The 144179-nt window shown below is 34.8% G+C and overlaps 1 protein-coding gene and 1 non-coding gene across 6 annotated transcripts; one reads left to right on the forward strand and one right to left on the reverse strand.

Annotated features, from left to right (window-relative positions):
* Positions 1-9430: 9430 nt before the first annotated feature.
* Positions 9431-93177, reverse strand: PTBP2 (polypyrimidine tract binding protein 2). 5 transcript variants are annotated; one of them, XM_004263058.4, is made up of 14 exons: positions 93060-93177; positions 91359-91389; positions 71521-71596; positions 52848-53020; positions 51751-51894; positions 45923-46087; positions 45721-45831; positions 37714-37909; positions 23940-24094; positions 22442-22475; positions 21935-22027; positions 14538-14754; positions 14359-14436; positions 9431-14191 (listed from the first exon to the last, which is right to left on the reverse strand). In XM_004263058.4, exons 1-14 carry the CDS (start codon positions 93065-93067, stop codon positions 14059-14061), a joined length of 1614 nt encoding a protein of 537 aa, XP_004263106.1. In that variant the 5' UTR covers positions 93068-93177; the 3' UTR covers positions 9431-14058. The 5 variants fall into 5 exon arrangements, with proteins under 5 accessions (XP_004263106.1, XP_004263107.1, XP_012388974.1 ...); XM_004263059.4 differs by having other exon boundaries at positions 9431-14188; positions 23940-24079; positions 93060-93171; XM_012533520.3 differs by having other exon boundaries at positions 23940-24079; positions 93060-93171.
* Positions 47140-47241, forward strand: LOC117203214 (U6 spliceosomal RNA). Its single transcript, XR_004485907.1, has one exon. It is a non-coding gene; the product is annotated as a U6 spliceosomal RNA (small nuclear RNA).
* Positions 93178-144179: the final 51002 nt, after the last annotated feature.

The raw sequence follows: 144179 nt of genomic DNA on the forward strand, positions 1-144179 counted from the left end.
ATATGATACACCATATTAACAAATTGAAGGATAAAACCATATGATAATCTCAATAGACGCAGAAAGAGCTTTCGACAAAATTCAACAACAATTTATCATGAAAACCCTCCAGAAGGTAGGCATAGAGGGAACTTACCTCAACATAATAAAGGCCGTATATGACAAACCCACAGCCAACATCGTTCTCAATGGTGAAAAACTGAAACCATTTCCACTAAGATCGGTAACAAGACAAGGTTGCCCACTCTCATCACTATTATTCAACATAGTTTTGGAAGTTTTAGCCATAGCAATCAGAGTAGAAAAAGAAATAAAAGGAATCCAAATCAGAAGAGAAGTAAAGCTGTCACTGTTTGCAGATGACATAATACTATACATAGAGAATCGTAAAGATGCTACCAGAAAACTACTAGAGCTAATCAATTAATTTGGTAAAGTAGCAGGATACAAAACTAATGCAGAGAAAACTCTTGCATTCCTGTACACTAATGATGAAAAATCTGAAAGAGAAATTAAGGCAATACTCCCATTTACCATTGCAACAAAAAGAATAAAATACCTAGGAATAAACCTACTTAAGGAGACAAAAGACCTGTATGCAGAAAACTATAAGACACTGATGAAAGAAATTAAAGATGATACCAACAGATGGAGATATATACCATGTTCTTGGATTGGAAGAATCAACATTGTGAAAATGAGTATACTACCCAAAGCAATCTACAGATTGAATGCAATCCCTGTCAAACTACCAATGGCATTTTTCACAGAACTAGAACAAAAAATTTCACAATTTATATGGAAACACAAAAGACCCTGAACAGCCACAGCAATCTTGAGACAGAAAAATGGAGCTGGAGGAATCAGGCTCCTGGACTTCAGACTATACTACAAAGCTACAGTAATCAAGACAGTATGGTGCTGGCATAAAAACAGAAATATAGATCAATGCAACAGGATAGAAAGCCCAGAGATAAACCCACACACATATGGTCACCTTGTCTTTGATAAAGGAGGCAAGAATTTACAATGGAGAAAAGACAGCCTCTTCAGTAAGTGGTGCTGAGAAAACTGGACAGGTTCATGTATAAGAATGAAATTAGAACACTCCCTAACACCATACACAAAAATAAACTCAAAATCGATTAAAGACCGAAATGTAAGGCCAGACACTATAAAACTCTTAGAGGAAAACATAGGCAGATCACTCTATGACATAAATCACAGCAAGATCCTTTTTGACCCACCTCCTAGAGAAATGGAAATAAAAACAAAAATATACAAATGGGACCTAATGAAACTTAAAAGCTTTTGCACAGCAAAGGTAACCATAAATAAGATGAAAATACAACCCTCAGAATGGGAGAAAATATTTGCAAACGAAGCAACTGACAAGGGATTAATCTCCAAAATTTACAAGCAGCTCATGCAGCTCAATAACAAAAAAACAAACAACCCAATCCAAAAATGGGCAGAAGACCTAAATAGACATTTCTCCAAAGAAGATATACAGATTGCCAACAAACACATGAAAGGATGCTCAACATCACTAATCATCAGAGAAATGCAAATCAAAACTACAATGAGGTACCACCTCACACCAGTCAGAATGACCATCATCAAAAAATCTAGAAACAATAAATGCTGGAGAGGGTGTGGAGAAAAGGGAACCCTCTGGTACTGTTGGTGGGAATGTAAATTGATACAGCCACTATGGAGAATAGTATGGAGGTTCCTTAAAAAACTAAAAATAGAACTACCATATGACCCAGCAATCCCACTACTGGGCATATACCCTGAGAAAACCATAATTCAAAAAGTCATGTACCACAGTGATTACAGCACTGTTTACAATAGCAGGACATGGAAGCAACCGAAGTGTCCATCGACAGATGAATGGATAAAGAAGGTGTGGTACATATATACAGTGGAATATTACTCAGCCATAAAAAGAAATGGAGTTATTTGTAGTGAGGTATGGATGGACCTTGAGTCTATCATACAGAGTGAAGTAAGTCAGAAAGAGAAAAACAAATACCGTATGCTAACACATATATATGGAATCTAAAAAAAAAACCAAAAAGGTTCTGAAGAACCTAGGGGCAGGACAGGAATAAAGACACAGAAGTAGGGAATGGACTTGAGGACATGGGGAGGGGGAAGGGTAAGCTGGGACGAAGTGAGAGAGTGGCATTGACATATATACACTACCAAATATAAAATAGCTAGCTAGTGGGAAGCAGGCGCATAGCACAGGGAGATCAGCTTGGTGCTTTGTGACCACCTAGAGGGTGGGAGGGAGATGCAAGAGGGAGGGGATATGGGGGTATATGTATATGTATAGCTGATTCACTTTGTTATACAGTAGAAAGTAACACACCATTGTAAAGCAATTATACTCCAATAAAGATGTTAAAAAACAAAAAAAACAAAAACAAAAAATATGGGCTCAGTCTTTTTTGTTTACTGTGTGACTTTGGTAGTAACATCTACTGAGCCTCATTTTCTCTAGTATGGAAATAATATATATTTACCTTACAGTGTTGCCACAGGAATTAAATGTACAAAGATATACAGGGTTCAGCATTATAAGTATTACTATCAAATACTCTTTAAATTCTCTTACCTACTACAGGACCACAACTGCAAATCCAGACCTACAGCACATGAGATTTGTGTTTCCTGTTGCCACTGCTCCAACATGTGTGTCATTTCCTGAAGTTTTATCAAACCCTCCCCCCCCCGCCCCCATTATCTGAAAAAGGAAAACAGATGTTTTCATGATCATCCTGTAGGAGAAAGAAGACAGCAAAGAGAAAGTTCTGGCTCTCTAGTGCAAAAATGCACTAAAAGTAAAGATCTTATGATAAAAATGTACAAGATTTACATCCAAAGGACAGAAGAAATGTTATGTAATGTAAAATTGTGTCAGGGATAAAAGGTATATAGATAAGCAACCAGGACCAAGAAGAATCACATTCAAAAAAAAAAAGATCTTTTCTTCATCTTCCTTTGACTGAAGGGTTACCATGTGGATAGTTTGCTTTTAGTGTTGGTTGTATAAACAAATTAAAAAAGTATGTCTCCTTCTGGCACTACAAATCTAACAAAGCTAGATTAGGTCCATGATTGATTTTGATCATGTCTTTATGATAGCATATAAAAGTATAAATTTAGGTTCTTAGAGAACACATAATACTTTTCCCCCCTGAAGGAAGACAGGGAAAGAAAAGGGTACACTGTGACTACAGATCTCTATACAAGTGTTCATTGTTGAATATGAATACAAAAAAGGAAAAGGACACACTTAAACATGTTTGCGTTTTCAGAAATCCTGTTAAATGTCATATGACTTTGCTGCTTTCTGTGTCTTGTTTTATCAGCTGAATTGTCTCCTATCACTTGCTTCAACAAATCTACAAAGACCCACATACTTAAGCTCTCCTACCCTAACAGAAGACAACATCCTAACTACTCTTGAAGAAACAAATCAAACTCTCGTGTATTAGTATACTAGTACCTGTGTATATCATGTTCACATTTAGAATTTAGCAAAAATAGGTGACAAATGAAAACAAAATTTGGATTAATTCTGCCAATTATTTTGCATTTATTACTCCATAAGTTAGACCAAGATGGTATGATACTTATGCAGTAAATATATTAAATACAGAATGAATGAGAGTTCTTTGATCTCCTTAGGTCAAACACTATTAAACTAATTAAAACTAAATTACATGTTTAATAACAATTCATTTAATGTGTCAAAAAATCTGACAGTCTTTGGAGTTTCTAAAGTGGGATCTGACCTAAATTATCAACTCCATACATCATCGCAGTTAAGAATGATGAATAAAGAGAGACACAGAAAGAAAACATACTTGAGGGAGACAATATATTGGTAAGGAACTTCTAGAGTTCTAGGTCAGGTATAGTGATTCAGTGATCAGAAAGAAACCAAATGCTAACAAATAGTTTTGGCAGTTCTATTTATCTAATATAAAGCACAGTATTCCCAAAGATATCTTACTTGTCTACTTGATTTCAAGTAATTCTCATTAAACTCAAACACATATGACTTTTGTATACAAAATGATAAGCTAAGGTAGACGGCAAATTTAGAGGAACAGATGGTGAAGAAAAATATGTTGAATTTTCAATCAAACTGTTTTTGAGTGTGGTGGTAAACTCAAGAATATATTGCATGTATAAATCTGCTTGAATTAGCTGAAAGACAAAAATCATGGTTAACATACTACTTATTAGCAAGTAATAGTTAAGCTTACTGTGGGACTTGAAACTTTTTTTAAAGGGGTCTTTGCTCAACTACATTGTCTTTTGACTCAACAAAACTGATATTTCAGATTTAAAATTTCTATATTACTTAAGAATAGGGATTCTAGAATTCTCAAGCCAAAACGGCAGCATGAACAGCTTAGGCGGTTCAGGCAATATTCCTATGGGAATTTGAATCACTGCCTAAAATGGCCCTAAAAGTACAGTGGCTAAAATGGCTTTGAAATTTCATTTTAAATCTTCTGTTGTCACTTACATGCTTTGTGTTTTGCATTCTTCTGATATGTCCATGTTTGTTTTAATGGGAAAATATTTTTAAATTACCATAAAAAAAGACAATGCCGAAACCATGCATCATGTTTGTTTCATGGATTTCTTTAATCCTTATCATATAATTAGAAAGGTATGGTCATGGGGTCTAAATCGTCAGAGGATGATGCAGCATTAGAGTAAGGATCTTCCTTTTAATGGCACTCACTCAACGAGATACTTTTGGAAGTCTTAATTTTATATTCTTTAGGAGAATTTAGTATCAAGTTTTATTTGAGGTTTTTATATGGACAGATTTAAACAAACTTAATACTTGTGATTTTTTTAGAATTAGGAAAAAAAAAACCCTCTATATTTAAAAGGTATATTTTAATGAGCAGGGTAAATTTATCAGCTTTGTCACTCCAACCCTGACCCTTCTCTTAAATCCACTTTACCAATAATTGTTTAAAAACACGGATCTTAAGAGTCCAAATGTTTTAGCATGACCTGTAATCTGACCTTTTCATACCCAAACACATTTCTCTACTGCTTCCTTGTCTCATAATTGGTGACCTAGCCATGTTAAACTTTTAGTTTCTCCAGGGTGCCATAATCTTGACTCAGTACTTTTTTTTTTTTTAAACAAACTGTTCTGTCTTCAACACTTCCCTTCCTCATCCCTCTGACCCAGCTCTCAACTGTAACTACAGTTGACCCTTGAACAACACAGGTTTGAACTACATGAGTCCACCTAAATATGGATTTTTTTTTCAATAAATACATACGTACTGCAGTACCACAGGATCCTCAGTTGAATCCCCAGATGCAGAACCAAGGGTACAAAGGGAGGACTATAAAGTTATAAGCCCTAACCCCACGTTGTTCGAGGTTCAACTGTAGCTCCAAGAATCCTTTCCTAACGGGTAAAGGTTGAGTATACTACAATACTGCCCAGTAGTTTCTGCATAAAACTTACCAAACTATACAACTGCTATTATTTCACATCAGACTGAAAGCCCCTTGATAAGAAGGAACTGTGTTTCATGCTGATTCACAGCTTCTAGTTAGCATGTAGTAGTATTTGCAGAATGAAGGTGTTAGCAAGTAAGTATGGTTTGTTTCTAGTTCGTAGAAATACAGTTTGAGGAGTTAGTGGTTCATTTGAAAGCATAATACTGGATGTTTTATACTGACAGCCTTTTAAAACCGAAATCTATCTCTTCATGTGTTCTCCTGTAATTTTTATAAATAAATTCAATTATTATCTAACAAAACAAAAATGGAAAGGGAAAAAACTAACCACAAATAATTTATATCACTTTGTTATTGTGGTGTAGAGAGAAAAGAGCTATGGGCTTTGAGGTCGAAAATTACCTCCATTCGTTCAGAAAATTGTTAAAATAATCTCACCTTAAAATTGGTTCAAAAGGTGATTCTTTTTTCTATCACTACAGACATTCCCAAACTGTATTTCTACAGCAGTAGATATGAAGTGCTTGCATTAATTATTTTGTTTGAAACTAAAAATAATCATTTTTATTTTGAAAATATTTTAATATTTGCCATTTTTTGTTGCCTATGCTATTAAATCTACACATTAATTTAGCAATAAATATACTATGATTACATAGAGTGCAATATTTTTAGTATTCATGACTGGTTGAAATTAATACTATTATCATCTCAGGAAAGGAATAAATACCATGACCAGATTACAAACTAATGCTCAAGAGATTATGATAAACAAAAACTAGAAAAGAAACATATTGGGCTTTATCTTTTTAAGCATGATTCCTGTAACAGCATAGACAAGATGGAAAGGCCATAGACGAGAAAATGGGCTCAGACTAACATGGCTTTTTCAAGCTGCCATGATCTATAAATGGTGATGCCCAACCTCAAACCCTGTTTTCTCATGTCCAGCATCACAATTTGCTATATACCTTCTGTCATAATGTGAATTGGCCTAGAAGCTCCTTGAGAGTAGACAACTCTAACAAAGCATAAGCATTTCCAGAAACTGCCATATGATGCAAAATCACACAATAAAAACCACAGGGCTTATGGGACACAACACTCAAAAACATCACACAAAAACAGAAACAATAAAAAAATGGCAGCACACTTTTGCATGTTAAATGCTTAAGAAATATATAAATACTATGACACCTTATTTTAAAAAAAAATTGAAAGCTTGCTTGTGGAAGTGGGTGTTGGAAGTGTTGTAGTTTGTGAGTCATCGTGGTGTTGGAAGGATTGTATGAAATTGGACAGAAAGTTGTTAACACCAGATGTGGGTAAGTGTGCCCCCTAACGTGAAGAGCTGAGGTAGGTAGCTGACAGATGTCTGAGGTGTATACATGTGTGCACCTGGTGTATTTCTAAACAGCCTGGATTAGCTGGGTGCACTTTTCTGCTTTCCATGTTTCCCATGATGAAATCGCACATTAAATGCAAAATGCATGGAACACTTAAATTCTTCCTTAATATATCAAATATGTTGGAACAAATGTGCATTTTCAAAGTTCAAAAAGAAGAGCTGAGTGTACAGTGGTTCCATTTATCTTTCATTCCCTACAATGCAAATAGCAAATTCCAACAAACGTCTTTTGAAAACGTATAAATTAACACTTATGGGAAAAAACTTCCATAAACGGAAGGCCAAGAATCTTCCCCAAGCAAGAGAAAGAAAAACTACCAAAGGAATGAATCTGTATTTCACATAATCCTCAGAGTAAATATATGAGGCAGATATTATCTCTATTTTACAGATGAGAAAATTAAGGCTTTGAAAGGTCTCATCACTACTGGGTAGCAGAATAAGGTATTTGAATACAGTTCAGTCTAATGTCAATGCCTATACATTTTCCAGAACAAAAAATATTTATAATTTATAATATACATTATAAAATTCCAAACTCAGGGAAGAGACAACTACTGCAATGTTACTATGGTCTCCCTGGGGCTGTTTTACTTACATCTTTAAAAAACAGCAGTAATTATTCCTTTGAACGTATATATGTACTTTAACTTCTATGAATCATTACTAAGTGAATTGGAACCACCTTTTTAGAACTTTACAAGTGTCAACATAAGGAGCTTTTTAACCACAATTCTTTGACTAATTCTCCACTAGCGTTGAACACACTAGTGATAAATATCATTAATACTTCAGGTTTCTGGAGCCTTTTAGTGATTTCTACTGTCTGGAATTGTTACAATACCAGAAATTAAGAAACAAAATTTTAAAAAAGGGAGGATTTTAAGCTGAACCAGACAAAAATAGAAAAACATCTGAATATTACAATTTGCACCATCATTTATCAGTTCATTAATCAGTTCATTAATCCTTTTAACTGGTTGGTTGTGGTTATAAAAATGTAAGTCACAGGAGCAAGAAATTAACTGCAAAGAGAAGATGGATGAAAAGCGAAGAGAAAAACAATATAAAAGTGATAGCTAAAGCAGCAACAAGGTTTAGAGACAGCAATGGGAGTGGTACACAGGAAATACTCAGCAAGACAGGACAATAGAGAAAACTGCTAGCCACAACATGAAAAACTATGCTAAGGATATGGGTAATAAGTCACTGAAGGCATAGTACAGCACAGCTAAATCTATATTTTTATCACAGCTCTAACTCAGTTAGCAGCAGCATCACTAGTAAAGTTTAGGAACTGCCAACTTCAGAACTGTGCTATCCAATTGGAGTTGGGAAAGGAACTGAAGCAGCATTCAGTGAATAGGAAAGCTATTTACCAAAATGACCCAAGGGTCATTTTATTATAAAGTATGATGTAACAGAGACAGGGCTTAAGAGTGTTAATTTCCAGTCATTTAACAAAATCAATTCACATGGAAGTCCTTTCCCTGTCAGGCTAAACTTGATGTTTATACTAAATAAAAAATCGTATTGATTTCTGTTATTAGCAATTTACCTATTATCTTGTACACTAAATTAATTTTAATTTATGAGTAACAGCAGGCCTCTACTTCCTTTAATTAGTTTAACACATTGCCGGACTAACTGGAAACCCAGGTACCTGTAATCTAATTACAGGTAAGTCAATACAAATATGTTGCTAAACTGTTCACCTGACCTATCTAGAACAGTTTAAAATGAAGTTAAAACTATATACATAAGGTTCTTTTCAGCTCTACAGTTATTCCTTAGTGTTAACAGTACATATCTCTCGAATAACTTGAAATTACCAAGAAAATATAACAATGTTCACACTCAGCAAAATAGTAAGAAAAAACTTTTAAGCTGATTTTCACTGAACTGAAAAAAAAATTCTACTAACATAGAACTTGAATGTCCAAATGGGTCACACCTACCAATCTTGTCAAAATGTAGTTCAGCAGGTCAGAGGTGGGGCTAGATATTCTGAGTTTCTAATAGGCTCCCAGGTGATAAGTGCTGTTGGTCTGGGGACTGACTTTTGAGTAGCAAGGTTCTATGATCTGAACAAACTGTAATGTTGACAAGCTAGGCTAGCCCAGATATTGCTGCAGAATAGTGACCATGACCAGGAATAAAACACTGTAAGGAAAACATTCCAGAAAACCTGATGATGAAATACATCTGGGAGGTGATAATATGGGAGGAACAAGAAAGATCATTAAGTTGGTAACTGAAGCGGAATGAGGGAGGTTATTTTCTAAGCACTAACACCAATTAAGAGGAATACTCTTTCTGTCCACTGAGATGGGAGGGAGGCATTAAGTTGCACGAAGTGTGGCTATAATGTGAAGCTGGAAAGGATATCTTTGTATTTGAGGATCTCACACATAATTTCAGCTTTTAAAATACTAACGGTAGCTCCTTGTTTACTTTTTACATCTTTGCCTTAGGAAAAACTTGAGACTCAAACAACTCATATGGTATTTATTGAAAAGGAACTGATTTAATAACCTTAAAATTGGTTAAATGTCATGAGATTTGATAAGGGGATTATTAATGTCCAGACATCCTAATCGTAACAAAATTTTAAAGTGTGTTGAACAAAATATCATACCATTTAATAAACATCATAAATATTTGCAGTATTTTTTAAGGTACAAAAAAACTTAAGACTACAGAATACAGAACAAATTCTCTTTGAAAAACCACCACTGAACTTAAAACATACTAAATTCAATGTAACGATTACCTGTGGAGAAGGGATATACAGGGGCTAAGATCAGGGAGAGTACATAAAGGATGTCAGTTCAATCTGTAATGTTTTATTTCTTTTAAGTCATATATTAAAATTACACAAAGTATGGAAAGTATTAGGTGGTGAAATAGTAAGTGCATAGCTGTTTATGTTCTTTGTATTTTTCTGCGTGTCTGAACACTTCATTTTGTCCTTAATGTGGGCAATCTGACACTTGACTTTTAACATTAATACTTTATTGGCAAAATCTAAAACAAAAAAAAGATAAAGGGAATAAGTATACTTAGGAGAATAAAGAATAACTCCAAAATTAAGGGTTTTGATAATTGGTACACATATCCTAATACTCTGGCTTAAAACTGAGATTTTCTACTGAATTCTTACCAACAGATTTTCTTGAAACAAATATTTAGCCAAAATAGAAACCTATGTATGTTCAATTTCACTAAACAGTTCCATACCCTTTCCTCCTGAATGAAAAAACATTTTCAGATTTTTGCTCTATTTAAAAATATTAAGGCAGTGAGGAAATATTGTTTGAAGTCCCAAGCTACTCATGAGAATGTCTTTTCTTTTCATATTCTCCAAAGACTTTGTTAAAATTACCTCTGTTTCACAGCAACCTTTAAAGGTATATACACAGAAAATCTCATTTTTAAATGGAGTCCATAATTAAATATGTATCTGTGTTGTGTTACTAGGCTATCTAATAGTTCAAACAGAAAATACAAGGCTAAATCCAGATTCTCCTTTCATTTGGCTTTGGGATGCATTATAGACTTGCATTCTACATCTTTTTGCTTTAGCAGATGTTATCAGTTAAAAACTTTAAAAAAAGTCCTCTGTAGCAAAGAGATATCGGGGTATTATTTATTGTAGATAACTAAGATCTGGCAGACATGAAACTGACATTGCAACTTTTCCTTCTACATAGCAATTTATCAATTGCATAGCATTTCTGCATTCCTACTATTTGAGTTTCACAGTACCCTGTGAGGTGGGAAGAGCAGTACTGCCTACATTTCCCATACACAAGGGATACTGAGGCTTAGAAAAGTAACTTGTCCTTTTCTGCTAACTATATGTTGATCCAAAAATAGAAATAACCAATTACCACAATCTGATTATACTAACCTTATATTTTGAACTTTAAATGCCTCAGAAGTGTTAATATATCCCTAATGTAACTAAATATAATGATTCCTTAGTCCTGGTTAAGCCAGGGTGTTCTTAGCTGCTTTCAAATATTAAATTAGATTTCTAACATTAAATGTAAACTTTATGAATCCATTCCGTAAGCAGGTATTTTGAAACCCATTTTCCAAAATAAATCTTAATGTCAAAAAATCAGTTTCTCAGTTGTAGGAAAAAATAATCAAGTTATCTTTCTTAATATTCAAGGTAAGACCTCTATTAAAAAGCAGCTGCATCTTAAGAACACTTCACAGTTAGCTAGCTCGCTTGAGAGAGAAGACTGAGGCATATGGCGGTAATAATAATGATGACAAAGCTATTATTTTCACCTAATTAAACAATTTACTATATGCTGAGGACTGGGTTAAAATAATGTACGAAAATAAAGCACTTCAAAATGTCAAAATTCTCACTTCACTGGCTTTTGCTTTGGAAGGAAGGTTGCACTGGAGTGCACCCTAAAAGACTGAGGAATCTGACACTCCCTAGGCAGGAAAAACTTGGGTTTCTGGTCACTCCCCCATCAGAAATACTGGGAACTCCTTAGCTCAGTAATTGGAGCAACCCCAGTTCCCACAAACATCTCAGAACTTCTGTTTCTTCTTCCAAGCCAATCCCATCCACAAGGAACTACCTGAAAAACAGATATAGCACCTACTTTCAGATATTTCAACTACCACCCAATACTGAGAAAAACTTCACTTAAAGAAAACTGTTCGATTACTATTCATTCATATTATGGGTTTTTTACAGACTTTTTAGGCTCATGTGCTGTTGCTAGAGTTCTTCTGTACTACAGTGCTATTTTAAGAAAAAAAAAATTGAGATAACTTAGCTTCCAAATCACCCCCCATGTCGACCCAAATGTAAACAATTATTTACTATATTCTTTCTTTCTCGGAAGTGACTGAATTATTGTATTAATAAAGCACACTTAAATGAACTGCATACTCCTTCATTTGTTTTTAACTTTCCTAATGTATGAGTATTGCATAATTGTCAGTTAGAACAAACCTAAGGAACATGTATAACAAAGTTATCAGACACCAAAATGCCTGTTTAAAAAAAAGGTGACCCCCCCAAAATATTGAGTACTACAAATAGCACCCTAATCGAAACCCTTTAAAAAGTGAAAATCGTACCATCACATACTACCCCTTAAACTTTTAAATACCTGAATGTGTATCTTCCTTCCCACCCAAGGCAAAAGCAGATGGTATACTGTTTCTTCCCAGTAACATCAAGTACCCTTTGTTAAAACTCACAAGGTAGGAAATCTTTAGCAGACACAAAAGATGAAAGATGAAACTGCAGCAAGAGAGCATGGCAAATCCAAAAGATCTATTAGTGCATAAATCTACTGGAAAAAAAACAACAACAACAAAAGAGATAGAAAGAATTAACAAGATACAATAAAAGTTATGTCTTTAAAGCAGTAGATTATAACAGGGTGGGAAATGTTTAATATGTGTCCTCCTGAAAAGCAGTTACCATCTTTCAAATTAAAAAAAAACCAGCTGGTATATTTTCACAGCATCTAGATTTATTTATGGTATAAAGCCATAGAATTGTAATATTATTATTCCTTTCCCACCCTGGCAGAGAATAAACATGAATTCAGAAGCACAGTGGAGTGAAAACAAAGAAGAAGAGAGAGAAAAGGCAGCAGAGAAAGACAGAAAAGGTGAATACAGAGCTACAGAAGTGTTTATTGAGCATGCTACAGAGGTAAGCAGAGTACACACAAAAGGAAATTAAACAACCATCAAACCTCCCAACTTTGTTAGAAAATTAATTTTTAATTGTGCCGCTTTCAAACTATACTGAATTTTACATTTCTAAAGATGTAAAAACTCAACTAATAGAAAATATACATGACCATTCTGTCTACATAGATAACAGAATCTATGAACCTTGAAACTAAGTACATCAATTTGAAAAAGTATTGGTCATTTAAACAGAATCAACAATTCAGATTGACAAGAACTGTTCAAATTAATTTGACCTGTAGATTCTGAGCCATGTTTTTATTAAAGTCAAAGTCAGATCTATTCCTAAATACAAAATATTTTGAAGATTTATTAAAACTGAATATTACAATGCAAGGTAAATTAAGACTAAAGGCACATAAACTTTGGTCCCACCTGGTTGTCAGTTTTAGAAAACTGCCACAAAATTAATCTTCCTGCAAATTTTCGCAGTACACTTTCTTTTATCTTTGAAAAATACATGCACCAGTTCCTGAACTAGCTAGACCAGTCTGCACATGCTCAGAAATCCACAACCGTATTCCAAATCTTAATTACAAACTAAGGATGGCAATATATATTTAAATGCACATAAATCATGTCAACTTCAAAAACATCTACGAAAAATATTCAGCCACAAACAAGACATTACTTAGTGCTGACATTTATATGATACGTCCCACAAGAGTGTGTACAAAAAGGTTAAGATTCCACAATGCTTTCCACGTAGGGCTCAAACTTACAGAAATCACTTTGTTGTCTTAAGAAATTAATACTCTGCATCTTGTTAATTTTAACTAATGCCTACATTCATAACTGAATCTAGACCAGAATTGTGAGATACAAAAGGCCAATGTTTTTTTTTAAAGCAATAAAGCCTAAGGTAGTAAAAACTAAAAAAATGCTGCTTTATTCTTTCAGTATTATGTATCTTATTTGATTAAATAGAAAGAAATGTGACAAGCCAATAATTCAAAATAAGTTCCAAGCAGGAGAAACAAAAACTTAACCCTTTTTACACACCCCTGCCTAAACATATTGTTAATTCCCATTTAACAATGTGCCCTAGACAACCAATTCCTTTCTTCTAGTAAATGCACAATAGCAACACTAGTTTTCCTTTTTAAGGCACGTATGTCAACTAAGTTGAAAAAGGAAAGTAAAATTAAAATTTTAAACAGACAATAAAAATGGCTTCTCTACAGAACAGATGAAAAAGAGCAGTTAATAACTCTGCCTTTACATATGCCATTTCTTTTTATAACCAAGGAATGATAACAGCATGGGAAAAAAGAAAAGAAAAAAGAAAACAACAAAAAAAATCAAACTCTGGTCCCCACTTTTCTGAACAGTCAATAGGTGTTGACACCAAACAATGTGATTCATCGCCAATCTTCATCTCCCCTTTTTTAAATTGTTGACTTGGAGAAAGACACTCTCAGATGATGGTTTTCACCAAGGTTATAATTATGAAGATCAATCAAGGCCTGAATAGCTTCTTCCACTGTTGCCATCTGAAGAAGAGCCATTTTGTGATCTCTTCTGAAACAAAAGTATGAAATTAGATACTTCATAAAAATTAGGAAGGGCTTAAATACTTAACTTTTGCCCATTCCAGAAGCAAAGACGTCTAGAAACAAAAAGAACTACTTGAAGAAAACTTTTACTTCTATCAAGTCACTAATTTAAAGACAAGAAAGCTTGCTTACTGAAAAAACTTAAATGCTTTCACAGTGCCCCCAGTGTTAGCAAACAGTGTTCGTAGATCCTCTTCTGCTACTGAAGGACTGGGAAAATTAGAGAAAAAGAGTAACAATTAATAAAAAATGTTTGTATTTTCTTCCTAAAATGTATATCCTTAATAAACTACTCCAGCTTTAATACTTACGGGATATTGGATAGGTGAAGGGTTGCAGAAGGAGGAAAAATGTTCTGAAAATTTTTGGATCCAGGTTTCTTGAAACGATGCAGTGGGGAATTACCAAAATCTTTTGTTAGCCCTTGATCATCAAGTCCCTCTCGAGGTAGTTGTACAGTCTGATGTTTAGACAGAGTAACACGAATAATTTTCCCATACATCTTCTGTCCATTAAGATGATTCATGGCTATAAAGGGGAAGAATGCCTATTAAAAAACAGTATCAAGGTTCAAAGCAAAAATAATTCTCATTTTAGAAAAGTTGAAATATCTGAATTCTGTTATGATTTTAAAATAAATCATGAATTTACAACAGCCACTGGTGACAAAACAAGTTCATTTGCACTAGACAAGGCACTGAGGCAAAAAAGCCAGCTTCTTTTATAGAACGAAAATCCAAAATGTGAGTCTCTCTCTTCCTTGACAGTCCTGCTAAATGCCCAAGAAAGAAACTTAGTACTCATCTGTAACATTTTCTCCCTGCTGATCTATATCCTAATTGCCAAGTCCTACCATACCCATCCTCTTAATTACTCTCAAATTCATCTTCTATTTCTACACTTTTCACTGCCATTATTTTTTTATCTGGATAACTCAGTCAGTCTCCTAATTTGTCTTGTTGGATTTTTCTCTACTTTTCTCCAATCCATTCCATACAAATCTATGTCACTACCTGCTTAAAACCCTTAGGGATAAAGTCTAAACTTACTCTTTAACATGGCTTATGTGCCTTTCTCAGTCTGACCCTAACATCTCTATCAAGCATCCCTGAAAACACATTTATTGATGATATACAATACTAACCACTTTGTTAATGCTGAGAATCAAGTGGTAAGACAAGAACCATCCTAGCCCTCCTCATGGAACCTACAGTATCTTAGTACTGTATTCCTTGTACTTAATGTTCCAGGTGTACAAAACGTATTTTCTTAAACACTAGTTTTTTTACCTTTAGCCCCATGTGCATGCTTTTCTATTTATAACAATTTCCTATCTCCTTCACTATCCCTCCTAATCTATTTATCCTTTAGTATTACTTCCTCAAGAGGGCCTTTTCTTCATCATCTAGAAAAGGTTCAGAACCTCACTAGATACTCCCCCATGCAGTACCCTTTATTTATTTTCATAAATCATTACATTTTAATTATTTATATCCTCCTTCAGACTGTAAGATACATGAAAGCAGGAACCAGTGTCTCTCCCCACAGCACACAGCACAGTGCCTAAACACAGAACATCACATAGCTACTTCTTGAGGCAGCAGTTGGGTTACTTTTCAACTAAAAGAACTGGTCTGAGATTAGAGAACAGTTATACGTTTTATGTTTTATTCACTAGTCACAACTGAAGAAAACCATGTCATAAGTCATATTGAAGGTCTATTTGACTACTCAAATCAAAGTATTAGAGTATTAAACAGAGAGGTAAAGGCAATATGGAAGAGCAGGAAATTGAGAATAAAATCCCTACTCTCAAATGTTTTAATTTGATTAGTATACTACAGTACACAGTCTGACACAGGAGATACCCGGAATTTGTTAAATCCATGCATCTTGTCATACTTACTTGTATAGAATAAACCAGTTAAATATAAAACAGGTCTGAAAAGGAAAATGCTATAGAAGTATAAGGTACCATTCCAAAAAATCTTTTTCATTTATAGCTTCCCTAATTTGTAAAAATAAGTTTACTATTCCAGTTATAAGATAAATACTAAGGATGTAGTGTACAACATGATAAACATAATTTTAACACTGCTGTATGTTATACATGAAAGTTAAGAGACTAAACCCTAGGAGTTCTCATAACACAAATTTTTCTATTTCTTTTATAACTATATGAGATGATGGATGTTCACTAAATTTACTGTGATAACCAACTCATGATGTATACAAATCAAATCATTAATGCTGTACCTCTTACACAGTGCTGTATAACTGTAAAACTGGAAGGAAAAAAAAGTTTACTCTTCCTGATTTACTGCAGTGTTATACATTTGTAATAGTTTTTTCTTAGATTTTCAACTGAGGCTAATAAAAAAAATAAGCTGTCAGGCCTTAACTTCCTTACACTGTATTTTGCGTATACTTATAAAATCAACTCAATTATCCATAGTGATGGTATGTAAACTCCTTTTATAATAAAGCTTACTTGAATTATAAAATATTTTTAAGGTTCTATTAATTTTGTTGTTTTAAGTGAACAGAACTTTGCTTATGATAAAGTGCTATTAGCTATTACCTCATACAAAATGTGTTATAAGGAATGAGTTTTGGGAATAAAGTGGCATAAAGAAGTACACTAAGGTTGTCATAAGAAAAGGTGTATTAGTGCAGCTTTTGAGAAGTTATAAAAATACTACACAAACAGTTGAGCTTTGAGATACTGAAGGGCACAAATAACAAGAGGTCCTAGGCATAGTAAGTAACTGCACCAAGAGGAGATGGATGATAGAGAAATGGGGTCAAAAATAAAGCAAAATAACCAAACAGCTAACTCAGAAAGTAACCACGTAATACGGGAGATTCTAGTCAGCTGATTGCTGATAAAAGGATGTGAGTAAATTTAAAGTGGATGGGGGTTAAGGAAAGGGGTAATTAGAATACTGGGGCTTTTAAGGGTATTAAACAATAAAAAGCTCATCAAAAATGGAGGTATATATATTGATTAAACAAAGCAGAAGGAAATGATTAGAAAAATTTTAAATGAATCAAGTTTAAATAACAGGACTCTAATATCTTGAAATCTGTTCCAAGAAATATGGCATCAATGAACAAAGCAATCAATGATCAAGAAGAAAAAAGTCAATGTTGCATAGTGGAAACGTCATTTTTGGTCGAGTATTATTTTCTACCTCTCCCTTTAACTCTGAAAATAGTAATGAATAACGAGAAATTAAAAGATGGTAAAAAAAAATACGTAGTTTACATAATGTGGAACTAGAACTATATCAATAATTATCCCCTTTATAATTAAAAATAGTGTTGCCTCTCCCATTAAAAAAAAAATGAATCTTGATATCCACTTGTTTATTAGTCTTGTCAAAGGACCCAACTTTTAGCTTTATTTTTTTTTTCTCTCAACTGTCTTCTATACCATTGATTTCTAGTCTTGTCTTTATTATCTCTTTTCCTTGGGTTTATGCCATTATTCTTTTTTTTTCTAAATTATTTATTTACTTATTGGCTGTGTTGGGTCTTCGTTGCCGTGTGCGGGCTTTCTCAAGTTGCGGCGAGCAGGGGGCTACTCTTTGTTGCGGTGCGCAGGCTTCTCATTGCAGTGTCTTGTTGCAGAGCATGGACTCTAGGCATGCAGGCTTCAGTAGTTGTGGTATGTGGGCTCAGTAGTTGTGGCTCACAGGCTCTAGAGCGCAGGCTCAATAGTTGTGGCGCATGGGCTCAGTTGTTCCCCGGCATGTGGGATCTTCCCAGACCAGGGCTCAAACCCGTGTCCCCTGCATTGGCAGGCAGGTTCTTTTTTCTTATAAATTTATTTATTTATTTTTGGCTGCACTGGGTCTTTGTTGCTGCATGCGGGCTTTCTCTAGTTGGAGCGAGTGGGGGCAGTATCTTCGCTGCAGTGCACGGGCTTCTCATTGCGGTGGCTTCTCTTGTTGCAGAGCACGGGCTCTAGGGCGAACGGGCTTAGTTGCTCCCCAGCACGTGGGATCTTCCTGGACCAGGGCTTGAACCTGTGTCTCCTGAATTGGCAGGCAGATTTTTAACCACTGTGCCACCAGGAAAGCCCAGGAAGGTGGATTCTTAACCACTGTGCCAGCAGGGAAGTCCCTATACCATTATCCTTAACAGTTAAAACATTCTGTAAAACATCACTTTCACTGTACCACACATACTAATATGTACAGTACTTTTATTACCATTTAATTTTACATATTTTAAAATTCCCATTAAAATAACTTCTTTGAGACATGAGATATTGGAATTATTTTTCAATTTCCAGATACCTGGAGATTTTAAATGTATCTTTCTGTTATTAACTCTTTAACTTAACTGCGCAGTAGTCAGAGAATTTGGTCTGTATGATACTTACTCTCTGAAATTTACTGAAGCTTGCTTTATAGTTTAGTTTGTGATCACTTTCTGTAAGCATTCCTTGTGTACTTAAAAAGAATGTGTTGGATGTATAACTATTAGATGCCTAATTCTATATATGTGTAATTCTGTTAATCTAATTGTGCTGTATCATTTGCATCTTGCTGATTTTTTTGGGGGGGTTTCTGCCTGACATAATTCAGCAAGGTGTATAAAAACCTCCATTATCGTGGTGAATTTGCTCAATTCTCCCTGCAGTTCTATCCATTTATAATTTACACATTTTGAAGCTATTTCATTAGGCACACATACACATAAAACTTGTCATCTTCTTGGTGAACTAATAAATCTTTTATCAATAATCTTTATCTTAAATGAATATAGGTACATAAGTTTTCTTTTGCTTATTACCTGTCAATTATCCTTTTTATATCCCTTTACTTTCAATCTTTCTTACATCTTTGCACCTCACATCTCTTGTAAATAGGTGGCTTTTAAAAAATCAAATCTGTCTTTTAATTGATGCATTTACTCCTTTACATCTGTTGTTATTGTTGATACATCTGGACTTGATTCTATCATTACTTTCAAATTTCTATTTTCCCCCATTTTCTCCATATCATTTGCTATTTTTCCCTCCTTTCTTTTGACTGTTTTTTTGGGGGAAGGTCTATTGAGAGCTCCCTTCTATGAGACCAGCAATACCTCAAAGTGCGACTTAGAGTTCTCCATTACTCACAGTAATGAAGAAGTGAAAGCCAATATATACACATACTTAAAAATTGCTCAAATATCACAACACCAGAGTTACATGATTCCTACTCCCTTTACAGCACACTTCGCTAGATATAATTTAGTAGTTAAAGAAGAAGTAAGTTTACTTTTGAGATGGCAGCTACATATTAAATAAGAACAGTTGAGGCTTTCTTATAAGTAGGTCTTGAAAATATGAATTGGAGAAACAAGATAATTATTTTAACAAGGAACTACTCTTTGACATTTCCTTAGAACTCATTTACTTTAATCGCTGAAGATCAGTACACTACTTCAAAACATAATTTACAAATTATATTATTCCTAAAATATCCAATTTAAGAAAATTCCAGTATCAATTAAATAGGTTATGGTAGAAATTGAAACATCTTAATGTTTGCAAATTTTAAAACTCTAGTCTAAAATGATTTAACATGGCCTCTAAGATTTGCAACAATCCCATTCACACTTGTATACTACTAACTATACCTTGCCGTTTATTTCTCCCATACTACTTCCTGAGCATAAAAACATCTGCCTATATTATAAAACAATGAGTATTTCCAAACAGAGTCCCATGAAAACCAAAAAGAATGAGAACAGAGCCCATAAAAAAAGCATACTACATTTAAAAAAATTTCACTTATTTTTTTCAATAGCGCACCCTAGTTTTGTATAGGATTTGTGTGTTTGTGTGTGTGCTATAAAGGCATTAAAGGTGCAAGTACATATTTTTATGGACATATACTTCAAGAAAGCAAAATTTAACCTGGCAGCAATGAGAAATAATAAATTATTTGCCACTACATATAGTTTGAAACCTATAAATCATGCTATTAGTAAGTCAAAGCTTTAGTAAAAAAATTTTATAAAAATTAGGGGTAAAAGATTTATCAATGTTAAGTATTGTTAGGCACTGAACTGTATTCTCCCAAAAGTGATATATGGAAGCTTTAATCCCTCAATGTGACTACCTGGAGGCAGGGCCTTTAAGGGGGTAATTTAGGTTAAATGAGGTCACACGGGTGAGGCCCTAATCCAATAAGACTGGTGTCCTTATAAGTACAGGAAGAGAAATCAGAGCCTCAGAGGCTGAGAAAAGGCTCAGAGGAAAGGCCATGTGAGGACATATGGAGAATGGAGCTGTCTGAAAGCCAGGAAGAAAGTCCTCACCAGAAACCAAATCTATTGGCACCTAACTACTGGCCTCCAGAACTATAAGAAAATAAATTTCTGTTGTTTTAGCCACTCAGTCTGTGGTATTTTGTTATGGCAGCCCAAACAGACTAATACAAGTATAGCAAAAATTAAATTATCAGTTATCTAGTCCTTACATAAAACAAAACCAAAAATATCGTGAAACATTTGGTTAAATTCTACCTCAGGTACTTCTCAACCGTAATGATTGCGTATCCTTTATTTACATGAGGGTAATGCCACCCACAGCTCACACAATGAGGAAGAAAATCAAACATTTAAGAATGCTTTGTCAACTATGAAACAAAAACTGTAAAATGCTACTTGCAAAGTTTATAAAAACAATGGCAATGACTACACCCACCAGAGTACAGAAGTGTACACAAGCAGAGGAAGAAGAAAAGATTTAATTAGCATCTATGACATCATCAGCACTTTTATATAACTTCCACTAAAGATGGATAATAGCTGGTAAGAAACACAGAATTTCAAACTTACTTCTGACTCCAAAGGCTAAAAGGTCTAGTTCATCATGTTCTTAGTTTGTGAGTCTCACTGGATATAATAGCAAAAATACACTAGTTTTTACCCCAAAAATGGCAAATTTCAAAATTAATAACGTGAGTACACCCAATCTAAAGTACCATCATCGCCAAATCTCAACTAACAGAATTATAAGCTAAGAACATATTGACTTTACAGTCAATCACACCATGAATATGCAGCTACATTCTAGATTTATGTGATTTGGCTTTGTGCATGAATTCAAACGAGATGTTAATTAAGTCATCAATTATTTATCTAATAGTATAAGTGTAACTTGTCTGAAGTACATTTTAAGATTTCAAAAAGGATTAACAGTGGGATATTTGGTGTAAATTTTTCATTTTGTTAAGAACCTGGTATCTCTAAAATACATTTCCCATGTGACTCTTTACTAAGTTTAGTTAAATACTTGCAAATGACTTTAGAAGAATTAAAATAACACAGCGTTAATCAGGATTCCGTGGACTATATGAACTGTTAACTTTGATTACAAGGAGTATCCAGGAATGAAAAACACTAAGGATCTTTAATATGTATGTCATAATTCTTATGTGAAATTGTTATTGTAATTTTGAAGCCAAAACATTTCTTCCTTAGACTCCACACAAGAAATGGTTAAGAGGACAGCAGAAAAATACAAATATGTTCATCATGTACAACTATTCATGTTAAAATATGAAAATTAACATGACATTTTGAACCCTGGCTATTAATAAATGGCTTCTTACTAACATAAAGAGTTTGTTTATATTCACAGGTTTAGATTATATATTTGAAATCAGATTTGAAGATGTATAGATAACATATAATTTAATCTTACCCAGTTGTGATTGGTTTCCATCAGCCATCTGTATTAGAGCACTGTCTTTCTTGTTGTACAAAATCTTCACACGCTGCACATCTCCATAAACACCTTATTTTAGAGCCACAGAGAGGTAATCCAAAAATGGAATTAATTTTACGTGCAAGTCAGCTAAACATTATCTTTCTGACATATTAATGAAACATTCAGACATCAACATGATCACTCAAACTCATCATTCTCACAAATGAATAAAGAAGATCAAGATTTTGAACAGTGAATTTTGAAAAGAATAATCTCTGATAAACCCTCAAAGCTATGTGAATGATATTAAATTAAAGATCATGCAAAATAAATCAGCATGCATTAAAACAAATTTTGTGTCTATGGAGAGTTTTAAATAGCAAAGAAAAATAGCAAAAGATTTACTATTCAACTTTAAGCCAAAGTGCTAGCTACAAATAAGAATTAAGGTGAAACAAAAATCAAATCAATAATAAAAGTATAGTGCTAACAATAACATACCGAAGAGGGTAAACAGACTTTGGGGCGTAACCATCTTTAGAAGGAGAGAAGAGCAAGCAGCGTAAGACAAGAAGAGAGAAGAGTCGAGGAAGAGCGGAGATGAACAGATCATCCATAACGAAGGGTGGTTCCCGCAGAATGGTGAGGTGGTCATGGATCATGGTTCAAGGCGGTTAATTGGGGCAAGTTGGTCCGAGGAACATTTGTTCAAGCACAGAAGCATGAACACAGGGAATGGAGACAGGGGATGAAGACAAGGACAAGGAAAATAAAGGATAAGACAGGGAAGGGAATGGGCATTTGGGAAAAGACAAGGAAAGGGAAGGTGAACACACAGGGAAAAAGGATGAAATGGGGAAGGGAAACAGCAATGCAGAAGAAAAAAATAAGGAATTGGGGAACAAAAAAAAAATAAAATATAGGTCAGTACATAGGAAATGCAGGATTTGGTCAGAAAATGGTTGGTTTATGTACTGTACAAGAAAAACTGAGTAAAATGTAGTCATCCAAGACAAATATGGGTAAAGTACATCTATATCAAAGAGTAAATTACAGCATTTCATCTCAACATAGGGAAGGAAAGCATGCACAGGAATTTTAAACTTTGAACTTTAACTGCATAAGCATGGCTGGTTATGAAATGCAGGCAAAATTCTTAAGAGAAAAACAAAGGCACTCTGATTCAAACATTTTAGCATGCAGAACTATGGATGACAATAGTACTAAATGATAAAACAGCTTAATGTTCATATTAACAGAGGCCAATTAAAAATGAAATATTCAAATTAGACATCATAAACTGATACATTGAGCTTCCCACATTTCATACCAGCTTCCATAGCAATCAAAATAAAATATACCAGACATAAAATGTACAACTAAAGAAAATAACTCAGCAATAAACTTTATTTAAGGGGGTGGGAGGGGTTCAGGGAGGGGTAAAGTTGAAAAATATTTTTAGAAGACAATGACTAATAACTGCAAAGAAAAAATTACTAAGAAAGACTGGAAGAGTGCCTCGTCAAGATCTTTGGAAGAACCTTCAAAGAAAAATGTATTAGAGTAGTTCACATAAAATAAGATTTAAAAAAATGCAATGACACATAAGCATGAAATGAACAAGCAAATAATTAGAAAAGGCAAAGAGCAAAATTGTTTTACAGTTACATCTGCAAATTAGATCACATTTGCCTTTTGAGAACAACAAAAAGATAAAAAGCCAAACTACAGTACTTCACCATATTTTTCTTAGGAAAAATAGGTAGTTAGGTTAAAAAATATATATATATATATAAAAAAAGAGATATGACTGTCTACGGAAATAAAGTATTACCTAAACAAGTACATAGATTTTATTCGGAAGTAGAAACACACAGAAAATACTTTGACTAATGAATGTACATAAAAAGAAAGGCAAGTGCAAAATGAAATAAACATGAAAAACTTTCACAAATGAAATGGAGGTAAAAAATAAACACTAGAAAATTATTTTACTAACCTCTTCATTTAAATTGCTAACCAACAGGACTGTATTGCCACCAGCTGAGACTCCAGGCATACCCACTCGGCCAGCAGCAGCTGCAGCAGCTGCTGCAGCAGCATTTGGAATAGCCAAAGGACTCAGAGCTCCTGGAACAGCTGCAACAGGAAGCCCTAATTTTAAAATAAAGCATATTTTACGAAACACACACAAGTCGTTTACAAAAACCAATTTAAGCACGATGGCTGCACGGCTTAGGGCTGACCGTTCCAAATGGTTCCTGAAAGTTAATTTTTATAACATTTAGAAAAATTAGTTGCTGATAAGTAGTAGATAAAATTAATTGGTTTCAATGAAATCATTAAATATTAGAACTAAGGTACATACCTGTATTATGTTAAAAAAAATTAAATATACAACATTCCATTTCCTATGGAAAAGCAAACACAGCATAAAGAATATACCTCCAAGTCAGAGACTTGAAAAATTCACTTCCATGGTTCATAGTGAGGAGCCAAATCTAAAAAAAAATCATCTTCAACATAACAGTAACTCACTTTTTTATACAAGTGCTACCTTCTTTATAAACGTGCTTGAAATTAGACAAATAATTACAGCTTACAAAACATATATAGTAAGTCCTTCACTTTTAGAGACAAAATCACCCTGAACATCATTATTTAATTAATTCAAGTGACCTAAAGAAAATCTTACCATAATCTGTTTTCCTTAATTCCACACTCAAATAGGTATAACACAAGTTTCTCAATTACAACACTTCCCCCGTAGAAAGAATGAGAAAAAGTCTCTATTATCACACAAGCTTTCTCTTTCAATATTTTCCTATCCTTTACCTACCAGTTTTAACATTTCCTTCTTATTTCTACTGTTCTACTTTCCAGTCTTACTGTTGTTCTGTCATCTTCAGGATTCTTCATTTATTCCATGGAATTCCCTTTGTCTCAGCATCTTTATCCGTATTTCAATTATCAATAAACTTGGATTCCTTTCATCCCTTAAATTCTTACATACCAGCTTATTTCTCAATAAATATTAGTTCACTAAAGAAATGAGTTATATGTTCTTTTTTTTCCTTCTCATGATAAAGGCGACAAACATTCAACCTACATGAAGTTAATTCATGACATACCTGGGTAGAACTGGCCCTTAGTACTGTTGTCCCATAAGTTCATGTTTTATTTCTTCTTTTCTCTTTCCAGCTTTCTTGTACATGTCATAAGGATGTGCTGTTACCTCTGGTTTCAGACGTTACTCTTTTAGCCAAGTTTGTTTATCTTTTTACTTTACAGAAACTATGACCTTTCATTGGCAGGGTGAACAGCTCTTGAAGACTGACAATTCTTAACTTCTTTAGTTTTTGACTTACAAAATTTTTCCCTCCCAATCTCCTTTTATCTTTTCTGAGTACCTCCCCCATCAGTAGAATGGTGTTTCTCACTTACATTCTTGCTCTGTATGAGTTTATTTTACAGTCCCCCACACCACCACTCCACATACCATTTTTGCGGATTCCCTCCCCCCCATCTTTTTTTCTTATTTCTCCTCTTTTATTTTTTAGATTTTACTTTTTGTTTTGGAAATTTTCCAACATATACAAAAGTAGAGAGACTAGAATAATGAGCCCCATGTATCCACAATTGTTTACCAATTATTAACTCATGGCCAATCGTGTTGTATCTACTCGCAAATTTCATTTTTAAAGTAAATCCAGAAATAAGGATCTAATTTTAAAATAGAAACTTCTCACGTCTAATAATTACTCATGCATAATAGACTTTAGTGCCTTTTAGGATCCACCACTTTAACTATTCTATGGTATTACTAACTTCTCAATGTTAAATATAATAGCTCTCATTACATTTGATAGGCTGTTTCCATTTAACATTCAATGGATATCTTAAAATGCTGCCACTGTAAGATACATTCCTAATTCCTAGGTATGTACTCACAGTCATTTTGATCTTGCATACTCTTATTAGACATGTAGTTAGATTCCAAAACTTATAGTTCTAAGTTACTTATCATTTGTCTTTCTCTGTTGATATTTCAAGAAAAATTACTAATTCATGAAACACATATAAAACATCAATACATTTGATATATCAGTCTAAACACAACAGTCTAAACACTTCATTTTTGCAGAAAATGGTTTCTTCTAAAATACATCTCTACCATGCCAATATACAATTAAACATCATAATACTTCACCAAAATATTCAATGATGAAAAATTTATTCAAAGAAACTTTAAGTCTGGGATTTGTAATGGAGATACCGTGGTAGCACAATATTATTTAAAACATCAAGACATCATGGAAAAATAATCACTGAGAATTAAAATAATTAACATTAATTAAAAAATGGTAATTAAGAATTAAGAGACTAGGCTAAAGCCCTTTTTGAAGTGTGAGAGACTTAAAAAAAAAGAATGCCACGTTTTAATAAACAACATTACACTTTAGTAAAAATAAGACTTAATTTTCTTGTGAAAATATTCGTGAAATTTTGTGGCTCCAAGTAGATACAATTTATCTCCTTCTAGTAAGGAGATAATGGAAAGCTCAGCAAAATGTGGAATGTAAGCTATGAGGTCCCCACTGTTCTTGCTACTATCCAAATGCTACTTCATAATCTCCCTACTTCTCCATTTATTCTCACCATTCTGGGTCACTTGCTACTAAAGTCAGATGATCTATCCTCTTGCCAAATGTTCTTTCTTCATTTTAGGCAGCCCAGAGCATGATGCAAAAGTACTTCAAGAGATGAGGGCAGTCACTGTCCTTAGCACCACTAGCATGTATTTCTCTTCCACTATTTCTTCTCCTAGTCTGGTAACTTAGAAAAACTATTTCAGTCACCTTTCACAGTTCCAAATCACTAAAATAGTCTTGACGTTTTTATTGGACTTTTAAAGCCTCTAAGGATAGTTTCCACCATTTCCTTCAGTATACTCTTCTCTAAAAAATTATTTTGTCAATAAGGTAATTTTTTTTTTTTAGGTTTAATCTCAGTGTTGTCTGCTACACAAAAATATAAAAACCTACGAAGTATTTCATGATGTACTATTATAATGAATTCTGAAAAGGAATCGTGCACTGTACTTTTCATATTAATGTTAACTCCTAGCTGTGAGAGAAAATACATTTACTATCTTCCCTTTGTAAAAAAACATATAAAACACGTTATGCACACTGGCTCTAATGGATTACTTTTAGCTGTAGAAATTATTTTAATTTTAATGATTTACGTCTTCAAGGCAGCAGGTATGCTGTAAAAAACACTATTTATGCATATTGAGATGGGGGATAAAAATGTGTTTTACTTTCAGTATTGTTGTAAGAATCAAATAATGTCAAAGAGCTTCATAAACTGCCACATGAAAAGGAAGGTGTCACAGGGATCCCCCTTCTATGTGAAATGATCTTCATCGGCTGGGCCACCCAGAATTTTGAGTGATTCAGCAATTTTATAAATTTCTTATATTAGTTCTGACACATTACTAGCCCCCTTCTCCCTGAGACTGATGGCCACACTGCCATGTACCTATCTGATAGAGATTCAAAGTCCACAGGGATGAAGTGATTACAAATTATGCATCTGTCTATCCCTCTATCCCTCAGGTCATATTTTGCTGAGGTACACAGACATCCCTAACCTTGTCCATTACAACTGAAGAATTAAACTGTTCTTGATAACATCTTAAATCATTTGCAAATTTTATCTATAATTTTTAATAAACTTTTACTTTAGAACAGTTTTAGATTTACAGAAAAATTAAAAATTCTCCACAGTTCTTATAACCTTGGGCACCCCTTTTCCCCCATTATTAATATCTTACTATAGCATGATATAGTTATATATCATATATATTATAAATAGATATATTGTACTATCATACAATAGTATGATATATGTTCCAACTAATCAGCCAGTATTAATGTTATTATTAATTAAGGTCCATAAAGTATTCAGATTTCCTTAATTTGCATCTAATGTCCTTTTTTTGTTTCAGGATGCCGTTATTAGATTTAGTCATACCTCCTTAGGCTCCTCTTGACTACGACAGTTTTATCCATGCTTTTTAGAGATGCAGAATTTGTTCTATCCTTTCATTTCCTATTCTGAAACATCTATCCAAAGTCAATTACATCATATCTTTTGGTCTTAAAGTTCTTTCCCCTGTTTTTGGTCTTACACTTCTTTTCCCTGTTCAAGACATCTGGTGGTTGTTATTCTCACACACGACTGAACAGAGGATTGGTGGTGGGACTTTGAGGCCTGTTATAATTCATGTAGTATAGGATCCTGGGTGAGGGGGGCAGTTTTTACAATATTTTATTTCCTGACTTGAAAATAAAAATTTTACCTTTGACAAGAATGACAGCTGCTATTTTTTCCTCAAACAATCCATTCTTCCTCTTCCACCAAGCTTCCCTTCAATTTTTATTTTACCCTCTAGAACCCATTTTTCTTTTCTATCATTAACAATTGCATTTTATTCAATGTGTTCCTTAGAGAAAATTTTTAATTAAAAGCTTGCTTGGTCCTAATGAAACTTATCTTATAACCCTCTCAAAAAGTCATTTTTACCTCCCTAAACCCTTCCCCAAAGGAAAGTAAAGGGTGCATTATTCATCCCACTATCTCACCACCCAATGTTACTTTCAGACTGCTGTTCTGCCGTCACCAATTAGAATGTCTTTGAGGTCGTACCATGCAATCATTTCTCATCAAAACAGCCATTAGGTCACTGGGACATTTTCTCTCATTACATTAAGACTTTGGCACCTGGCTTTATTTCTTCCTTCTATCTCAGCTCTTGTCCTCATCCTGTGATCTGTCTGACACACTGGTCTCACTATTTCTTAAAAACTTCTACTTTGATGATTTTTACTGTATCAGTCTGTCTTACCAACTTCTTTTGCTACATCTTTGATTTTTTTTCTTTTTTTGCCATTCATTTCTAACATTACATCCCCTTTCCTGACTTCGTTCTTCCATCTTATAGATCCTCCTACTCCCATACCAGCCACTGAACCAACCCATTTTTAGCCTATATGACAACCACTTCCCTTTCTGTTCTCCCTTGGCTAGACTATACTATGTCTAGAGCATTTTGGCTTGCTTGTTCCTAATCCATTAATGCTCTACAATGCCAGACTTGGATAAATCAAATCCTACATTTTGGATATGCTTTCATCTAGGTTTGTAAAATATTAGAGTGAAAACACACACACACACACACCCTACAACCCCAAACTGATTCCACGAACATTTTGTTATTTGATGTTAGCCGCATTTCCTATTCTATTTTCAAGAATTCCCTAAAAATCCACTAGACTTAAGTCCTTGTTATGTTCAGCAAGTATCTTGTAAGACTGAGATCAGAATTCCCCCAAAATTTTCAATCAACTTCAAAAGTCCTCTCTCTCTCTTTATCTGTTCCCCTTTCTTCATAAAGATACAAATGGTGAGAAGAAAGAATATGGACTATCAAAAGCTGATGACTTCAGTTCCGGCTCCAGCTCTACCCCTAAATCTCTCTGTGAGCTTGATAAAAATTCCTTCCAGTTCTCACAATGGTCCTGAAAAGTATCTCTATATTTCATAGGCCCCAACATTTCCACTATATTCTTGATCCAATCTACTACAATCAATTCTAGGACTTAAGCTAGCCTTCAAAACAAATACTAGCTAATATGAAATTAGCATTCATTCTATGCCAGACACTGTGAAAAGTTCTCTGTATGTATTAAAACATTTAATCCTCACACTAGCCTTAAAACATGGGGATTACTATCATTATATCCATGACAAATGTGAAAGCTGAGACAGTGAAGTTGAGCCAGCTTTTGAACTGAGGATGTCTGGATTTGGACCACATACTCTTAATGATTATGCATACTCCTTTACTGTAAACATTTCCTCTTGGGCCCTGATTTGCTCCTCAACTACCATCCCATTTCTCCTTCCTTCCTACAGCACTTATTCAAAGAATAGTAAGTACTTTATCAAATTTACATTCCTAATCCATTATAATTTGATTTATACCCATTCTTACGAATAAGAATAAACTTTATGGTAACTACTAAACTGAATAGGCACTTCTAATTTAACCCTATTTATTTCATCCCTCAATCCCTTACTTCTTTACTTTCCCACAACATAAATGTGTAGTGCTTAAAGTTTCAATTTCAAGTCTTTAAAAACCAAAGTTTTTTTTTTCTTTCAGTTTTACTGAGATATAATGGACATACAGCACTGTATAAATTTAAGGTGTACAGCATAATGATTTGACTTACATACACCATGAGATGATTATCACAATAAGTTTAGTGAACATCCATCATCTCATACAGATACATTAAAGAAATAGGAAAAAAATTTTTTCTCCTTGTGATGAGAACTCTTAGGATTTACTCTCCTAACAACCTTCTTATATAACATAGAGCAGTGTTCGTTATATGTACCATGTTACATTACATCCCTAATACTTATTTATCTTATAACTGGAAGTTTGTACCTGTTGACCACCTTTATCCAATTTCTCCCCACCCCCAAGCCCTGTGTCTGGCAACTACAAATCTGATCTCTCTAAACCAAAACAACATTCCTCTGGCCTTTCAAATTCTCAACCCCACAGAACTCTTGCCTAAGTCCTAGGCTGAATTTCCTACTGTCTAGGTGGACTCCTCCACAAGTTTAATTCTTCATGAGTCATCATATTGTAAGGTGCCAAGTCCTATTACTTTTACATTTAATTTTTCCCATGTTTCTTTCTTTCCATTCTCATTTCTGTCCCTAGTTTAGATTCACAATTTTACCTTACTTAGACTAACAGTCTCCAGTATACTCCTTGGGATAGCATCAGTTCTAAGATCTTCTCTCAAACTAGTTCTTTCTGACATCACTGCCTTTCATGTTTTCCCAATTACCCTATGCCTCATTCACAACTGAATACTTGTCACTTCCTAAACATGCATGATATATTCTTCATCACATTTCTCATGCTGTGTTTTTTAAATCCTTTATTCTTATCCAAATCAAATGCCTTTGGCCCATAAAGCCCTTCCACTTTGGATGATAAATTACTCACTTCATTATGCTCTAATACTACATTAAACTCTATTATATATTTCAGTTTGCCTCACATTAGAGATATTCAGGCGTATGCTGCCTCCACCAGAGTATAAACAAGATTACAAGCACAGAAACCTTGTAATTTTTCTGAGCCCCTACAGTACCCAGCATAGTGCTAAAATGACTGCTGAAAAATGCAATTAATGAATAAAGCAGGATGCCACTGAGGTGAGGTAGAATCCTTCTAGGAATGTGAAAAGCTCACAGCAATTAAGGCGGGTAAGAAAAATTCAGAAAGTGGGGCAAAAAGGAGAGGTAGATTCAGAGACAGAATACCATTTTTAAATTAAAATCAACAGGAAAAAGAAAAAATATAGAAATTAAAAGGAAGAGAAATATGAAGTTAGGAGGAACTCAGAAAAAAAAAAAAAAACACTAAAATTTCCTGTATGTATCTACTGCTTTCCATCTTTAGAGACTGAAAACTTCCTGCATAACTTTTACCTCCTTCAGATAGAGGCACATTTTATACTATGGTCACAAATGCATAGTGTTTCTTCTACTAATTGCAGAGGTAGCAGTAATATACTTTAGAAGGCTTTACTTTGTCTTAGCCATACCACATACATAACTGTCAACTCTTAAAAATTTTTCAAGATTAAATCTACAGTATGATTTAATTTAAATCTGTCTTCTACATCCAAAGACTGAAGTTGATTACCACTGAATCAATTTCTGTTGTTTAGCTGTTTAGCTTTAAAAATATGAACACCAGGATAAATCAATTTCTGTTGTTTAGCTGTTTAGCTTTAAAAATATGAACACCAGGATAAATATAAGGTTTTCAAATGTGTGACAGGGTATCATGGAAAAGGAGGAGGTAAACGTAGGATTAATAAAAGAAATTTCTTAAAGCTATAGCTGAGAACAATAGAATGGATGACCATAACAAATCAGTTTAGGACTATAAAATCAACCATTAAGAACTCTGAATGAAAATGTGTACCCTGGATAGTTAAAAAGCAGCCTATGAATAACATTTTAGTCCTACAGTTATAAGCTTATTCCATTTGAGAAGGCGGGTAAATAAGTAAATATGAACTGATGTAATAATGTATTTCTCCTAATGTTTATGGCCCATTATACCTCCAAAGTATGAAGTATACAATTACCACCAACTATTTCCTTTGCTGAGAAGACAAAAAAATTTTCAGATTTAAAACATATTAATTCAAATATTATATAAAATGTACTTGGAGTTAAATAAATTCTTTAAAGCTTATTGCTTCAAGTTAATTCATGATTCACAAGTAAAAATGTTATCCAAGTTTTAAAATGAACAATTCTATCCCAACTCTTGCAACTTCCTCTTTAAAAGAGACATTTTAAAGACAGTAAGTGGTTAAGACTCTGTGCTCCCAATGCAGGGGGCCTGGGTTTGATCCCTGGTCAGGGAACTTAGAGCCCGCAGGCCACAACTAATACTCGACACAGCCAAATAAATATTTTTTAAAAATGAATAAATAAATATGAATACACAAGAACACGTGATCTTAAAAAAAAAAAAAAGATGACACTATAAGGAAATAAGTAGCCAGACCAATCCAGATTGTGGCATTTTCTTAAAGAATATAACTAGGTTTCCACAATAAGTCAATGGAACTGAGGGTTGGGGCAGAGGGAGAGGACTTTAACAGAGTAATAGACATTCAGGAGACATAACTACCAAATGCCATGTGTGGCCCCTGAAAAGATCCTATTCTGAACAAATCAATGCTTAAAAAACATTTTTTGAGACAACTGGGGAAATGCAAGATTGACTGGGTATTCAGCAACATTAAGAAATCATCATCAATTTTGATAGGTATGATAATCAGGTTTTAATCAATTTTGATCAGGTATGCTTGGTAAGAAAATGTCATTACTTTAGAGAAATTATGGTAATGTTTGAGATGACTTGATGTTAAGGATTTGCCTCAAAATACAACAGAAAAAATGAACAGATAAAACAAGTGTGGGAACTAGTGAATTGAGATAATGGATATGATAACTGAAGTCTTTGATAATAAAAACTTAAAAAAAAAACACCATGTAAATAACTCATTCAAAAGTAACAAAAACAAAAGCTTTCAGAAGTCATTTAAAAATAAATTTTAAAATATTAAGTTTAAAGTAAGTTTTAAAAAATATTTTAAAAACAAGTTTACTTGTTAATTTTATGCATCATAAACACATAGAAAAGAAAACCAAATTCAATTTAACAGCTAAACACTGGAATTGTACCGATACCAAGACAGATTTACATGGCTTGAATAAAGAAAAGTATTAGAATACTGGCTCAATAGGTATAAAGTATGTTTTTATGAGAACACTAATAATTTTGCTAAAAAACTAAAATAAAGCACCTAAAAAATTACAAACTTTCCTCTATAGTAGTAATTCTCAACTCCCACTACATCTTGGAATCCTGGAATCTTAAAAAATTAGAAACCCACTAATCATTAGGGATTCTCAGTCTAGGGTAAGACCTGGTAATTCTGATGTGCAGGAAAGTTTGAGAAAAACTGATCTATAAGAACTACATATTTACCCTTATGAATAAATGGTTGTTATATCTGTTCTCAATTATCAACTATTTTCACCTCAAAAGATATCCTATACAAAGTTTGCTTTGCTTTTCTGTTAAAACCGTATGATGAGAACGGCTGCTACTTATTAACTCAAAATACACAGAAGGCTCTAAAGTAAGTATTCTTTGTACATATTATCTGCATTAATTTTAAAAATGTAGACAACATGATCATGAAAAATTAATTACTTCTAGCAGTTTTTCTAAAAGTGACCACCCCTTAATAATAAATTAACTACACTTCTTAAACATGATAAAATGATCATTATAATGACATCTCAATTTATAATCTCAAGGATTTTTGATCACCTTGTTCTCTGATGTAGAATACGTGAATAACTAATAGTCTGCCAAGTTTGTGATTATGTATTTAAATGTCAGATTTCTAACTAATTAAAAAGCCCTCAGTCTCCATTCTTGAATAAATTACATTTTTGGAGACACTGTGGTCCCTAGCACTAAAAAAATGAAGCCGAGAATGCTAGTCTTAAAAAATTACTGTGTAAAATAAACCAATTAAAATTTATAATACTGATTCCAAATTAATTAAATTTAGTCAAGTGCTTAGATATAATATAAAAATCATACAAAGTAAAGTGAATCCCCCTAAATATTTAGCAGAAAAGAATTATCACCTAGTATCTGTGTTCTTACAGAATCTTTGAAATAAAAGGACACCGAGCAATTATTTCATTTTGCACAAGTACTGTTTGAGGAAGACTCAAGCAGGAAATGGATCCTATCAATATTAGTTTGTTGTACTCTGAAGTCACCTGACTTACTAAATATCACTAGAAGCAAATAAACAGAGAAAAAAATTTAGTCACCATTCCAGAAGGCATGACCTCACTAACATAACAGTGTATGTCACTATTAAGAGTGTTTGATGACTACTTTAAAAAGCAAAACAGTAAGTGGTTCCTCATAAAGATAACGGTACCCACCAAAGGTGTGGGGGGTAAAAAAAAGTTACCTTAATGTCCTGTAAATGGAAAGGTTTGGATTGTGATGAATTATTTTAAAATATTTTTCCGTAACTAGCCAGTCTAAAATGTAAGTATAAAGTTGAATGCTTAGTTCATACCAAATATGAACATAATATCCTTAATATACATTTTATGTTTTGTACATCCTAATAGAAAGAATCCAGACAACCAATTCAGAGACTTGTAAGTACCTCATAAGCAATGAAAAATTATAAACTAGTTCATAAAATAATAACAATTATAATAAGCTGGTAGAGGAAAAAGTACAATAGCCAGCCTCATATACAATTCATGTTAGTTTAAATATCACCATTCTAGAAAGAAATCTGCAACAAGATTCAGAAGGCTTTAACATTTTCTTTGACCCAATGATTCTAGTTCCAGGAATCTAGTCTAAGTAAATAAGAGACAAAAAAGTTATGTACAGGTGTTTGTCACAGCACCACTTATACTGATGAAAAGTATGAAAGTAGACTAAATGTCCAACATACTTCCAAAAGTATTATATATCCACTAGAATGTTATGAAGCTATTATAATTATCAATTTTCAAAAAAATTCTCAGTAGAATAATTCAAATAAAATAGTGTGATTTTAATTTTGTACAAATATGTATTTACATAGAAAATAAGAAAAAAATCAAAATATAAGTTATCTCATAAACTATAAATTCCATTATTTGATTTTTAAAACTTATAACTCACCCATTTTCAAAAACTATCTGCAGACATTTAAAATAAAAAAACCCAGTTGTAAGATGTAAAACCATTAAAACAGGTAAATGATGAAGTCATTAAGTAAAGGAAGGTGAATTCACATAGTTTCACCACAAAATATTTTCCTTGTTCTTATCAGGCAGAGCACAGAAACAAAAATACAGACATACCTTGGAGATATTGCAGCTTTGGTTCCAGACCACCACAATAAAGCAAGTATTGCAATAAAGTGAGTCACACAAATTTTATCGTTTTCCTGTGCATACAAAAGCTATGTTTACAGTATACTGTAGTCTATGAAGTGTGTAAACATCATTATGTCTAAAAAAAATGTATATACCTTAATTACAAAATACTTTATTGCTAAAAAATGCTAACCATCATCTGACAATGCAGGGTTGCCACAAACCTTCAATTTGTTTTTTAAAAACAAAAACAAAACAGTATCTGTGAAGCACAATGAAACGAGGTATGCCAGCATATTATATTAAAATATTCAAGACAGAGCTGGAAGAAGACACCAAATTTATTTACTAAGAACTGAGCAACTTTACTCATAATCTTTTAACGCAAAAATGTAGAACACTTGAAAAATGATAAAAGCACTGAATAAGACAGAAGTTAGTTATGGTGTAACTTTATAATCTTTTATGAGACTTATTATTACTTTAAAAAAATTCCATCAAAGCCATGAGATTACAAGGAAAACGATGATGAATTCCCTCTAACCATGACTCCACCCAGAATCAAAAACACATACAAACTCATCTAACTACACCCAAATGAGCAAACACACATAGCTCTTAGGGTCCAAGAAAGTGATTACTACGGTCATATGTTTGACGCTAGCTGAAGTTTCTTGGTATTTTACCCTTGTTTCTTTAATGAGTTGCATGTAATATTTTAAACTTCTTAGAAACTACTATAAAAAATCTTGTTGTCATCTTCTACTTTGGTTATTTTAAGGATTAAATAATGTATCTGCTAAGTGACTTGCAGAATGCCTATGACATAGAAACTATTCAGTAAATGCTGATTTTTGTCTTTTCTATAAAATAATTTCTATCAGTTAAAAAAATTTAAGAATTCACAGTAACAATTACAAGCAAAGGCCATGTATCACTCATTACTGTCTCACTCTTGACTTTAAAAAATGGTACACCATAGTCAATATTATCTACTTACAAGCCAAGTTGAGGGAATAAAGCCTTAAATTAGCCCCACACAGTGATAGAGATTCTCTCAAGAAAGAATGTTACCAACCTAAAGAATCTATTATGGTCATGATAAACTGCTATGACTTGTGCTAGATGTATTAGACAACTAGAATAAAGGGTCAGTTTTGTCTAAAATTACCAGAATTAATTTCACATATCAAATGCTTCTCTTGTGCATTAGTGTGTCTCAGTTCATAGATGTATCACTTATATTACATATTTATAAATGGATAACACATGCTATATATTCACAGTAAGTAAATATCTATTTCCAAAAATTACTTCATTATAATGCTTTTTCTTTTTTAATTGATAAACATAAACTGTAAGAACTAGTTTGTGACTCATCAATCTTGGGTTCCATATGTATAGAAACAACTCATTTAATGATAATCTTACAAACTTCAGAAACCAAGAATTTCCTGAATACATCAAATAAAACTGTAAAATTTCATCTTAAATTATAAATCACTTATTTTACTTACAAAATAACATTTTCCTTTATTTTTTCTTCATCTTGACTCTGTCAACTATTAGTTGCAAATTTTTGTTTTGTTTTGTTTTTGATTAGGTGGGTCAAATCCATTGTAGAATGAGGTGAAATACAATGATTAAGACAAAATGCAAATACTGATAAATACCAAAATAAATTTTATATAAAATTCTTTCTAGTTAAAATTGTTTAAAAGAGAGAATATAATATGCTTTGAAAAAATTCTATACACCTACTCCCATTATATGCTGCATCTGTTAACTTTTCATTGTCTGTGCAGTGCTAAATTGAAACAATTAGATTGGCCCTAAAGAATATGCACAAGGGGCCCTAGACAGCATGACTTCAATTTAAAGTGTAAATATTTTATTAAGAACTCAACAGTATTTCTTCATTAGAGCTTTTCCTCTTCTATTCTGGGAGAGAAGATGAGAGTGGTGAAAAAGAATATAACATATAATTTTCATTATACTTATGAACTTAGGGTTTTCTTCCAACAGCATACATATGCTTTCTTACCTGATGCGGGGAGAAACCTAACATAATTTCTTAAATTCGAAAATGGGAGATTCATTATACTTACTGGAGTTTAACAGGCACTTTCCCATTTGGCAAAATGGGAGAAAAGTGGTACAGACAATAAAAATCATACCTAAGAGAGATGTCTCCTTGGCAAATGCTGCAGCAATAGCTGGGTCCAATGCAGGTTGTCCATCCCCAGATGGAAGATCAGGTCGAGTATAATCCCTACTTTTATCATTGTTGTATTTTACATTCAAATTCACAAGTTTGGAAAAATCAATCCTTAGGGTACAGCAAGCATTATAAATATTCTGACCATCTAGGGCCTGTAAAAGTGAACAAAATATATCAGCAATCTTAAGAAATAAAAATTAGAAAAAGTATGACTTTGACAATGAAACTCAACGATGAAAAACTGCACATAAGTCACCAGGAAAGGGATCAAATTCCATACCCTGTTCTTTACTATTCCAACCAATATATACTGGTTTCCACAAATACTGCCTTCTTTAAATAGAAAAGTGTTATCTAAATCTAAAATGTAACCAGTTAAACATATGTGCTAATACTTTTAATTTTAAAAATCTGCAAATATTTTAATTTAAAAAAATTAACAAGGGTCACAAATATAGTCAGTGCTGCCAAAGTAGTACCATAATAGTCTGCACAATACTTTAAAGTTAATTTTATTATACACATATCTTTTGCTGTATGGTAACACTTATAAAAATTGGTATAGGTATAAGGTAACTTCTGTTTGATGCCACATTAAATGAGGTGCCTCAAGACAACTAAATATCACTATGATGCATAATAGCAACTACCATGAAATGAGCAAAAACTCTTGGGTTGGCCAATAAGTTCATTTGGGTTTTCCATAACATCTTAAGGAAAACCCCAACAAACATTTTGGCCAACCCAATATTATCTTCCTTAACCTAGGTTGTTCAACCTGAATCAGAATAACTTGCTGAATAAGCAAATTAAATGTCATCCCAGGAAAGTTCTGGAATAGAAGGAGTACACCTCTAGAGTTGAAAGGTCATCTTGAACAAGTTATTTAACCTTTCTGAATCTCAGAATCTTTCTGAACCTGGAAAACAGATATGACAATGGCTGCCATGTTTCCTTGCAGGGTTATTATGAGGATTAGATAAAAGATCACATACGTAAAAGCACATATATATATTTTACACATATGTAAAATATATGAATTATAAAAGGACTGTGCTGCTGTTATGATTATTATGTTTTTTTCTGTTCCTATATAATCACCAATGCTACTCCAGCTGGATAGAAACCTGGAACGAACTAGAGAACAGGGGAACACACTGTTAATTTTTCATTAGAAGAATAAACATTTACTATATAAAGTAACAGTCCAGAAATGAAGAACATGTTTAGCTCTATAATTCACCTCAAAAATGAAAACAATTCTTCTGATAACAATACATAAATAGATCAAGCCTGATATCTATGCAGACCAAGATCTATTAAGTGTGTAAAACCAGAACTATATTAATAGTAGACCAACATATTTTTCACATTTGGTGTTTGAAAGAGAATTTTTGTATTACCTCAGTATGACTGTTTTAATTGTCACACTGTTGAAGAAGGAAAGTAACTGAAACAGACTAAAATATAATCAAGAGTGCCCTGTTATGGAAAAAGTAAACCTCTATAATAGCTCCTTATGTATATAAAGCTTATAATTAAAATATTCCCGCTCTAAAAAAAGAAAACCCGTTCCTTTAATATACAAAATTAAGATTTATCCAAGAGGGAAAGTGTTGGGGGTGGTGGTGGTGGTGGGATGAATTGGGAGATTGGGATTGACATGTATACACTAATATGTATAAAACAGATAATAAGAACCTGCTGTATAAAAAACTAAATAAAATAAAATTCAAAAAAAGGTAAGATTTATGTGAATATATTTACCAAGCTAAAAACTAACCTAAAAACACAATTCAACCCAAGTTCACCAATTTCAATAATTACTGATGAAAACTCACTTAAAGGGACTACATACACATCAGGATTTGAATTATATTTGAATTAGGCAATGTACCTATCATCATATGAGAATGAAAACCAAGTATCAACTCTCTCAGCCAGAGTAATATAAGTATTAATTCAATACTCTTCTGTAAAGACAAACAAAGCATTGAAAATAGGTCTTCTTTTACTCATTCCTATAGGGGAAATGTTGAGCCAAGTAATAGAATCTATCTCTCTCCCCAATATATGAACGTCAAAAGATGAGTAGCAAAATTCACTCTTAGGTGACTATTTCAATAACATCATACAAAAAAATCTGATATCTTGTAAGAAAAGACCTGGCTCTGGGTCATATTATCTAAATTAATGCAAAAAGCAATTACTGACACAAAAACACTAACTTCACAATAAGCAGAGTTTCTTTGGGGCTGAGTTCTTTCAATGAGGTTGACTGCCAAATATCTACCATGAATATGCTAACTGCTAGAAAGCCCTCTAGAAGCCTTTGACATTCTTCCTTTAATTAAAAAATAGTATCTTTATGTAGATGGAAGATACACAAGTATACCTAAGATACAAAAGCTAGAGAAATCAGGAAACAATATGTAAATTAAAATCACCTGTTAGCAACATACAAGAGGAACAAGAGCTGAGGATACACAAGAATAGAAATCCATGCACTTTCAATAGTTGGCTGAGGGAAGATGACTACAAATGAGTAAACTAGATATGCAAGCTCACTTCAAGCTCGTGTGTTTGCAAAATTCCAGGAAATAATGGCAGCACACAAGTCAGTCTGTGTTCAGCAATCGGGATTGCAGTGATCTTGCTAGAGCAAAGATTTCTGACAGTAAAAGCTCAAGTTAATTTGCAGAAAGGCCTCTCAAATGTGTCTATGCAAAGGGAAGGTTTGGAGTACTCAAAAACAATCAGGAAAAAGTATTTTCATACTAAGTATAAGATTTATGGCAAAAACATGATAAACTCAGTAAAGATGTTAAATACACAATGTATAGTTAACAACACAATAAACACTGCATATGGATTAAAAACAGGAAAAGCCAACAATGAAACTAATGAAATACACTCTCTCCTGGAAGGAATCATTAATGAGAAACAATCCACTTGCATATTAAAACAGAGTGACCATATTAAAGGATTTCCAAAAGACACAGTGTCACTGTCCAGTGTCAACTGTACACATTCCTAATAGAGAGAGATAACACACCTGAAAAGCTGTCTCTAATAACAAAAACAAAAACAGCTACTTTCTACCATGTGTGTTATAATTTCAGGGTTATATAAAACAAATAATTTTTAAAAGTCAAGGTAAAACGGTTACTTCTATTTCTTGAAAATATAGAAACTGAACTAGATAGAAAGCCACAGTTAAGTGATTATCTTTGCCCAATACACTGCTTGCCAATAAACAAGATTTTTGAAAAAGGCATTAGGGCATTTTCTTTAATAAATGTGAAGATCATTTAAAACAATTTACTTTTTACTTGACAATTATAATTGTTAAAATGACTTGTGATTACCACCCTAAATGTCAACCCTCAATATACATTACCTTTTCTGTTGACTTAAGAGGTTTTTAAAGCCAACCTCAGGACAAATTCAGGAGATAGTTACATTTTTCCCCTCCAACCCTCACTAATAAAACTCCACTGTTAATGTTTTTTTCCGAGTTGCTCTTTTCTTATAAAGCAAAATGCTAGGGGGAAAGAATTCCAATTAAATGAAAATAATTGCCAAAGATCATAACTAATATATGGAAAGTTTGGTTGGCTCTGTCACTCAAGCTGCCTTTACATGGCAGTGATTCCCAGGGCATTCAAAACAAAACAGAGTAGTGGGCTCCCAACCCCAAAGATTAGAACTGTTAGTTCAGAATGGCCTAAGAGTCCCATTCTGTGTAAGCAATCTATATGATAAGAATGTATCTGGACCACAGTCTGATAAGAATGGGCTCTGGACCATACTTTAAAGAATACTATAATTCTCTTCCCCCAAACCTAAAGGTATACTATGCCTGCTAAATGAATTCCCAGGGCGTAAGCAATATTTTGTCATTCTCTCATTCATTTGAACAACAATCACTATAGAAGTGGAGAAGCAGGCTTGAGATTCCCTTCCCAAATTCTTATTCCTTACCTATAAATTTTATACGATCTCTACTGTTTTAACAAGCATAAAAATACAGCAACTGAATTACAAAGTTTAGAATCAACTCATTTTATAATACACTTAGATGTACATGGATGGTTGAAAGGTCGGAAGGATCTACAGCACTCTAGATGCTGGGAAAGTTGTGACATGGGTTGAAAAAGCCCTAATACCTGTAATACACCATACACTGTGCTAGGTTCTAAAAATGTAGCAGGGAACAAAGTAGACATGATACCCACTCATATATAACTTATAGTCCAACAGATAATACAGACACTTAACAAGTAATTATAAGTTTGATGTGCAGTGATGAGAACTAAGAAAGGAAGGGATCCAATCTAGTTGAAAGGTTATGAAAGACCTCTCTGAGAAGAGACTTCTAAACTGATACTTGAAAGAGAGGTAGGAGTTGGGCATAAGAGATGGAGAGAACAGTTTTAGCAAACAGAACAGCAAGTTGTAAGCCCATGAGATCAGAGAATATATAGAATATGCAAGCATTTAAAGAAGTCCAATATGGTTAAAAGTGGAAGATGATACTGGAGAGGCAAGATTTACTTTTATAAGCTATGTTAAGGAAGGAGGATTTTATATTTAGGACAAAAATCAGTCACTGAAGGGCACTGAGAAAGGAAGAAATATGACTTTGAGATCATTCTTAAAACTCAAAGTGGTGAGTTTTGTCAGAAGACCAATGAAACACAGATTTAAGAGATGATGGCTTAGATCAGTGCTACTCAAACTGTGGTTCATGGACTAGCAACCCAAGTCACTCTGCATGAAGAGAACTTTGTGTCCAAATTTATTATCAACACTGACACTAAACAAACTATAGCTAGAAGTGTGCTGATTTGTATTTTTGCACAAGTGCCTTGTAGCATCTAAGACTAGCACTTTGAATGACACTAGCTTAGACTATGGTGATGGCAAGAGAGTTGGAGACAAAAGCATAGATTCAACAGAAATTTAGGGTCTAGAATGAGTACTATTTGGTGATAAGCTGAAAGGAAGAGGAATAAAGGAAGATTCAATGTTTTCTGGCTTGTTTCTTAGATTCATAGTACCTTGACCTTTATTGACACAGAAAATACAGGCTTTCGTACTTTTGGTGGTGGGGGGTGGTGGTGACAGGAGTTAATTGAACACGCTAAGTTTGAAGGTGCGCCATGGTCCATGGGTTCCTAATCTGGGTCTCTTAGAAGAGGTCTGAGCTAGAAAAAGTGATGTGAGTAGTCAGAATCACAAAGGTGTAATTGAGCTGTGTGTAACAGCTGAGGTCCCCGTGGTGGAAGGGGAGGGATATAACAAGGAAGGGACAGAGAGGTGGGATATATCTAGGTGAGAAGTGTCAGAGACCAGGAGAAAAGAGGATTTTAAGAAAGGGAAAGAAAGGTTCAATGTCAAATGTTACCTAAGGTTAGTTAAGATAAGGACTGAATAATTCTGTTGAGATTTAGCTACTCTAGTGATCACTGGTGACACGAGGGAGAAAAATATGGATAAATAGGGGCTGAAACCAAATTACTCTAAGTAGAGAAATAAGAAGAGGATAATAAGTATAAACAGCAAATAAAGACAGCTTATTTAAGAATTCTAGTTATAAATGAAGAAAGGGAGGAGAGACAAGGTGTTAGATGGACAGATATATGGAATACAGAATTAAGGGTAAATTCATTTAAAAAATGAGAGAACACTTAAGCACACTTGAAACACTGGTGAGAAATAACCAACAAAGAGAAAAATACAAGAGAAAGAGGGGATGAAAATGCAAAGGCTCTTATGAGGCAGAACAGGATGGTATCTGGTGTTTACTGGTCTTAGAAATATCTATGCCTTTTATTTAGAAGAGACAGATATGTGTGGGTATAAGTAGATTTTGTGAGAAATACTGATGGAGTTTCCATCTGATAGTTTCTATTTTTTCTGAGAAGCAGCAGGCAAGGTCGTAAGAAAGAGTGAAGACAGACTTGGTGGAAAGAGAAATTTCTATCCGATATAGTCACTGTGGAAAATGGGAGAACAGACCGAAGAAATGTGGTAAGATTTTGCAAGCAGAGTCTATTTGTAGTTGATGCTGAAGAATTTAAATTAGTACTGGCTAGATTATGCGATATTCTCTAGGTACAGTCCACAGTCCAGATAAAGGCATGAAGAAAAATGACTGGAGTCATCAAAAGTATATGTTTAGGGCTTCCCTGGTGGCGCAGTGGTTAAGAGTCCGCCTGCCGATGCAGGGGACATGGGTTCGTGCCCCGGTCTGGGAAGATCCCACATGCCACAGAGTGGCTGGGCCCATAAGCCATGGCCGCTGAGCCTGCGCTGCGCAATGGGAGAGGCCACAACAGTGAGAGGCCCGCGTACCGCACCAAAAAAAAAAAAAAAAAAAAAGAAAACCTATCAAATACTGAAAGATATATATAAACTACTTTAACCACTGAATTGTATAGCCCAAATGCAGTATAATTCTGAATCAAATTCCATTTCACTGGTCCTTTACCAAATACTCTTCCTCTGGATCGGAAGGGAATGACAAAGAAAATATTCCATATTAAGAAAAATGTGCACTATATTTAAATTTGTTTGAAGTTGTGAAAAGTGCCATCGAGAACACGGCTTCTAGATTGTCTGCTATTGATCAAACCTCATACCACAATGATTTCAGTAACTCTTTAAATATAAAATATCTCCAAAGTTGGAGGGCTGGGGCATGTTAGGAAAGACAATTATTTTTTTAAAGAAGAACTCTAATTGCTGAAAAGGGAAACATAATAGGATTAGATCATGCAATTGGGAACCAATGAGTAGCAACACACTGGAGAAAAGTAGACTAAAAAAATGTCAACTTTACAGATAGTGTACATTATAAGTAATTTACCTCTTTAAATCTTAGCATCCCCTTGTAACACAGGAAAAATTCCTGTTCTGTTTATAAATGGAGTAGTCAGAAAAAAATGAGGTAACAGCACTTGGTAAACCATTTCAATTATGTTATTATTACTAGTAAAGCCTTTCTGCTACCTGAAGCTATTTTTGCTCCCCAAATGAGATTCTAAGGATGGAATGCAATGAAACAATAATTAAAAATGGCCTGGTTCCATACAAGCTATCTTGATCTGGAGGAAGTATTGAATAGACCATAATTAGTCTGAAAGTAAAAGTGTGAAAGGGAGAAAAAAGGTAAGACAAATATAAGTACAGACAGTTGATTTAATGGTTTAATAATAAATATTTAATGTTTTAATAATGGAATAAAAATGAGATACTACAGCACAAGAAGTTAAAGAGACAGACAAAGGTAGATTTAAGTAAGATACACAAACAGAAGATTAGGCATTTAGAAACAAAGATGTGGTATGCAGTTTTCAGTGGTAGCTATGACGGGTAGATTTTACTGCTTTGAACAGTTTCTTACCCTCCATATATAACAACAACAACAACAACAAAAAAGTAAGTAATGTGAATAAAAGGGAGACTAAGAACTTATTCAAAAAACCTATCTTTTAAAAAAATACTTAAAAAGAATACTGGAAATAGCTGAGAGCCTATCATAGAATTGAGCCACATGTCTATTGATGTATTTCAGCCAAACTATCTTATAGATATATTACTTTGAAACTCCCACTGGAAAATGTAAAATCTTATACATGTATGCATGCACAATACAATCCTGCTATATCCTCAAGAGCACAAAACTTCTGGACCTAAATCAAACAAAAATGCAAAATATAAGCCTGTATTACATATAACTATAAATATGACTAATGTTAAAAATAAACATTTCTTTTTTATCATAAATACTAAGCTTTTCCAATATTACCTTAATGACAATAATGTGTGCCATCTAAAATGCTATATGGTATCGCTAAGTTATGTCAGTATTAATAACATTAGCTACACATATGTATGTGTATATACATATCTACCACTGAAAAATTATCGCTATCTCAAAAAAAACTAGACTTACTAGTTTTGCTTGCTGAGCATTTACTGGATCGCCATACTGGAGAAGAGCTTGAAACTGGTTATTTTTTGTAAATGTGATTATCTTCAATACAGCACCAAACTTAGAAAATATCTGTTAAAACATTAAAATCAAAACAAATTTTATCTACTGTATTATTATTTCTCAATTTTATAGATAAACATGCAAATTAAACTAAACTTACTTGGTGAAGAACATCAAGTGTTACAGGGTAATACATATTGTCAATAATTATTCTAAGCACTGGACTCTGGGCTGGAGTCACTGCACTCTCACTAACTGTGGTGCCACTAAGAGGAGTATTTGCTGTCTGGACAGCTGTCACTGCTTGAAGAACTGCTTGAGCACGCTAAAAAATGAAAGATAAGCACTTTAGGAACATTCCTGGTATTTTCACCTATACTTTGCTAAACGTTACAATATTAAATTCTTTTCTAAAACACATAGATTAAATAAAATTTAACACTCAATAAATACTTTTGAGCACCTGCCATGAGCCAAGGATTATAATTCAAGTATTATACTAGTATTTATTTTACTTTAAAACAATTATCTAGGGTTTGGGACCAATGTGGAACAAGAAAGACAGTCAGTGTAATTTACTCTCAAAACAACAAGATGTAGTCTGACAGATTCAGAAAATGTTTTAAACAGAAACTTTTAGAGAACAATGAAACTTTAACATTATTCATTCCATAAAAAAGGCACATAGTAAACCTTAAGGGGATTACTAGATTATCCAAAAGAACTCCCATAAACATTATTTCTAATAAATCCTAGAAGAATATTCAGATACAAATTAAGTCTTTTTTTCATACTAGCATAACTTCTGAAACCAAAATTTTTAGAACAGAAATTGATGTATACCATACTACAAAGCCATAAAATTTTCAGGAATACTTCAAAATAAAATATGAAGAATATTTTCCATACATGTTATGGTATCTAATACACTATAATTTTATGTAGGACTAGGAAGATATTTATAATTGAACCATGACAGATCAACTATTATAAGACACATCTTGATTTCTGAGATTTTAAAATGTGAAAAAATATATATATGGAACTGAAAAAATACAGTATTTTTGGGAAATCTGTCAACTAAATCATATGTTAAATGTTCCAAAAAGACTGCCTTTATTACTATTATGCCTTTCCTATTATTACTGACAGATTCACTGATAAGGAATAATTTCTTTCTACCTTATCTGGGGTCAGAAAACCTATATAAAGGCAAATAACTGTTAGATATAATAATGACAAATACCTCTACACTGCTTTATACTTTGAAAAAGTTGTATTGGCAGATGAACAGGAATATAAACAGAGCATAGTGATGAATGAAAAGGAAGGCAGATACAAAAGAATGAGAACATTTATGATAATAAGGAATGATCAGTGTTCCCTTCAGCAGCACATATACTAAAACTGGAACAACACAGAGATTAGCATGGCCCTATGCAAATATGACCCCAAAATCATGAAGTGTCACATTTTTTCTGGACCTATTAACTAATGTGGTGGTGGTTATCATTTTGCGAAATATAAATATATCAAATCACCTTAAAACCCACACAATGTATATGTGAATTATATCTCAAAAAAGGTGGGAGGATGGTCATTTCACTGAAATATTATATAACCAGGAAATCATATAGCTTGGTACTCAAAGAGATCACACACTCATCTAGTCAAACTTCATCATCTAAATGCTAATAAAATATGACCTATAAATTTATGTTAAAGTGACTTGTTAATTCAAATCCAACATTTTGAAACATACAATAAATATTTAATACAATGGGCACATTTACACTACTATAAAGAATATAGTTATAAAAAAAGAGGGATAAAAAGATTTCTAGAGCAATGTTTGTTAAACATCTGAACATATTTAACCCAATATATATTTAAATAAAGTATTTTAAGTAGCTCATTGCAAGTAGCTCACTGTTCACTTTCTTCATTAGTGAACATGTCTTTATATACATTTATTATAATAAGCATGGAAATATCACAACTTAGAACAACTCTAACATCTGCTATTTTAAATAATGGAACATCTTCTTAAAATAGTAATCACTTGATCATGGTGTACTATCCAAACAGTATAAAAAGTTAAGTTTCCTCTGCAACTCAGTCACCCTGTCTGCTTTCCCTACATACACAAGCATATATGTATATATGTACTCCATACAAACATGTTAAGTACTTATCTACTGCATACTTTTCTTTCCAATACTATTCACTGTTCTCCATCTTCCTTTTTTACCTTAACAATTACGTTCTCTATTATCATTAACAAGTAACTTCATACATTTTTTGGTCTCATTTATGTGTAGCTTTTTTGTTTAACATCTTTATTGGCATATAATTGCTTTACAATGGTGTGTTAGTTTCTACTTTATAACAAAGTGAATCAGCTATACATATATCACCATATCTCCTCCCTCTTGCATCTCCCTCCCCCATTTTTTTAAAAATAAATAAACACATTTATTTATTTATTTTTGGCTGCATCACGTCTTCGTTGCTGTGCGCGGGCTTTCTCTAGTTGTGGCGAGTAGGGGCTACTCTCCATCGCGGTGCATGGGCTTCTCATTGCAGTGGCTTCTCTTGTTGCAGAGCACGGGCTCTAAGCGCGTGGGTTTCAGTAGTTGTGGCATGTGGGCTCAGTAATTGTGGTTTGCAGGCTCTAGAGAGCAGGCTCAGTAGTTGTGGTGCATGGGCTTAGTTGCTCTGCGGCATGTGGGATCTTCCTGGACAAGGGCTCGAACCCGTGTCTCCTGTATTGGCAGGTGGATTCTTAACCACTGTGCTACCAGAGAAGCCTCTTCATACATTTAAAAAAAAAAATTCATGGAGCAGAGTTGGCTTGCCAACCTAGATTTTAATTAAACTTCATATTGAAACAATCATATACACATAAAAGGACACAAATCGTAAGTATATACAGCTCAATAAAATTTCACAAATAGAACATATCTGTAAAAGGACTATCTAGATAAAAAAATAGAACATTACCAACACTCCAGAAGCCGCACACATGCTTTCTCCCAGTTATATAAATGGAACCATATAGTATGTGTTCTACTTTGATCTGGCTTCTTCCAATAAACATAATTTTTATGATGTTCATCCAAGTTCCAGAGACACCAGTAGCTTGTTCATTCTTTTTGCCAGTCAGTATTCCAACGAATAAATATACCATAACACATTCTACAGCTGCTGAACATGTGGATCATTTCCAGCTCTGGGCTATTACATACAGTGTGCCATGAACTTTCTTATACATATCTTTTCATGCACATATGTATGTATTTTCTCAGATACGTGACTAGTAAAAATTACTAAGTCAAAGAATATGTATATGCTCAGCTTTAGTAGATATTTCAAGGTTTTAAAAATGATTCTACCAATTTACATTCTCATCACTTATTTACGAAGTTCAAGCTTCTCTACATTGTTCCAATACTTGGTATTACTGGTCTTAATTTTATCCAGTATGGTATACATGGCAGTATCTCACTGTGCTTTTCATTTGTATTAAAGGTTCTAAATCCAAACCTTATCCACTCTGTGGATCAGAGGATGGCTTTCAAGGAAACTAACTAATGGGAAACCTGAAGATGTCTAACAAGTGGCCATGTGAAGTAAGGGATGGAAAGGTGGTACAAAGGCAGGCAGGCCACAATATTCCAAGTCAAAGTGACAGCACAGAAGCACAATGGCCTCCAAAGACAAAATAAGAGAAAGCATGCCAGGTTATAGGCGCTACAATTACTACTGGGATAGAAGCACAGGAAAATAGGGTGGGAGTAGCCATAAGACAGAAACAGTACTCATCTCAAAGGGCTTTTACCCTGAGCATGAAAAGGATTTGCTGCAGATGACTGTGTCTGAGCAAATGAAGTAGCAAGAAAGAAGAAAACTGGGCAGATATTGAAAAGAGTGAATTCACAGAACCTACTGATTTGATGAAAGGTTCTGGAAGAATTCATGATTGACACACACATTCATTTCTCTCTTCTATTATAAAACACTATTAAAATGACTATAAATAAGTACAAAATGGAATAAATGCAGATACTGAAGAGAAAAGGTTATCACTAGCTCAGAATAATTTTATCAAATTCCCAAAACTCAGAAAATGCATGGACAGAAGACACAGTGAACACGTAGCAAAACAGGGTTTGCACTGGTAGCATCCATAGGAATCAAATTAGAAATTGGTAGGTACACAGGAGGAAGGAGAATGAAAATAAAAGGGTTAACAGAAAGTATGGCTAACAAACATCCTCTTCCTCCTCACCATCAACCAACTTATTATTAAACAATAAAAACAAAAGCAACAACAACTAAACACTCCCTTAAAAGAACAGAAACTCTAAAAGGAGTTTTGAAGGCCAAGAATAAAGACCTCTGGCATTTGGGGGGGATCCCAGGTTAGTATCCAAGTCCTCATTACCTTACTCTAGAGGAAAGCATGCAAGTCCAATAAAACCTAATTGTCCATTCTGAAATATAAACAGACAATGAGGGTGGGTGGGAGGAAGAGAAGAATAGAGGAACAAGATAAACGTAACAGCTAATTCTAAAGAATGTAAAAGATACAGTCAAGTATTTTAAAATACCATTAATTAGTAACTGTAAAGAATGACCAACTACGAGGTAAAAAGGGTATCAAAGAAAAGAAGAACTTTTGAAAATCAAAAATATGGCTGTCAAAAAAATTTTTTTCAACATAAGAACACTGCACTGACTGCTCCCTATGTCTGGAACATACCCAAGACTTCAGTAAGTGCCTTATTCTCTAATCACTTTGAAGTTTGTTACTCAAATGTCACTTGTTGGTTGGGCTTCCACTGGTTATCCTATTTGAAATTACAAATCCCCCTCCCCTACATATATCTATCTATCTATAGATGCCTTATCTTTATTCTTTCCACATCATTTTCATTTGAATCTTTTTAAATGAGAATGCATTCACTAATTACTGAAAATACTAACATGTAAAATAAAATTGGGATATTAAATGCCATTTTAAACTCTAAATAAAAAGAACAGAGAATACATATTTTCTTTTGGTATATTTCCTCATGATAAATTCTGAGAAGTACAACTTCTGGTTCAAAAGAAATGAAAATTATCAAATTAAAAAAAACAACTGAAATTTTAGCCTTATCTTTTAGGCAAAAAGTTTTACAAGCTTATTTTTCATGAACTATCAAAATGACCTTAAATTATTTTTTACAAAGGTTAAAATCTATGAGAAATTATTTTCCATTTAATTTTTGATAAGAGCCACAGTTCAGATTTTACTAAAACAGATATAATTAGTTAAAAACTACATTTGAAGAGCTTTTAGACCAGTTTTTATTGCAATCCTATGTATTTAGATCTAAAACCATTCTTATACTTTTTCTAAAAAAATAATTTTAGATAATTAATATCTTCTACATCACATTTTTAAAAGATCAACACATATTCTCAACATATATTCTCAATTCTTACATTTTTCCCCCCAGGAAAACCATTAACACATCCTCAGTAGGAGTTTTTCCATAAGAAATTAAGACCTATAAAAAGTCAAATAACCAAAGGGACTGAACTTCGTACACTGAAGTCTAAGCAGCAGAGTTGCATAAACAGTTTATACTTAAGTCCTACCTCAGACAGTATCTATACAAAAACTTTAATTTGCACAAAGAAAAAGAACACTTTGACCAGAACCTTAAAAGCACTGAAAAAAATGCTATTTAACTAATTTATCCAGTATTAACTTAAAATATGAAAATAAGAGACCACACATACTTTCTGTAAATTAACATAATGGTTAATACTTAACATGCTACAAGAAAATGCCACAAAAAAACCAGAAAACAAAAAACAAGAAAATGCTCATAGAAAAATCTTCTGAATGGTTAAAAAAATTTTTTTCTGCTAATATGTTTATGAGATTCTTAATACGTTCTAGGCCATTTTATTTATGTACCTACACATACTCACTTGGTTCAATGTATTATCTGTTTTTAGTTCTTTGTGATTGGAGTACTGAATATAAATCGGTTGGTTACGAAGGTGAGGTGTCACAGCAGAATAGTAATTAACCATAGTAATAGCTGCTTCCTCTGTTGCTAGTTCCAAAAATGCCTGAAAATTTAAATAGCAAAAATCTTAATATTATGAATCAAATTCAAATAAACTTCAATATCTGTGTAATCTATTTGGTTCATTAGAAAAATCAGTATCTAGAATATAACCTTTCAAGTTACATTTAGATGCTCTAGTAGGTAGAATTAGAACTCTCTTACTGAAGTTTAGAGATACAATTAAAGCTAAACTCAGAAGCTCTTAGAATACAAAGTACTTCCACCTCTGATTTTCCATACACTACAAATGTACCCATTTCAACAAAGGCTAGAGAAAATAAAATCTAAACATTTTCCAGCACCAGAATTTTACCACTCCTAACCTAGAAAACATAAGAGAACACCAAGTCATTTTTAAAGCATTTACAATTTAACAAAGAAAAAAATTAAATGTCATATTAGTGATATTAACTATATTTAAGAGAACATTAAATTTCTCTAAATTCTTCTAAATGGTATCATTAGAAACTTTAAAACAAAATTTGATTTTTAATATACCTGGACCCTACTGCTACAGGTATAACTATTCAATATAGAATATCTGGGACTAATGACTATCTTTTTCTAATGCTATCAGATAAATATTTCCCTGGGATAAGCTTAAAGGATAAGATGCTGCTAGTGTCCTTACTGATTTCCGATATTACAAAGAGCAAAGCCACAATAAAAGAAGTATTTCATCTGTATTTCCTACAATCTCATTGACCAGTAGTTCAATTAGAGTCCTAAAGGGAATTTAAAAGGCAAAATTTGAAAACTACGGTGACTTATTCATTTTAGCTCCCTACCATTAGTTTCCCAAACACAGCTACAAGGAGAAGTCAGAGTAAGACTTCTGTCATGTTCTTTAAGAAAAGTAACCTACTATATACTATCCTTTCATCAGGCAACAGCTAATTCACACCTGCTAGATAGTTGAGGCTTAACATTTTATAAGTCCTGAAAGAAATATACCTGATTTTTTCCTTTCAGCATAAGGATGTTGGTCACCTTACCAAAAGGTAAGCCTAAAGCAATAACTTCAGTTTCTGTCACTTCACCAGGTAATTTCCGAATATGAAGTACACGAGAAGGAGCACCATCCATTTTATCTTCTCCTTTAAATTTTTTACTATCATTACCATTGGCTGAAAGACATTAAAGAAACAGTCTTTAGTATATTGATTTTCCTTATTTGCATAAAAAAATCACAAAACAAACTTTAATAAAGAACTTAAAAACAGAGCTGAGCATACTTGGGATACTTCCTAAAAATTCAAAAACCAGGTTTGCAAAGTAACAGAGAAAATCATATCCACCAATTACTACTAAATGAAATCATCAATTAAGATTATTATTGGGTAAATATATTTCTGGATAGCATATGTAAAGAGTAGCAAGTGATAATCAAAAACATTAAAATGCAATTTCATAAAGAAATGGTCATTGGCTATAGAACACAATTATCTTACAATTCAATCGTCTTATTAGAGACTAATAAGGAGTCTAAGACTTAGTCTAAAACTAAGGAAAATACAAAAAAGTGAAAATTTTGACTTAGCAAAAATTAATTATAATTTTACCTGAGAAATTCTAAATTGTTCAATTTGAAAAATGTGCTAAAAAATGGAATCAAAGAAGGCAATGCTGTAAAAATTATTATGCAGTCGCTCCACACTATGGGTCACATTCCTCTACCTAAAATGTTTTGTCACTATCAAAATCTACTATAAATCACTCATGGACTTGATTATCTTATTCTGTTACTCTGAGCTTTAAAGTGATATATTTTAAACAACAAATTAGTTGCCTGCTTTTATTCCAAAGCTTTACCAAAACACACAAAATAAACAAAAAACCAAAATCCAAACTTACTAAAGAATCAATAAAATATGTGATGTTTTGGTGGTTCTTAATCTTCTAAGAACTCAAGGATATTTCTGAGAATCTAACTAACTTGAAGAATCCTTACACAGTGAGAAATATGCATGTATACTCCATTTTGATATGATTTTTGGTACTTTACAGTACACCCCCAGAAAACATTCAATACTATCTATAAAATTCTAAGACCATCGGGATCTTCTAAGTGCCTTCAAAATTTATTCAAACATTAATTCTTTAAACATTACTGAGTTATCAAGAATATGTCTGGCACTTCTTTAGGTTCTGGGGGTACAGCGGTGAACAGTAAGCAGTAAGATCCCTGATGCTGTCCTGTAGTCTAGTGGGAGAGATGGACTACCCAGTACATGAACCAGATTATTTCTTACAGTGATTTTCCCCACTTTCTCCACCTGCTGAACGCCTTTCCTTCACAACTGGCTCAAAAATCATCTCTATAGTCAAGACTTCTCTAGTACCTCTGGGGAGAACTATTTCTTCCCATAGCACTTTTTTGTAGCTCCTATGGCGTTTTATTCCTACATTTAAGTTTCACTGTATTAAAATTAGTTGTTTACAGAGCTGAGGAGGTAGTGTCTTATTTCTCTTTATGTCCACCACACCTAGCACAGTGCCTGGCTTGAGGCTTATTCAATGAATGCTTGTTGACTGAATGCATTTATGCATGCCAGAAACTCAGCTGTTAGCAAGACTATGATAATGAAACAAGTAATACTTTTTTCCACTTGGTTATTTCTTATTTCTTTCTGTTGTACTAAGTGCTATGAAGAAAGTAAAGCACAGTAATGTGATTAAAAGTGACTTAGCAGAGGACTGGAAGAGGGTGATGTGGTAGTGATTTTACTGGATGATCAGAGATAATATGTGAATTCACCTGATAAGTATAACTTAAAGTGTCAATTAAGTCATATTTTAACAGTTTCACTCAAGTTTATATACATGAACGAACAGCCAATGCATTTAAAAATTCCCTTAAGTTGACTCTGTACAGAAGAGTAGTAAGCTATGGCTTCTGAATATATTACCAGAAAAATCTTGCTGGTTAGCTCTTCATCATTCCAAAAATAAGAAGAACTACAAAAAGCTCTCCACATTTCCTTTCATAAGTAAGGAAAACATCTATGTGCACAGGCACCTGAACCTACCAGAAACAGGCTGAATTTCCTATTTTGTGGCATCTTATTTTAACAAAATCATCATTGGGTCTGTTAAATGATACTGCAGGGAATCAAAAAATACACATATACCTTAAAACATATAACTGACATACAAATGCATATTCTTCTAAGGCCTTTTCTTAGCAAAGCAATCTGATAGACTGTGTTCTTGTTCATTCGTTTGAATAACAAGAACAAATAATTCAGTCCAACGTATAGTCCCATGAATTATAGGTTATGATATCAGGAAACTCAAACAGCAAACTTCTGTTTTTCCTTTAGGGAAAAAGGCAAGAAAAAAAAAAAATCACAATAAAGATACTACCCCCCATCACTACACATATAGGGCGAAAAAAATGCTTCCCTTTTCAAATGATTCTTAGAATATGATTCCCAAAAGGCAAAAACCTGCCTAAACCTATTATTAAAAGAATACAAGAGTTTATTGTTTTGAATTTGTGTTGGATGATTTCTTGTCAGTGGATGGTGAGTAAAACAACTGAGTAAAAAAGGTAGATGGGACAGTTTTCACAGTTAAAGAAGATGATAAATAACTTGTAGAAAAGAAGGTACTTTTCTTTTGCGTTGATATTTAACATTCACTGAAAGTAACCTACATGCCAGGCACTTTACAACTCTTAAGACTGCTATTATAACCCATCAATCCCATTTATAAATGAGAGGTACTTAAGCTGCCCAAGGTCAGAGTTACTAAGTGGTAAAGACAGAAAATGGCAGGAAAAGGATTAAAACTCAGGAGTATGACTCCATAGTCTGTAGTCTCAACCCACTACTACAGGAGGACCCTTATAAAGACAAACTTCAGGTAATATATAATGGCCTAGAGAAGATCTGTTCTTTTCTTCCAAATGCCATGTAACTAACAACATTTACACTCTGTCTTTACACTACTTGATACTCCTCTCAGTTAATAGCTTCAGAAAGGGTGGCTATTAAATATTCATATTTTAGTGCTAAATATTATGAAAGTCTCAATTTTAAATAATGATACTATGAGAATGTAAAATTGAGAAATGATGATTTCTTTAAATAAAACTAAGCTGACTTTCATATATAAAAGTACCCCAACCCTGGAAAAGAGAAAGGGCACTGAATGTGTGGCCTTGGGGCTTCCCTGGTGGCGCAGTGGTTTAGAATCCGCCTGCCAATACAGGGGACATGGGTTCGAGCCCTGGTCTGGGAGATCCCACATGCCACGGAGCAGCTAAGCCTTACACCACAGCTACTGAACCTGCACGCTAGAGCTCGCGAGCCACAACTACTGAGCCTGCATGCCACAGCTACTGAAGCCTGCGTACCTAGAGCCCATGCTCTGCAATAAGAGAAGCCGTCCAATGAGAAGCCTGTGTACTGCAACGAAGAGTAGCCCCCTGCTCGCCGCAACTAGAGAAAGCCCGCGTGCAGCAATGAAGACCCAACGCAGCCAAAAATAAATAAATAAAACAAAGTGTGGCCTCAACTTATGAAACATGTAGGCCATTTATGACCCTATTAGAGAAGTAAGGAAGATGGGGTCTCTCTGGGTTACAGATCTATGATTCTTCAGAAGACAAAGTACTATAATTTGGACTTCTTTCCACAATCCTTTCCCTTACACTTCCCAGGTAATTCCAGACAGAAACTTTGGTTTAGGTATGTAAAACTAAAGAATTTTAAAAACTGTTTTTCAACAACAGATGTAGTAATGCTTTTACTCATGCATGTAAGCTGCATATAAATTGTAGAAATCTTTATACTGTCTTCCATATATGCCTTCTTAAAAAAGCCTTTGGCTTAATGGAGTTCTTCTACTCACAAATTCAAAACAAGACACAGAAACTGTTTCTAAGTGAACATTCCAATACAAACTTAAAAGTTTTCTACCTCAGTTCTAAAGTGAACATCTTCACTTTTGAACAGTCCCAGTCCATCTCTTTTCTCTTTGACTGACTTTTGTCTTCTACTGGCTTTTTAACTGTAGTTTTCACACAAAAGGGTCTCACCAAGATCCTGGGTAATTTGTTAAATCCACCTGTGGCGGAAGAGCTGTGAGCCCTCTCAACCTTACCAAATCTCTCTGTTCTCACAGCATCCTTAATAACTTACTTCTAGTTTCCTTACTTCCCTGACTCATTTGATACCTGCTTTGACCCCTCTGCTAACTCATTTACTTCCCAAAATGGTTGGACTGTCCCAACGTGTTCTGGTCTCAAGTCGTTCCCATTTTTACTTGCTCATATAGACACTCCAGTAAGGGGTTTCAAAAATCAACTTCTATTTTATGTTTATTATTTTAGTCCCACTCATTCACCAATATTTCTAGTTCTATACTTTCAACTGTATATACCAACTTGAAGTGCAACATCTCAAAACTTTTTACTTCATCTGTCCAGTGAAAACTATTTTAACAAAATATAAGTACATTCTCATTCTCCAATTCTTCCAGACGCAAGCATTTATAAAAAGCACTCGTAACTTCCTTTATCAAAATATAACTGAGAGGCAAAGCAGTTTTACTCTCAAGCAGTTGTAGTTAGACTTCTGGGCAAAGCACAGTGTTATACAAGCTGCTGGCTTTAGAAAAACAAAAAAATAAAATAAAGTTAATCTGAGCTAAGAAAAATGAATGCTCATACTCTTTGCATTCTATATGGGAAAACAGAAATTTCAAAGAACAGTTAAACCAGAAACGTAGGTATATACAGGTAGAGAATACTTGTGTTATTCTACTAGCTTTAGTTAACTCCAACAGTCACCGCACACACACAAAAAATCTTACTAGGTTTACTGTAAAAGCTGCCTATAACTCTGCATTTCTGAGTAGCTGCATAGCCTAGTTGTCAAAAGTAACTTATGCATGAGCTGGAAAAATATAGAAGGTTACACTAAATTAGAGGAAGGCTCACATTACCTCTACACCTCTATGCAAGAGGACATGCTGTTAGGACCCTCATAAACATTCAAACTGAAACAACGTGCTGGAATAGTCTCAAAGTATTACAAAAAAATGAAATAACTTATCAAAAATGTCTGTATGTAAAAATTAATTGGAAATCTCAGAGAATTCTGAATAACATGTAACAGAATCTATAAAATGATTTCAGTTCTTTTACATAGAGAAAAAGTCATACTTTCAGCAATAATACTGATATTAAAGAAAAGCAGTAGCACTGGCAGAAACATGTATACCTAACTTAAAGAGGTATTCCATTTCCACACCTATAAAAAAATGGACTCAAGAGAGACCATATCTTACAATTGTCAAGCCTCCTCCCCACTTCCAAAGAGTTAAAAATTCCTTCCAATAAAATCCAATTCCAATACTAGTTAGAGCTGTGTCTTTGAAATGTTACGCTTCTAAAGAAGGAATTAGTTTATTACAAAATAGTTTTGAATAAGATTATTTCCCCAAGACTAAGTTTCTAATAACATTAACTTTTCTCACTTCTAAAATTCTTTTTTTCTTTGACACAAATATACGTGTAGAGAAAGAAAGTCTGGACAGGGAAAGGCTGTTGGGATAGATGCTGTTGGAAAAAGAATTCTAGTGAAGTCAGAAGAAACATTTTGGGAAAAGCTGGAATGTAAGAATGAAATTCTGTTTTGTATCTGATAATGATAAAAATGTCCTTGTAATACTGTCTGTAAAAGGCCCTTTTTGAGCCATCCGGATGACAACTGCATATTTGTCCAGGTAAGTATAGTCACTGGTTTTTAAAGGTCTTATTATTCAAATTGGGGTCTGTTTGAACATACACAGACTCTCATCTTTCTATGTTAGGAAAAACACAGAACAATTTTAAAACTCAATGTTTCCTTTGTTCAAAAAGGTAAAATAAATTGAATCTATATAAACTTCTTAGGTTGAAACAGGCTTTAAGAAATTTTACTCCATCACTACAAAAACACTTGATTCATTCTTTAGTCACAAAGTACATTATCATTCCTAAACATACTTTAAAAAAAAGGAAAACAGTAACAGATTGTTCTTTCTTTTCAACAAAAACAAATCACTTTCTCTACTTTGCTCCCTTTGTTAATAGAACTACTATCCATCAACCCAGTGATTCTAGGCCGAAACTCTTAATACTTCTACCAAAGTCTACTTCTAAATAACTCAGAAATTGTCTAATTTCTTCATATATCATTCTCTCCATATTCTACTCCTGAGACTCTAAAATTCAGGACCTCGGTGTCTCTAAAGCAAATTATTGTAAAGTTTTAAACTGTCCTATGTACAGTAGTAACCCCCCTCTGCCCCCTAAAAAATGCAAATGGAACAAAAGTCCTTTCTAAGTGTAAATATCGTGAAGTCCAATCTCCTTATTACAACAAGTCAAATCCTATATCCAGACCCCTGCCCACCAGGACATTTTTACTCATTCCCCTTCTCACATTTTACATTGCAGAAAGACAGAACTCTACAAGTAGCTGATGGGTTTCCACAGGTAGCCTACTATTTCAAATAAATTGTTATTTATTTTACAGCTTTGTTCATTGACAAAGAACATGTCCATCACCCCAGAAAATGTCCTAATACTTATTAATCCCCAACACCCACAAGCAACAATTATTTTGGTTTCTATACTGAAAATTAATTATCTGCTCTTTACAGAAAGGGAATCACATAGTATATACTCTTTTGCGTCTGGCTTCTCTTGCTTCATATAACGTTTCTTAATATTCACTTGTGTTGCTACATGTATTAATAGTAATTCTTTTGCTCTTAATAAGTAGTAATCCACTGTATGACTAACTTCTTGATCCATTTTCCTGTTGATAGACATTTAGATTGTTTCAAGTTTGGGACCATTATAAATAGTTTTTTATACACACATTTGTACAACTAGAAATGGAAGTACTGGGTCATTGGACATGTTTATGTTTAACTTTATAAGAAACTGCCTGTGCTATGCGGCTGCATCAGAAACATCAGCCGCATAGCACAGGGAGATCAGCTCGGTGCTTTGTGACCGCCTGGAGGGGTGGTATAGGGAGGGTGGGAGGGAGGGAGACGCAAGCGGGAAGAGATATGGGAACATATGTATATATATAACTGATTCATTTTGTTGTGAAGCTGAAAAAAAAGAAACTGTCAAACTGTGTTCCAACTATTTTACACTCACCAACAATGGCATATAGTTTCAGCTGCTCCACATCCTCATCAACATTTGGCATTACCGATTTGTTTAACCTTAGCCTAGATTCTAGTTGGTCTGAAGTGGTATCTCATATTAGTTATAAATTGTGATTTCCTTATGACTAATAAATCTTTTCATGTGCTTATTAGCCATTCGTGTACCTTCTTCTGTCCATTTAAAAAATTAGTCTCTTTGTATTTGACATGCAAGAATTCTTTACATACTCTGGATATAAGTATTTATGTACGTCAGACATGTATTGATATCCGAATGAATATTAATATTTTCTCTCAGCCTGTGCCGTGCCTTTTCATTCTCTTAATAATGTCGTTTGATGAGAAGGTTTTCATTTAGATGGACTCTAGTTTGTAAAGTATTCCTTTATGGTTAGTGTATTTTTGTACCTTTTCTAAGAAATCTTCATTTACCCCAAGGCTGAGGATACATTCTAGGATTTTTTTTCTTAAAAGCTTTGCATATTTAGATTTTAGGTTTAGGTATGTAATTCATCTTTTTCCATACGGCATGAAGTAAGGTTTGAGTTTCTAATTTTTTTTTTGTTTTCATTTGTGTATCCAACTGTTCTAGCACCACTTGTTAAAAATACTTCCCTTTCACCATTAAATGACCAAGGGACCTTTGTAAATAATCAACTGACCCTAAATGTAGGAGTTTATTTATAAATACTGTTCTGTGACACTAATCATGCTATACTAAACTGCTGTGATTACTTTACTCTTGAAATGAAATAGTATTCCAACTCTTTTTTTTCTTTTTCAAATGGCTTTAGTTATTCTAGGTCTTTTTATTTCCATATAAAGTGTAGACCAATTCATCACTTTCAATGTAAATGCCTGTTCAGCTTGACTGATTTATAAATTCCATCCCAATTAGGGGAAAAATGACATCTTTAACACATTGAGCCTTCTACTCATGAACATGGTGTATCTATTTATTTAGGTCTTTAATTTCTCTTTGCCATGCCTTGCAGTTATTGATGTAGTTATCATGCACATTTTTTGTTAAATTTATTCTTTGATATTTTGTCTTTCTGATGTTTCTATAAACGGATTTTTTAAAATTTCATTTTCCAAAACTTTGCTAATAATATCAGAAAAAAATTATCTTTGTATGGTGAACTGTATCCTGTAAACCATTCTAAAATCATTTAGATTCCTTTGGGTTTTCTATTTTAAAAATCATGTTGACTGTGAATAATACAGTTTTAATTCTTCCCTTCTGATCTTTATGCTTTTTATTTATTTTACTCGCCTTAATATAAGCAAAAGCTAGAAAAATTGTGGAAACAGACATCCTTACTTCATTCCTCATTTTAAGAAGAAAACATTCACCCCTGCAGGTTTTGTTGTTGTTACTGTTGTTTTAAAGAAATTGATTACTTAAATTTACCTGGAAACACAAAAGCTCTAGATTAATCAATCAGAAAAAAAGAGCAAAGTTCCTCAACCTCATTAGTCATAAAAACTAAAATTAAAACCTTGAGAAACTACTTACACACCCATTAGAAGAGATAAAAAGATAATACCAAGGTGAGGATGCTGAACAACTGGAACCTTCATATACTGCTGGTGGGAATGTAAAATGGTATAAGCACTTTTGAAAACTGTTTGGCATTAAATGTACATAAGAATTAAACATACACCTACCACACAAAACAGGCATTCCACTCCTTAGCATTTACTCAAGAGGAATAACAGTGGATGTTCACGTAAAGACTTGAACATGATTGCTCCTAACAGTTTTACTCATAATAGTCCCCAAAGGGAAATGACTTAAGTGTCCATCAATGGCTGAATGAATAAACAAAATGCAAACACTACTCAGCAGTAAAGAGGAAAGTGAAAGCAGTACTACACAGAAGAGTACATAGTACATGATTCTGTTTATACAAAATTCTAGAGAATTCAAACTAATTAATAGTGACAAAAAGCAGATCAGTGATTGAGAAGGGGATAAAACAGGAAGGGATGGCTACAAAGGGCTATGAGGAATCTAGTATGTGTGATGGATATATATTTTGACTGTCAGTGATTTCATGGGTGTATACATCTTTCAATACTTATCTGACTGTACAATTTAAATGGATGCAATTTATTGTATGGAAATTATACCTCAATAAAACTGAATTTAAAGTGGAAAAAAAACCATTCAATATTTCACCATTATGAATGAAATTTATTGTAGGCTCTTAGTAGATGCCCCTTGTCTACCCTGTAGAAGTTCCCCTTTCTTATTAGTTTTCTGAGAACTTTTTATCATGAATGGATGCTGTATTTTTGTCAAATGCCTTTTCTGCTTCTATTAACATGATGATTCTTTTTCCTCCGTTATTCTATTGTGATAAATTACACTGAATTCCTTTTCGACTGTTAAACCTTACAATCAAGAGGTAAGCCTGAATTAGTCATCATGAATTACCTTTTACATACTGCTGAAAGTGATTTGCTAATATCTTGTTAAGAATGTCTGCATTTATGTTAATGAAAAATGTTAGCGTGAAATCCTGATTTCTTATATTATCTTTGTTAGATTTTGGTTTTGGTAGCTTCATAAAGTGAATTAGGGAGTATTCCCCTTCTCTTTTTCTAAAAAAGGTTAAAAGAAAAAATGGCTATTATTTCTTACTTTGAAGTTTCATAAAATTCAACAGTGAAACCGCCCATGCCTGAGTAAAACCACCTACAAGTGAAAACCACCTACGAGTGAAATCACCTATGCCTGAGTAATCTCCATGAAAAGATGTTTTTTATTATTAAAAATTCAATTTTGATAATAGAGATAAAGGTAATCTATATCTATAATATTATAATATAGAGGTAATCTATTATATCAATTTTGGTTCACTAGATTTATAAAAGAGTTTGTCTATTTCACCTAAGTTGCTGAATTTATCAGCATTACCGATGCTTGTGATACTGTCTTTCTGTCCTATTACACTGTGTAGGATCTGTAGTGATATCTCCACTTTCATTCCTGATTCTGGTAATTTATGTTTTCTTTCTCTTTCTTGACAGAAATTTTAAACCTTTCTTTTTTTCTGCTACAGATATTTTCCAATGTAGGTAGATAAGTACTAATATAGAACTATTTTCCCCCCATGCACTTCTTGTGGGGAAAATATTTCTATATTTTCATCTATATTCCAAGAAAATATAGATGTATTTTCATTTGGTGTATGATTAAAATATGATGTATTTTCTTTCAGTCAAAAATATGCCCTTTATATCTTCTGTGATTCATGTGCTTTTCAGAATTGTGTAAATTTCTAAATATTTGGTAATTTCCTAGATTTCTGTAAATCCCACTACAATCAGGTACTATATGAGCTTCAATCATTTGAAATTTATTGTAAGCTATGTTAACATCATGTTGAATATCCTATGTACATTTAAAAGGCTATTGTGCAGTTACTGGATGTCTTGTAAATGTGACTTAAGCCAAGCTGACAGCATTGTTCAAATCCTCTATGTACTGTTTTTTTAAGATCAATTCGTCCTATCGATTACTATGAGGAATGTTAAAACAGCCACAGCCAATTGTAAATTTAAAATTGTAGATTTCTCTGCTTCTCTTTTAATTTTGTCATTTTTTAATATGTACTTTGAAACTGTTATTACTAATATACAAATAAAGGAATGTTATATTTTCCAATATATTGACTTTTTCGACCCTAAGAAATATGCCTTTTTATACCCGGTAATACTCCTTGTCTTGAATTCTACTTCATCTGATGTTAATACAATCACATCAACTTTCTTGTGCTTACTGTTTGCGTGAAATATTATTTTCCATCCCTTTTACTTTCAACTTGTGTCTCTGTACTTCAACCTGACGACAGCAGTAGACACCGTAATTAGGTCTTACTTTTTAATCCAGTATGATATTCTTTGCCTTTTAATTGGACTTCTTAGACTACAAATGTCCAAAAGAAACATACCAAAAGCCACATAAATTTTAAGTATTCTAGTAACCACATCAAAAAGTAAAAGGGAGTGAACTTCATTTTTTTTGAACAGGTTCTTATTAGTTATCCATTTTATACATATTAGTGTATACATGTCAATCCCAATCTCCCAATTCATCCTACCAGCACCACTCCACCACTTTCTCCCTTGTTGTCCATACGTTTGTTCTCTACATCTGTGTCTCTATTTCTGCCCTGCAAATGCGTTTATACGATATCTGTTTTTCACTTTCTGATTTACTTCACTCTGTATGACAGTCTCTAGATCCATCCACATCTCTACAAACGACTCAATTTTGTTCCTTTTTATGGCTGAGTAATATTTCATTCTATATATGTACCACATCTTCTTTACCCATTTGTCTGTCGATGGGCATTTAGGTTGCTTCCATGACCTGGCTATTGTAAAATAGTGCTGCAGTCAACACTGAAGTACATGTGTCTTTCTGAATTATGGTTTCTCTGGATATACGCCCAGTAGTGGGACTGCTGGGTCATATGGTAATTCTGCTTTTAGTTTTTTAAGGAACCTCCATACTGTTCTCCATAGTGGCTGTATCAATCTACATTCCCACCAACAGTGCAAAGGGGTTCCCTTTTCTCCACACCCTCTCCAGCATTTGCTGTTTGTAGATTTTCTGATGATGCCCCTTCTAACTAGTATGAGGTGATACCTCACTGTAGCTTTGATTTGCATTTCTCTAATAATTAGTGATGTTGAGTAGGTTTTCATGTGCTTCTTGGCCATCTGTATGTCTTCTTTGGAGAAATGTCTATTTAGGTCTTCTGCCCATTTTTTGATTGGGTTGTTTATTTTTTTAATATTGAGCTGCTTAAGCTGTTTACATATTTTGGAGATTAATCCTTTGTCCACTGATTCATTTGCAAATATTTTCTTCCATTCTGAGGGTTGTCTTTTCATCTTGTTTGTAGTTTCCTTTGCTTTGCAAAAGCTTTTAAGTTTCATTAGGTCCCATTTTGTTTATTCTGATTTTTATTTCCATTTCTCTAGGAGGTGGATCAAAGAAGATCTTGCTTTGATTTATGTCAAAGAGTGTTGTTCCTACGTTTTCCTCTACGAGTTTTATAGTGCCTGGCCTTACATTTAGGTCTCTAATCCATTTTGAATTTATTGTTGTGTATGGTGTTAGTGAGTGTTCTAATTTCATTCATTTACATGTAGCTGTCCAGTTTTCCCAGCACCACTTATTGAAGAGACTATCTTTTCTCCACTGTATATTCTTGCCTCCTTTGTCACAGATTAGTTGACCAGAGGTGCGTGGGTTTATCTCTGGGCTTTCTATCCTGTTCCATTGATTTATACTTCTGTTTTTGTGCCAGTACCATATTGTCTTGATTACTGTAGCTTTGTAGTCTAGTCTGAAGTCAGCGAGTCTGATTCCTCCAGCTCCCTTTTTTCCCTCAAGACTCCTTTGGCTATTCAGGGTCTTCTGTGTCGCCATAGAAATTTTAAGATTTTTTGTTCTAGTTCTATAAAAAATGCCATTGGTAATTTGATAGGGATTGTACTGAATCTGTAGATTGCTTTGGGTAGTATAGTCATTTTCACAATATTGATTTTTCCAATCCAAGAACATGGTATATATCTCCATCTGTTTGTGTCATCTTTGATTTCTTTCATCAGCATCTTATAGTTTTCTGAGTACAGGTCTTTTACCTCCTTAGATAGGTTTATTCCTAGGTATTTTATTCTTTTTATTACAATGGTGAACGGGATTGTTTCCTTCATTTCTCTTTCTGATCTTTCTTTGTTAGTGCATAGGAATACAAGATTTCTGTGCTTTAATTTTGTATCCTGCAACTTTACCAAATTCATTGATTAGCTCTACTAGTTTTCTGGTGGCATCTTTAGGATTATCCATGTATAGTATCAAGTCATCTGCAAACAGTGACAGTTTAACTTCTTCTTTTCTAATTTGGATTCCTTTTATTTCTTTTTCTTCTTTGATTGTTGTGGCTAGGACTTCCAAAACTATGTTGAATAATAGTGGCGAGAGTAGACATCCTTGTCTTGTTCCTGATCTTAGAGGAAACGCTTTCAGTTTTTCACCATTGAGAATGATGTTTGCTGTGGGTTTGTTGTATATGGCCTTTATTATATTAGATTCCTTCTATGCCCACTTTCTGGAGAGTTTTTACCATAAATGGTGTTGAATTTTGTCAAAAGCTTTTTCTGCATCTATTGAGATGATCATATGGTTTTCATTCTTCAATTTGCTAATATGGTGTATCACATTGACTGATTTGCATATATTGAAGAATCCCTGCATCCCTGGCATAAATCCCACTTAATCATGGTGTATGATCCTTTTAATGTGTTGTTGGATTCTATTTGCTAGTATTTTGTTGAGGATTTTTGCATCTGTGTTCATCAGTTACATTGGTCTGTAATCTTTTTTTGTAGTATCTTTGTCTGGTTTTGGTATCAGGGTGATGGTGGCCTCACAGAATGAGTTTGGGAGTGTTCCTTCCTCTGCAATTTTTTGGAAGAGTTTGAGAAGGATGGGTGTTAGCTCGTCTGTAAATGTTTGATAGAATTCACCTGTGAAGCCATCTGGTCCCGGACTTTTGTGTGTTGGAAGATTTTTAATCACAGTTTCAATTTCAGTGCTTATGACTAGTCTGTTTATATTTTCTATTTCTTCCTGGTTCAGTCTCAGAAGGTTGTGCTTTTCTAAGAATTTGTCCATTTCTTCCAGGTTGTCCATATTACTGGCATATAGTTGCAAATAAATTAATTTTAATAATATATTTTAACCCAATATATCTGAAATATTACCATATCAACATATAAATCAGTATTTTAAAAAATGAGATTTTGTGTTATTTTTTTGGTACTACGTCTTTGAACAACACACAAACCCATTTATATCTCAGTTAGGAGTAGTCACATTCCACATGCTCCACAGTCTCACAAAACTAGTGGTTACTGCACTAAACTATGTTAGTTTAACCAATTTACATTTACGTTTATGACTGGGCTTAACACCTAGCTCTTTATTTTCTAACTGTCCAGTGTTTCGTTGTTCTTCTCTTGCTATATTTGATAGTATTCCATTTTAATTCCTCTATGGGCTTTTCTTTTTAAATAGTCTTTGAGGTACAATTCACATAAAATAAGATGTCTATGAAGTTACAATCTGACAAGTTTTGACATATATTTACATCTGTGAAACCTTCAGCATAAGGGAATATATATATCCATCACCCCCAAATTTCCTTATGCCCTTTACAACCCTCTCCCTTGCTCTACCCACCTCTAAATTCCAAGCAACCACCAATTTGCTTTAATATGCAATCTCCTAGAGTTTTATATAAATAGACTCATACAGGACATACTCTTTTTTTTCCCGTCTTTCACAGAGCATAATTATTTAAGAGATTTATCCCTGCTGCTGCATGTAACATAGGTCACTCTATATGGCCAAACAGTATTTCACTGTATGCAATGGAATTCAATACCAAAAGAGCTATCTTTTTATATATTCATCTGCTGATGGACACTTGGGTTGTTCTGGATTTTAGATATTACGAATAAAGCTACTATGAACATTCCTATGAGTGTTTTAATGAGTATATGCCTTCATATTCCTTGGGTAAGCACCTAGGAAACAAATAGCTGGATCATACAGTAAATGTTTAGCTTTTTAAGAAACTGCCAAATTGTTTTCCAAAGTAGTTCTACAATTTTACTTTCCCATCAACAGTATATTAGTGTTACAGTTCCCCCACATCCTTTCCAACACTTAGTATGATCAGTCTTTCAAATTTTAGCTGTTGCAGAGATGTGTAATGTTATCTCACTTTGCATTTCTCTAACGACAAATGATGTTGAACATCTTTTTCATGTGCTTACTTGTCATCTGTATATCTTTTTTGCTGACCAATTCAATTACTTTTGCCAATTTATCAAATTGGGTTGTTTGCTGCCTTATTGTTGAGTTTTAGAGTTTATATATGTAGTCTGAATTTATGTATATTCTGGATAAAAATCCTTTATCAGCTATATATATACATATGTATATGTATCAGACATCTTTGTAAAGATCTGCCACTCCATGGCTTATCTTTTCATTCTCTTAACAATGTCTTTTGAATAATGTAAGTTTTTCAAACTAATGAAGTCCCCATTTGTTCTTTCATAGATTGTGCTTTTGGGGTCACGTTAAAGAAATCTCTGCATAACCCAAGGTCACAAAGATTTTCTACTATGCTTTCTTCTAGAAGTTTTATAATTTTTAGGTTCTACATTTACATCAAAGTCCATTTGGAGCTCATTTTTGTATGAAGTATAGATCCAAGTATCGATAGCTTGTTGCTGCTGTTGTTGGCAGCATATGGATAGCCTATTGTTACAGAATCCTTTGCTGAAAAATCTATTTTTTTCCTCCACTGAATTGCCTTTGTGCCTCTGTCAAAAACCAGTTGTCCATAACTGTGTGGCTTTATTTCTGGACTCTCTATTCTGTTCCATTAATCTATTTATCTTTCTTTATGCTAATACGACTTTGTTTTGATTACCCTATGGTTTACAATAACTTTTAAAAGCAGGAGTCAGCCCTCCAACTTTCTATTTGCTTTTGAATGTAAGTCTTTGTACCTTTTTAAAGACATTGTTTCAATATGCAACTTTAATTTACCAGAATATTCTTATGTAAGAGTTAATACTCTATCATTTCATGTAATATAAAAACCTTAGACTGTAAAATTCCATTTATCTTCACTTTGTGCTAATCACTGTCATATAAACATCTATGTACAGAATGAACCACATAATTCAAAGGTTTTCTGTATACCTAAACAGTCTTTCAAAGAAGTTTAAAGGAGTAAAAGAGATAGCTTTTTAAAATTTTCACACATTTATTTACCATTCCTGGTACTCCTTGTTATTTCCTGTAGATCCAAGGTTTTGTCTAGTGCTATTCCATTCAGCCTAAAGAACTTTTTTTTCTTTTAATGCAAGGTGTTAGTCTCCTGTGAGATATCTTTTTCTTGCTTGCTTATAAGATTTTCTCTTTATTATTAGATTTCAATATTTTGATTATTGTGTGCCTTGGTATGTTTCTTTTTACTTATCCTACCTGACAGTTTTCTTCAAATTTTAGAAGTTTTCAACTATTACTGCTTCAATTACATATATTTGGCACCATTCTCTTTACTCCCTCTCTGAAACTGCAATTACATGTATGTTAGACTACTTGATCTCCCCAAAGATATACTTTTACTCTCTCTGGAAAACTGAGTAATTTCTATCAATCTGTATTCAAGTTCATTAACCTTTCTTCAGTTGTCTTCAAACTGCTGTTACTCCCAACCAGTGAATTTTTCATTCCAAATTCTGTATTTTTCAATTAGAGCATTTCTATATGCTTTCTTTATAGTTCTTTTCTCAACACATTCTTCCATGTTCATTATCTCAATATTTTCTTTTATAGCTTTAAAAATATTTATAGTCCTTGTCTGCTAATTCCAATATCAAGGTCATTTTGAGGTCTATTCTTATTGAATGCTTCTTCACAGGATTCGTAAAATTTGATGGTATGCAGGATATTGTGGATGATAGTTGTGGGAAGACTGAATCATGTTGTCTTCCTTAGGGCACATTGTTTTATTTAGGCAGGCAATTCAATTACTGGTGAATCCTTCATGTCTTGTCAGGCTGGACTATCAGAGTTTATTAACTTAGTCTTATGGCTGTCACTTACTATAGTGTATGATCCTTTCTCTTAAGACCTGAGCTTTTTGCAGTCTAAACAGAATGTCTATCTGCAAGACATATGCATTCTAACTACCCAGAACTCCAATGTCTCAGAGCACTGCACAACCTATGGAATCACCATTCTAGCTCTGACCCACAGCTGGTCATTTCTGATAGACCAGGAGAGTCTCAACCTACACATATGCAGCCCAGCCATTATTCAAAACTCTGAATTAAGTAAGAATCCCCACACCAAATTCGGCCCTCCAACCAATGCCCAAACCCCTGGACAAGTTCCTTTTTCAGGATCCTTCTCCATAAATCCCACATGTCTCAGCAGCTTTGAATTCCAATCTTAGTCTCTTCAGCACAGTGAGACCTCCATGCTTTACTTCAGCTCCACCTCCATGTGCTACAACAGTAGGGTACCCCAAAGCAGAAAAGCCAAAGTATTCATGAGACTCACTTCATATGTTTCCCTTATCTCAGGTTTCATTATCTTGTACTATTTACTCATCAATTCCAGACAACAGCTGTCCCATATATTTTATTCAGTTTTGTAGTTTTTGATTTTGGGGAAAGATGGAAAGAAGGAAAGGCTGCTACCAGTACTCTGTCATAGCCCTACATATTAATTTAGAAAACATTTCCATTATCAATCATTAAATGTACTATTTCAAAAAACATGAAACTGGCAAAGCAGAGATACAGATATTTGAGCCTGTTTGTTCAATTATTTGTACATGGTACCTTAACTATCAAAATCATGGCCTAGTGACTTTGCTTTGTAATCATGACATGGAAAACTCGGTAATGATGATGTGCAGAAAAATTCATCTTAACATCATTATAACTATATTTGAAAAATACTTCATTATAATTTTTACTTAATTGTCAGGGATGTGTACATGTGCACTGAGGTGTACATATACACAAGCATGGCTACCTGAAGGAAATCAAAATGCTTCCATTCTTTTACAATCTTTATATTGCCCAATACGATTCCTAAAACAAGTAATTCAGAAAAGGGTTTAGAAAAAAGAAACTTTGGCTTTAGGTAATAATATAAAATGTAGGGTTATAAGGCAAACTAATTCAGTCATCATCAGATTCAAATTTGGTCCACTGGCCATAAAACTAAGCTCTAAAAATTAGTCTGTATTTATTTATAGACAGACATTACAACCAACCAACAGTAATGTTTCAAATATATAAAGCTTAAACACCCTAACTATGAAGATTAAATAAATCATTTTATATTTCCAAGTAAATAAATAAAGGAAACCAATCCAAAGAGTTAAAAATACTGTTACCACACAGAAAAAAGATTTAAAGCACATTAAAAAAACAGCTATGCAACTGAATCTTATGGTATTTTTTTTTACAGTTTGGGCTTTAGGATTTATGGGATAGAGAAGAAATACTTAAAAATATTTTATGACACACAATAGAAGCTAAGCACAAAAGTACAAAAGGAGTGAGAGTGAGGGAACTTGTAACATGAAAGAAAAAAAGGTTACATTTTTGTGATTAAAAGCAATCAGATTTAGTTACTTGCCCACAAATCACCCACTTCAAGGTTTTTTCACTTGACACATACATACTATAGTAAAATTTCTCTAAACTGTTTCAACACAGAGTATTTAAAAATAAAGGCTATTCTGGTAAAACACACTAAACTTTTAACATTCTGCTCTGCAAAATGGCAAATTATGAGACTGTTAAGAGAGTTAACACTTACCTGTAACCACCATGCTGCTCATGTTGGAGTTTGGACTACTGAGAACACTGCCTGAGAGTAGTTCGTCAGATCCTCTCTGTTAAAACAAGAACAAATTAGCATAAGACCCCTTTACATTTAAAAATATTAATCTGAAAGTCTGTCACTTATCTGGTAACTTTTCAAACAGTGTCTGAAAAACAGACACTGAAAAACAAATGTCAAAACAAATGTCAGGTGTTACACTACTGGGAATAAAAAATTTAATCCCTAAAATAAAAAGTTAACTCCACTGTCCTATCCATCTCTTCCTTTTCCACAAAGCCAACAGTGTTTCCTTCCTTCCATTCACCCAAGTCCAACAGACAATAAATAGGAAAACTGATTAGGTTTCATAATCAGAAGCCTTGGAGAACTACATCATTTTTTTAAATAAACAAACTAATGCCACAGCACCTGGACTTTCTCACAGACACTGTGAATCCTTCAGCCTCATAGCCCTTTACTCATCCAGATAACTCAGGTCTTTAGAAAATGAGAACTTCACAATGGTGAGTTGGACAACTCATTTACATGAGCTGGACAATTCATTTTCATAATCATTAAAATTAAACAATTAGGTATATATTCCAATGGCTAGAACACTGTAAACAAAGGCAAAAATCTATGGAATGAGAAATTTCCTTCTACCAATATAAAGAGATTGAATCATGTCTTTAAATCCTTTAAAGAAAAGGTTATAAATCGTATGTTCTCAGAACTGCACAGTTGTTCAAACCAACCAATGTTGTTTCAACTATTTTAAAAATGTGTGTACATATAAAAGTATGTGTGAGCAGACTAATATTTAAAATAGCTAAATCAACTGTTTTGCATATTTTAAGTATGTGTATACTTACATACATGGGTAATTAATATTTAAAATAACTAAATTAACACTGGCTGATTTAGACAATCAGGACAAAGTTGAATGCAACCACCAAAGTGGAAAAAAATGTACAAAAGAGATAATTTACCAAAGCATTTTACAAAGTCCAAAACAATCCAAATTAACCATAAAATTTATGTTAATTTGTGTTAAACTCATACTTTAATAAGCTGTATTATAGTAAGTATCACAGTGATGAAAAAATATTTATACGTCATCCCCTTTTTAAAAAGCTTTCTACTTGCTAGCATCAAGTTCACAGAAATACAAGCATGAGAAAAATAAAAACATAGTATCAAGTCACGTTAATACCATATTTACATCATATTTAATTTTTTAATCAAAGTATGGAAGATTCAGCATGGCATTGTTTTATAAAGACATGATATGATATACAGAATTAGATACTTTAGAGATCCTTAAAGTGTGGTCCCTAGAGCGGCATTAGACCTGGAAATTTCCTTAGCAACATATGTTCTCAGATCCATCCTAGATATACTGAACAAAACAATGGAGACAGGATCCAACAACCTGAGTTTTAACAAGCCTTTCAGATGCTTCTGATGCATGCTGAAGTTTAAGAACTGCTGACATCCATTATTGGTTCACTATCAACAACAAAAAATTTCCTAGTATTTTTAAAAAATTTTTAGAACACTTTTAGGTTTAAAATAAAATTGAGAAAAAGGAACAGATTTCCCATATACCCGCTGCCACCAAAGATGCGTCGCCTCCCCCATTATCAACATCCTCCACCAGGCTGGTACATTTATCACCAAGGATGAACCTATTTTGACACATCATAATCACCCAAAGTTCTGTTTAACTAAGGGTTTAATACTGTACATTTTAATACCTAAGGGTTTGGACAAATGTGTAATGACATATCCGTCGTCATAACATCATACACAGTATCTTCACTACCTTAAAAATCCTCTGTGCTCTGCCTATTCATCCAAACTCCTCCCAACCCCTGATCTTTTTGTTGTCTCCTCAGTTTTGCCTTTTTCAGAATATAGCTGGAATCACATAGTATGTAGCGTTCTCAGTTGGCTTCTTTCATTTAGTAATTTGCATTTATGGTACCACGTACCCCTCATGCCTTTTCATGGCTTGATAACTCATTTTGTTTTACTGCTGATAATTACCCCATTGTTGGGACGTACCACAGTTTATTAATCCATTCACCTACTGAAAGACATCTTGGTTGCTTCCATGTTTTGCCTATTATGAATAAAGCTGCTATTAAGATCCACGTGCAGGTTTCTGTGTATACGTAAGTTTTCAACTCCTTTGGATAAATACCAACGAGTTGCTGGATCGTACAGTACGAGTATGGTCAGTTTTGTAAGAAGAGCCAAACTGTTTTCCAAAGTGGCTATATAGTTTTGCATTCCCAATATATGCGAATTCCTGACACTCCACATCCTTGCCAGCATTTATGGTTTCCAGTGTTCCAGACTTTGGCTATTCTGACAGTGTAGCAGTATCTCATTGTTATTTCAGTTTGCATTTCCTTAATGACATGATGTGAAGCATCTTTTCAAATGCTTATTTTCCATCTGTATATCTTCTTTGGTGAGATGTCTGTTAAGTTATTTGGTCTATTTCCTAATCGGGTTGTTTTCTTATTGCTGAGTTTAAAAGTTTTTTGTATATTTTGGATAACAGCCCTTTATCACATGTATCTTTTGCAAAAGTCCAGCTTATAAATTATTTTTTTCATGGATTATGTCTTTGGTGTGGTACTAAAAAGACATCTTTATACCCAACTCATCTAGATCTTCTCTTACCTTATCTTCTAAAAGTTTTATAGTTCTGCATTCTATATTTAGGTCTATGATCCATTTTGAGTTAATTTTTGTGAAGAGTGTAATATCTGTGTCTCAATTCATTCTTCTGTACCTGTATGTTCAGCTGTTCCAGTAGCACTTGTTGGGGAGACTACCTTTGCTCCTTTGTCAAAAATAAGTTGACTATATTTATGGGGGGGGGCTCTATTCTGGGCTCTCCATTCTGTTTCACTGATCAACCTGTCTGTTCTTTCACCAAAACCACACTGTCATGATCACTGTATCTTCATATTAAATCTTGGAAGTTGAGTGGCATCAGTCCTCCAACTTTGTTATTCTCCTTCAATACTGTGTTGGCTTTCTGGGTCTTTTGCTTTTCCATATAAATTTCAGAATCAGCTTGTTGACATCCATATAACTACTCGCTGGAATTCTGATTGGGATTGCACTGAATTTATATATCAATTTCAGAAGAACTGACATCTTAACAATACTGAGTCTTCCTATCCATGAACGTGGAATATCTATCCACATTTATTTGGTTCTTTGGTTTCATTTATCAAAGTTTTGTAGTTGTCCTCATGTAGATCTTATATGTATTTTGTTAGATTTATACCTAAGATTTTCAAATTTGGGGGTGCTAATGTAAACTGTATTTTGTTTTTAATTTCAAATTGCACTTGCTCACCATTGGTATACAGGAAAGCAATTTACTTTCCTATTAATATATTAACATTGTACCCTGCAATCCTGCAATAACTACTTATCAGTTCCATGAAATTTTTTGTCAATTCTTTTGGATGTTGTACATAGACTATCATGTCATCTGCAAACAAGTTTTATACCTTCCTTCTCAATCTGTATACCTTTAATTTCCTTTTCTTGCCTTACTGCATCAGCAAGGAATTCCAGGAGGATGTTGAAAAGAAGTGGTGAGGAGGGACATCCTTGCCTTGTACTTGATCTTCATGAGAAAGTGTGGAGTTTCTCACCATTAATATGATGTTAGCTGTAGGGTTCTTTGTCAAGTTGAAGTTCCCCTCTGTTCTAGTTTAGTGAGAATTTTTATCATGAATGGGTGCTGAATTCTGTCAAATGTTTTATCCTCATCTAGTGATATGATCATATGATTTTTCTTCTTTAGTCGATTGATGTGATGAATTAACCTAGTTTTCTTTGTTTCTATGACAATTATGCCATATGGCATTTAAGAAAAAGGATTCCGTAGTTCAGCTTTCACCTACTATGTCACTGGTAAATTACTTACCTGTTCTAAACCTTAACTTACTCATTTGAAAAACAGAGATAACATCTTATCACAGTCCTTGGGCTCTGACAGGTTTCAGGACTGAGACTAGCCCAACAACTTTCTCCTCTGGAGAAAAGAGAACCATGACAGAAAGACATGGGACAAGGATGTGAATATCAAGTTCCTGAGGAAAATGAGATTCTCAGAGAGAAAGGAAGGTTCTCACTCATGTATTTCTGGCCTCCACAAACACAAAGGTGCTACAAAGGAGGTGGACTGAGTGCTACATACCTGCTAAAAGCTGTGAAAGCACAAACTCATACAACCAATAAAAATATAAAATACATATAATGACATACCGAAGAGGATCAATAAAACCAAAATTTGATTTTTTGAAAACAAGACAACAATAGACAAACTTTGGGTGAGAATTAGGTAAGCAAAACCAAAAAAACATAATTATATATCATTAGGTCATGGAAAAAAACAGATGAAAAAAACTTAGCCCAGTGAATAACCTCATGGAGCATACTGATACCATTTTCTTACAACTGCAGGACTTTCACTTATGAAAAATCAACTTCTAGGTTATTTACACCACTATGTTCTGCATTACCATTTTGTTATAGTGGTTTAGCCTTTACCCTAAAATATATGTATCTGTAATGTGAAAAAAAACGGCACTGCATATTTTAACTGGCTATCTCTATAAGAGTAAAAAAGACAGAAGAAAAAATGAAATTGGATCCCCACCTCGTACAATAAATGAATTAAATTTTTTTCTGATGAATTAAGAGACAAACGCAACAGATAAGACTTTAAAATTTTTCAGAAGAAAATATTTTATGTTTATACATGAGTATGTAAGTCACAAAAGTGGATCACATACTATGTAATGAATACCTCAGTAAGTTCCATAGAGAAGAAATCATACAGATCATAATATCTGGTCAAACACAATAAACATATTTTAATGAAAATAAGAGAAAAAAGAAAAATAGAACAAAATCTAATTGTTGTAGTTTATTCAGATAAAATTTTGAAACTGTTCCTAAAAACCTGAGCCAAAAATAGAATCAAACCTTCAAATACAGATTCCTATGAAAATTTAGACCAGTTACTCATAAAAAAATAGGCAAGAGATAAGATTAGTTTTCAGCACACACGAAATGGAAATTATCCTTAAACAGAAAAGTTGTTTCATCTTGCTCACAGTAAAAACAAATTCAAATTAATACTAGATTTAGATGCCATTTCACCTCTCAGACTGACAAAACCCCAAGCATTTGACAATATACTATACTATGGCTAGGGGGAACTGAGGCACTTGCATACTTTCTATACAGTGGTATAAAGAAATGAGATTTTCCATATATACCCATGGAGTGATTTCCAGAGTGTATTTCTCATTAAGTAAAAAAGGTAAGATATTAAACCCTGTGTATTCTGTGCTACCTTTTCCCTAAGATGGTGGGAGCTAGCACGTAAAAGGAAATTCACATTTACTTCTACTAAATAAAAGAATAAGCCAAAAACTAGTGAAAATAGATACCTATAAGGGGATAGAAAAAGCAAAGTAGAGTGGACAGGAGTGAAAGACTAGACATCCATGAATGTATCTTGTTTTGCAGTTTTGACTTTGGAAAATTTGTTCAACATGAAAAAAATTCCCTAAAAATGAAAACCAAAATGTAACAAATAAACCTAACTATTAGCTTGGTGGTAGAACCGCACACAGAATTATCTCAATAGATTTAAAAATTCTGTGATTTTACTATACATTCTTTGCAAAATACACTTTAAGGACAAAAATAACTGCAAACGTCTTAAAACTGTATTACAACGTTAATGTTAACACTGATGTTGCTTTTTAAAGAAACTAGTATATATGCAATTATGTTAACACTAGCAAGCAAGAGTTTACAACATACAAGAGATACAAACAAAAAACTGGAAGAGGAAAAATTGTAAAATTACATACAAACTGGAAATAAATGAGTTCAAATATATTTGTCTCAAAAAAATTTTGTTAGCTTTGTGAATTGAAAAAAACCTTAAAACAACAACAACCTAAAAGCAATTGGCACCTTTGCACCCACATTACTGTGGTCTCTAAGGACCAGGTCTCACCAAAGGACCATTCTTTTTAAAGAAATGGCTAATTGAAGTTTTGGAGGAAGAAATGATACTTTAGGTAAGTATCAAAATTACCGGTATTATGAGCTGCTGCTGGCCCAAGATGAGAAAATTTAAACATTTTTAAAGGAATGATCATTGCAATAAGACTGGAATAAACGTAAAAATCCTTGCCTTCACAACGACCTAACATCACTGCTAAAGAACTCACGTTACACTGGAGTTACTGGAGTTACGAGCTCATGAGGAAAAAATTTTTAACTGAAAATCTACCCTGCTTTTCTTTTGATAAGGGTGTTTCAGTATGACCAAATGTTTGATGAAAAAAGTTCTTCCAACAGAAAAATATTTTAAAATATATGCAGGAGAAAAAAATAATATCACCATTTTTGCAATACCCAATGAAATTACTCAATTATCAGCTACTAAAGCCCACTAGGTGAAAGGATGATAGAGCACTCTACACTGGATGCATCAAGCTGAGGACACTTAAACCTACTGATAAATGTCAGTACTGAACCTACTGATAAAACATCACAAAGAGGTAACTAGACATGTTCCTCCTGGTGTGATACATTAGAAATTACAGAGTACATTTATAAAATATTCTTGCTAAAAATTAAACCTGAATCCGATCAAGCCTCATCTAACTACAAGTACACAGGAAATACAAGACATGGGAAACACACAAAATGACAACATGAAGGTATAATCAGCAAAATTATAATTTTCAGAAAATTGTACAGAATAGATGACCCAGTTTCTCTAAAAAAGAAAATCAAGAAAGGGGGAGGGAGAAGGAAAACTGACATAAATAGACTTAAAAGAACCAAATAAACATGTTGACTTTCCTTGATCCCTGATTCAAAGAGAAAATATAAAAGACTTCTTTAAAGTGACTGGGAAACTGACTACTGTTAGACATTAGATGATATTAAGAAATTATTTTAGTGATGGGGTGGGATTGGGCAAAATAAGTGAAGGGGATTAAGTGATACCAACTTCCAGTTATAAAATAAATAAGTTACTGGGATGTAATGTACAGCTTGGGGAATATAATTAATAATTTTTTACAGTGACAGATGGTTATGGTGATCAATCTGTAATGTATGTAAATTTTGAATCATTATGTTATACACCTAAAACTAACATAATATTGTATGTCAAATATACTTCAATAAAAAAGGAAAAACATTTAAAATTTTATTAGGTATGATGATATAAATGTCATCTTTAAGAGATTATATCTATTAGAAATACACATTGAAGTATTTAGGAATGATATAAAATAATCACCGAGATCTGCTTTAATATTCTCCCACAGGAAGGCAAAGGAAGTATATTATTATACCATTCACCCTACTTTTGTATACCTTGAAGCTTTCACAAAGCTTAAAAAAGTGAAAAAGCTGTAAGACGTTGATGAAACACATTGAAGAAGACACAAATAAGTGGAAAGATATTCCATGCTCATGGACTGGAAGAATACTGCTAAAATGTTCACACTACCCAAAACAATCTACAGATTCAATGCAATCCTTATCAAACTAAAGATTTAGTATAACTAAGCCCCTTGGCATCAGTCTTAGCAATGACTTTTTGGCTTTGACACCAAAAGCAAAGACAACAAAAGCAAAAATAAATTTAGACTATATCAAACTTTTAGCTGCTGCAGAGCAAAGGAACCCACCAACAAGATGAAAAGGCAACCTACTGAATGGGAAAAAATATTTACAAATCATAGATAGAAAGTTAGTATCCAAAATAAAGAACTCATACTACTCAGAAAAAATGAACAGTATGATCAAAGAAGACACAATAGACATTCTTCCAAAGACACACAAACGACCAACAGGAACATGAAAAGGTGCTCAACATCACTAATCAGGGAAATGCCAATCAAAACCACAATGAGATATCACCTCACACCTGTTAGAATGGATATTACCAAAAAAATAAGAAATAACAAGCACTGTCGAGGATGTGGAGAAAAAGGAAGACTTGTGCACTGATGATGGGAATGTAAATTGGTGTACCCACTAAGGAAAAGGAAAACAGGTTCCTCAAAAAATTTTAAAAAGTACAACTGTATGATCCAACAATACCACCTAAGTATTTACCCAAAAGAAATAAAATCACTATCTATAAAAGATATCTGCACCCTGTATTCATTGTAGCACTATTTACAACAGTCAAGACATGGTAACAACCTAGGTCTCCATCAACGCATGAAGAAAATGTGGTTAATCTATACAATGAAATACTATTCAGCTATAAACAGAAGAAAATCCTACCATTTGCAACAACATGCAAATGAGGTCATTAGGCTAAGTGAAACAAGTCAGAGAAAGACAAACACCATATGATCTCATTTATATGTAGATTCTTAAAAAAACAAACAAAAACCCAAAACACTGAACTCACAGATACAGAAAACAGTGGTATCCAGAAGCACAGCCAGGCCTTTTAGGGAGGGACGGAGAGGGGATAGGAATTAGTGAAGGTGGTGGTCAAAAGGTACAAACTCGGAGTTATGACATAAATGACTCCTGACGATATAATGTACCGCATGCTGATAATAGTTAATAATACTGTATATTTGAAAGTTGCAGAGAATAAGTCTTAGAAATCCCCATCACAAGGAAAATAATTTAACTATGTGTGGTGATGGATGTTAACTAAACTTATTCTGGTAATCATTTCACAATATATACATACATCAATTCATGTTGTGCACCTGAAAATAACACAATGTTTCTACATCAATTACACCTCAATCTTAAAAAAAAAAAAAAAGAAAAAAGAAAAAAGGGAACTCTTAAAAGTCAAAGCTTACTGCCCAAACTATCAACTGATCTTTCTTCACCTTGAATGCATTTTTAAACAAGAAAATAAACATGTTCGGGATGGAATTTAAAGTGGACAAAAAATAATACAGTAAAATAGATCTAGTGTGGGCAAAAAAAGACAAAAACATAAATTAGTGAATCATGAAACAAACAAAAAAATTAACAAAAGCTGGTACTTTGAAAAGACCAGTAAAATAAGGTCTCTGATAAGGAAAAAAAAAAGAAAAAAGATAAAATATGAATGTGTACTGTTAATAAAAATTTAAAAAGGGAGAATTTAAAAATGCTATAAAATTCTGGGAAATAGAAAAGTACATCAATAATAGAAAAGTAAATCAATAGAAAAGTAAATAGAATAGAAAAGTAAATCAATAACTTTGGAAAAAAATCAAACTGGCAAAGAAGCATCTCTCTTTCCTCATGCCTACACATAAGCTTTTAAAAATCCTTCTAACATGTAGGGAAAATGATGGGAAGTACATACGGTGCTGATTAGCTTTGGTAAAATTATCAGTGAATTAATGTATTTTCCTTTTTGCCTAAAGCATTAAGTTTCTGCATTAAGCATTAAACAAAATAGTACGGAGAAGTAAAGGAAAAATTCTTCAAAGAAAAATATCACTGTTCTCTCCAGCTCTGCCATCTTATTTTTTTGATAATACAAATACAATACTCTCCAATTAACTTATAAATTTAGTACAACTATAATCAAAACCTGAAAAGTCTTCATGGAACTTAGCCAACTGATCTTAAAAATATATATACAGTGAAGAAAATGCCAAGACAATTTTGAAGTTGCAAAATTCACTCTCCAAGATTCCAAAACTTACTGTGATGCCACGTTAAATTAAGACATTTGGGTAGGAAGACAGTAATAGACAATGAAACAAGAGATACCCCAGGGAAAGTTTCACACATATATGGAAACCTGACAACTAACACTGCAGATCAGTAGGAAAATATGAACCATTCAACTGAGTTTGTACCAGATTTGTTAGCCATTTATAACACATTACACAAAAATTAAATTACATGTAAACTGAGGCCCTAAATGTGAAAATCAAAATTTAAAAATTTTCAAAATAAAATCCAGAAGACTATATAGTATCAAACCTTGAGTTTAAGAAAGATTTCTTAAAACTAAAACGTAAATTTAATGTTAAAATTTCCTACTCTATTCATCAATGCAAAAAAATCAAGCCACAGACAGGAAGGAATTTATCTGTACCATATATAACTAACAAAGCTTTAGTACCCACAATATACAAAAACTCCTAGAAATCAGTAACAAAAAATAAAAACTTCAAAGTTGACTTCTAATAAAGGGCTCCTTCTAAATAGGATTGACAAATTAAAGAACTACAATACCAAGCATCACCATCATTTGAGCACTTACAGCCATTCTGTGCTAAATCTTTTACATATTATTCAATCTTCAACATAATTTCTGAGGTAGGTCCTGTTAAACCCATCTTAAAAGTTGTAAAACTGAAACTCAGAGGTTACCTTGTTCAATGTTAGAGGCCAACTCTAGTCTGTTAATTCTACATCACGTGCTTTTAATTTGACAAGCCCTTCATTGAAAAAAATTTCTTGTCCACCATCAGTAATGCCAATTTATGTTCAATTTTAATATATTTCTATTATAGAAAATTTAATTGGACTTTCAAGATATACTTCTTTGTATATATCCTTTCAGAATACTGACAAACAGATGTCTATTGAGCAAACTATGCTGAGCATAAACAAATTGAAGAAAAAGTTATTACAAAATGTTCTTGGAAAAAACATCACACAGACATATGCAAAAAAAATCAGATATCATATCTTCTAATGGAAAAACATATCACCACTTATAAAATATTACTAAAAACAGAAAGAGAACCTGATGGTCTGTAGATCCATCTACCAACTGACTATATGGACAACATAACAATTACAACATCAGAATACAATCAGTATATGCAGACTATGGACAACTCTGTAAGACCAACAACCAGTTTTCTTCAACAATAAAATGTAATTATGAAAAACCTCACAGTGATAAAAGGAGAATTCGTAAAGTGAAAGAAATTTAAAAGGCATGTCAATTTACTGAATGTGTTCTTATTTGATCCTGATCCCTCCCCACCACGAAAAATGAACTCTGTAAAAATATTATGACTTTCATGAGACAAATAGAAATCTTACAAATCTGGCACTTAAGAACATTAAGCAATTGTTGCTATTTTTTTGGGGGGGGGGTGCACTAACAGTACTGTGATTGTATTTCTTTAAAACAGAAAGAGAGGGAGGACTGACCCTATCTTTTAAAGAGACACACCAAAACATTTATGGATGAAACAATCTGGAATTTTTCTCAAAATAATACAGGAGGAGAAAAGTAGAGTGTGGATCTCCTAAGTTTTAGCAATGGGTTGTTCGTTGATGATTGTTGGGGCTGAGTGACATATAAATAACGCTTCGTGATACTACTGTGTCTTTTTTTAATGTTTAAAATTCACCATAACAGTTATAAGACGAATCATTGCTCAAAAACACATACCTTTCATAACTGTTGTATTTTATTACTTTTAAAGTAAAAATATTACCTAACCACCTTAGCCCTTAATGAAGTATGTCCGAAACTAAATTAGGAAAGCTATTACAGTTCAGGAACACAAATGGACCAAGTAAGAGATTAGAATAGTTAACGACTATATTCTAATTCATGGTGCTCCATACAGTACCAAAGCCAACTATTTTGCAGCTCAGTCTCCACATTCTAAAGATAGCAGAATAATGAGCTACTTTCATGTATGGAAGCTTACAGATATATGGAATACTGCCTACCACATGAAATACTTGAAATTTTCTCCAACCTATCGGCCATTCTATTTTTTCTCTCCCTCCCATATATTACACAAACCCTTCGCTGTAAAATCCATCATTCAGCTAACTTGTTCAAGGGCTATGAATTTGTGCCAGCCTATTGACAAAACTTTGGCCATGTCTTCCCCTCAGCATATACTGCTCACTTCTGCTCCCAAACATTTACAATACACAGGTTACAATCCACTGATTTCATGAAATCTACTCTGATTCTACCAACCAATCTTCCCTAAACGTAGCCATAGGGCATTTGCCTAAACCTTGTATATTTGTTTCTTCAACTAGATGAGGTTCTAGAGATACAGCTCTTTTGGATCTCCAGCAAAAAGGAAGAATGTTGTGCAATAAAATTGATATTTACCTTTTTACTGATAAGTGGCTCATGAGATTATGAGCATGTTGAAGCCAGAGACCCTTCAATAGTCATTAAATATATACTGAGTATGTACTATTTAACAGGCACTACTGATGACACAGAAACAATAAAACAAAAAAGGTCTCTGCCCTCAAGACACATATATTCTATTCTTAATGTCTCTGAATCACCAGTCTTTAATACAGTGCTGACATTCAGCAGACACACTAATGTCTCTAATTTGAAATTCTAATACAAATACCCTAGCAAGCATTATGTAACATTTTAAGAAAACTCAAAATCTAAAAACCCAAACAACACAGTTTTTCTTAACCTACCTATTATAAATCAGTTATGTTCAACTATTAAAAAAAAGTTTTCTTTAGCATTATTTTACTGTAATTGTCTAGGAAAGCCAATGATGATGAATAAAATAGTCATATCACAACTTAAAACTGTGCATTCAGCAATTTACAACCAGTGCTTTCAAAATTCTAGTGAAATTTAACTTGAAAAAAGCTAACTACTTGGGCCCATTATTCTGCAAGAATTTCAAAGGCAAAAATGGTTAAGAGTACAGAAATGAAACCTCTGAAACAAATTACAAAGAACATAAAAAAACATTTTAAACAAATGCAACAAACTTCATATTAAAAATTCACAAATTTCCTTTCTTGTTTTACAATCTCACTGACCTGACCAAATAGAAAGGAGTCTAAAATCATTGAGAACTGAGTAAAATCTACAGCACATTTATAAGGATAATGAAAAATGAGATTTCAACATACCCTAAAGCTATAAAAATTGTTTGTTCTTTATGTAGTATAAATTGGTTAACATTAACAAAGGACCTAATTCACAGAAAATACTTTTTATGCATAATCACTTTTAATCTTCAGAATTTATAATCTCAATTTTAAGGAAACTGAAATTAAAAATGTTTAAGTATCAGAGACAAAAAAAATAAATTATACTACTTCATAATTCAAACACGCCTAGATGCCCAAAACTGTATGAGGTAAAAAAGTAATAAACTGTAAGAAAAAGTACCTATGATGTATATGAATCAATTTTCTTTTTATATAGAGTTGTAACAAACAAGATAATCATTGAAATAGATCACATATACAAAGAGGCAGTTCACAGAAACAGAAAGTCAAATTTTAAAAATCTCACCCATTTCAAATTACAAAACTTTTTTTTTTACCGTGAAATTAGCTAGTATTCTAAATTTTTATTAAAACCCAGGATTGGTAAGGGTGTAGAAGAACAGGCACTCCCATACACAACTGTAGAAAACAAATGAGTAAAGAAACTTGTGGCATTGTGGTTTTAACAAACTTTTTAATTGTAAATTTCATTTGACACTGCATTTTTACTTCTATTTTTAGTATGCTTCTATTTTTAACTGCAAAGGGAATCAAACCAAAATGTTCATCAATGTGGATCTAAATTGTGGTATGTCAAGCAACTACACTGTGGTGCATCCACAGAACAAAGAATAAGATAAATCTATTACTGCAGAAATATTACATAATTTTTTTTTAAAAAATGAACTTCTAATTTTGGCCAAGAAGGTATAACATGAGCCAGTTTGCCCAACTGAGAAAAAAAATAAAAGAAAAAGAAAATCACACATAATATATAGAACGATGTTCTTCAAGACCACTGGACATCAGACAATGATGAACAATGATCCCCCAGAGTCAGAAAACAACCATGGGGTAAGGCCATCATCGTCCCAGCTTACTCACTTGAGAAAAAGTCCAGGTCAAGGCACAGCTCAGATAAGGAAACCAAGTCGAACTTGGAAAACTCCCTGAGAGTTAAGAAAGAGGCAAGAATCCAGGGGGACCAAAGCAACTAGAGTTTATATGGCAGAGTTCCAAAGAGAGTTGCACGGAGAGAACTCTGGAAATCTGCAGAGAATCCTCCCTAAGTATCCAATGCATGTGCATAACTATGTTAAGGGTAAAGTAGAAGATTATTTGTCTTGTTGTTTAAATCTTTTAAAAAGATAAATGGCTGTTTAAACAAATAAAAAGAATGCCGTATAGAATTTATAACACATAGAAGTAAAATGTTATAATAATAGTACAGAGGCCAAAGGGGGAGAAGTATTCTAATATTCACATAGTATATGTAAAGTAGCATAAATACTACTTAAGACTGTGATAAATTAAAGATGTATGCTATAAATCCTAAAACAGCTATCAACATAACAAAACAGCTATAAGCTAATCAGCTAAAGAGATTAAAATGGAATTAAAAAAATTACTCAATCCAAAAGAAAGCAGGAAAAAAAAAGGGAATGAAGAACATAAGAGACAAAACAACAAAGTGGTACTTTTAAAACTAACCATATTAATATAACAATAGTGACTGTGAAGGGTCTCAACAACCAAAAGAAGAGGGTGTAAGATAGGATTTAAAAATCAAGTCTCTATTTTATGCTGTCTACAGGAAATACACTTTAAAATCTAAGGATACAAATAGTCTGAAAGTAAGATAATGGAAAAAGATATACCATGTAAACTGTATTCAAAAGAAAGCCAAGATGGCTGTATTAATATCAGAAAAAGTAAGCAAAGAAATTTTAAAAAAAGAAAGCAAAGAAATTTTTAAAAATTTTAAATTTTAAAGCAAAATAGATTACCAGGGATAAAAAAGGTCACTGCATAATAATAAAGGGGTCAATGAATCAAGAGGACATAGTAATCCTGAACGTTTATGTGCTAATTATAACTTCAAAAACATAAAGCAAAAACTGGTAGAACTGCAAGGAAAAACAAACAAATACACAATATAGGAGATTTCAATATCGTTTTCTCAATAAGTGACAGAACAATAAAAAATCAGGAAAGGCAGCTCACTTGAGCAACACTACCAATAAACATGACCTAATTGATATGCATAGAACACAACAATAACAGAATGCACATCCCTATCAAATGCACTTAAAACAGGATATATATTTGAACCATAAAACAATAAAATAATTACAAAGATTCAAGTCTTACAAAATGTTCTCTAAGCACAATGGAATTAAATTAGAAATAAATAACAGAAAAATACATGGAAAATTCCAAATACTTGGAAATCAAATACTTCTCAATAACCCATGGGTCAAAGAAATAAAAAAGCATATTGGAATGTATTTTGAACTGAATGAAAAGAAGTATAAATGTCAAAATTTGAGGGATGCCATGAAAGCAACACTTGTATGAAAATACATGGCATTAAACCTCTCTATATTAGAAAAGATATGTCAACTACATCAACTTCAATGTTAACTAAGAAGAGAGCAAACTAAATACAAAGCAGAAAAACATTAAAACAGAAGAAATCAATAAAATGGGAAAGAGAAAACTCCATGAAACCAAAAGCTGATTTCTGTTTTATATTAATGAAATCAATAAATAAATCTTTAGCCAGACTGATAGGGAAAAGACACTATCAATACCAGGAACAAGAGAGGCAACATCACTATAGATTCTACAGATAATAAAAATATTAAAATGTAATACAACAAACAACCCTATGCAAATAAGTTCAGCAACTCTGATGAAACAGACTAATTCTATTAAAACAAAATTACCAAAGCTCACTCCAGAATAATGTGAATAGTCCTGTATCTATTCAATAAATTGCATGTGGTTTAAAACCTTCCCACAAAGAAAACACCAGGCCCACACAGCTTCACTAGTGAACTGTACCAAACTTTTAAGAAAAAAATATATCATTTAAGTAATTTACCCTAATATCAGGAAAAAAGTAAGGCGGCCTGCTCTCATCATTTAAATATTGTACTAGATGCCACAGGCAAGAAAAACAAAAGGCATCCAGATAATAAATATGATGAACAGTGTATATATAAAATCTGACGGCATCTACCAAATAGCTGTTCGATCTAATAAATGAGTTTGGCAAAGGTGCTGAATACAAGAGCAATGGGCATAAATAATCTGTATTTCTATATATTAATAACAAATACACATTTGATTTTTTTTTTTGCGGTACGCAGGCCTCTCTCTCACTGCTGTGGCCTCTCCCGCTGCGGAGCACAGGTTCCAGATGCGCAGGCTCAGCGGCCATGGCTCACGGACCCAGCCGCTCCGCAGCATGTGGGATCTTCCCGGACCAAGACACGAACCCGTGTCCCCTGCATCGACAGGCGGACTCTCAACCACTGCGCCACCAGGGAAGCCCTGATTTTTTAAATTACTTTAAAATAGCACCAAAAAACACAAAATAAGGCTAAATCTGACCAAAAAAATACAAAATCTATACAGTGAAAACTAAAACAATGCTGAAAGAAATGAAAGACCTAAGTAAATGGAAAGATAAATTGTGTTCGTGGATGAGAAAACTCAACATTAAGATGTTAATTTTCCCCAAATTGCTCTACTGATTCAAGTTAATTTCAATTAAATCCCAGCAGGCCTTTTTGTAGAAACTGACTCACAGGAAAATGTGAAGGACCCAGAAGAGCCAAAACAACTTTGAAAAAGAACAAAGTTCTACTTGATTTCAAGATTTAATATAAAACTACAGTAATTAAAACAGTACGCTTTTGTCTACTAGGTAGACAAAAATGGGTCAATGGACGAGAATACAGTACAGAAACAGAATCATACGTACATACATAACTGATTTTTGACACAGGTGCAAAGCCAGTTCAATGAAAAAAATAGTCTTTTCAATGAGTGTTGCTAGAAAAAGTGTCCATATGGAAACCCAAAAAACCTTGATTCATACATTGCACCATATTAAAAAAATTAATTCAAAAAGACTTAAATGCAAAACTAAAAACTGTAAAACTTCTATTAGAAAAAAGAGAAGAAAATCATCGTGACCTTGGGTTACACCAAGATGGCTTAGATATGACCAAAAGCAGGAGCCACACCAAACCAAAAAAAAATACACACCACAGAACACCTGGTAAACTGAAATTCATCGGAATTAAAAACTGCTGCACTACTGCTCTTCAAAACACTGTGGAGAGAATGAAAACACAAGTGGCAGAAAATATTTTAAACCATATATCTGATAAAGAACTTGTAACCAGAAATGTAGACTTCTCAAAACTCAAAGAAATAAATCAATTTAAAAAGTGGACAAGAAATTTAAAATGACACTGTACCAAAGATGATACACAGCTTGAAAACAGCCCATGAAAAGATGTTCAGCACCAAAGACATTAGAGAAATGCAAATGAAAACCACAAAGATTACGACTTCACATCCACTAGAATCTCTATAATCAAAAAAAACCAGACAACAGGCACTGGAGAGGATGTAGATGGACTGGAAATCTCATACCCTGCTGGTGGCAATGTAAAATAGTATAACCACTTTAGAAAATAGTTTGCAGTTTCTTAAAAAGTTAAACATATGCCTAACCATATGGTCTAGCCATTCCAATCATAGGTATTTCCCCAAGAGAAATGAAAGCTTACATTCACAAAAAGACCTGCACAGGAATGTTCACAGAAGCTTTACTTATTACAGCCCAAAACTGGAAACAATCCAAATGTCCATCAAGAGTTGAGTGGATAAACAAATCGCTGTATATCCATACAATGCAATACTACAAAGCAATAAAAAGAAATGAACTACTGATACACAATATGGGTGAAATCCCAAAATAAATATGCTGAGTGGAATAATCCAGGCAAAAAGAAGGTACATACTGTATGACTATTTGTTTAAAATTCTAAAAATTGCAAACTCATCTATAGTGACAGAAAGCAGATCAGTGGTTGCTTGGGGAAAGAAAGGCAGATGGGAGAGATTACAAAAGGGCAAAATGATACTTCTGGGGTTCATTATCTTGATTGTGGTGATAGTTCCATAGGGGTATACATGTCAAAACACTAGTATACCTTAAATATATGCAGTTTATGTCAAATTGTATCTCAATAAAGCTTTTTTTAACGACAAGATATGGACCAGTACACACGGCATGAATCCATATGTGTCGCTAAACAAGGATGTTTATATGTGTGCTAATATATAAACTAATAATTTCAGGAAAAAATGCACCAAAAATAATGTTAACATAATTATCTACACCTAAGAAACAGGACTTGATATCAGGGAGAAATACTTTTCACTTTAAATTTTTTTTAACCATGCACATTATTTTTTTTTTTATTTCATAAAAGCTTAATTACTTGTACCTAAGTCTGACGCCAAAGCAAAAATTCTTAACCATTATCCTAGAAAATTATTTAAAACATAACTTTAGTTATCAAAACTTTTATATTAAACACTGGACAAAAAAATTGGCTAGCAATTACTTTTATATCATTTTCTAATGTTTTCTCTTCAAACTACTAATACAGAAAACTGCCAATAAACCCAATATGTACATCCTCTTCCAGGCATCCTCATTTCTCTCTGCTTGTTCGGGGTCCTGTGAGTTCCTTTTCTCCTCATCCAGTAACAGTTGACAACTCAGACTTGAATCATTTATTCTTTTAAAAAATTCACTTCCAGAGGCTGTTTGGATGGTAACTATAATATCTACATCTTGCACTCTCAACTTAGAAAACAGCATTGCCAAATAAAAATAAATACACCTTCCCACTCATCATTTCTCCCCCAATCTACATAATATGAACTTGACAAGCCTAAATATTAAAGCATGGACAAGTACTTAGTTTACTAGATACAGAGGACAGAAAATAAGCAAAACGCAAAATATCTCCAAAAGCGTTCTGATTAATATCACACTGTTATGGATGAAATTTTAAGAATTCCAAAAATTATTTGGAACAATCAGCATAACTGGACTAAGCACACAGCCTCTCAAGCCTACTCACACTTGAAGGGGGGAAATGTCACTGCATCCAATGTCATTGCATCCAACAAGTATCTTAGTACTAGGCTTGGAAGATGGTGTCAGGCTTGGAAAATTGAAGATTTAAGACAAGAACCATGCCCTAAGAGGGCAGAAAGGCTTACAAACAAAATTTATAATAAATCACGATGTTAAAATATGCAAGGATTCAAGGAAATGAAACGCCTAAGCACTAGAACTAACGTTTAAAGTATGAGTAGTTTTCCTGGCCATAGTGAGTGAGGAAAGATTCCAAACAATCTCTACCATAAGGCCTATCTTTCTTTAACAGACACACAAACCAGCTTTATAACTTCTGACTCAAATTTGAAGCTAACTGCCTAAACAAGTTTCTTTTCTCTTTAAAGATCAGAGTAACTGATTTCTAATGAGGCTTATTATTGGTGAAAATATTTTAGTCTTCGTAAGACAAAAGCAGAGCTAAAAAAATCTTAGATTACTAAAATTATATGATTTAGGTCAAATCACTTATCTGTCCATTTAAAACCATCATATCCTCTCAGAAAATTGGGTTATTTTCTATTCACAAGAAGCCATGTCTGAAAGCTTTTTAAATTCCTTGAACACCATTCATAACTATTTTAAAATGTTATTCTCATAGGCTGCCTTTCTAAAAAAATTTATGGTTGTTGTCTATTTAGATTAAAACTATTTATATAAACCAACTTTAAAAATTGAACAAAACACTTTACACTTGAATTTTGTAAGCTGTATTATAGTTTTCAAAAGCCAACAGAAAGTTTCCACTAATGATGATAGTATGCTCAGTTGACTGAGGAATCCAGTTTTCATTAGTTTTAAACTTTTTTCCTACCTTCACGCCAACTGCAACTTCAGTGACAATTCTGTAATGAAAAAAACAAGTTTCAACCTCTTGTTCTTCAAATGGTCATTGTTTGAAACTTTTTAGGGTACTTCATCATTCATGAATTTTCCACTCACAACGCAGACAGAAAACAAAGATGGTCAGTGGCCCATAATCAACTTGGCTTTCTAGAAATGACTTTCAAAGGTGTGATGAAACTCACCACACTTTTGGTATTTTTTAACACTTCAAATAGCAAACTGAACAAACCCCCAAAGCCTATTAATACCCCTTTACCCTTTGATTTAAAACTTAACTCTTTAGTAATCTTGATAGAAACAGGAAACATGAATTCCAGGGCAAGTTTTGCCATCTATTTCCATATTGATCTGGGGGAAAGAGTGAACTTCTCTGGATTTGTTTCATCTGGAAAATAATCTCCAGAGAACCTCTAGGAAGATTCAAATTTTGTTAATCTGTTAACTTTTATGTGACCTGCACTTAGTTTCTTCACAAAATACCGAACTCCAGATGATTAAAATAAACTCACATTTTACTTCTGACCCTTCAAATACTGTCAATGATTCCAATAAACGTACTTTTTAAGTGATACTGTTTTCCTATGCCCCCAAACGGGATGAATACGGCTATATTTTCACCCTAAAGGGTGCCTCCTTTCTAACAATGAGTTAAATTATTAAAGAATCTTTTCAGATGGGGAGCGTTAAGTACCAGGGAGACCCTGGTCCGTATCATTTCCCGAAGCCCTTGCCTCACCTCACTTAGCACTATCGCCAGCCTCAAAGATGCAGCACGGCTCTGGCTTTTTGGAGTTGTTTTTGTTTTTCCAGAAACTGGTCAAAGTAGCTGAAAAGACGGCCCTGTGTTGACTATCTACTCTTGTTTCTGCCATGGCTCTTGGCCTTTGCCCATGTGACTGATGTCGACCACAAACACTTCGTTTTTGAGATGATTTAATTGCTGGGCCCTTCTGCCAAGCTTGGAACGATCTTAGGCCACACAGAAAGGCGTTTTTTCAGCCTCCCGCCCCCACTAGCGGACTCCAGTGAAAACAAAGGAGTGTGACATCTGCCCTCCCCCTTCCTCCCGCCACCGCACGCCTCCCCGCCCCCCCCCCTTCCCCCGCGGCTCCCACTCAGCCTTCCCGGGAGCTCCCGCCACCGGCATCTCCCCCAGCCGGAGCGGGCCGGGCCGGGCGAAACCGGGGAGGCTTGGGACGGCTTGGGGGGGCCTAGGTGGGGGCGGCCTCTCTCTCCGCAGGGAGCCTCCCACGCAGGCCTCGCTCTCCGGCCGCTACACCCGCTCCCAGCCGCGCCGCTCGCCCGCGGTCCGGGTCCCAGGTTACGGATCGAAATGGCTCCTAGAGGGGGCAGGGCCGGGCGAGACGTCCTGGGACCCCCCAGAGCCCATCCCCCGCTGCCCCGCCGGGGCCCGCTGTCTCCCCGGGGTCGTCGCCCCGCCGTCTCCCCAACGCCTGCCGAGTCCACAAGCCCGCTTTCTTCCCGTTTTCTCGACCAGAGCCCGCCAGGGGGAAGCCCAAGGAGGGGTGTGTGCGATGGGGCGGGGGTTGGGTAACGGCAGCCCAGCCCTGGGGAGGGACCGCCGGGGGGTTTCGGCCCGACCCCGGACCAGGCCGAAGGCGGGCCCCACTCCCCTCTCGCACACCTCCTCGCCGGCCTCGTTACCTACCCGTCCATTGCCGAACCGGACAAAGCTTCGCTCACAAGAACCGAGCCACGCAGCCGGCGAGACACACAAGCGGAGAGAAAATGGCGGCCAGGTCCCGACGGAAATTGCCGAAGGTGCCGGAGCGCACGGGGCAGCGCGCGGCAGCGGCGGCGGCGGAAAGAGCCGAGCGCGCCGGCGCCCGGCTGCGGGCGGCGAGCGGCGGGGCGCGGGAACGAGGGGGAGTGGGCGCAGCCGCCGTCGCCTCCTACGCGCCGCCGCGCGCGTGAGGCCCTCCGCCCTCCGCTCTCGGCGCTGTGGGCCGGGGCCTGCTGCTGTGCAGCGTGGCGTGCTCCGTTTCTTTTGTACGTTCCTCTCCGAAGTCCCTGTTGCCCTCCTAGGGCGCTGTGGGTGCGACACCGCCCAACCCTCCACACCCACTGCCTTAGACCTCGGGAGCGTGGTCACTGGACCGCAGGACTGCCCCCAGGCAGCCTCCACTTTTCCCTCCAAATCAGGCTCCAAGTTGGCTCCCCCCTCGACCTAGGCGGGCCAAGGAAAACCTATTTTATAGCTTTTTTTTCTATGCCATCTTTTATTTGCAGACCTCTCCATCCTCTTAAAAAACAAACAACACTTTACCCCGTTAACCAAGACCACTGCTTAGTAAAAACAATATTTCCAAAGCAAGTACACATCATCAGATTGAAACATACGCTTTTGCTTCCAGACGCTTGAAGTTCCAAGTGGAGAAGGATGTGATTCTCACCTTACTCAGTTGATGATTAGTGGGGACCCCTAGGAAATATTCACAATACCTGGATGGAAAAGAACACAGGTTGAGCGATGTATTAAAGAGTTGGTACAAAAACTGGTACCAAGGGTAGGATCTACCATTTTGGGGCTTGAAAGAGCAAGTGGGGATGGGAGCGGTAGCTCCATCTTCACCACTGATTAGAGATGGAAGAAGCATTAAGAAAGGCTACTCAAATTGACTCCCTTTTCTATACAGTATCTCTCACGGTCTCTGTTTTATTTTTAATAGCATATTGGAAATTTCCTTTAAAATGTTTTTATCAGAGGCTCTACAACGTTTGAAAAGGCATCCATTTTTGAAAAATTTGCTCAGTGGGTAACTGCTTTGCCAGCAATTTTCTCTCTCCTCCACCTTTCCCCCCCAACCACAACACACACACACACACACACACACGCGCGCGCGCGCGCACACACACACAAATATCCCTTGTCTCTCCAGTTACTCTCAATGCCTATTATGGGCTTTCCTGTATCTTCTGCATGCAAACCTCTTATCCTTTTACTATTTGGAATTTCACTGTACTAAATGGTACTTTCTGTATGATTCATAAAATTATATTATTTTTAACTTGGGCAAACCTTATAGAGCATCTTGTCCAAATAGAACTCTTCAAAGCACTCAAATGTTAAAAATTCTTGATTTGGTTCAGGGATTGGGATTCCTTAAAAACAAAAACACCTATTTCCTACAGTGGTTTCTTTGCCTTAATCATTGACTTATGATACATAAAGCGCCCATTATCAGTGCCATTAATAATCACTTTTCACGTGCTTGTGGCTTTTTTTTTTTTTTTTTTTTTTTTTTTGCGGTACGCGGGACTCTCATTGTTGTGGCCTCTCCTGTTGCGGAGCACAGGCTCCAGACGCGCAGGCTCAGCAGCCATGGCTCACGGGCCCAGCCGCTTCGCAGCATGTGGGATCTTCCCGGACCGGGGCACGAACCCGTGTCCCCTGCATCGGCAGGCAGACGCTCAACCACTGTGCCACCAGGGAAGCCCGTTTGTGGTTTTGTACGTGTATTTTCACTCAACAATTAAATATGTAAGCTCCCAAAGGGCAGGAACTCTAGCATAATTCTTTGTATTCCCCACATTGACTCAACCAATGTTGATTGATTAGCTCTTGCTTTATCCTGGCAAAAACAAACTGTTGCATGGGGGCAAACCTGGCCTTAGGAGGCAAAAGAAAATATAATACACACAAAAACACATTTTTCTTTTTTTTTCTCCTAATAAAGCACAAGACTACAAACAAACAATAGTCAATATGCTTGCTTATTTAAACCCCACCACTTTCTAGAAAAGATTTAAGGTTCTTTACAAGTCAAGACACAAAAAGTGAAATATAAAAAGTGAAATAAGAAATAAAACAAAGGACAAAATACAACATGGAGTCAGGAGTGAGGCTAATACAACAATGTATATCACAAAAGCATGCTGATTAAAGACTGGGTTCAAATTTGAGCTCTTTTCATTTAGTAGCTGTGTGACACTAGACATGTTCGTTAACCTCCAGGAATAAATTTCATTTACTGAAAATAATGGGATTTCCTTTCCTGAAAATGAAAATGGGATTAAAAATAGGGCCTTCATCCTAGGTGATTGTGAAACCTAAAAGACATAATGTACATAAAGCACTGCTCTAGCTCAGTGATGGGTTACAGTAAATACTCAATAAAGGCTGCTATCATCATCCTTATTATTTTTGTTATTAAGTATTATTATTCACTTGAGAAGGAACAGGTCACAAATTTGGCCCTTGGATTTTTTAACAGCAACAATATTCATATAAATAAATCTATACAGAGACTTTCACAAAGGTTAAACATGTCACCACTAACATAATTAGATTGGCTGGTATCTAGTGGAATAAATCTGGGAAAATGTCATAGATAAATTTCTAAAACCTCATCCAAATCTAAATTTGTATGATTTTATGAGTTAACCATGGGGTAGATTATTAATCTCAACATTAGCAGATGGTCAACCTTTGTAATATATGACAAGATTATATTAGTATTTATGGCTTTCTAACAAAATAAGGCAATAAAAAGTGAAGTGCCTGTACAGCATTATTTTCATACCCATATCTTTTTTCAGTATAATGATTTGTTCTTTCCCTTCTGAGTGGTAAATGTTTTGACCTTTTACAGAGATTTACACTTATGTGAACAATGATTAAACCTAAATTTCAGTGTATGCTAAGCCAAAATGAGGTCTAATACTGATGCAATAAAAATAGGAGATAGGGGCTTCGCTGGTGGCGCAGTGGTTGAGAGTCTGCCTGCCGATGCAGGCGACACGGGTTCGTGCCCCGGTCTGGGACGATCCCACATGCTGCGGAGCGGCTGGGCCCGTGAGCCATGGCTGCTGAGCCTGCGCGTCTGGAGCCTGCGCTCCGCCACGGGAGAGGCCACAACAGTGAGAGGTCTGCGTACCGCAAAAAAAAAAAAAAAAAAAATTGGAGATAGGATCATTTTCATAATGTTCTGATTTTATTCCTAGCCTCACTTCTTGTCTGTTTATATTACTAAAGGCTTCCTTTAACTTTTTTATGCTGCATTTTCTTCTTATGAGAAGAGGAAATAATCATAGGATCAATTAGATAATTCTGAGGGGTATGTATTTTTGAATAATAGGTATAAATTCACAATGGAAAATATAAACTCAAAAAGTATAAAAGCATATACAGTATGCCTGGAAATGGCAAACAGAGAGAGACAGAAAGTAGATTAGTGTTTGCCTAGGGCTGGGAGTAGGAATGGGGAATAACTAAATGGACATAATTTTCTTTTTAGGCTAATGGAAATGTTCTAAAACTAAATTGTGGTGATAGTTGTAAATATGCTAAATATGATAAATTCATTGAATTATACACTTAATACTGGTGATTTTCATAGTATGTAACTTGTATATCAATAAAGCTGTTTCAAAAAGAAGAAGCACATATTTTTAACACCTCCTCTCCAGCTGCTGAGGACCAGTTTACTGTATATTTTTCCACATATATTCTAATGCATAAATTGATTACATACATACATAGTTTTTATTACAAAGTAGTAACCACAGTACACACTGTCCTGTAACTTATTTTTTTAACTTAAAAATATATCTTAGAGATCTGTCCTTATCAGTAAGTACATTTAGAAATATCTTATTCTTTATATATAGCTGCAAAATATTCCACCAAATAAGAGTCATGATTTATTTAACTAGATCTTATTGATGGACACTTAGGTTGCCTCCAATCTTGCTATTTACAAACAAATCTTTGATGAATATCCCTGTTTCTAAGTCATTTTTCACATGTGTGAATATATCTGCTGGATAGATACTATAAATTAAATTTCTGGGTAGAATGCATTTTTTATTTTAAAAGATGCTATCAAATTACCCTCCAGGTCCTTGAGTCCTTGCAGGAAAATATTACCAATTCTTATCATAAAAAAGCGCTGATTTCTTTAATATACAAGGAGTTCCTAAAAATAAAAGTCAAAGGCCAACAACCAAATTTTAAAAAATGGGTAAAATATATGAATAAAATATGAACAAACATTATAGAAAGGTAAAAACAAAAATGTTCAGCCTCACTTATAATAAGAGACATCCAAAGTAAAACTGTACTAAGATTCTCTTTTTCACCTGTCAATGCCCACCTCCTCCCTCCACCTTAGGCAAACATTGCACAAATCTTCCTGAGTACTGAGAAGAAGGATTCCTTTCCAAATTATCTATGTGCAAAAATAGAATAAAGATACTTCTAGATACACTAAATGTAGAAAAGTTTGTTCCCTATGTACTTTTTCTTTGAAATCTTCTGGAAGATGTATGCCCCAATGAAGGAATACATCAGTAAAGAAGATGTGGTACCCAGGAAACCAGAGATCAAACATATAAGAGAAGTAAATTAGATATCAATGAATTAAGGCCTAGGCCAACAACTATATAGCCATATATCAGTCCTTGGGTTCCAATGCAATATGAGACCAGAGGGCTCCAGGAAACATGACTCCAAGGAAAAACATGGAACATATAGACCAAAAATGTCTGAATATATTGAGCAGAGTTTTATAGTACTGTTGGCAAACTTAGGGGAAAAAAATAATAAAAGATACATGGAAACTTTTAAAAAATTAACTTCAAGATAAAGTTTTAAGGAGGTATAATCATGTACACTCTGTGGATCAGTTATAAAAATAGTTACATCTTCATAAAAATGTAAGCAGAGAATATTAATAAAATTAAGATGTAAAACAATTTCATGGGAGGATGGAAAAAAAGCAGGGATGTGTGCATATGTCTGTGTGATGGGAATACAAATTCTCATATTCCTAAGTAGGAAGCCAACAGATAATGTCTAGAATTGATAGGTGAGAAAATGGCATATGAACATATTAATCAGAAGCATGGAGGTAAATACCAGGAAAATCAGGAAGAAGAGTTTAAAGTTGTTGTTTCTGGGATATAATACTTAGGGAAAAGAAAAAGGTGAGACAGAGAGTGTAGTTTGGGTTTGTTTATTTCATGATAAATCTTCCAGAACTATTTATTTTTTAAGCTTTGTGCATGTGTTACTTTGGTAAAAATAAATTTTACATTAAAAAAGAAAGGATTAGATGGCAGCGAACAAAGGACTGTTTTAGCACAAATATTGCTCTTTTGTATTCTGCAAAAGCGACTGCTTATCTACTTGTTCACTGAAAAAAGTTCAGCATAGCTGGCTGTCCTTCCTGTACTGTGCATTTAATAAAGATTATTCTTGGAAGAGAACACAATAGTTTGAGTGGATCAGCAGTTTTTAGAATGATCATGCATAAAGAACTAAACTAGGATAATGAATGGAGAAAAGTAAAGAAAAAAGTAAAAGATGAAAAATATGCTAAATACAAAAGAAACAACATCATTTTGCTTTATAATATCATAAATTATGAAATGCTATAAATGTATTATAAAATCCACATTATAATTTATTTGACTTTATGCAAATAACCACACAAATGATAACTGACAAGTGTTCTGCAAATAAAAATACAGCTTTTAAGCTCATTCCTGGAATAAGTAACTCTTCCAAACTAAATTCTTCTTTGATAACTTCACACAGAAAGGAACCAAATAAAAAATGGAACCCATCAGCATTTTCAAAATATATTTTAATATTTCTAGAGTATTCAAAGTAATTTGAATACATTTGCTTCTTAACACCGGCAATGAAAAACTGAGAAATGAGAGCTGAAAATCGTTCAGGTTTGGTTAAATCTCTTAATTATTTTGCAAATAGATATTTCTGTTGGAGGATCATCACTTCAGTCTATAATTCCCTCACCCCCTATACCCATTTTCTACTAGAGAAATAAAGTATCTTTTTAAGAAAGGGGAAATGAATATGATTTTGCCCTTATTTAATACTTATGATGAAGTATTTTTACCAAATTTGCAAATGACAGATAACTTATATTAGGAAGATAGAATCAGCATTCAAAATGATACTGAAAGGATTGCAACAGGAATATAAATGTAAAGTCTCCTATTTAAGTTTTTAAAGATCAGCTGCAAAATGCTCTACATATTAGGGGATACAGGGTTTGATGGTACAACTTATAAAGAAATCATGAAGCATTGACCCAAAGCAACTACAGTATTAGGATTTGTTAATGAAATAAAAGTATTCAATTAACCATATAATAGTTCCATTGTGTCCTACTCAAATTTTCCCCACAGATTATATTTAGTTAGAATATGTTAAAAAAAATACCAGTTATAACAGGATAATTGTGGAGAGCAATATCGTTAGCAGCTCTATTGTGGGGTAGCCATGCAATTTGGTCAGGGGTAAACCAATCAAAGTAATCATCCCCCCCTTCCACAGTGATAATTTCAGGTGATCCAGACCTAAGGCCAATCAGAGCATGGCACACCCTTGAAACCAGGGGTTGGTTCAAGGGTGGGTCTGTCAGCATGAAATTTACCATCATTTGATGATGGTAATAATCATCATCTCTCTCTTGATGAACGCAAACATGGAAGCATGTACTTCTGATCATTGCTTGCAACCACACTAAAATCACAACAGGAGCCTACCTAAGCATAAAGCCTACAGAAAGACAGAAAGAATCTCTTGCCTCCCAACAATCTATTTTTAATAGGAGCCAGGGAGATTCCTTTAAAATGTAAGCAAAACCATGTCACGCCTCTGCTCAGAAACCTGAAATGGAGCTTGATTTCATTTTGAGTAAAAGGCAAGTCCTTACAAAGGTTTATAAATCCTACATGATCTGGTCCCCTACCCTCTCTCTGTCCTCAGCCGAGATAACTCTTTTCTTTATATTCATTTCTTGCCGACATACTGGCCTTTGCTGTTCCTAGAATATTCCAGGCACTGTCTCGCCTTAGGGTCTTCTCTTTAGCTGTTTCTTGGCTCTTCCCTCAAATATCCCCTTTGCCACTTCCTATGTACACCCCCAATAAAGTCTTCATCTTTAAGTCTTGATTGAAATCTCAATGAAAGTTACCCTGATACAGCCACCTGCTACCTCACCCCCAATCTCAGCCCCCTTTCCTTGTTCTACTTTTTTTTATTCAAAACACTTACCACTAACCTTCTATATGATTTGTTTATTTTTTTTTACATTTATTGTTTACCATCTGTCTCTCTCCATTGGAATATAAGCTCTAGAATGGCAGTTTGTTTGGGTCCTGACATACCTCGAATGCCTAGTACAAATGTCTGGCACATAGTAGGTGCTCCCTAAGCGTTTGTTGAGGGTTGAATGTGTAACTGAGCTGCTGGACCACCCACTTGCTGAAGACTGACTTTGGACTTGCCAGTGATGTGAGCAAAGGTGGTTCCTTTACTGCTTTATTCTTTGGAGTAAAAATATCATTTTTAGACAGCTGAAAGCAAACTAATTATTAAAATAGTGAAGGATGGGGGATTCTTACCAGAGAAAGAAAGTTTGAAGGAGTTGGAGATGTTTACACTGGGGAAAACCAGTGAAGAACATTTTAGCTATCTTCTAATAAATAAAGGGCTTCCAAGTAAAAAGAGGAATTAGGCATCTTATTTATTGTTCCACAAAGTATAATGGATTGAAGTTACAGAGATTTTAGCTCAATGTAAGAATGGACCTTCTAACAATAAAACTGCCTCACCCATGAATGAGCTGCCTCATGCTTTAGTCAGCTCTCTGTTATTATGAGTGTTTAAGCAGAGGCTGAATATAGCCATCGGTCAGAGAGCAGACAGAAGAGATCACTGCATTTGGCAATGGATTGAATTCAGTGATTTTTTGAGTTCTTTTCTACTCTAGAATCGGGTCTGAAGTATTCTGATGTGCCACATTTGTATTGTGAGAGCCCAGTCCCTTTGGCCATAGCTGATTAGACTAGGAATGGGCAGCTTAGCAACCTGTATCAATTGGATCCTTCCACCTAGAAATTTAGAGATAGGAGAAAAGACTCTCAGCTGGTCTTCTTACGTGATTAGAAAGGTAACATCTGAACCCAGAAGTAATGGACAACCATATTCTACCATATGAGCTAACGAGCGGAGATAACTGGTCTGTAGAGGGAATAAAAGAATGAAGCTGATGCAAAAAGAGAGCAAAACTTAATGAGAGTCTATACTGCCTGGCTATCAGACTTTCCAGTTTCTATTCCAGTCATTCCTAAGGCCCAGTGGTTTTCCTACCCTTGAGCCTCCCTCCCTCTCTCTCTCCCTCTTTAAGCTAGTAAGCTAGTCAAGTTCTTCCTGTTACTTATACCAAATAAACATTTATTTTTCTTTTAACCACTGTTTATCTGCATTTATAGGTTCTGGGGTAATAAAGGAAATCTACCATTTATATGGGTAAAGGGTAAAGGGTAAAGGTAATATTCTTTCTACACATTAATTGGAACTACATACACTGTCAATAAAAAAAAAGTTGTATGACATTTTTTGCAATGCATTAGTTGCTTTACCTTTATCACCATCATATTAGTGCTTGACATAATGTTCTTAAAAATGTGATAACAGATCTAGAATGAGTATTTTGGAACTTTACAAATGTACTATGTATTTCAGTTTGGGAACCTTAAAGCCATTCTTATGTCATACTTACTTCGGGTGGTATTATCAATAGCATTTTCTGTTCCTGTCCTCAACTTAGCTTTTTTATTCTTTCAGATTTAGTTGTTGGTGGTACTGTGAAAATGATAAAATAGGTGTTAAAGACTAAACATTTTTAAAAAGTAGGAGTGGCACATAAGTGCACCTAAGTGCAAGGGTGGGACAAAGGGAATTTTCACTGACACCACCTGCCAATTACAAGGAGCAGTAACTACAAGTGATATTCTCTCCACCTCAGGGGCTGAGGTTGGGGGAGATTGTAGGGCTACATAAGAAAACAGGCATAACATTTTTGCCAGGTCTCCACCATGTGAACCAGTCTCATAGAAGTCAGATCTGCCCCCTGAGATGATCTCACCACTACTACTCTCCCCTGCCTCAGTGCATGGGAACAGAGGCAGAATACTGGGAGAAAAGCTCTCATTGGTCATGTTTGTTGACTTGCATGACTTAAATTCTTCCTCCATGGCTGATTTCAAGCTACAAGCATGACTAAACATGGATTTGGGAAGAGGTGAGCAGAGTTGGCTCTTGAGGGTGTGTACAAGTGTCTCCAACACACCACTGATACAGCCCACCTTGCTGTATCTAGAATACACTGCCAAGCACATCAACCTCGGGCTGGGCTCGCTGCTTTGAACATGCTTCTCTTGCACCTTTGCATGGTTTTCTCCCTTCAAGTCTTGCTCAGAAGTGCCCCCCTCCCTCAGAAAGGCAAAATAGCAACTCTCTCCCATCACTCTATTCCCTTTCTTACTTCTTTTTTTCTTCTTAGGGATTAACAGTGTAACATTATATTGTATATCTAAATGTTTAATTGATTATTATTTGTCTCAAGTCTCAAAATGCAAACAACATGAGTGTAATAAATTTGCATTTTTTTTGTCCTTTGCTGCTCTTCCAACACTGAGAGCAATACCTGGCACAAAGCAAATAGTCAATAAATCATTATGGAATGAATTAATGAATAGATTTTGTTAAATCAAGTGGTAATCATCTCTCTATTGTACGTGCTTAGCACAGTGCCTGGACCAGAATTGACACTCAATAAAAATGTTTGAATATATGAATAAGTGATTAGATATATAAGACAAATGAGCTGAAGTGGGAACTTAGAAGAAAGTTTACTTAGGAACATTATTATTTCTAGTGATCTGCCTGCACAACAGATGACAAATCTTTTCTTCCTTATCCTGTTTCATAGTTTAGAAGACTGAAATACAGAAAAACAATTTGACTTTACCCACCGATATAAAGTGTGTTGCATTTTTACAGGCTAGTAGTTCTATTCAGAATGAACATTTGGATTTGAACCAGGCTGAGATAATGGAAAGAATACTGGATCTGTAATTCAGGAGAGCTGGCTCTTGTGTCAGTTGCCTAAACTGGGTGGGACGTATCACTTAACTTCTTTTCACTAAAAGAAATGTTGCGAAATGACATAACTAGAGGTGTACAGATTCTATGATCCAACTCAAAGATTCTAATCAGGTTATCTTATTTAAGAATATAGATTTTCAGTTCATTTTTGCATGAGGTGAAATATCCAGCTCAAACAAAAATAAGTTTCCATTCTAGAAGTTACCATTCATGTTGCTGGTGGTGAGCCAAAGTTATTTAACTAATGGAAGTTTAAATATAAATAAAATAGCTGACCACATGGAATAAGAGATATTCATTCATTCATTAAACAAGTATGTATTCACACAATACATATTTATTTATTCATAAACATTTGTTTGAACATCCTATTTACTATTGTAAATTGTCCCCTAAGCACACCTGATCCTTTCACCCTACTTTCATTTTTCATAACATCTTCCAATATAGAAAACGATTTCCTTATGAATTATGTTTATTTTTTATTGTCTTTCTTCCTCCCTCAACAGTCTCTCACCCTGGACACTCACAAGGTGAAGCTCTTACTTTGTTCATCAATATATCCCAAGCATTTAGGACAGTACCTGGCTCTATAAAATATTAATCTTATTAACAATAAATATTTGTTAAATGAATGAATTTACACTTTCTGTGTTTCAGACACTGTTTTAGCGACTGGGAACATAGTAGAGAACAAAACAAAGACTACTCTCAAGGAACTTACATTCCAGAGGAAGTGATAGTAAAAAATATATATATATACATATATATATACACATACACATATATACATGTATGCATACACATGTATACATACATATATATGTCAGGAGATGATAACTGCTATATAGAAAAATAGCAAGGCAGGGTACAAAGGGTAACAAATGAGAATTGACTGATATATTTCAAAAGGGAGGTTAGGGAAGGCCATTCTGATAAAGTAAGGTTTAAGCAGAGACTTAAAAGAAGATAAAACAGTATGAGACTGCAGGTATAATACTCCATATGTAAATATATTGAAATATGTTGACTGTGGCTTTTCAAAATTTTTGAAAATTAAGTTATTTAACATATAACTTATCGAAAATTTACCATGTCTCAATCTCTGTGTGAAGTATTGAAGCCATAAGAATGAAAGCAAGCAACGAAACAACACAACCTAACTGTCCTCAACCTCAAGTAATTTGACTTCTGGTAGAGAGAAGAGATGGGAAAATCAATTACTAAAATTCAGTGCAAAAAAATAAAATAAAATTCAGTGCAGCTCTAGTATAACCAGAAACATAAAGGAGGCCCCCTACACATTTCTGGGGGGAATGTGGGTAGGAGACGTTGGTGATCAGGGTCTCTGGGTGGTTGAAGCTTCGATCCTCAGTTTGCCAATAGATGAGACAGGGAAGGGCATTACAGATGGAGGAAACAGCATGTGCAAAACAGGGCATCAGGAGAGAGCATGAAGTGCTTGGAACCTGTACACAGAGAGGTAACAATGGTGTTGAACATTTTGTTGTAAGGAATGGAAAGTAAAGAGGGAACCTGTTACTGAAATGTCTGTATATGCCAAGCTAAGGAGTTTGAACCTTTATCCCAAAGGCAATGCAACAGGAAACTGTTGGAAGGTTTTAAGCAGCAGAGGACATGAGGTTCCTACAAGATGTTTGGGCAGAAACTCAGGGTAGACATTTACAATTTTAACTTTTTGGAAGTTGCAAGACTGTTTCATAAAACTGTTGCCCCCTTGAGACTCTTGATATGTCAGAAGAGGGGGAAAAGCCAATATAATGAATTCATCATTTCTCTTTAATACTGAAATACATAAAGCTTCAAGATATTTATGTCAGTAGCTCTTTCATGACACTTGGTATAGCCTGGAAACTGTCTTTGATTTGAAGCTTCTATAATCGGCCAATTGGATATTTTCCCATGATATTGAAAGCAGCTCCTTTGCCCCTTTCCTGTAGGTCCTGTTTGCCCATTTCTATTCCTCTCTGACCTTAAAATAACCTAATTATAGGAATGAGATCACTAAGCAGTTGAAACTAACTCCTGACTTACGCTCTCCTGATGCACACCATGCCTTGTCTAACCTGTTGATTCTTTCCCTAGATAAAAAGAAGAATGAAGAATGAAGTAGTTAAAGAATGATAAGCTCTCTACTCCCAACAGCTCCCTAAGGAATCCTGCAGGCAGATAACTCAGACAAGATAACATCTGAAGAGAGAGTCACCCAGTCTGCACTCAATGGAGAATGATCAGAACCCAACCTCCTGCCTTGATGAAAATTAAGTTATTTAATATAACTGAGATTCTTCCCCCTTTTTGCCATTTAAAAACTGTCATGGCTGAGCAGAACCTTCTGAGTTGGTCTCTGGATGCCAGTCCACCATCTCCCCAGATTGCAGGCCTTTCTGATTAAAGCAACTTTCCTTTCTACTGACACTTGCCTCTCGAATTATTGACTTTTGAGTGGTGAGCAGCTTAACCTGCGTTTGGTAACAATATTAATGCTAATAATATGATATTATTTTGATTTTAATGCAAATTAATGTGTTAATGCAATGGAGGAATACTTTCTTTTGATATTTACAAGAAGCATAGCTTATTTATATCTCATCGAAAGCTATCCCGTTTTCATATTTTCTACCAATACAGAGAGGTTTCAGCAGCAAACAAAATCTTGTCCCTGAAGAGTAAAAGCTTTTGCCACCCCAAATATGCCACTTTGGCATAAGGATGATTTTAAGTTGAAGGCAACTGAGAAGAAGCAGATATAAGAAAAGTTCTTTGTTCTTTCCCTGTTTGTTTAAAAGCAAGACAACAGTTTACAAAGATGTCCCCACTGGAGACAAATTTAGACCCTTATCAGTCTGGAGGCAGCACGTGAGGAATAAGCATAACAAAGGAATAAGCATAACAAAGTTTACTGACTAGCCTTTATTTACCATTAGTTACCCAGATATTTACCGTCTAGCAATTTGAGACCTAGAGACTCGAAGTGCTTTTCCTTTGTCTTGTTACTTCTCTAAAAATTTATTATTCTTTTGTTAAAGTACTGCATAAACCCAAGGTCTAGCCACCCCTTTGAGCTCCTAATCCCCAAGTTTCCCTGTGCATATGTGGGATATACAAGTTAATAAACTTCTGTTTTTCTCTTGTTCATCTATCTTCTGTCAGTCGAATTTACAGGCCCTAGTTGGAAAACCTAAAATAGGCAGAGGAAGAGATTATTCCTTCCCTACATTCCATCGGACACATGGATATAGTTAAATAGAAGATGCCAGCCTGGCCACTCTGATGTTATATGTGCTTTGGAATGCAAAGTGACCAATTAGGGTATATTTTAAGCTAAGGTTTTAACAATTTATGAAATATATCTTTGGACCTTTTTTTATACTCACCAAGTGTAGGCATATCTTCTGGATCTCCTTCCCAAAATCACTAAAAAAAGAAAAAAGAGAGGATTTAAAAGCTACAATAAAACATTTTTTTAAAAAACTCCACAATATTCAGATTTTGTGGATTTTAGAACTTCTGAGGTTGAGCCAGACTTGAATAACATTCCTCTTCCCTGAAAGAATTCCTTACTTACCAACAGTACAACTTAACTGTCTAAGTGTAAGCAGAATGTTTAAAGTAACATTAACTGTAAACTATTTCTAAGTTTACAGTTTTCTAAACTATTTCTTAGACACCCTCAAGTACTTCACAAGTAGTTAATTTACATACAATTGATATGCTAATCATGGTTGATTTATGAATAATTCTTATCTATTCATTCAATCAGTCCCCTAAGGATTTTTATTAGCTAACATGTTGTTAGCTGGAAGAGTTTGAGTTGCTTAAGACTTGACAGCTGAATGAATAGGGGGAAATAGTGAAATATTTTCTACCTTTCATCTTTGTCAAATGAACTTGGACATTCCCCCTTTCTTCAGTGACTATCCCTTCTTGTTTAGTACCTTTTTGCTTAGGACCCAACAACATTATGTCTGCTGAAAATATCCACTAAATAGGCCACAGAGTGATTTTTTGAAGGCATAATTACTTCCAAAATTATGGTTTCCATTTCATGCGGTTCAAGGCACACTAACTGAAAATATGCGAACTTGGCATATCGACTATCTTAAGCTGAAGGATTTCGAGAAAAGGGCAGAAGCAGGTAGGTCACTCTGAAGTCCCACCACCCCTTCACCCGTCTCTGAAACTCCCACCTGAAAGGTACTTTCTTTGTACCAGAAAGAAGGACAACTTCTTGTTATCAGAGATGGGGAATTTGGGGTCGAGAAATCTGTACAAATTTTGTTAAACTCACCCTTACCTTCCTAGTTATTTCTTCACCACTTACTACCTTTAGCCCAAACCGCTTTGGTCAATTCTTCACAAACTTACTGTTTCTTTGTCTAAAAGGAATAACAGCTTCCCGCTCTAGTCACTTCTTCAAGTCTACGTTCTCTTGTGAAGCCTCCCCGTACATGTAAAAATTCAGTAGAATTTGTATGCTTTTCTGCTGTTGATCTGTCTTTGTCAGTTTGATTTTCAGACCCATCCAGAGACCCTAAGAGGGCTGAGGAAAACTTTTCACTTCCCCCCACATCTTTCCAGCTCCCAATTTAATCCAAAATTTAGGGAAAAAACGCACCTAAACCTTGTCCAATACATTTTCCTCTAGTGACTATTTGGAAGCCTTCCGCTGAAAAAACCCGTGGTGCTCCTACCTTACTTTTATCCAAGGCATGAAGTTAGCCTGATTATTGGTCAATCCAGTACTAGCCACTACAGTAACCAACCTGACAAGCTTTTTGCAGATAATGTCCTGGACCAGCCAAAGGAGAACAGAGAGCCAGCACTTAACCTTTAGGAATAGATGCCTAAGGCTTTTGGTGCAGGGTTGTTATAAGGGTGGCTTTACCTGCAGCCCAGCCACAAAAATTTACACTAGATACTGAATGCAAGTATGTTTCTGGTTATCCAGTCTCTCTTAGAAAATTTACCCGTGCTAGCCTAGTACTCTGATGTTTGAAAATGTCATGCCCTTGTTATATGAAAATGACAGCGCTGAGCTGTGCTTTGAGTTGTTTATTTGAAGGCAGTGAAAGGTCAGAGATCCAGTCACTCTTTTCTCTCCTGTTCCTCTTATAAAAGGTAGTGTGCATCCTTGAGAAGGATGACTCAGAATAGAGTTTAGCTATTGAATGCTCCTCATGTGTAAGGCGTATGCCAAGACAGTCAGGAGATACAGAGGGATCAGTTTGAATTCTGCCCTTGAGAAGCTATTGGGGTCTTTCCTACCACTAAAGGTAAAGTTGGTGTGAATCACCAATGTCCACTCCTGGGGGCTTAGATTCTCATGATCTACTCTGCCTCCAGTTCCTCTGTCTATATTTCCTTCATCGGTACACCTTGCACTAACATACATGTGAAATTCAGTCCCTTGTTTAGTTAACATAATAAATCAGTTTCCACCAAGTGTTCATGAGATTGATCCTGAATGTTTGGAGGTGACAATGAAGAGTTATATTGTGCAGGGGCTAGACTTCTGCAACAACTTTCTTTTTCTTCTCTCTTTCTTCTTGATTTTGTATTCTCTCTTCTCTCTGTTGAAGCAAAACAAAGTGTCCTTCCTCTTTCAGGAGTGTAGTTTTAGTGAGCACCATTTATTGCTTCAACATGCCTTTGGGGGGGTCTCATTTGAAATGCCAAGAAATAATTCTTCCAATAATATTATACTTTGTTCTTCCCAAGAGGAATTCTGATGAATACATTTTTCTCCTCTTCATTATAGGAGTATGAGAGAGAAGTTTTAAAAGGTAGATTTTGATTATTTAAAGAAAGTTTTTAATCGCTACTCAAAAAACTCTGAAGCCCTATCCTCCCAACTCAGCCCAACAAAACCCCAATCAAGGCTTCAGACTATCATCTTCTCTTTCCTACACCTGAACAGTTGAGTGTCACAAGTGAAAAAAATCTCCCAGTCTTATAGATGTTGCCACCATAAAATCATATTTTCAAAACAATTGGATCCTCAGCTTCTCCTATTAATCCCTTGAGTCATACCTAGCCTCCTCTCCCTCAATTACTACTCCAAATTGGCACAAATCTTATCAAATTCTCCACTCACTCTCAGACCACTTTTACTGAGAAAACTGAGGCCATAATATACAATCTCTCTTAACTTGCAGGTCTCTCACCTATGAAATAATTTAGATAAACCACTCACACTTACTCCTTTCCTCTAGTTTTGAGGATGAAGGGTGCCTCTTGCAGTTCCTTGTTGCTATACCATCCAGGTCCTTGATTTCTCAATGACTCCCTCCTCCTCTATCACTAAATTTTGTTCAGGGGAAGGCATCTTCTCTTAACTCAATTACTATAATAACCTTTTGACTCTTCTAACCACTGTTCTTATTCATATTAACTCTACACTCCACAGGATCTTTGTAAAAACAGATCTGGATATGGAACCAATCTTCTTAAAATTCTTTAATGGCTCCCTTTCATTGTAGGTAAAGTCCAGGCTTATTCACATGGTATGCAAACTCTTCATGGTGTCGAATCTCATTTTCAGACACTCCCAGTCTCCCACTTTATGCTCCAGACAAATAGGACACCAACAGTTCCTGCACCTAGCGTGCCATTCTTGCCTCAGTGCCCTTGTTTACACCTGTTTATGACCTTCCCAACTTTCCCACACTACACCACACTACCTCACACATGTCCTTTGCCTAATTAATTTCTGTTTACTTTATTAGAGTCATTTAATATGTCACTTACACTAAAAAAAATCTTTCCCTTTTTGCTGTAATAATATCCCATAGCTCTCCATCACCCATTTTTATCTATTATTTTCTAAATATCTCTGTAAGCCTGGGTGTCCCAACTACACCACCACACATACCTTATAGGTCCTTGAGGATAGAAACTACATTTTTTTTTCACCTTGATCTACCAAGTCTTTTACTGTATTGCAATATGAAAATCTGATTTTTTATTGTGAAATATTTCATCCATACCATACACAAATGTTTGTAAATAGTTTAAAGAACATTAATGAAATCAATACCACCTGAGTTAAGAAATAATGGTCAAGATCCTGAGTCCCTGGTAGCAATAAAGTTCACCAGTCTGGACATCTGGCCCAGCTGTAATATGGACAAGGTACTTGAGCTACAGCAGAATTAATGTCCACAGGGAGTAGGCCACTCTTTATACTTTTTCTTCTAAGATTGCTATGTTCTTTCTCTAGCTCTCAGGAGTAATCAAACTGAACATACTTTTATATAGTGAAATCAGGGTTCTTGGCTAATACAGCAGGGGAAAACAGAAACTTCACTTGTAAATAGTCAAGACAAGTCAATCACAGTTAAGAATATGGGCTAGGCTCATTAGTGTCCTTAGCCATAAAGAGTAACTGGGAACTGACTTGCTCTCCTGCCATCAAAATTAAAAAAAAAAAATTAGAAAACTTGAAAAAATAGAAATAAATAACTGTTTTCATACACTGGACAACAAACAGTGCAGGACTGAGAAAAGGGAAAAAATGAGGTGAGCCCTATGATCTCTCCAACTTGTGTCTGAAGGCACTTTCTGAAATATGGTGAGGAGAGAGTTAAGCAAAGCACAATATGACAGTCTCACTAAGTTGAGGTAACAGATATCAAATTTAGGAGAGGTTAAATAACTTGAAATTTGAACTGATGGGAAACTGGAGAGGCAGGAGAGCAGAGAAAGAGCTCCAGAAGTCTGCAAGTGTTACCCTAGAGTCTGCTGGTGAATACTGAGCTGTACATGCATAGAATAAAACTCCATAAAGCTAGTCAAGGAATAACTGAAGACCTGTAAGCTGAGTAATGATCATTGCTCTCACAGGGCTAGGAGATATTTGAGTTCCAATAAGCCATAGTAGAGAGTCCTCATTGAATTTCCTGGATGTTCAATAGAGACCCTAGAAATGTCATCCTTTAGTAGTAGGGCTAGACAAGCCTTAGTGTTAAGATTGCTCTTGACCATCCCTGACCAAGCTACAAAAAAGATCATGAAAGAGCCAAATTGATCCAAAAGTAACTTAAATGTCTACCAAACAGAATTCAGCTCTCTTTAAAAGACAACAAAACATAGACATGCAACAACATAAAATTTGCTATGTCCAAAACTCAATACAAAATTACAAGACATGAAAACAGCCAGAAAAATGAGACTCATAGCCAAGAGAGATGTCAATCAGTAGGCATATACCTCAAAATTATAAATATGATGGGTTTTAGCAGATATTTACTTAGACAGTGATTATAAATATGCTCAAGTATTTAAAGAAAAAACAGAAATATAATGAAATGGAAATAAAAGATATAAAAGGATTATTTTATATAAAATTATTCTTATATAACATATGTGACAAAGAAATAAAAAATCACATGGAACTTCTAGAGCTGAAAAAGATAATAGTTGAAATAAAACTTTTTGTTGATGGGCTTAATGGAGTTTTTAGACACTACAGAAGAAAAGATCAATGAACTTGAAGACATAAAAATTGACAGAAACTATCCAAACTGATATATAAGAAGGAACAAAAGACTGAAAAAAATGAACAGAGCTTCAATGACCCATGGTATGATAGTAAATAGTCTAAAACATGTGTAATTGAAGTTCTGAGTTGGAAGGGAAGACTGAAAATATTTGAAAAAATTAATGACTGAAAAATTCCCAAATTTGATCAAAACTATTAGCCCACAGGTTCAAGAACTCAAACACCAAGCATGATAAACACACACACAAAAACCCACATGAAGCCACATCATAATCAAGTAGTGGAAAATCAATGATAAAGAGAAAAATCTTAAAACCAGCCAGAGGAAATACAGAATGATTACAGACTTCTTACCAGAAAAAATTGCAATCCAGATGATTTGCAATGACACCTTTAAAGTGCTGAAAAATTTTCCTTTCAAACTAGAATTCTATGTCCAGAGAAAATATCTTTCAAAAGTTAAGGAAGATGAAACTCTTTTCTGGACAAACAATGCTGAGCAAATTATCAGCATATCTGTGCCATGAGAAAAATGTTCCTCAGATAAAAGGAAAATTATTCTAGATAGGAAATTGGATCTTAAAAAGGGAATGAAAAGTGCTGGAAAAGGTAAATATGTGTTATATTTAAATTTTTTTTCATTTAAAACATTTCTTCAAAATATAATTGACTATTTAAAGCAAAAATGAATAAGAATTTATCAGGGCCAGGAAACTGAGGAGGGTACACAAGGCAGTCTTTACACAGCATAACACTTAGCCTAGAGGAGAGCTGCTAAACAATCACCATAAAATGGTATGAGTGTCATGATAGGCAAGGCACAGGTGCCATGGTTGATTCATCTTGCACAGAAACAAAAGGAGACTTTAGAATATCTCTCTGCATTTTCAAGTGGGGGAAAAAAGAGAAACTGCTATTATCTTCCCCTGATCTCTCAAATTTAGCTCTTTGACCTTTGAAGCCCAAACCTGAATTACCTGATATTTACACTGAATAGTTCCTTAGCAACCATCTCATATATATGGAGAATAGTACAAAATTGCTTTAATAGAGCTGAAAATTAAACAAATGTCAGCTATATAAAAATATTATTATATAAACATATTTAAAAGATTTTAAAGTTAAATTTATAGTCACCACACATCATTTCAAAATGACCAATGATGTATCAGTGATTATAAATTTTTCAAAATAATAAAAAAGAATTCAACTTATGCTAGCAAATATTTACTGTAATTGCTTACTGAACATATTGTAGTGGGTTATTGCCCCGGTACACAGTAGCAGTTGGGAAGAAGGCTTTGGTAGGGATCTATGGTCAGACAATGTGTCAGGGGTTCAGGAAATTCAGCCAAGCTAGAAGACACAAGTGGCCGGCTCTGGAAGGACTGGGGTGATAAGCTCCAGAGTGCAGAAAATGCAGAAGGTATGATTGCTGGAAGCAGCAGCGTTCAGGGACAGAAGAAGGGAATGAGTTTTTTGAAAGCTTCTTTTGGAGGTCATGTTGTCCTCTGACACCCCCCCACTCCTTATGCTTCTTGCAGAAAATGCAAAGATGTTGGGTTGTAGATAGGCAACAGCAAGAATCATAGCTCTAACCTGCAAAGTGCTGGAATTGGAGCAAAGCTTGAAAGGCTATATGAGCATTACAGGGTAGTCTTTATGTGAATACTCTAATAAAAACACATATATTGGGCTTCCCTGGTGGCGCAGTGGTTGAGAGTCCGCCTGCCGATGCAGGGGACGCGGGTTCGTGTCCCGGTCCGGGAAGATCCCACATGCCGCAGAGCAGCTGGGTCCGTGAGCCATGGCCGCTGAGCCTGCGCGTTCGGAGCCTGTGCTCCGCAACGGGAGAGGCCACAACAGTGAGAGGCCCGCGTACCGCAAAACAACAACAACAACAACAAACAAACATATATTCAGCCTTAAAAAGAAGGAAATTCTGATACATAATACAACATAGATGAACCTTGAAAACATTATGCTAAGTGAAATAAGCCAGGCACAAAAGGACAAATATTGTATGATTCCAGTTATATGAGGGACCTTAAATAGACAAATTCATAGAGGCAGAAGGTAGAATCGTGCTTGCCAGGACTTGAGGGAAGGGGGGAATGGAGATTTATTATTTAATGGGTACAGAGTTTCAGTTTGGGATAGTGAAAAAGTCTGGAGGTGGATCATGGTGATGGTAGCACAATGTGAATATACTAAATGCCACTGAATTGTACATTTAAAGTGGTTCAAATGATAAATTTTATATTATGTATATTTTACCACAATAAAAATAACCCATATATAACCTTCACTTATTTATTTAACATTAGCGAGCACCTACTATTAGGGTTGCCAGATAAAATACAGTACACGTGAAATTTGAACTTCAGAAAAACACTGAATAGTTTTCTTTAGTGTAAGTATGTATATTGGAATATTTGGGACCTAACTTATATTTAAAAAAGTATTTGTTTTCTGAAATGGGACATATTTATACCAAAAAAATTCATCGTTTACATGAAATTCAAACTTCACTGGGAATCCTGTAGTTTTATATGCCAAATATAGAAAAATTACCTACTATTCATCAGACATTGTGCTAGGAGCTGAAATATATGAGGCATAAGGTGTGATTCTGGCCTTTGAGTAGTTTTCTTAAGTTATGGTGATGCTTAGCCATATTAGCAATATGAATTCTATCTTTATATAAAAGTTACTAAATATAACTGATATATCTTCAAAAAAGTCTTGGAGTTTTAATTTTTAAATGATTAGGAAAAAGAAAGCCTAATGCTAATAATAATAAAAAAAGAAAAGAAGAAAAGACCTACAAATTCATTCCCAGTTTTTGCAGTGTTTACATGTAGCATTGTTACAGTGTTACTGTAGTGTAATTTTTTTATTCTTCTTATTTAAAAGAACACAATTAAAGGGAAAAGTTTTTCATTTTTTTACTTTATTTCTTTATAAGATGAAACATCTCTATTTGAGACTATAATAGTTCTTCTTTATCCTATTTTAGTATTTTAAAATTTGTGTTTTTGAAGTGTATATATATATTTATTTAAAAAATAACAAACTCCACTCTTGTTCAGTCAGTATTGCAATATACCACTAATCTCTCTCCCATTTATAATTTCTATTACCTGTAATCTATCCCTGATGGATTAATCTTCCTAGTACATATTCTGATGTTGTTACTTCCTGTCACAACATCTTCAATTGTTCCCCTCTACTTTAGAACAATACTTGAAGTCTTTGGCTTGGATTTCAAGTTCCTCCAAAATTCACTCATTTCCTCACCTCATTTTACTTCTCCGTTTTTATCTCACTCCTCTAGTGAACTCTATCTTCCAGGTACTGAATTATTTTGTCCTTCAATATGTTTCTGTTTTTGACCGCTGCCAAAAATGTGTCTATTCTCCTAGCTCATTTTCTTCCTTGAAATCTTTTCCATTTTTAACATAGTGGCTTTCAGATGGTTTTTGTTTTGTTTGTTTTGTTTTACTGAGACCCACTGTAAGAAGTAACTTGCAACCTAAAATACACACATATATGTCCATAAAAATAAAATGGAATAAAATTTTCATGAAAGTGCATTTTCCCTTACTTTGAATCATAGAAACTTTCTTTTTGATTGTATTCTATTCTATTCTCTACCATTCCATTTCATTAAAAGAAAACGCTAATCTCATCTCACTAGATTGATTTCTTGACCCAATTATGGGTTACTAGTCTCCAAATGGAAACTCTGCCTTAAAACTTATCTAAAATGTCCTCTCCCGTATGAAGACATTTATCCCCCTAATCAGAAACAGGCTTTCCTTTCTCTGTAACCTGATAAGGGTTTTTTACTACTGATGCACTTATTAACACAAGATCTGACATTATAGCCATTTGTGTGCATTTTATGCCTTCTTGTAAGATTATAAACTTCTTGAGAGTAAGGTTGATACCTTGTTTATTTTGTGTCCTATTTAGCACATATAGTGGCGTCTCACTGGAAGTTAGTCAAATGAGAGAAACCTGATGTTAATCTTGATATGCCTCATCTAATCTACCCCAAAAGATTTGTCTCTTCTTTAGCTGTATCTGATTTAGGGACACAATGATGAAATTATTCATTGAGGTGTTCTCTGTTACCTGTAATCACTTAATGATGCTCTTAAGTAATTCATCCAGACACTGCCAATTCTTATAAAACCTCCTATGCTAGGTCATATTTCTATGTTGGTTCCTTATATGGGGTAGTAATTTTTGTAGTACCTCTGAATCTGATCTGACGCAGGGTGAAGCTGAGAAATCAAATCCTAGTTTTACAGCAGGTAGAAGGAGCCCTGGTATATTAGTATCTTCAATCTCTCTTATTAGAACAAAATAATTAAAGATATGATAGTAATGGGGAAAAAATGAAAAGAAAAGCACACCCCCTGAATAGAGAATAACATTTTTCAGAAAAGCAGTACTCAGTAACATGAAAACATTCGAAGGGGGAAATCCTTTTAATATTGTTTAAAAAAAAACTTCAAAGAGGATACCCAAGTCATGCAACTGTTTTTTAACATGAAAATCTTCAAAGAATACATTTCCTATGCAATGCTTATAATTCTCAAAGGGGACTCTCTCTGGAGTAATACTCTTTGAAGGTGAAATCTCTTCAATCGTATGAGTTTTTTCAAAGAGAAAACCTTTTCCAAATTTTCTTTAAGCCAGAGACATTCTTTAAGGAGGAATTATTTCCAAAATAGAAAAACTGCCTTTTCAGTGATATGTGCATTTTTAGATTCCTCCAGGTGAAACCTTTAAAAATCAAAAGATAAAATTCTACCAATAATCTATACTACATTAAGTTTGGTAAGAGAACGTAAGTTCTTGTCTGTAATATATAGAAAACATTCATTTTAATGTTGTTAAAAAATGTAAATGCCTTGACTTAAGATTGTTAGATATATTGACTTAATTAAAATAAGGAAACAAAAGTATTTTTTTCTAGGATCTTCCTTTGGTTCAAAAGAATGGCAAGAAGAAGCTTATTATGTGTGGCTCAACTTAATTTCTAGCTTTTATACTTAATGTAAACTTTGATGAGATCTTACCAGCCGTTTCTCTTCAACTGTCTATTATAAAGCTAATTTTGCAGGTTATTATGACATCTGAAAAGAAAAATTGCCAAACATCTTGGGTCAGGTCCACTGTCCCCAGAGCCCAGTATTCTGTCAGTTGTACCAGAAGATGTGCCTCTGTTGCCTTGCCATTTGTTTATTTACTTATTCATCAACAAATATTTATTACATTTACAATGCGCCATTTATTATACTGTGTCATCACTCATGATATCAATGTAAGAAACTTGGGTATTTGCCCACCAAATTGTCTCTTTCTCATTTTCTTTTCTCCAGAAGCTGATGGGGTTAGTCACTAGAAGGACCAAAACAGGAGCAGGTGTTTTCACCCACACATGTAATTTAAGCCTTGACCCCCACTCCAGACTAGGCTCCTAGCCTATCCTTGTATCTCTAGACTATGAATTCAATTGTTCTGGTAAACAAAAGAACTATCTACCAGGAGTTCTAGGCTTAGCACAACCCAGTTTTGACATGTGTTGCATGTGATACGAAATACTCACTTTGCTTTGTAAAATAGCAACATCTTTGGGATATAAAAATTAATGGACTACTACACTTCATCTCTATCATGTTCTTCCTCCAAATCTACAACCTTAGTCTAACCATAACACAGTACACATACTCAGATTAAGAGGTAGTCTATAGAATTCCTGACCACAAATCTTCATAAGTGTCTGTTAGTTGAGATCATGAAAAAGCAAGGAAACACCAAGAAATTTTAATAGGTTAGAAGGGGACTAAGGAGTTATTATGACTAAGGGCAACGTGGTGTTCTGGATTAGATCCTGGAATAGAAAAAGGGCATTAGTAGAAAAACTGGTGAAATACAAATATACAGTCTGCAGCTGATTTAATAGTGTTGTACTGATGTTAATTTCCAAGTGTTGACGAATGTTTCATGGTTGTGTAAGATGTCAGCATTAGGGGAAATTGGGTGAAGCGTACATGGGAACTCTCCGTACTGCCTTTAAAACTCTTCTGTAAATTGAAAATTGTTTTATAATAAATAATTGAAAAATATATCAGTGCAGCTGAGGTGTAGGGGAAGCAGCAACTCTGTAAGTGATATTTAAATGCTTGAGGTCTGGGAAATGCCACCTTAGTTCCTGTTCTGTCCTGAGAATTGCACCAGCTTCTGTGTGGATTCCATAGAAAAATGAATTACATTGTTATACTTGTCCTTGAATCCTACAGCTGACTGGAAGAGTTTGCAGGACACCTGATAAACAAAAGACACATGCGTGGCCCAAAGATAGATTCCAATGTCCTATCTCCAGATTGGAAAGAAAATTTATTTTTCTACTGGTTCTACTTTCAAATAATCAATTAATTAATTCAACAAGTATTCACTGATGCAAAGAGGTCTCAGTCAGTGAACTGGATGCTGGATGTACAAAGGCCAATTTAATATGGTTCTTGCTCCCAAGGGTCTTACAGTCTCCTGGGGGAGGGAGAGCTACTCATTCAATACACAGTTATTTTTTGAGTGCCTACTCTCTACCAGTCACTATTCTTGGTGCTTGGTATGAAGCAGTGAACAAATCTGCAACGACTCCTGCCCCTCAGGAGTTTATATTCTCTCAGGAGTGGTTTTGGGGGAGACAGATGATTTACAGTCTGGGAAATATATTAGTAAATGATGAATCTTCTGATTCAAACCCAGGATTTGTCTTTGACAGTAGTCTTTGGAGGCAGGTATGGCTGGCCTGTGTCAGAATTCCCCCTCACTTGCTGTGGTTCCATTATGACCCATCTCCATTCATACATGGTCAAGCAGAGGCACTGAGTGGGCATAATATGATATGGTCATGATTACATATCCTCCAAAGGACACTTTGTTGGACCAAGGGAAACCAGCTTTGTACTTGTGAGGTAGAAACTGTGATATGGCTGGGACCAAGGAACTTGTTACTTTGGAGGGTCTTTGTAATGGCTTCCTCTACAGGGCAGCAAACTCCACACCCACTTCAAGCAACAGTACCTAGCCTCTCCATTTATTCTCATTTACTTTCAATATTCTCAGCACCACTTTATTCTTTTACTAGATGTCTTACAGATGTCTCAGTAGTGTCCCTACATACTTCATACTAGGATAATTTTTCTTTGGTAGTCTTACTCTTTTTGCAGGTGTACAATTGTAATGACTTCAAGTTATGTTTTCTCAGTTTTGTCAACCAATTCAAGTATTTATGTACCGTAGTTTTTATGTTATGTTCTAATGCTTTTACAGCTTATACAACCTATTGCTCTCCTCTTCCAGGCATTCTTTCAAAATTATTTTCATGTTTATAATAAGAAAATAATAATAAAAAATTCAATGAAACACACCTGATATAAAATTAATGAAAAAAATAAAAGGATTGTTACATTGGACAGGCAAAGCACATCCAAAGCATTGCTTCCAAACTTGTGAAGGTTAAATTGGAGTTAACTGTTGTTTTAAAAGTTAATTAACATACAAGCATATATTTGAGAGTTTCTTAGACATAAAAAATGGTACTTTTTTGATAAAAAATAATGTTATCTGCTTTTTTTGAGCTCTACTAAAACAGAGTAGTTTGATAAGATCTTTTAAGATAAATTCTGCTTTGAATTTCACAAATGAAGCTTGGATACCCATTAAAATTTTTTTTAAAGACATTTAAACTCTGCTAAAAAATAATTCTTGAGCTCAGAGATATAATGGCAATATCTCTTGTATCTGATTGTGTTCAACAGCTATTGTTTTCAGCAACCTGACCTCACTTTGGAAGTATTTCAAATGAATTAGCGATTGAAACTCTAAAAGGGACAGCATGGGCTAGTAAGAAGTAGACCATGTTTCTCTGTTTCATCTCTTTTCTCCATTTCCAAACCAGGGGCTTAACATACCCATGCAGACTTGGCTGAATCGCTATTTTGGGTTTGCCTTGCCCTTCTGCAATTTCCACTGTAAATCAAAGTTCCAAACTGTTGAGATCTATTTGTATTTGATTTAATGAGATCTATTCATATTTCTCATATTGAATGAGATCTATTCATAAATTTTTAAATATTTTTTGGTTAAGGAATAAAGAACACTTGTTAAAGGATCTCCCAAATTGATCATATTGGGATTTTTTTCTTCATTTTTAAATCTCTTGTTTCCAGACTGTTTGAATGGATGTTTACTCCTAGCCTATATTCATAACTGTCTGAATGAGTATTTACACTGTAGACTCGATGACTCTCCAGGTTTTCCAAATGTCCATTCAGAGAATGTGTATGATAGAAAAATGATGTGGGTCTTTACTTACAAAAAAGTATTTTTCTGCCATAAGTTACTGGCTAAAAGTGGAGTTTTTCCCAATTCGATTTATATCTTTTATTTCTTTTGGCAGTAATATTTCTATTATGGGAATTGTCTCAATATGATTATTTCCATAATCACGTCCTTTCAACCCTTGACATGCCTGCTTACATTCCCAGTCTTCTGTTATGTTTAAATTTCCAAGGCGACAGCTTTCAAATTTTCTGAGCAGCACTTTTTGGGAAAACTCTTTTATGCCTGTCTTTTATAGCATCAAACCCTGGATACCAGGAGAAGATACAGCTGGGTGTATGGCTCCTGTCTCCAGTCCCTTCACATCCCAGGTATCCTTCACTTGCTCCAAAAAGGTGAACAGGTCCTCCTCTTCTTCCTCCTCCAGTTCCTCCTCTTCTTCCTCCTGCTCTGGGTCGTTTTCTCATCAATATTATTATTTTTGTTTGTTTGTTTGTTTGTTTTCCCAGGGAATTGGGAGCCAGCCAGCAAGACCGCCCAGAGCCTGGTGCTGTAGCCCCCATTTATTGCACTGCTTTGCTGTTCACAGGGGAAGCACATCCCCCAAAGTCCCACCCTGGGCCCCATGGGCATCACATCCCTGGCCTGCCAGTCCACCTGCCTTGCCTGCCTGAGCGCTCTGTAGCCCACAGAGTTCCCGTCTTTCCTGGAGTCTGAAGCGTCCTGACCAGATGCCGGCTGTGCAGACGATGGTCTGTACCACAGCAGTGGAGGTAGAAGTGACCTGGGTGTGGTGGTGTCAGGTCTTCAGGGCTGCAGCCACTGCCTGGTCAATGTCCTCCTCCAGTGTCGTGGTGTTGGGCAAAAGCTGGTTGTGCAGCCGGGGCTCCTCCACAGCCTGCTTCACATCGTAGCCGAATCACAGGCTGTGGATGATGGCCAACGCAGTGGATGTGGTGACCTGAGTGCCCCCGGAGGCCCCCAGCACCATGCGGACCTGGCCGTCCCGACCCACGATGATCTGGCCCATGGACCAGAGCAGCTGTTTCCTTGGTGTGATGAAGTTGGCTGGTCAAGGGGACACCCCGGCTGGTTGATGATGCTGGGAAAGCTGAAGTCAAGTAATACTAATACTTGATCTGTACTGGGTAGAGTAAGAGTTCTATAAATGTCTGCATGATGCTCCAACCCTAGAGAAGATTTTAAAGAGAAAAATCAATACAATTGCAACTCAACTCAATTATTCAGCTCTGTTTGTTAGGGTGGTCTGAGAAACTGATGGGGGATTGGAAGTGCAAGAGTTTTATTGGGGGAAATCTGTAAAAGGTAAAGGGACAGCACCAGAGAAAGTGGAAAGAGCATTCAGACTGCCATGTTATGTTTGACACCTGAGAGAAGGGGGCCAAGAGGACAGATCACTGGAAAGAGTCTCATACTGAAGCTCAGTTCTGAGAAAGTTGTGGTCAGTCTAATAGTCTTTAAGCCAAAGCCCCTTGTTAAAGGAGCACCATGTCTTGCACCACCCCTTCACCATGTTCACTCTTTGGAAGTATGGCCCTGACATGATCAGCCCAGGAATGGGGTGGATCTAAAGGAGCATTAGCTGCTGAGGCCTTCGGTGAATTTTGCTCCCCACAGAGGGAGACATAAGCAGCACATTATCATGACCACATCAGCAAAACTCCCTCACAGACTATTTCAAGAATAAACATACCCATGTACATACCCATCAGCTTATAGAGAATCTTATTTCATGGTATTCTCGCATAAATGTCTCTCACTAAACCTACTTTAAATGTACTCCTGACTGATATTCTAATGACGAATCAATAATTTAAAGCAGTGGTGATAATGAAAAGAAAAAAAGATCGTTCAAGAAATACATCCAGGACAAATTCGTCTTGTAAATCTATATTTAAATCTTTTAAGCATGCATGTAGAAGGAATTAAATACACATACCCATTTTCTCTTTCACTAAGCGACTTTCTGCATGTTTTGGAGTTGAAATTTTGTGAAATAAAGAAAAACAAGCCACATTTGTCTTTCAGTTCTGGTTTTATAGAATTCATACATCGAATCATTCAACAAATATCTAGTGAGTACCTACGAAGTGTCATCATTGTTTACTAAACATTTCACTTTCTCTATCTGTGTACCACGAAATATCACAAATTTGGCCTGGTTTAGGAAGATATGAGCCGATTTGAATCAGCAAAAAGTTCTGTTTGTTTACTTACTTAAAAGTTTGCAATTATGAGAATGAGAGATTTGATGGGTAGAGACCTGAAAGACCATTAGAGGCAAAAGGTTAACTCAAAAACACTGGAAAGATCATTTAGTGAAAGATAAAAATGTCTGCATGTAAGTCCTTCAAAAAAATTAAACAAAATTTATGAAGTTACCCTTAGATATATTTCTTGGACAGTCTTTTTGCCTCACTGACACTTCTGCTCCAAATTATTGATTTGTTATTAAAGTGTAAGTCAGGAATACACTTAAGGTAGGTTTAGCTAGATGTATTTTATTCAGGAACATCATGAAAATAGTGTACTGCATCTGCATAGGTTTATTGGGGTATATATCTATAAACACATAAACATACCTACACATATACATGTATGTGTATGTATGTGTACAAAGATACTCATATATGTGTATGCATGTCTCTCTCTGTCTATATATATATAGATAGGTAGGTAGATAGATAGATAGATATAGCTATAATATATATAGATTTTTTTTCCAGCAAAAGGCTTTGTTGAATTATTCAATTTAGTTGAAATTTTATTGATTTTTTTCTTTAATAAGCTCTCCACAGTTTGAGGATTATGCAGACTTTTGTAGGGCTCTTATTCTATTCAGTACAGATACGTATATTTGTATTAATCATTAATCAATTTTACAGTTTGGAAATTTGTGGGGGGGGATGCTGGGAGGTCCAAGAAAGCAGGATAAGACCCCAATGGCTATTTCACTAGGTTTGCATGAGGACTGTATTTCCTGAGCTGGGAATGAAAAAAGAAGACAAAAAAGAGAAACAGAGATACATGAAGAGAAAGAAGGCCTACTTCTCGTTCAGCCTGTTGTTGTCCCTGCTCGGAGTTTTACCAGTAACTTGTTTAAATTGCTTCTAAAATGAATTCAAATTGTTGATCATGATGGCCAATCAACCAAATCAAAGTGATATTGCCATATGTCTCTAAGCCCGAATTTAATGTTCTTTTTAGCAATGTCAAAATAATGTAGAAAAATCTTAATGGTTAGCCATACTTGATTTGTGAAATTCAAATCAATGTTTATCTATACATAGCTGATTCACTTCGTTGTACAGCAGAAATTAACACAACATTGTAAAGCAACTATACCCCAATTTAAAAAAAAAAATCAATGTTTATCTAACAGATGATAATAGTTCTTCTTTCGTAGAGATGGAAGAAAACAAGTTAAGTTACTGTATAATATATATAACTACATATATATATATATGTTTGGTTAAAAGTAATATTTCCTATATTTAAAGAGCTTTCACATATACACTAAGAATTTTGTTTTGAGAAATGCTGTTACTCTTAGTTAACCTTCACGAGACTACGCTGTGTCCAATGTGCTAATTCATTTTCAATATTCTAAATGATATTGATATTCAACAGAAAAAAGTGAGCATTTCGCATCAAATGCTATACATATTCTCATGCACATAAACGGTGACTGCTATGTTTCTAGAATTAATATCATGTATACATAAATGTGTATGCTGAGACAATGAAAAAATGATACTTTTCCTTTTTGAGAATAATTTACCATGCAGTTTGCTTTAGTGTCTGCTTTAGTGAGATGATAAATAATGGCTTGGTTGTATATTACTCTATTATCTCAGTGTTACTGGTAACTTGACTTGTAAGGCTTTTACTGGCCTTTTTATTTTGGGGAAACAAATATAGGTAAAGTAATTGGAATAATAATTTCCTAAAATGTATTTCTGAGTGAAATCAGTAGTGCTCAGTAGAAAGAAATAACTTCACCTATGTGTCTATGGCAGCTTAGGTTATTGTTGAGCAAATGTGTTCCTCTCCCTTCCACCACAGGAATCATATTCCCTGTCCCATCAGTGTTGAGATTGGGCATGTGATACACTTTGCCAGTGGACTGAAGGTGGAAATAAATGAGTAAATTTTGAACGCAGGCCTTAAGAAGCAGTATGTTTTTACTCTTCCCTGCAGAAACCTCCAACGTTTACCATGAGAAAAGCATTTTTCAGATGGCTGCTGCCCCAATCAGTCTGGGTTCCTGAATAGGAGTATGGAGCTGAGCCACTGCAGTGGACCTAAAAGCTGAAGTTGTCCTAGTCAACCTGCAGACTTGTAAGCAAAATAATAATAATAGTAGTAGTAAAAATAATAATAATAATAATAGTAATAAAAGCTTATTGTTGAGTGCCAGTGAGATATTTTGGTTGTTTGTTATGCAGCAAAAACTAATGTGTTTGGACTTCCCTGGTGGCACAGTGGTTAAGAATCCACCTGCCAATACACGGGTTCGAGCCTGGCACGGGAAGATCCCACATGCTGCAGAACAACTAAGCCCTTGAGTCACAACTACTGAGCCTGTGCTCTAGAGCCTGAGAGCCACAACTACTGAGCCCACGTGCTACAGCTACTGAAGCCTGTGAGCCTAGTGCCCATGCTCCGCAACAAGAGAAGCCACCACAGTGAGAAGCCTGTGCACTGCAACGAAGAGTAGCCCCCGCTCGCTGCAAGTAGAGAAAGCCTGCGTGCAGCAATGAAGACCCAACACAGCCAAAAAAAAAAAGTAATAATAAATATATCTCAAGAAAAACACTAATGTGTTTGTTTACATTTTGCATTTTACTTATTCATTTTTATCTTAAATTCTTTGCTCTTTAGCTGAATTAAGGAATGGTCATAATTCACATCAAAAATTAATTTACATAGCTCACATACTTCATTCTTTTAGGAATATATATTTTATTTTAACATTGTAATAGAACTTTAACATTTTTCAGCCAGATGACATGAAGACTAACTTCATTTCAGCCAGGGTGTCATCTTGATAGCAAGAATTTCTTAATTTTCATAAGACTATTTACTTATTATAAAAATGATAAAATTTAGTTCTTCTGGAGGCTACTATTATATCTCTAAGTGATGTGCATGTACCAGTATAATAGTTAAATATAGTAAAATACTTAAATCAATACTTTTTGATTTAAGCAGTATTGGCTGAATCAGTGTTGCAAGTAGAAAGTGACCACAGTTACACTATTTTCTGCTCCTCCCTTACAGTTCCTCCACCACTCAGTTTATGACTTAATTACTCTAGTGGTTAGTATTATAATTTTAAGTATTTAAAGTTCTATATCTCAATTCATAAAATTTAGGCAGAATCTTTTGAATTCCCTTTATATGATATGAGAAGTTAGGTTCCTTACATATTCCTCCACGTCTCCTCATGCCATCTTCCAATTGCAGGCATTTTATAATTTCACATTCTAAGGTGTTATTTAACTTAAATCATTCTATGATTATAATCAAAAATTTTGTGACCTTTGACAATAAGTTAAATGTAAAAGTTATAAACTAAAAACAACATTTATAATAATTATAAAACATCTTTTACTGATATTGAAATTGTGTAATTTACTGTAGAAAAAAAAATAACCATAGGTGATAAAAACCATGTTGCTCAAATTGAATGTTCTAAGATTAAGTTAAATGAGTGTTGTTCTTACAGAACATAAATTAGTTACTGAAAATCATGCCACATTTTTAGTCTCATTCTAGGACAAAGCTTTCTTGTACAGCTTTTTGTGTTTTTCTGAGTTTTAATTGCCTTTTCTTTTCCTTATTGACAGAAGAAATTCCCATTTCATATTCATATTTTTTGAAAGGAATCTACTATCTTTTCAAAGTGATGCTTCACAGAGCCCTCTTGACTTCTGTACTAATTTAGACTTGTAGTTTCTAGTCTTAGTGTATAGATGTAATTTTCTTACTTTTATATTTTGTATTAATTCCATAACTCCTCAACAAGCATTTTTAACTCTTCATAAGATTTCTTGTTTGTTTTGTGGAATATATTTTTCATTAGTTTTACAAAAACATATGTGGGAGGTAAACTCTTTGAGTTCTTGCATGCATCTAGTCCCTGATTAGATTTTGAATTCTAGTTTCCAATCTTAGATTTTGTCAAGCCCTCCTCTATGGTTTTCTAATATCCAGACTTACTGACACCATCCTGATTCCCACTTCTTTGTAGGATACTTACTCTTTCTGTCTTTAAGATTCTAGAATTTTCTCTTAATCTTTGGAGTTTTTATATTTCATGAGTTTTCCTCCACATATGTCTTTAAAAAAATTTCCCCTACTAAAACTCACACCCTTTCAGTATAGGCTCATGCCTCTGTTTATTCTACTATTGCTTAATTATGACATTTATTCCATTGTCTTCCATTAATAATATATCTTCTCTTCCATTCTCCTTCATTATTTCTTTCATTCCCCCTTTATCCCTCTTTCTTTCTTTCTTTTCTGTCTCCCTCTCGCTCTCTTTCTCTCACTTTCACTTTTGCTCTCTTTCTTTCTTGAACTCTTAATAGTTGGATGTTGGAGGTCCTGGATCAATTTTTCATGTTTATTAACTACTTTTATCATATTTTTAGTTTACTTGTCTTTTTACATTATGTTCTTTGAAGTTTCTTTATCTTTATCTTCTATATCATTGTTTGGTCTTTTATGGTGTTCCTTTTAGTCTTTAGATATACTATTTAAATATCTTTTCAGCAATAATATTTCAAATTTCCAAGAACTATTTTTTTTTCCTGACCGCTCTTTTCTCAAGACATTCCGATCACATTTTGTGGATACAAGAGCTTCTTGAAATTTTTTAAGGATACTATTAGAATTTTACTAGCATCTTGCATTAATTTTGTTTCCAATAGTGCTAATTGTTCTGTTTGCTCCTTTGGTTCTGCTTTTTGGTGTTGTATATTTAGCTCATGTGTCTTGTTTTCCTGAGTTTCCATTTCTATTAATGAATGGAGAATGAAGTTGGTTAACAGGGCAATGACATGAGTTTCTTCTACAAAGAGTAGAGGTTAAGTGTTTTGACCATGAAGCAAGACTTCCTGGTTTAGAGTTGCTACTGAGTCACTTAAAAGCTGTGAGGGCCTGGGCTGGTCACTTCACCATTTTTGTACATTATCTATAAAATGGGAAAAATAATAATTGTACCTACCTCATGGAGTACTTGTAAGAATTAAACAAATTAACGTATTTAAATCACATATAACAGTGCCTATACATGGCAAGTGCTATTGCAAATGTAAACTCTAATTACAATTGTGCAGATCTATATCTAAATACTTTCTTCCCTAAATTGGATTGCTGATTTCTGGCTCTGTGTCAACAATCATGCCCTACAGATGAACAAACTTCAGTTTAGGAGAACAAGGACAGAGGAGAAGGCAGGCTGGAGATGTGTGTGCAGGAATGAACAGGCATGCTTCACTTAGGGTATTTTCCTCAGGCCAAGTTCTTCCCTCTTCCTTTTCCCCCTTTGTCCTATAGGTTCACATTGACTCCTGTCTCCACCCTACTCTCTCTACAGTGTCACCAGTTACGTTTACGGTTCTGGATACTTTCAAGAGAAGTTTTCACTTTCTTCAGAGGACAACTCTGATTTTAGTTTGGAGACAAATGCTGTACAAATTATTCTGTATGAGGCAATTAAAAGGTGGGAATCCACCAGGTTTTTTAACAGACGGTCCCTCAGTAAGTAACTGTGCTTCCTTCTCAGGCTCCTTCCACTCCACATACTTGATAATTCCAAGTCTGGAACTTTTTTATATGCACTTCCAGAAGAAATGATCTCCACTCGGTTTAAGCTCTTTCCTGTACATGTTGTGTATTTTGACATCCTTCTTAATGTATTCACTCTAAAGTATTTATTAAATCTATATTATGTGTCAGGTGCAGTTTAAGAAGGGGAATTAGGGATAAAAAATAAAATCCCCACCATTATGAAGCTTATAGCCGAGACAGGTAATAAAAAAGTAAGCAACTAAGTTTATAATACCATTTTAGATTACTATAATGGCCATGAAAAAAGTAAAGAAGAATAGAAAGTGATAGGGACCTGGGATGGAGAGAGGAGCACTGTTTTATATAGAATCTTCAGAGAAAGTTTCTCTGTGGACCTTGGCACCCTCTGACTGCTGTGTGAAGCATGGGATTTAAAGGGAGTAAGACTAGAAGCAGAGAGAAGGGTTAAGAGACTATTTAGGAGTCCTGATGAGAGATGATAGAGAATTCCTTTAGGCACTAGAATGTAAACTCCTTGGAAGTAGGTTCCATAGTCACTGTTGTTTTCTCCTTTGCATAAAACAGCCTCATATGATAGGTGCTCAATAAACATGTATAGCATGAGGGCATGGATGCCGAGAGCAGTCTAATGGCCCTAAGGCAGAAACAAGCCTGGTATTTTTGAGAAAAGAACCAAAAGACCAATGTTAGGAGGGCAGAGAACCAGAGATCCGAGTAGTTTAGATGAGGTCTGAGAACTACAGAGCGACCAGATACGCAGAACCTCGTTCACCATGATGATAAGTTTGAATTTTATTCTCTGTTGGGGACCTGTTGGAGGGGTCTGAACTGTGCAACGCTGGGGTCTGATTTATAATCTGAGAAGATCGCTCTGCCGTGTGAAGAATGGACTGTATAGGGAGCAAGAGTAGAGGCCGAGACAAGTGTTAGGAGGCTGCTGTGTAAGTCATGATGACAGTGATAATGGCTTCTATTAGCTGCCCACAGCAGAGGGTGTGAGAATGGTTTGAATGAAGATTTACTGTAAACAAACAACCAACAGAACATGCTTTAGGGTTGCAGTAGGAGATGGGAAAAGAATTAAAGATGGCATCTAGAATTGGGGGCTAAATATATGTGTGAAATGTAGGGCCATTCATTGAAAAGGGAAAGACCAGATTTCGGTGAGGTAGGGGAATTGAGAGGGTTTTGTTTGTTTGTTTTTTGCCCTGTTAACTTTGATAGGCTGGTTACCTGTTGAGGTGGATATGATGAGTAGACAATAGATACATGAATCAAGAACAAGGGCAGGCAGATGAAGCTGAAAATACAAATTTCACTGTCAGTGTTAAGATGATATTTAAAGACATGAGAACTTCTAATGAGTAGGGTAAGACAGAGGAGAAATCAACAATGGAATCTTAGGGCTCTTCAACATTTAGAGAGACATGAATGTGCTTTCAGAGCTCTATCTCCTCAAAAGGTGTCCTGTCCTAATTTTCACAAAAATGCTATGTCAGCACTTTGAATATGACTTCACCCATGTTTTGTCCTGAAATTTAACAAAATGGCTGGTCTGCAAACAGCATTCTTAACCACTTTCAGTGCTGATATAGATCTTTTTACTTTAAATGTTTACTGTGTGGAATTTGGGAAAGAAAGGATATAAAAATGTGAGCTCAGAAGTTTTACTTGATAATTGAATGGTATCAATTACTCCAGGATCACTCACATTTTGATTAAAAAAAGAAAGACTGCACTCTAAGACTAATATAAATTTTGGAGACTCTGAATATCCTTATGACACTTGGTATCTTCACAAATCTGAAGAATTTCCGTCTTCATGTGAGAATCACATTTCCTTATCTGCATAAGTGGTTAAGGAAAGTTTGCAAGAAAGAACCAAGCGGCTTAGAAATTAAGACAACTTTAATGCTGATAGTGTTACGCAGGCATTATCCACAAATAGAAATGAATATATAGTAATTTTGAGGTGCTCAGAATCAACAACAAAAATGTCAAGAGGGTATGTATTACATAATATTTGAAATAACAAATCTTTATTAAGTTGTTTTTGGAGATCACCTGACCATCTTATGCTTCCCCTTTTTACAGTTATTATCCATGAAACTTTATTTTTATATTCTGTTACTATCCCCAAAGTAGAAAAACAAATAAACAAGACATACTACTCCTGCCAATGCTCTAAGATTATTATGATTTCCACTTGCTCATCTCAGAAGAAGGGAGTTGTCATTCTGGTCTTCTGTTGACTTTCTTGGGTGAGAGGAATTGAAACACTGAAGCTAGGAGCACTGAGTCAAGTGCAGGTTAAAGGAACGATGAACAGGTGTGGATTAGGGCAGTGTTTTGGTCCTGGATCGCTACTGTTGTGCTGAGCTTCACTGCACTATTGTTTTGCTGAGGGATTCAGACTTGGAAACTGGTCCCTGTGTGGAGCCATAGCTAGAAGGGGTTTTTTTTGTTTGTTTTTTGTTTTGACAGCACAGAAAGCAGCAGAATCACCAGCCACCCACCTTGCAATTTGGCCCTGGTACCCGGCTCCACTCCTCATTCCTCTAATCAGACATCTTGGTGGTAATAGACAGGACCAACCTCAGGGACTTGCTGCTTAAACAGAAGTAGTAATACCCAGCAGAGACAAATTTCACAGATTATTTATTATTAGTAAGGTACTTTGAGAATAACAGATGACAGGCACTATGAGTTCAAATAATTCTGTTATTAGAAGTAGGGTGTTAAATATATATGCATGAGGGATTCAGCCGGTAAAGGAAGTGGATTCTAAGATCATAAATTCTATACTTTGTGGGAATTTGACCCTGCCATCGCTTGCTGGAATATATTGAAAATATTCAAGTGGTTGGACAATTATTTCTGCAGCTGACATGTTATGGGACAATGCATGCTAGGTGGATGATGGGTTGCTATTGCTTTCAATTTGGTGGAACAAACAAAAGAAAATTTAGGGTGGTCATTGTGACATTCAGAGTTTTCCCCACCCCTTAAACTTGTTGCTTCTTGCCACATAAACACTATTTCATCAAGTTTTGCTTTGAACTCAAATTTGGCTCTGTGTAGAACCATGGTAAGCACACCCTTAGAACACTAGTGCATCGCTAATGGTGTCAGTGTGTCATGATAAACACCCACAGCCAAGACCAACTGTGGCAGTCCTTTTCCTCACTCTCTTTGAATTCATTTTATATGACTTTTGGTTCCTAATAGAAAATTACTAAGACTGTCATTTTAACCACAGCTAAAAGACTAGTGGCATTTGGTATTCTAAGAAAAAGATGTCTTTTTTTGAAAAGTAAAGCTACTATAATTATTTTAGATTATAATATTGGCACAGAGAATATAGTGCCAAAATATTCATATTGAAAATGTATATTGCTGTATAATTAAGCCAGTTTAGAAACTTTAGTATAATACTCTATACTTACACAATATCTTGCCTCCGAGTTTCCCAGAATGTTCCACGTACATTAATTAATTAATTAAATCTCACAATGTCCTCATGAGAAAAGTATTGGGTTAAAATTCGTTTTTATACAGGGAAGAAAACTTGCAGGGAGGAAAGCAACATAAAATTATAAAGTAGGTTAGTGATAGAACAGGATTGGGATTCACAGCTTCTGAGAACATTTATAGGTATTTAAAAATATGGGTTCCCATGAACGGTGTGAGGGAGGAGATAGCTTCAGGAACTATTTAGAACTTCATTGACCTGGAATGGTTTTTGATGAGAGATAATTCATACTGTAGCTGCTTCATAATTAAGCATAAAATTAGGCCATAGTTCATGGTGGGTTGGCAGTGGGTTCCAACATAGAATTAGACATTTCTGAAATATTTTAAACGTTTTACTTTATAATACTTATTATACAATGATTCACTAAGACATTAATAAAGTATATAATATGCAGCGGAAACTCACAGAGTCTTGATATGTCACAATTGTAACCTTAGTAATCCAGTAAATATGTTATCACATACAACATTTGTTTTCTTGGAAAGAAAACATTCACTAACTTCATTTTATGACCCTTAACCTTACAAAACAGTTTACATAAAATATTATGGTTTACTGCTAAATGCACAAGATAGATCTAGAATCCCTGAGAAAAATGTGGCACCTCTTGGTAGTCACAACATGCCCTGAATATTTTCTCTCAGAGAGGAAAGCAATCTGATAAACTTCTTTATTATAAAATTATTGAAATTTAATGTTACACTCACCAGTGGTATTTGTAAGAAAATGAGCCTAAAAAGGACGTTCATGGAAGTTTTACCCTCTGTGGGGAGGATAATTTTGGTTGAGCAGTCTTTTGGGTGATTCAATGATGCTTGTATTTAAAAGTGCTGGATTTGCACACCAGAGTGCCTCTGAGAAGATATCCAAGAAGATTCTGGCTAGTGAACTGAATTCAGGTAATGGTGAGCGGGAGGAAAAAGAGAGCTGCTTTCAGAATTCGCTCAAGTAGTGCCTCAGGCAGCTTGGCACACGTGTAGATAGCTGGAAAACAAAGGCAACCACCATTCAAGCCTGAAATTCTGCTATAAGAAAAAGGATTACTCTTTTGGAAAGAAAGGTTTAGATTCACAGTGACTAAGAAGTAGACCAGAAAACAGAAACAGACTTTTAAGATGAATGTCAATTCATGCATTTGACAAATGCTTATTCGACACTTACTATGTGCCAGACGCTAGTTAGATGCCAGCAATTGAGTGGAGACTAAGACAGACCCCAGGCTTAACATGAGAAGAAAAGAGGCAGTCATAATATCTGGCACATAGCATGTGCTCAAAAAAATTGTCAAATGAATTAAAGAATTTAAAATGTGACTATTTATACTACTGTGATAAAACATTAGATACTGTTCTTGAGATTTCTCTTAAATGTGTTCATTACATTATGATTACAAACATATTCACAATTGTAGGATCATAGTATATGTACAATTTTAAAAGTGGATTTTGATGTGTTGTTGAAAATACAAACTATTACTATAGTACTAAGATGTTGGAGACATAAACCTTAAATGGAAATAACATTCCTTGTGACTGTTTACGCCTGCATTATAAGTGTGTGGAAAACTGTATCTGTTTTTATTTATGCATAATGCTATAAGTTAGGATAAAGGGAAGACTAGACAGTGGAACATGTTATTGCCATCCTGTCTTGTCTCATTAAAAAAAATGTAAGAACGAAAAGGAATAATTTGAAAACATTTGTTCCCTTACAGATTAAACCATATGCTCTAATATTCTAATACCTTATTTTATTTACAAATGCATATTTGTTATTAAAATGTGCATGTATGTTATTAAAATACTGCAGAGAAATATAATATTATTTGGATTAATACGTGTGTGTTTATATATGCATATTTAGGGAAAAGGAGAGCAAGGGAAAGAGAGAGAATAAAAAAGAAGTGATGGAGAGAAAAAAGGGGAGAGAATGAGCAAAGGATCCTTGATTCACTTTAATTTCCATACATAGTATATTGTTAGCAAATTTCTTCTGAATACATTTTAATGTCTATTAATTGTTTTGAATTCCTCAGATAGAGAAAACATTGGTTTTTTTAGACTGTGGTCAACATTCTTACATAGCATAATAAAATATTTTTTTTCATATTTGAAAATTATTATGTATGGGCTTTTGTGGAGGCTGAAGCATCTATAGGTTTTTTTCCTCTTCTGCAGCACCCTCATCAACACTCTGGGAGGATGAGATTGAGTGCAAGTTGACTTTGATTTTGAGAAACAAGCACTTAAGATGGTTGCTAACTACTGTCATCATATTTAATTCAATTTTCTCTCCTCTATCTTGTTTTTTTTTTAAAAAAAATATTTATTTATTTATTTATTATTTTTGTTGGTTCTCTTAAAAAATTTTTTTGATTCTATTCGTTAATTTTTATTTGTTATACAATTTTTAAAGGTTAGTTTCCATTTACAGTTATTACAAAATATTGGCTATATTCCCCATGTTATACAGTACATCCTTGAGCCTATCTTACACCCAATAGTTTGTACCTCCCACTCTCCCACCCCTATATTGCTCCTCCCCTCCCCACTGGCAAACACTAGTTTGTTCTCTATGTCTGTGAGCCTGCTTCTTTTTTGCAATATTTACTAGTTTGTTGTATTTTTTAAATTCCACATATAAGTGATATCATACAGTATTTGTCTTTCTCTGTCCGACTTATTTCCCTAAACATAATGTCCTCGAAGTCCATCCATGTTGCTGCCAATGTCAAAATTTTATTTTTGTGGCTGAGTAGTATTCCATTCCATTGTGTGTGTATATACATACATATATATATACATATATATATATATATATATATATATACACACATATATACCACATCTTCTTTATCCATTCCTCTGTTGATAGACGCTTAGATTGTTTCCATATATATATATATTTTTTAATGGTACATGGGCCTCTCACTGTTGTGGCCTCTCCCGTTGCGGAGCACAGGCTCTGGACGTGCAGGCTCAGCAGGCATGGCTCACGGGCCTAGCTGCTCCATGGCATGTGGGATCTTCCCGGACCGGGGCACGAACCCGTGTCCCCTGCATCGGCAGGCGGACTCTCAATCACTGCACCACCAGGGAAGCCCAGATTGTTTCTATATCTTGGCAATTGTAAATAATGCTGAATGAACATTTGGGTGCATGTATCTTTTTGAATTAGTGTTTTTGTTTTTTTCGGATTTATACCCAGGAGTGGAATTCCTAGGTCATATGGTAGTTCTATTTTCAGTTTTTTGAAAAACCTCCATACCGTTTTCCACAGTGCCTGCACCAATTTACATTCCTACCAACAAGCATACAAGAGTTCCCTTTTCTCCACATCATCAGCAACATTTGTTGTGGTTTTTTTTGATGATAACCATTCTGACAGGTGTGAGGTGATATCTCATCATGGTTTTGATTTGCATTTCCCTGACAATTAGTGATGTTGAACATTTTCATATGCCTGTTGTCCATCTGCATTACCTCTTTGGAAAAATGGCTATTCAGTTTTTCTCCCCATTTTTTAATTGGGTTGTTTGCTTTTTAATGTTCAGATGTCTGAGTTGTTTATATATGTTGGATATTAACCCCTTATCAGTCATATCATTTGTAAATATTTTCTCCCATTCAGTAGGTTGTCTTTTTGTTTTATCAATGGTTTCCTTTGCTGTGTAAGAACTTTTAAGTTTAATTAGGTCCCATTTATTTATTTTTGCTTTTATTTCCCATACTTTAGGAGACAGAAAAATATTGCTGTGAATTATGTCAAGGAGCGTTTTGCTTGTTTTCATCTAGGAGTTTTAGTCTTCCATTAAGTTTTTTAATCCATTTTGAGTTTATTTTTGTATATGGTGTTAGAGAATGTTCTAATATCTTGGATTTCCTAGTGTGTTTCTTTTTGTATTGTTCCCTCCTGTTCTCTTCCCCTATTTGTTTCACATACTTTGGCCTGCAGTATAATCTTTAAGAAATCAGTTATTTTGCAAAATGTTTACCATTTGAGTTATTTATATAGTGCCTTAAACAACCTAGTCAAAACTGTAATAAAATGTAACAGATATACACAGTGATATATGTTTCATGAGCACAATTTCCTTAAACTTAAAAGAATGTTTTCTGTTTTAACCTTCAGTGGAAGGGATAATATGTTTGTAAAATTTCTGTCTTCTATTATAGAGGCTGGAAAGTTAAAACACTTGATTTTTTTAGTCATGGTTGTAGGCTGGATTGGCCATAAGGTACAGTTTTGGTCAAAGATAATATAAACAGGACCTTTTTGGGAAGGGCAGCCCAGAGGAGGAACTGTGTGATGACAACATATGACCCTTTGCTTTCTTCCTTCTTGGAACACAGATATATGGAGGTGCAGTAGCCATTCTGTAATTATGAGGACAAAAACTACATGCTTAGTACACAGAAGAAAGATAGCTTAAATGAACATTAGTTTTTGACAGCACTGTAGAATAGCTGTAGCAGACTTCCTGCTTCTAAATTTATGGTTATATAAGAAAACCAGGGCTGTCTTATAGTGCACCTCCAGAGAACAACCTTGTGTGTAAATGTGGCAGCCCTGTGAATACTGGGCATTTGTTCCCTTATTCTAACAGGACCCACAACTAAGTATTTTCTTTCACTTGATTCACACGTTTAGGTTACCTTCTTTGCTCCATAGGCATTTATGTTGCCTCCTTGTTCACCACTTTGCCGATTCATTCTTCAAACCTTTATTCCTTAAACATTTATTAAATGCCTTCTGTGTGCCAGACATTAGGCTAGGCATTAACATATTATGTTTTTAAAAATATTTCAATCTATGGGACTTCCCTGATGGCGCAGTGGTTAAGAATCCGCCTGCCAATGTTGGGGACACGGGTTTGATCCCTGGTCTGGGAAGATCCCACATGCCATGGAGCAACTAAGCCTGTGTGCCATGACTGCTGAGCCTGTGCTCTAGAGCCCACGAGCCACAACTACTGAGCCTGCATGCAACAATTAGTGAAGCCTGCGTGACTAGAGCCTGTGCTCTGCAACAAGAGAAGCCACTGCAATAAGACTGCGCACCACAAGGAAGAGTAGCCCCCACTCACCGCAACTAGAGAAAGCCCTCATGCAGCAAGCAAGACCCAATGCAGCCAAAAACAAAGAAAATTTAAAAAAAATCAATCTTATGAATATGCATGATTGTTCCATTTTATTGAGAAAGAAAGTGAGATTTGGGGAAGTTAAATAAATTATCCAAGATCTGATAGCTAGAAAGTGGCAGAACCAGAGTTTAAATCCAGATGGGACTGATCCAAGCACAAGTTCTTTCCATTATGGAAATTATTTCTCCATTCAAGCTTTCAAAACTCAGACCATGTTCATTCAAAGTAAATGTGAAGCACAATATAGTGTTACAAAACCTCTGTACACAAAAGAAAAGGAATAAATATTAGAACCAGTATGGCTTACTAAAAGGCTAAGCATCCCATGACCAGAAGGATCTTAGGCGCTTTCTTGGGTTACAAAGGGCTGTAATTTATCATGGTGCTAATCCTGTTCTAACTGAAAAATTTTTTTAGCCAATTGGTAGTCAGGATTACCCAAACTTAAATGGGTGATGATAAGGGTCTGGTTAACTGGGTGACAGAATGTCCCAAATGTCTGACAGGATCATGGATCATTAAATTGTAAATTTATACAATGTGATTTCATGCAGCAATGAAAATGAATGATCTACAATTATATGCAACAACATCAATGGATTATTGAAACAAAATGTTACTTAAATAAAGGAAATCATAAAATGTGTACTTTAGATTACCATTTTTACAATCTCCAAACTAAGAAATCAAACAGTATATGGTTTAGATCTAAATACATTTGTGATAAAACTACTGGGTGAGGGGGGCAAGGGAAGGATAAACACAAGTTTCAGAATAGTGGTACCTTTTGGGTAATAGAGAGGCAAAGAAATGGTACACAGAAGGGACACACAGGTAGATGTAACATTATTCGCAATGTTCTTAAGTTGGGACTAGGTTAGTAGCTGTTCAATTCATTGTGTCTCATAAATAATTTGTTACATATATTCTTCACATGTATTAAATATTAATCAATAAAAAAGGATGCAACACGACCTAATTGACTAATTTAGCCCTTTTTATTACCATGGTCATTCTAAATTATTGATAATAGATACTGGGGGCTTCCCTGGTGGCGCAGTGGTTGAGAGTCCGCCTGCCGATGCAGGGGACACGGGGTCATGCCCTGGTCTGGGAAGATCCCACATGCCCAGGAGCGGCTGGTCCCGTGAGCCATGGCCGCTGAGCCTGTGCGTCCGGATCCTGTGCTCCGCAATGGGAGAGGCCACAACAGTGAGAGGCCCGTGTACCGCAAAAAAACAGAAAAAATTAAAAATAAATAAATAAATAAATACTGTTCTTCCGTTCTCCGGGAGATGCATAATTATGGGGTCTCAAAGAAAATTTTTATTTTGATCCTTATTATTTAATTTGACTGAGGATAATAAACAGAATTTCAGATATAAACTCAAAGGAAAGAAATTGAAAACAAAAGGAAAGAAATTGTTCGTGTGTGTGTGTGTGTGTGTGTGTGTGTGTATAGCACATTACTTGTCACATTTCCTTCTTCCAGAAGCCCAATTATTTAATAATTATGCCAAGCCCTTTGTGATCTCTAATGCTAGAGGAAGTCAGAAGAAGGAGAAAAAAAATGCAGGAAAGAGAGTGGTAGAATTCTAGTCCTGATCAGCCTGACATGCTAATAAGAAGCACATAAGCAAAGAAAAAAATCTCCATCTTAGCAAATTCCCACTATTTCAGCTTGAAGAACAGCCATTTTCATGTGACAAAGGGTATTCCACGCATGCTAAACTGTACAGTACAATCTGGAACTGTGGTGGTTTGACCAGAGTAAAGCTCAACTTGAGAGTTAAATATATTTCATCACTAGTGGCAAATGTTTTCTCAGAAACCTAATATTCTGAAGAATTAGTGTTTTTCCTAAAATTTTATACTTTTGCCTACAGTGAGATCTGACTCCAGCCTTTTGTATGAAAAATCCATTTCACAATCAATTTGAATAGCAAAATTACTTTACTGTTTTGTTTCTGTACTATCTGCCAAAAAGAAGGGCCAAATATAGTAATGGATTTTCTATGTTGGAATTTCCATTATTTAAGCTGCATATAACTTTTGATCTGATAATGTTTCAGGAGTGAGACAGTGCATAGCACTGTGATCCTTTATATGCTCTGGAAGGAGACAAATAAGCATTTCTTGGTCTGAGCCACAGAAGTTTCCTTCCTTTTATGCTTCTAGCAAGTCTTCAGGATGCTACACATCACAACATAGCTTTTCTTCATTCATTTTAATGGGTAGCAAGGAGTTTGGAATTTTTAGTTTCAGAAACTGATACAGGCTTACTTTGACCTTTCTCAGCATGCTAAATGCCCTCCAGTCCTCTGCGCTGGAGTGTGGTGAGCAGAACTGAATTCTCATCAATCTCATGAAGGAAGGCAATACATCTGATCTACTGAATAGTTTCAAGCCACTGCTTCAATAATTCAAAATATGTAGTTGCAGTCCATTTGCTGCAACGGTGGCTGCATCACTGTCTATAATCTGTGCATTGAATATCCATCCAAGAACTGATCCTTGTCTTCCATATCACAAATACCCAATTTTCTGATGTCATTGCCTTACAATCTTTAGTTTAGGGGAAGGACAGAGAATGTTAGCAAATCCTCTTCAGAAAAAAGTTATCTAGGGAGATTGTAAGTTTCTTCCCTATTGTAACTTTGGAGACGTTTACTCTCTATAGATAGGAGAATCATTGGAAATCATGAGCCCAGGCCAATTATATTTCCAAGATGCTAAAACAATTTGTAAACCACTTCACATGAATGAACACTATAATGATCACAGGATACTTCCAATTGCAAAGGGACTCCTTGAATTTTGAGAGAAATTTTTAGAGAAGAATGATGGTATATCATAAATCTTGTCACCTGAAATAAGACTTTCCATGCTTTAAAAAAAGAAAAAGACCAGAACTTTAAATTCCAAAGTAGCTCAATCATTAACTTAAAAAGACAGCAAATAACAGAAACAGCAACTTGAAGTCTAAATTGTAATCTTTGGCTTTAATCTCACTAAATGAAACTCATTGCTTAATCTAGCTCATCACTGCACTTCACCTGATAACTGTAATTATCTTGGGTCTATTTTCCCTAAATTTATCTCCAGTGGTAACCTCTGGTACTAGGTTCAAATCTCCTCACTCTCTCCTTCCTTCTCTTCCAAAGCTCTTGCCAGGCCAATGAATTGGTTTTTTTTCCTGTTTTTGTAAACATTATTTTTAAAAGACTTGATTACTAGAGAAATCACTCTGAAATCTCGTTCTTTCTGTATCTGTTGTAGTATGGATTTGAACATCTTAGATATGTCAAGATTTTTTTTAAACCGTATAGATATTCATATAGACTTGAAGTTGCAGGTGGAAGTAAATTTATATTCTGATCACATCATACATTACTTTTTAAAAAACTTTTTATTTTGAAATAATTTAAGACTCACAAGAGGTTGCAAAAATAGTACGATAATTTCCTGTGCATCCTTCATCCGGCTTTCTCTAATAACATCTCAAGTAACCATACTAAATCGTCAAACCAGGTAATTGTCATTGGTGTAATACCATTAAATAAAGTACAGAACTTGTTCAGATTTCACTAGCTTTTACATGCACTCTTTCTTTGTGTGTTTGAAATTTTATCACATGTACAGATTTGTATAACAACTTTTACAATAAGGATACTGTTCTGTTGCCACAAAGTCCCTCACACTAACCCTTTATTTTCACACCCTTTTCACAGTCCTAAAAGGTGGCCAACATTCATCTGTCTTTCATCACTCTCAGTTTGTCACTGAGTGTTACAGGAATGGAATTCTACAGTATGTAACCTTTTGCATCTGGCTTTTTTCACTTAGCATAATGCCTTTGAGTTCTACCTATGTTGTTGCATCTATCAATAGTTTGTTACTTTTCACTCCACAGCACAGACAGTTTGTCTATTCCTAGAAGGACATTTGGGTTGTTTCCAGTTTTTGGCTATTATAAATAAAGCTGCTATGAATATTTACATACAGGTTCTTGTGTGAACATAAGTTTTCATTTCTCTATGCTAAATACCCAAACATGCAATTGCTGAGTTGTATGGGTAAGTGACTGTTTAACTTTATAAGAAACTGCTCAGCTGTTTTCCAGGGTAATTCTACCATTTTACATTTCCCCTAGCAGTGTATAAGAGATCTAGTAGCTCCACATCCTTGTTAGCACTTGATATTGTTAGTACTTTTCATTTGAGTCATTCTGATAGGTGTGTAATGGTAGCTCGTCGTGGCTTTAATTTGCGTTTCCCTAATGGCCAGTGATATTAAATGTCATTTCATCTTCTTATTTCCCATTTGCATATCCTCTCTGGTGAGTTGTCTGTCCAAGTCTTTTGTTCATTTCCTAATTGCACTGCTTGTTTTCCTACTGTTGAGTTTAGAGAGTTCTTTATATATTTGGCTTACAAGTCCTTTGCTGGAGATGTGATTTGCAAATATTTTTTACCCAGTCAGTGATTTGTCTTTCATCTTCTTAGGGCCTTTCACAGAGCAAATTTTAAATTTTTATGAAGTCTAGGTTATTGATTTTTTTCCCCCTTGCTTTTGGTACCATAGCTCAGAACTCGTGGTCTAACCCCAGGTCATAAATATTTTCTTCTATGTTTTCTTCTAAAAGTTTTACAGTTTTTCATTTTACATTTAAACCTATGATCCATTTTGAGTTAATAGTTTTATAAAAGGTGAAGTTTAGGTCAAGTTTCTTTTTTTCCCCCTTATTTTGCCCAATTGTTCCAACACTATTTACTGAAAAGACTATCTTTTCCATTGAATTGCTTCTGCACCTTTGTCAAAAATCAGCTGAACACACATATATGGATCTACTTCTGGTTTCTCTATTCTGTTCCATTGATCTATATGTTTATCCTACCTTCAATACTACACAGTCTTGATGACTATCATCATAATTCTTTATTATTTGTAATTTCTTAAATAAAAAATCACTAGACAGCACTGTCATATATTTCTGTATTCATCTTTATCTAGGAAGTAAGTCATTAGTAGTGTGTGTTCTAGCTCTCAGATATTTCATTTAAAGAGATATCTCATTCTCTTTAAATAAAATACTCAATATAAGTCATTTACTATGATACTTAATATCTAGTGGACACTCCATACACATTAAGTCCTCTTTTATTTCTCCTGCTATATCACTTTCTTGTTATTCAGAAGTTAATGTTTCATGGTGATTAGTATGGTGGTCAGCAGATGATCAACTTGAGGTTTTAAAGCAGAAAGTCCAGATATGATTTTTTTTTTTTTTTTTGAGGTATGCGGGCCTCTCACTGTCGTGGCCTCTCCCGCCGCGGAGCACAGGCTCTGGACGCGCAGGCTCAGCGGCCATGGCTCACGGGCCCAGCCGCTCCACGGCATGTGGGATCCTCCCGGTCCGGGGCACGAACCTGTGTCCCCCGCACCGGCAGGCGGACTCCCAACCACTGCGCCACCAGGGAAGCCCCCAAGATGTGATTTTTTAAAGCAGCATTTTCTGTTTGAATTGTCAAAATCCACTGGCAAAGCCCAAGCAGAGTCATCTCATTAGGGAATGTCAAGACTGGAATGTCCTTCAGAAATCCACTTATACTAGAGGAGAGAGTGGCACTCAGGAGGAGACAAAGTTCGTAATTTTGTGTCTTTTTTGGCTGTTTCAGATATATTAGCTTCAGAATGTAGTTTTATTTTCGTGAATATCCATATTTATCTGTTACCAAACTCAGAAATAATTATTTATGTATATGATTATAACACAGTGAATATCACTATAAATCATCTATACCTTCTAATTAGTCATTGGAGTTAGATCCCTATTTAACGGTGAACATTTTTGAGAATATGCTTTCTGATAAATATAAATTTATATGGAAAAAATGCTAAGCAAAATATAAAAATCAGAAGTAGCAAGAAAATGGCTGTAGTGTTCCTTTAAATTTGGACCTTGGTCACAGACATGCCAAGAAAAGAGAAGAAAACTGAAAATATTCTAAGATGTAATGTTTTTACTATTTTAAGTAATAAAACAAATTAGTTGGAAAACAAGTAGCAAGATAATAATATATATTAAAGCACTTTTATTACAATACAGTTTTTATTAAAAAAATTTTTTTAACGTATTTATTGGAGTATAATTGCTTTACAATGGTGTGTTAGTTTCCACTTTATAACAAAGTGAATCAGCTATACATATACATATATCCCCATATCTCCTCCTCTTCTGTCTCCCTCCCACCCTTCCTATCCCACCCATCTAGGTGGTCACAAAGCACCGACCTGATCTCCCTGTGCTATGCGGCTGCTTCCCACTAGCTATCTATTTTACGTTTGGTAGTATATATAAGTCCATGCCACTCTCTCACTTCGTCCCAGCTTACCCTTCCCCCTCCCCGTGTCCTCAAGTCCATTCTCTACGTCTATGTCTTTATTCCTGTCCTGCCCCTCGGTTCTTCAGAACCATTTTTTTGTTTTAAATTCCATATATATGTGTTAGCATATGGTATTTGTTTTTCTCTTTCTGACTTACTTCACTCTGTATGACAGACTCTAGGTCCATCCACCTCACTACAAATAACTCAATTTCGTTTCTTTTTATGGCTGAGTAATATTCCATTGTATATATGTGCCACATCTTCTTTATCCATTCATCTGTCGATGGACACTTAGGTTGCTTCCATGTCCTGGCTATTGTAAATAGAGCTGCAATGAACACTGTGGTACATGACTCTTTTTGAATTATGGTTTTCTCAGGGTATATGTCCAGTAGTGGGATTGCTGGGTGGTATGGTAGTTCTATTTTTAGTTTTTTAAGGAACCTCCATACTGTTCTCCATAGTGGCTGTATCAATTTACATTCCCACCAACAGTGCAAGAGTGTTCCCTTTCCTCCACACCCTCTCCAGCACTTATTGTTTGTAGATTTTTTGATGATGGCCATTCTGACTGGTGTGAGGTGATACCTCACTGTAGTATTGATTTGCATTTCTCTAATGATTAATGATGTTGAGCTTTCTTTCACGTGTTTGTTGGCAATCTGTATTACAACATATAACATTGAAGATATATGGCTTAAAACTTTGGTACAGGGCTTCCCTGGTGGCGCAGTGGTTGGGAGTCCGCCTGCCGATGTGGGGGATGCGGGTTCGTGCCCCGGTCCAGGAGGATCCCGCGTGCCGCAGAGCGGCTGGGCCCGTGAGCCATGGCCGCTGGGCCTGCGCGTCCAGAGCCTGTGCTCCGTGGCGGGAGGGGCCGCGGCAGTGGGAGGCCCGCGTACCGCAAAAAAACAAAAACAAAAACCAAAAAAACTTTGGTACATGCCTTGGATGTAGTTAAGAATTCTTAAATTTCTAATGTATCTAATTAAAGAGTTTAAAACAAAAGACAAATTATATGAAATGTACTTGTATATTATTTTTG

Source organism: Orcinus orca, chromosome 1 (genome assembly GCF_937001465.1).
Source record: "Orcinus orca chromosome 1, mOrcOrc1.1, whole genome shotgun sequence".
NCBI lineage: Eukaryota > Metazoa > Chordata > Mammalia > Artiodactyla > Delphinidae > Orcinus > Orcinus orca.

Bases quoted from the DNA above. Each gene is read 5' to 3' on its own strand.
- PTBP2 (XM_004263058.4), bottom strand. The intron at 53,021-71,520 runs GTAAGTGTTAAC...AATGTCTTTCAG, and splicing joins GAGCAGCATGGTGGTTACAG to CCAATGGTAATGATAGTAAA. The intron at 22,028-22,441 runs GTATGTTATTGT...CTCTAAAATAAG, and splicing joins AAGTCTGTTTACCCTCTTCG to GTGTTTATGGAGATGTGCAG.